This window comes from Lissotriton helveticus, chromosome 7 (genome assembly GCF_964261635.1).
Source record: "Lissotriton helveticus chromosome 7, aLisHel1.1, whole genome shotgun sequence".
Taxonomy (NCBI): Eukaryota; Metazoa; Chordata; class Amphibia; order Caudata; family Salamandridae; genus Lissotriton; species Lissotriton helveticus.
In genome coordinates this window covers 16467788-16611966 of record NC_136068.1, presented here as the reverse complement: position 1 = coordinate 16611966, position 144179 = coordinate 16467788, and the positions used below count along the sequence as shown (strand labels likewise).

The window sequence follows — 144179 nt, the reverse complement described above, 5'->3', positions numbered from 1 at the left end:
AATAATCCTTTTTATCGAAAACGCCCGTCTCTCTATTTCTCTACAACTCTGTTGAAACGAAGCATGCACGATTGACTAAGTGGAATACTTATCTACTGTTTACGTGACTATGTGAGATATATTGCTTATTCTTGGGAAACAAAGTTGTCCTGTTTATGCGGTTGTCGGAAACTAATCCCTTCTTGTGAATTCGAGAAAGTTTCTAGTGACTTCTGAGCTAGCTGGTACTCACTATTAAGTTTAGTATATTCGATAGAGACCTAGTTTACCTGAGTCCTATGTCTAATCTATAGGATATTTTATTCCAATGCGCAGAGCCTATTGGGAATATAGGAACTACACTACAGGAGGGGATCACACTAGCTAGGGCCAGTGGGTTGTGTTGGAAGGATGAGATCATGAAATGACTAGAAGCCTACAGGCTGACCCCTCATCAAACCACTGGCAAGACACCATTCGAATTGCTTTGAGCTAGAAAACCCATCACAAGGTTAGTACCAGGGTGGAAGAAGTGGTACAAAGGTTGGACAGGCTGTAGTGTAGTTCCTATATTCCCAATAGGCTCTGCGCATTGGAATAATATATTCAGCAGTGTAGACGTAGGACTGAGGTCGACTAGGTCTCTACTGACTATATTAGACTTAAGGTTTGCCAGCTAGCTCAGAGGTCACTAGAAACTTTCTCGAATAAACGAGGAGGAGTTTAACCTCCCTGGATAGACAAGAAGGGATTAGCTTCTGACAACCATAAAACATGACAACTTTGCTCCCTCAGAATAAGAGTGTATCTCTAGAGTCGTGTGAAAACAATAGACAGCTATTTCACTCAGTCAAATGTGCGTACTTAGTTTCAACAGAATGCAGAGAAAAGAAAGACGGGCGTTTTCAATAAAAGGTATAATTTATTGAGCAGTCTTCTTCCTCATACAAGAGAAATGAATTGCCCCAATTGCAATACTCATAGTAAAGTAAAGTGCGTACAGTAAAAGGAGGATTATAAAATAATACTGTAAAAACATTGATAGGGTTTCTTAGCCATATGATACTTTAAAATAGATAAAATATATACATACATATATACATTGACTAATCGTACTCAACTGGTGCTTCTAAATACGCCTACCCCGGTTTACCTGACCTAAGCCTAATACGTGGGAAGGAGTAAGTAAGTAGCAGTTTAAGTTAAGTTTGTTTTGCCAAGAATCTGACTCAAGAATTCTCTTTAAGGGTTTAGTCAGCTCCGTACCTGGGTAAATAGAAAGCAGGAGGTCTTGTATCTCTTTCTCAGGACTCGATATCCCAGTAACCCGCGAAGGTATCTGGAAACACCGGAGCTGGATTTCTCGGCAGGAGAAAAGACAGCGTCTCTCTCAGTGCGTCAAAGAGGAGGGGCAGCGTCCGTGGGCTCTCGCATCAGCTGGGCTCTCCATCAAGTAGATAGCTGCTCTGCTCCAAAACCACCACCGTGTATCGCTTAAGGCAACGTTGGTATATTTATACCTGAAAGGTGCCTGGGTTTGACGTAAGGTTGGACATAAGACGTCAATAAAGATGTCACTAAATGTACATGTATTTATATAGCGCAAATCACAGACACGGTATCTAAGCTCTTACTTAGGGAACCCATCCTGGTATTCCCCTGTGAGATACCCCGGCAGGGTATCCACTAGGTGAAAGCCAGGCATCCTGCCGCGAGGGGCCGTAGTGGAGATTAAGCAAGCTATTGCCCAGAGTCGCAGAGTGTGACCCCGTGAGTCGAGTAGGCACCGGAGCGAGAATTGTCGAGTCCGTGGAATTTTTGAGCCTGAGACCCGCCGAGGTGGGGAATCGAACCCTGGTCCACGGCCGATCTCAGCTTCCAGGTCTGCCGCCTCTAACCACTGAGCCACGCTTCTCCACAAACTGGTCGTTCTTACAGTGCTTTACAGGAGTTCTAGGACGAAATCAAAACAAAAGCAAGGGGGATTTCACAGGTTGCTGGAGGCTTGGTTTTGTTTAGAGAACTCGGTGTGCTTTCTAGGGGGCCGGAGAAGTAGCCTTGCTTAATGTGACAGCATGTGCTACGACTGAATTATGGATATGATTACTATGCCGTTGTATGGATATTATTGATTATAACCGGACAAGGGCATAAAACAGGAATATGGATTTAGGTTCCTAGATAAAAACACTACAAGGCCACTCTAAAGAGTCACAGTGGCGAGACAGAGAACATAAAGCCATTAGTGATAGGAAGACCAGGTTAGATAGGCTACATAATGTCAAACACGTGAGATTCCAGGTGGGAGATCTGGTCAAAATCTAAGCACCGAGGCGTTCTGCTCATGTTCCTTTGATTGAGTTCTGTTGATAAAATGAGATTTATTACTAAAATCAAAGCACCCACAGGCAGAGCAAATTGGTCCGAGTTCACTGAACCTACCAAGATTGTAAAGTTATTCAAGAATGCTGTCAAGATAAAGGAAGGAAAGATTTGGAATTTGGGGAGGGTGGTAAGGTATACCGCTCCCAAGGTGGACACCAACAACACACTAGGGGTGGGAGTGAGACCCAGAAAAGAGGCGATATGACTGAGCCGGGTTGTTCGGGACATGCCAACCCCTTCCCCAGGACAAGTCACTGGAAAGTTTGCCGCTCTAGGTGTTTGGAGCACTACGCTACTAAATAAGTATTCTTATGCATTCTCTTCCCTTATGTTCAATATGTACTTTGTTGTATAAAGGAGGGGGATGTGTGGTATCCTCTGCTATAGGGGGAACCCTGTCCTTGCCACTCACCCCTCCCCTATGTTTGCATTGGTTGGCACCACTGTGACATGCTGTAGAATGTCACAGTGGCAAACATTCTGAGGCAAGCTCCCTGCGTGGAGTGAGAGAATGCTTTCAAGACGAACAGCTGTGGCTGGGGTCCTTTGGTTACACTTAAAGAAATAAACGTCACTGTTGGACTTGGCCCTTTCCCCCCAAAATTTTCGGTCTTACCCCCCCTCTTGTAGGATGTCTCCCCCATGGTGAAGGTTCCCAAATAGGCCATGTGAGGTATGAGATGCCCTGTGTAATGTTAAATGCAATGCAATGGTGTGTACACTTATTTTCTCCCATTGTAAACATGTACCCTGGTGAAATGCTGCATTTGTGTTTTGCATTTGAAATGGCTGTCATGGCTGTGCGTTGTGCCACCTGACTGCAGTAGGTTAGCGGTCTAGTTGTTAGGTACCCAGCCACCCCTGCATTTGGAGGGAAAGCCTGGCACCGAGGGTGCTCTACTCCTCCCCCTGAGCCAGTTAGAACTAATTCGCCTGTCTGAGGTGGGTTAGCGGTCTAGTTGTCTGGTACCCAGCAATCCCAGCATTTGGAGGGACCTTCTAGAAGCTTCCAGCCTTTCTGGTATAGGGAGAGCAGTAGAGATGTGATGGGCAGAGACAGAGCTGGGACAGGAATGTGAGGGGACCTGCTGCAAGGGGATACCGCCACTTGGGCCTGTGTGCTGGGCCCTGCACCCATCTAGGACCCCCCTAATGTCCCCATGGCTTGTGAAGTCCCACTTCAGGAGTACAGGCTGCCGTGTGGGAGGAGGGTCTCGCTGCAGTGGGGATGGTGAAAGCCTACCACCCTGTTTTGATGATGCCCCCACTACCTGCTGACCTGGCCCAGTAGTGCCTACTGCTCTGTCCCCCGGGCTCCTGAGGAAGGAGGGCCCCCCTAGGTCCCTGGAGCTGCCGGGAACCTGCGCCAGGGGCGGCTGGTGACATTTGAAAGTGGTGAGGCGTAAAATGATTGGCATATTGCGCTCGCCCGAACCACCATTTGAAAAAAGAGAAGAAAAATTGAGCATTTTCAAGCAAATTTGAGAAAGCAGGAAGGTTAATAAAGCAATTGTGAACGTTCAGTTATTACAATAATAAAGAGATGTCATATAACATAGGTAGCTGCTTATTCAGTATAATCACAGAGCTTCATAAATCTGTAATGACAGCTACACAGGTATTACTACACAGTAATTACCACAGTATGTAGAATGGTCATAATTGAAGACTGTAGAGGTGGGTGCCTTAATTCCTCCACCTCTCCCTTCATTCTCTGCTCAACCTGCCCTTTTTTCTGTCTTTGGCCATTCCATCCTACCTTCCTCCTTTCCTCTCCGCCTCTCCTCTCCCACCCCCTCCCCCTCCTCTCCTACTCTCCTCCTCTTCTCTCCTCTCCTCTACTCCTCTCACCATTCCCAGCCCACCCCACCCCTCCTCTCCTTACCTCCACTTCCTTCATCGACCATACTCCCCTTTGATAAAGTGACTTGCCAACGGTAAGTTTAGGTCAACCTACTTTTGGTCGTATAGATAGCGTTGTTACCAGACATCTTGTGACCATCTCCGCTGGTCACTGTGTGCTGGGTGCCATGAAATATGCAAATGGCCTTTAACCAGTGCATTTAGGGATGTATGCTGTCCTCAAATTATCAGGCTTTATGTGTGCACTAGGGTTCTTGCTTGTAATGCAGCGTGCATCCCTTTAGTAATACAGACTGAGTAATGCGTGCGCCCAGCGGTACTTGAATTTAAATGGAGCAATGTGCAATAATCGCTGTACACTAACATCAACCGGCACACAGGACCCACCAAAGGCCCATGTCTAGTCTACTCTGTGCCTCAGCCACCGCAATTGTGAAAACATTCAGCACACTTACCAATGTTTCTCCTAATGTTTCGGCCACCGCCTGAAGCTCCATGGGTCATTTCATAATTATACTTATTGCAAAAGGATATTTCCTGCCTTTTCTCACTGTCTCCACTGTGCTGTCCCTATAACACTGACTCCATAGGACTGTCCTTCAGGTTAGGTCTATTCACTGGGAGACATCACCTTCACCTCAGTTTATAACTCCTCCCAAGTGGCTTCTTGTCGGTGCCAGACCTTGGCCAACCTCCTCACTGGGCTCCTCCTGCCCAGCAGCCTGAGCTGACACCATTTGCCAGTGGATTGGAGGGTGGGCAGCCTCTGACTAGTCCGCCTCCCAACTGCCACCAAAGTCTGGCTGCATTTTCACGCCGGTCCTTAACACCTTGTGCCCAAAAGGCTGTAGTTGGAAGGAAGACTCTTCATACAAAAGTCTGGAGCCATTCCGCAAGGAGGTAAGTTCTTTATTTTTTATTAGGCCCTTCGTTTACTGCAGCAGCAGATACATTCTGTACCTTCCCTCCAACTCTCCCATTCTCCTAGTCTCCACCCTGCACAACATACCATCATTCTATTACATCATCCACTCTCGACATCCCAGACACCGGATCAGACGTACAGGGAATAGGGGCACACAGGACACCACACGGTGGCTGTAAGCAAAGCATAAACATCTCTGGAAAATCCAGTAGAACATATCAAAGCATGGTGACTCATCAGCGTGGCAAATTAGTGACAAGGCCAGGATTCTTCTCTTTAAAAAGGATGCAGTTTATGCAGAAAAAAGCCTTTTAACATCCGGGTTGTAGCTACTAGGGCGGAATATTTCCAGTTCTGCCTAAAAACAATCTCTAGAATAATTGCATGAGTGGAAGCCAAACGAGCAGCAATCACAACCTACATCGATACAGCAGCCAACCACACAAAAGAACTATTCAAAATATTCAAGACAGTCCCTAACCCAGGAGTCACATGTAACATAATTAACCTCTCTCAAGAACTCTGCTTCACCCTCCCGGACTACCACATCATGCTCGCTACCATCCACAATAACTTTGACCCTTGACCCCCCTGCGCTCAACCTCAACAGCCTCGGCCAACGAGCGTACGCCAGCCGAACGATCACCACATGGTCTCCACTGACCACACAGACCACCACTGACTCCTGTCGCAACTGGCTTTTTAACCTCAGAACCAATCAAATCAGCAGGGAACTCATCAACACCTCCAGCACCACAGCAGCCTTCGCGGACAGATGGGAGTACACCGAGGGAAACCCCTCCTAAAGAAACTCTCCTCTGATTCCAGCAAACTCAAATATTATCAACCAATCTCCGTGCTCCCTTACCCTGACAGGTTACTCGAGAAGGCCACAACTAACAGCACACCAGATGCCTGGAACAAAACCACCTGCTTGACGCCTGCCAATCGGGATTAGAGCCAACCACAGTTCAGAAACGGTGCTGATCGCTACCACAAACCACATCAGAACCCTCCTCAACAATGGGGAGACTGTAGCTCTGATCCTGCTTGACCTCTCGGCTGCGTTCAGTACCATATCCCACCACACCCTCATCAACAGACAACAACATCGGCATACAGCAAAAGGCCCTCAAGCAGAATGCCTCATTCCTTATTGGCTGGCTCCCTTCTCCTCCGAACCCAAGAACATCATATGCAGCATACCCCTAGGGTCATCCATCAGCCCCACCTTGTTTAACCCCTACATGACCCCCCTTGCAGACATTGCCAGATCGCACTGTCTCAACATAATTTCCTATGCAGATGTCATTCGACTTATCCTCTTGCTCAACGAAGACCTCTCCACCACCAGAACACACTTCTGCAACGCCATGACCAATGTAGCCAACTGGATGAAAGCCAGTTGCCTTAATCTCAACTCCGACAAGACAGAAGTGCTGATCTTTGGGGAAAACACATCCATATGGAACTACAGCTGATGGTCAGTGGAACCCATACTACACCCAGGCCAAAAGACTATGCATATAATCTAGGCAGCAACCTCGACACTGAACTGACCAGGAAACAACAAGCCAACGCAATGGGCTCCTCCTGCTTTTGCACCCTCTGCACACACTGCAGAATCTTCGGATGGATTCCAGTCAGCTTCAGAAAGAGCTTTACTTAGGGCCTCGTCACTAGCTGCCTAGACTACGGCAACACACTTTATGCCGGAATCTCCACCGGCTCCTCAGTAGACTCAGGCCATCTAGAATGCTGCAGCCAGAGTCATCCTGGAAGGATTTTGTATTGATTTAAACTTAAGTTTAACTTAAGTTTGTCTTAAGTTTAATTTAAGACAAAATCCTAATGTAAGACAAAATCCTAATTTAAGACAAAATCCTAATTTAAGACAAAATCCTAATTTAGGACAAAATCCTAATTTAACACAAAATCCTAATTTAAGACAAAAAAACTAATTTAAGACAAAATCCAAATTTAGGACAAAATCCTAATTTAAGACAAAATCCTAATTTAGGAGAAAATCCTAACTTAAGACAAAATCCTAATTTAAAGGATAAAATCCTAATTTAAGACAAAATCCTAATATAAGACTACTAAATGCCTTCTGTGAATACCAAAAGTGGTAAGTTTAGGATTTTGTCGTAAGTTAGTTCTGTGAATCAGCCCCGTAGAGTCTGAAGACATTGAAATTTGTCTCTATTGTCTACACTCCCCCTTGCTTCCACTCAGCCAAAAAGGATAGAAAAGCAAAGAACTTAATAAAATGCATTTAAAGTCTTGCAGGCACATGGTGTTTAAAGTACAGTCGGGTCCTCCTATCACACTAAAGTTCATTTATTACTAAAGAACATATGCACCCTATAATGTTGTTCCAAGCTCCTGACTAACCCCAAACCTAGGCTGAGAAGTGTCTTCATGCTGCCTTTTGTTTCTACTTCACAGACCCCAGAAGTGACCGCAGCGTGGGCACGCCTAATCCTGTCTGATGAACTGAATACTTCAAACTATGCATCAACCCCTGATACACTGCATTTCTTCTATGGCTGATACTATGTGTGGCCTTCTCTGATACATTGAATCGATCCTACGGCTGATACTATGCATGACCCTCTCTGATACGTTGAATTGATCCTACGGCTGATACTATGCGTGACCCTCTCTGATACGTTGAATAGATCCTACGGCTGATATATGCGTGACCCTCTCTGATACGTTGAATTGATCCTACGACTGATACTATGCGTGACCCTCTCTTATACGTTGAATAGATCCTACGGCTGATGCTATGCGTGACCCTCTCTGATACGTTGAATAGATCCTACGGCTGATACTATGCGTGACCCTCTCTGATACGTTGAATAGATCCTACGGCTGATACTATGCGTGACCCTCTCTGATACGTTGAAAAGATCCTACGGCTGATACTATTCTTGACCCTCTCTGATACGTTGAATTGATCCTACGACCTGATACTATGCGTGACCCTCTCTGATACGTTGAATAGATCCTAAGGCTGATACTATGTGTGACCCTCTCTGATACATTGAATAGATCCTACGGCTGATTCTATTCGTGACCCTCTCTGATACACTAAATACCTCTTACGGCTGATACTATGTACAAGTCTCTCTGGTACATTGAGAACCTCATATTGCTAATACTATACATGACCCTCTTTGATACATTGAATAGATCCTACTGCTGATACACTGTCTGACCCGCTCTGATACATTAAATACCCCTGCTGTGTATTTCTTAAAGTTAGTGTGCTGCCTTTGGTTGAACAGGCTTGTTTTTGTGCTATATGTTTATTTTAGAAATAATCTGTACATGTTTAATTACTCAGTTCTTCTGCTAGGATTTAGGCAGAACATTTCCTACAAGGTCGAACAAAAACTGTGCTTTATTTGCTCTGTGGTTGGATACATCTTATCATATAAACCAAAATTTGTTGTTTTGAAAACAGAGAGGACACAGTCACAAAAAGCAAAGGTCCTAAGGCGAGAAAGACCTCTACTGCCTGAGATGTAAAATAAACGACTTATGTATGCCAGGTCTGGGGCCCCCACAAGTCCTAGCAATCTCTAATACATCACTTTGCTTCTATAGTGAGGGCAGGTTTAGGCACAACTGTCTTCGAATAGTACAGGCCTTTTCATCGACTACAGTTTGTGAATTAAGAAAATTTTGACTTGCATATGTATTTTAATTGCACCACAGTTATTGCAAAATAGAGCATGTTAGTTTCAATAAATATTGTAAGCTTTATTGGTATTCTGTGTATTGTCGATACGTATGAGTGAGCTAACTCAAGGTTATTGCCTGCTACCAGGATCCTTGAGAGGGCCTAGAGTGTGTGTTCTGAATTACTTATTTCTACATATACTGATGTTGTATAGTGGCTCACTACCGACATACTGATGTTCTGTGGCCCCAGGCATAGTTCTGCTTCTAAGCAGAATCTCTGCAACAACCCTGTCTCATACATTGAATAGATTCTGCTTGTAATATACTGGTTTTATCTCAGCATGACAAACAGTTTGAAGCTTTTTTTCGCATCACATTGGATTTTCAACATTGAACTTGTTTCACCTACAGTCAAATCTCTCCCTACGTTTGCTACTACTGGTAAAGTTCCAATCTTATGCGAATTCTCTGGTGATAATGAATCACAATTCTCTGGATAGTTCGGAAATAAAGGCACGGACAATGGAAGAAACAACTATCAAAGGACTGATAGACCTAGAAGTCCTTTCGCCTCTGTGTCAACATCATAAGTACACATTGAACGAGAAGGTCCACCATGTCTGGTTCTCTTTGCTGTGTGGAGAGAGTAAGAGTCTCAGGACAGCAATACTGTTGTATGCTCAACAACTTCTTTCCTTCCTTCCTGCATCTTAAAGCTTAGATGTGAGGAACATGCCTTGACTTGATCCATATCCTTGTCTTCATAAGTTCTAATCTGGACATGGGGCTGAAGAAAGGCTTTGCTTTTCAATCATACGTGTGTGCTTTGCTGTTCATTAACACACATGTAAGTGATTCTACTTAGATGTTCTGCTAGTGGCCCTGGATGTTAGATCCATGTTCTACATGACCCTGCTGAGACTGAAGACAGTCTTTCCAGAACCACAGTATCTACCATGGAGGTGTTATACATTGGATTGCTTGTGTCCATGTGGAAAATTATGTCATATGGTAGAGATACAAAACCTGCTATTATAAAAACTATTTATCAGATAATTGTATCTCTACTATATGACATCATTTTCACCATGACCACATGCTGACACACTACTGCTCTATGGTATTAGGTCTGTATATTTACCTTCTGGACACAAACAATCCAATGTATAACACCTCTGTAGGTCCATGCTCCTCCTTTCCCCTCTTTTTCTTTTTCTTTTCCTTTTCAGTTTATCCTTTCTAGGGCCCTGTCCTCACTTACTGCAAGAACTCTGCCTCTTTCACATAATGACAATTGATACGCAAACCACCCTAGGCGGATGATAACTCAAATTGGATACATATAATCGGGACCCATAACTCGCTTATCGAGCACTGGATCGGTATAACCATTTGGATATATCACCTTCTGTATGACATCACCAAGTGCTATAACTAGATAAATGACACAATCTTACCATAGAGACCATACTCTAAGATTACTCATTCGATATAAATGAGGACATTCGAATATGGTGGTCAAACCTGCCTCGGTCATTAGGAGGCTGCCATCCTGCTAGATTGACACTTTATTGAACTAATTTCAAACCTAGCCTATATCATGCAGCAATTCAGCAAAGGTGTTGGACTTGGCCCTTCTGGCAGGTTCACCCCCGAACATTTTGCTTTTAATTGTGACATGGTGTTAGTGATTTTTGTTTTCTGCGCACTTTACCACTGTGTCCCAGGGTAAAGTGCGTGCGTGTGGTGAGATAGGCCTGCCCTCCCATAGGAATGCATGGGGAATGTATATGTCCCTGGTAGTTCCTGATGCGTGGGGTGTGCAGGCTCGAGTCTGGTATGTGCGGACTCGTGTGATTGAATGCTGCGCAATGATGTACGCGGCGTGTATGTGTCTAGTGTGGAAGTGCCACTTCTAAACATGGGTGTGTGTGTGCAGTGAGTGTGCTGGCACGTGATTGGCTGGAGCTGGCTGGTGAGCCTGGCTCCAGGAGTCTGGATGGGTCTGCCCCGGTGGTGAATGGAGAGATTAGCATGCTGATGTGAGGGAGGGGTGCACCTGGGTCCTGAATAGGGCTGGGCTGTCCCCACACAATGCTGGCTCCGCCCCCTGTGGTGCGTCTAATGTCCCTAACCCTGCCAGTGAATAGAGTGAGGGGTTGAGCACATCAAGAGTGCTCCCAAAGCAGCTGTGCCTAGTTTTTCCCCCACCCTGCACCTTCAGACAAAGGAATTCACTGTATAAAAGGGGGCTGTGTCTCCTTACAAAATGTTCTTGTTTCTGACTGGAATCTACCAGGGGCGTGCTGCTGCTGGGGCCCAGGGGAAGGCTTACCCCCCTGGGCCCTACCCAGCCAGTGGATGCTGAAGGACTTCTTTCCCTGGAAGTGGATTATAGCGCTGTGGGAGTACTGTCCTTTTTTTTCTCCCTAGGAGCACTCTCTGTTTTCTCCCCAGGATTGCTAGGGATGTGACCTGCTGACGGGGCGCTGTGTTTGGGTTGCAGAGCACCCCCTTTGTTGCCCCAGGCGTCTCCCTTGCAGCCTTCCTAACTGGCCAAATACTTAATATTGCTAGCGGGTGGCCACCCCGCTTTATGGCTGACCACTTTGTTTATCTCTAACAGGTGCCCACCCTGCGTTATGGCCGTCTTGCGAGGTGTATTTAAATTGCGCAGGTGCCACTCCGTGACTTTGCCCGTATGCCTATTTTCGCTCATTTATCTCTAGCGTGGGTGTTCACCCCGCTCCTATATTCATTATTACTGGCAAGGGAGCCTACCCCTCGTTTGGCACGAAAGAAAATCACCGCGGCGACCCGAGTCCCGATCCGGGCGGAAGTTAGGCTGCGAGGTGCCTGACGGCGGGCGGGACTTCCGGTTTTGAAAAGGAAGTCCCCCACACACCGCCGGGAGAGAAGCCAGCAAGGTGCCACTTTGAGGGATCAATGGCGGTGGGGGCACGAGGCACATTATCGGTGCCTGCCCCCGCCGCATGTGGAACGTGGGAGCTGCACGAGCTCCGTTCCGACCGGAGGACCTGCACTGACCATGCGAGGCCAGAGATGCCACAGAGTGAGCCAGTAAGCAAGGGCTCGAGGGTGTCTCCCTTTTCGGCCTTGAGGAGCGGACCCGCCACTGCGGGCACTTCACTGAGGGGCTTCTTTGTGCTAAAAGGCCCAGAGGGGCCCATGCTGGCCGCACCTGCCCCCATTGTCATTTTGTCTTGGGCGGCCACGCCAGAGAGCGGGCCACCCCCCTGTGGAAAAGTAAATTTTGCCATGTTCTGTGTCCCTACGCGTCCTCCATCATATGTTATATGTGCATGATTAATATGCATATGTTATTCCCTATGTTCGATTAATGACGCAATTACAGTTGTGTCCACCTCTAGTATGCCAGTTTCCAGTTCTCGTGAATACTACGAATATCAGGCCTATGTAAAGCTACGTTGCCACGTTTCTCAGTGTGCACGTTAATGCATTGTAAAGTCCCCGTTTCTAGGCCTCAAAAGGGCCCGGACACCAGATTTCAGCTCCTGACTCCTGAAGCCCTCGCTGAGGAGCGATACAGCCCCCACCTGTATCCTCGACCCTTCACTTATTTCCTGCCTTGCAGTGCCCGGCTCAGCTTGGCTCTGCCTCTGAGTCTGCCAAGAGTATGTTATGATTCGAGTTATCAGTACAGCCCTCCTTCTCTGCATTCCTAAAGCTACTGAATCGCATCAATAGTTTCCGTCATTGTCTAGCCTTCACGTCTCCATGTAAGAGAAATACTGCATTTAATGGTCATTTAATATTCTTCATCACGCACTACATGTAGAATAATGCATGCTCCAGTCTTAGAGTCTGTTCGCCTTTATCCCGATAACTTTTGGATTCTATCAACATGTTCTCTAAACATCAGATACTAGATACTGCTTAGGTACATGTCGCCCTGACTCTCCAGACTTCAGTCTCTGCTCCTAGCACAGAGTTCATAGCCCCCAGCTTCTCCTAGTAACACGTCATTGCCAGTTTGCGCGCACCATCAGGTTAGAGGTCCCGGCTCCTTAGGTAGCCCCCTCCATGGTTTCCGCCCCATTCATGACATATTCTGTTACGTTTGCATCACATGTCTATGTATACGCCTCTGTTACACCTACTTTCACCCTTATCTTTCGCGACTGCTATTGATCACACCCACTGCTCCGCCTATCGTATGTATTGTAATGCAACTGTTTTAGTATATATGATCGTGTATTGTTATTAAATGGTAGCGCGCTCATCCCAGATCCAGCCCCAGCAGCTGCTGGGCCCTGCCGTCCTATTCCTATGCAGGTTGTCCCGTTCCTGTCCTTATACTGTATTAAAACCTGCAAAACTCCTACTACCTCGAATCTTGACTCTTATTTATTGAGCTATCTGTTATTCATTTATGCATTCAAAAAGAGAGGTATTATTTATTTATTTACCACATAATGGCGCCCGAATAGGGACTTGCCCTTTCCCCACGCGCCGGTGAAGCCACGCCGGCCCCCTGACCCTCTGCAGCCGTGACGGAACTATACCGTGCACGTGCAGATATTTCTGCTTCAAGTATCCCTCAGGCCCACGGAGGAGACGGAGGAGGCGGTCCAGCATCCAGACGAGGCGGTGGAGGAACGCGGCGAGTCCCGACCAGAGCCCAAGCCGAGAGTCCGAGGTCCGAGGTATCCGGAGGTCCACCCGTAACTGAAGTCCGAAGTTCGTCGTCCGTCGTCATAGCAGTCCAGTCCAGTCCGAGGCCTTCCGTTCTTGCTGCCCGGTGAGTACCATTACTGGGGTAGTATCTAGACAGGGTCAATTTAATTGACTCTGGTCCGTGGGTTGGTGGTACACAGACCCACAAACGAAGTGTCCACTTCGGTGGATGCGGGTCCTGACGTGTCTCTTTATGAGACCGGTAAGTTTCGTACTGTTTCAGCAGTGCATCTAGTTTCTGTTCTAGTCAGTTCTGTTCTCGAGAAAATTCATGTATTCTGTTTTCCGTATTCCAGGTAGTATTCTGTTCGAACTGTTATTCTGAATGTTCTTCATATATTTTGATGTCGTGGAATGAGTGTGAAGTAGTTATCGTGTTTATTGTGTATCGTATTGTGTCCAGATTATAGTTCAGTCATGCCGCTCTTTTCAAAACTGCGTCAGTTGAGAACTAGAAAAGGTCTGCTAGAAACAGCAGTTCCTGTCCCGCCTAGGGACAGTCCAGGTCATTTTATGTATCAGAAGCATGGCATAAGCGCCATATTGTATCTAGATTTATGGGTTGAGTATACCAAACAGTTAGAGGAAAAGTATAGATGGCCTGTATCAGGCACATGGGATGCCGAGTGCATCATGAGAGTAGAAGAAGCATTATGGAAAAAGAAAGCCAGACAGTCACAGAAAGATGCCATCGAGTTATGGCGCAAAGAATCTCATAAAAGAACCGAAAAAGAAATCAGAAAGTCAGAATTAAGTAGAGAATCCTTGGAACGAGCCCAAGAAAGGGAATTAATCGAGATTGGTGAACGAGTTAAAACCGAACAGTCAGACAGACAGAGGCATGCTCTTATTAAGGGTATGTATCCTCTTCTTGCCGAGGGCCTGCCAAAAGCAACCCCGGAGGCATCCAGTAACTTTCCGCCACCATTAGTTCCGACCAAGCTACGTCACAAACAGACCGCAGCTGATATTTTCATCTCGTCCTATTTGGACGACACAGTCCCAGAATATGCAAATCCTGTTCGCGCTCCGCCAGTCCCTGTAAATCAGGCACTCCCCGTTTCTCCAGACACCGGGGTACCCCTTGCAGTACCTGTTACGGTCCCCCCGGTCCAGCCCGCCATACCAGTTCAGCCCGCATTTCAATTTCCTGCCACACTAGTACGAAGAGGATCAGTCGACGATTCTAGTTTAGGGGCCGCAGGAGGAGGTCCTCCTCAAACCCCGCCGCCACACAAGCGTTTAACGTCAGCCGAATTACATGCACAAGCGTCACAGCGTACGCCCAGACATCAGTCTGTAGCAGAAATAAGAAAAGCCCTTAATGAATGCGGCTATGATCCAGTCCCAGGCGAGGATAATATGGTTTTATATTCATTACGTGTAAGAAAGGTGGCCGAGTATCTAGTCACCCTACCGAATATGAAAGAAGATCTAGACAGAATATATCGTTTTATCCGTACAGGGGATGATCCAGAAAGCATTGGCGAAGTCATGTCTCAAAGAAAAGCCGAGATCCAGCTCATGATACTAAAGTTTTTGATTAATTGTTTAATAAGAGAACAAGATTACTCGTCCAAAGATCAAGCCGAAATGAGAACCCTGACAAAGTGGAGTGATAATATAGCCGAGGGTAAGCACAAGACCATCAGTGCTATGGAAAGTATGTACAAGAAAATCCGTAAAGAAATAATAAAGTTACACGAACAGCGTAAAGCAGCACAAGTAAGCGAGAAAGAAAGTAACTCTGATACTGAAGAGGTAGACGACGAGAATCCCGCCAGAATAGCGTATGTAGGAAAATCTAGATTTCCAGATCACCATTTACGCCTAGAACACAAGTCAACTTTCCATCATCCAGCACTAGAACAAGGTTCTCTAGAACAAGTGTTTCAAGCTACCGATCACATTCTGAAATCACGAATCGGTTACAGTGAGTTAAGTACTATGCATGAACAAGAACTAGCCCGATCAGCAGTCCGATGGATTACTGATTCTACCACTTTTCCAGACGAAATAGTGGCACAAATGTTTCTGAAAATGCCCCCAGCCGAGCAGCGACTGGTGGGTATGTATATGATCCAGCACCTCATTACATTGTATGAAGGTCAGCACTCTGATCCAGGCCAGTTACATGATATCCTGAACGAGTTACTCCAGTATAGATGGAAAGGTCTAGGTACCGATTTAATTAGTGTCATTCTAGAACAGCGTCACAAATATAGAACGTTTCTGAACCCGCATTTTGTTCATGTCTCACCCCCAGAAAGTAAACCCTTTTACATGGAGAGACAGAATCCGTTACGAGAAGTCCACCCGGTTAGAGGAACGGGTGGCGAACTAGAACGAGTGTTTGTTTACACCCCGATCACAAAGATGGAACTCTTAGAGATGAAAAAATTAATCCCCTGTCATGATAAAGATCCAGCAGGGTTCCATCGAGAATTAAAAGACATGCTCCGTATGGGAGAATACACGTATCCAGATATAATTAAAATGTTAAAGGTTCTGCTGCCCGCAGGGGTGTATGAAAAGCTCAAGGAAAAAGAATGGGAGGTGGGAGAGAAAAAGATCGATTGGGCAGTTCTAGAAGCTGAAGATAAGGCACGAGTACCAGGTACCGGTCTTGGAGCGAAATGTAAAGAATTACCTGAATTATTGATTCAAGTTTTACCGAGATTGTTAACAACGAAAAAGGAAGACTGGGATGCAATCTCAGCCTGTAAACAGAAACAAGACGAAGACATTAGTGATTTTTATTCTAGATTTGAGAAATGTTTTAGCATCAACAGTGGCCTCAAGACAAGTAGTGAGTCATACCCTCACCTTTTTGTTACTAAATTAGTCGAGAATTCAAGTCAACAAATTAAGAATCGAGTTTTGAAAGTCGAAAGTACCTGGCAAGCTAATACCCCGTCCCAGATGTTACAGATGCTCCAATACCACCAGAATAGAATTAGAGAAGAGCAAGAACACGAGAGAAAACGTATGAAAGACACGAAAATGAAAGTACTAGTTGCACAATCTGTTCCTCAAGACAGTCAGAAGAGGGGTCCGAATCAAGCCAGTCATCCTGCAGCTCCCGTTAAAGGGAACTGCAATTATTGTAAACAGCCAGGTCATTTTATAAACGAGTGTGCAGTTCTGAAACACAACATAGCTACTGGTAAGACTAAAGAAAGACCACGTCCGCCTAGACAAGAACAAGTTTCACAGACTCCTCAGCCACAGAATGCACCACAGACAGTTACAGCACCGCAGCCCATCGCTGCAACACAGCATGTTACACAGCAGATGTACCAGTATGCACAGTCTGAGTATCCAGAGTATCAGCCATATTCATGAAACAGCCTAGAGAGGGAGGTAGGCTTGCCTCTCATCGAGATACCTGTAGATCAAGAAGGTCCCTATGTTCACAGTCAAGTATTAGGGAAAGACAGAAAGTTTTTGATTGATACAGGGGCAAGTAGGACCACAATTAGCCACGCCGAAGTTCCAGGGGCTCCGCTCTCAGGCTCAAGAAATGTTTCCCTTGGATTTTCAGGAAAACCCATTGTAAATGAAATATCAAAGCCAGTTACTCTAGAAGTAGGTCCATTGTCCCGTACTACTGACCTGTTACTTACTAAGTCATGTCCAGAGAATCTATTAGGTATTAAAACACTGAAAGAGTTAGGTGCAGTTATATGCTGTTCCCCAGAGGGAATACGATTGTTCCTGCGTGACTTTAAGGGTCACTATGTATTACGAGATTTTGATCCCAGATTGTCCAATGTCCCGCAGCATCTATGGGCGCAAGGTCCAACTGATGTTGGTTATATGCAAATCACACCCCATCGTGTGACTCTCAAGCCAGGTGTAGTCCTGCCACGAATCAGACAGTACAGATTGCCACCTGAGGCTGTAGCAGCCTTATCCAAAATTATTGACGAGCTCATGGCTCAAGGAGTGGTTGTAGAAACTGACTCCAATGTATGCAATTCTCCGATCATTCCTGTTATGAAACGTACTGATCCAAATGCACCCCCAGTATATCGATTAGTGATTGACCTACGAGAGCTTAATAAATGTATTATTCCCCAGTACCCAGTGGTCCCAGATATCTCTTCCCTATTGACAGCCATTGATTCCGAAGCCATGTTCTTTACTGTAATCGACCTCAAGAACGCGTTTTTTAGTGTCCCCATTCATCCAGACAGCCAGTTCCTTTTCGGATTTTGTTTAAATGGAAGGAGCTATATGTTCACACGAGCTCCTCAAGGTTTCACAGAAAGTCCTAGTATTTACAGTCAAGCACTTAAGAGACAACTAGACAACATTCACATGCCAACTGACACTGCCCTGCTCCAGTATGTCGATGATCTATTGGTCACAGCCCGTTCTGAACGTGCTTGCGAGCGAGCAACCCTCACGGTTCTGTATTTCCTAGCCGAGATGGGGCACAAGGTGTCCCCTTCGAAGCTTCAATTCTGTGTCCAGCAAGTGGTCTACTTAGGACACTTACTGTCCAAGAGGGGTAGGCAGTTGACACCTGACCGTATCCAGTTAATAGCGAGTCTTCCTCAGCCCAAGACCCAGAAGGAGGTACGTGCTTTTATTGGCCTTACTTCTTATTGCCGACAATGGATTCCTCAGTATGCATTTCTAGCCAAGCCACTGATACAGTTAACGACACAGGAGGCAGCCGTATCGACTGTTCTCCCTTGGACATCTGAACATACACTTAGCTTCAATGAGTTAAAGAAAGCTCTATGCCAAGCTCCAGTTCTAGCTACACCAAACTACAGTAAGCCTTTTACACTATTCGTCACAGAACGTGAAGGTACAGCATTATCTGTTCTCACACAAGATCAAGCAGGACAATACAAGCCTTGTGCTTATTTTTCGAGCACATTAGATCCTGTAGCCCAGGCTCTGCCTGCGTGCCTCAAGTCAGTTGCAGCCACAGCACTAGCTATCAGACAAAGTGATTCCATAGTATTAGGACACTCCCTGACAGTACAAGTTCCACACTCCGTGGAAGTTCTTTTAAACCGAACACAGACTCAGCACTTGACAATTGCACGTTTAACAGGTTATGAATTGACACTGTTCCAGCCACACATAGAAATCAGACGCTGCAACATCCTGAACCCTGCTACACTGTTACCATCAGTTACTTTAAGTCCGGCCACACACGATTGTGTGGAAGTAGTTAACATCATGACCAAGCCAAGACAAGATCTGACAGATATTCCGTTACCAGATCCCGACCTGACACTTTATGTGGATGGTTCATGTATGAGAACAAGTACAGGAGAACTAGTCGCCGCATATGCAGTGACTACCGACACCGAAGTTATTGAAACACACCGTATTGACACCCTGTCCGCTCAAGCAGCAGAGCTAGTTGCTCTGACACAAGCCTGCATACACGCTAAGAACCGGAAAGTTAATGTTTACACAGATTCACGCTACGCATTTGGAGTCGTACACGACTTTGGAGTGCTCTGGCAGGAGAGCGGTTTCATGACTTCTCATGGAACCAAGATTCAGCATGGTCTCCTTATTCAAGCTCTGTTAGATGCAATACATTTACCGACATCCATTGCTATCATGAAATGCAAAGCACATACGAAAGTTACTGACATTATTTCCCAAGGTAATGATCTAGCAGATCGCACAGCCAAGCTTACAGCTCAGACTCCAGACATTCCAGTTAACATGACACACACTCCAGATCCGACTACATGTATGACAGTTAAGGACCCTACTCAAGATGTCATAGATATACAGTTACATGCTACTCCCGAAGAAATCAAGAAATGGTCCGAACAAGGAGGGGTCCAGACAGATCAAGGATGGTTAACGAAAGGAAAAGCCACTTGGTTTCTCCCCGACTCTATGGTTCAAGTCATTATCAATACCGCACATAGTCCAGCACATTTAGGAGAAAAAGCTATGTTAGACAGTATCCAGAACATTTGGTTCAACAAGCATTTACGAGCTGCAGCCAAGCAGAAAGTCCGTACCTGTATGATATGTTGTCAGTTTAATCCAGGTAAAAGTGTCCCGGTGGAACAAGGTGGATTCCAACCTCCTGACCACCCTTTTGAAGTCCTCCAGATGGATTATATTCAGATGGAGCGATGTCGAGGTTTCAAGTATGTCCTCGTAGTTGTGTGCGCTTTGTCCAGGTGGACAGAAGCATATCCAGTCCCAGATTACACAGCCGCGACCACTGCCAAGCAGTTGGTTCGTGAGTTCTTCCCCCGTTATGGACTCCCTAGGGTCGTATATTCTGATAACGGCCAGCCATTCTCCTGAGAGTTAATGAAGCATGTTTCCCTTTTGTTAGGGTACCAGTGGAAGTTCCATTGTGTACGCCACCCTGAAGCAGCAGGTCTCGTAGAGAGACATAACCAGACCCTGAAAATTCGCATCGCCAAAGTATGTAAAGAGAAAGGTGTGGACTGGCTAGTAGCTCTGCCAGTCGCTTTGTTCTATATGCGCATGGTCGCACATTCCAGATCAGGTCTGTCCCCGTATGAGGGCGTTTTCGGCCGCCCCCCTAACATGTGGGGTACACCCAGACCCCGAAGTATTACCGATGTTTCAAGTAATATGCTGACAGATTACCTAGCTTCCTTGATGTCTGCCCTCAACTCTTGTCGTTCACAGGTTGCCGCCGCATTTCCAGACAATACCGAGGTGGCACCGCATGAAATCGTTCCAGGATCCATGGTCCTGGTGCGAAATTTTGACCGCTCAAGTCCGCTGGAGCCTCGCTGGAAGGAGCCCCGACAGGTCCTCTTGGCCACCCGTACAGCCGTGAAGTTGGAGGGACGCAAAGGCTGGGTGCACCTTTCGCACGTAAAGAAATTTTATGGACTGAAACCCGTCTCAAAGAACATTTCCCAGGATTTGAAGGATTGCCAAAGTACTATTCTCAAGGACTGTCCCGCAAAGAACAATGATACTGCACCCTCCCTGTTAGAGAAAACTCCGCAGCAGGAGTATAAGTTGAAACTCCGGTCTAGTAAAATAAGTCAGCCAGTTTGATTGTCTAAGTCCTCCCCTAGGTGAAACGGTTAGACTGTTTCTGACATGTATAAAATAGACCCCCATAGTGAGAGAGTTAGTCAAAACTCAATCCGATGTATCGTTTTTCTATGTTTCATATTATTTCTCAGTATTATGATTTCCTGCACCAGTTATGCGTTTTACCTGTATTTTCCAGTCTCTCATGTAAATAAGTCTTCTAATGTTACAGTAGAGCACACGTTTAGTGATCTGCCTCCTCATGAACTCTCTTACCGCCTCGCTATGCGAAATAATTCTTTCATCCGCATGTTACATTATTCACACCAGACCAGCAATGCCACTAATTGTTGGGTGTGTGGTCGACTCCCCCCTTTCCAGACACCGAAGGGAGTTCTGCCACTCTTTCCTTATCCATTTTCACATAATGGTTCGTGTGGAGCATGGTCCACGTTAACGTCATCCTCAACAGATATGTCTTTTCTTAACAGTACATGTTTTCCAGACAAGCAAGGTCTCCCCCACAGAACCGGGTTAGATCTAGAAAATGAAGTGTATAATTTAGGTAATTATTCTTCGAATTTCATGGTCCTGAATGTTCAGTCTGATACTACTCCAGACTTACCTGCAATTTCAGTACTACCAGTCAAAGGCGAATTATGTGTCCGAAATAATGGTTCCGTACATGTAGGACATAGTGATTGTATTACTATTGTCAAGTATAGTGACAGTGGGAAATCTATTTTCAAAGCTTCACGTCATTCTTATTTTATTTGTGGTCAGACCGCATATGTTCGTCTGCCCCTCGATTGGGAGGGAACCTGTTACATTGCCTTCCTACTGCCACCGGTTTTTCTAGCCCCACCCGACTACCATAGGAATTCCCACCTAGTACATACTAGACACAAGAGAAACCTCCCGATTGTCGATTATACTGAAACTGCTCTAGAACAATATATAGATATCAATAAAGGTGTCTTCCCTTATTTAGGTACAGTTGTGAATAGTAAACTGATACGTAGATTAACCAGAACACTCGAAGCAGTAGTAATTGAGACTACTTCTGCTCTAAGTAATTTAACCGAAGAACAATCCTTTATGAGAATTGTCGTGCTCCAGAATCGTCTCGTCCTTGACGTCATATTGGCCGATAGGGGCGGGGCCTGTAGAGTCATCGGATCTAGTTGCTGCATTTTCATTCCAAATAACGCGCCGTCTGTTTATTCAGCTATAACCAGACTTCATAAAATTGCCCATCTGTTACACCAAGATCCAGGCACCTGGACATGGTCCGGTTGGTTCTGGACTATAATTTCCGCCTGGGGATGGAAAGTCTTGTCCTTTCTAGGTATTGCAGTAGCGATCATATTTAGCTGCTGCCTCTGTATACAATGTGGCCCTGCGATTTGCGGCATTTGTGCTACCTCTTGTATTCCTAGTCCCAAGTCCCGTTCTAAATCCCGTTCCCAGAAAATTCGAGACGAGCAAATGATACTGTATGAAATGATAGATGGTATCATGAATATTGATGTTTCCTGAAGGAAACGTAGTGACAAGGAGGGAATGTGGAAAAGTACATTTTGCCATGTTCTGTGTCCCTACGCGTCCTCCATCATATGTTATATGTGCATGATTAATATGCATATGTTATTCCCTATGTTCGATTAATGACGCAATTACAGTTGTGTCCACCTCTAGTATGCCAGTTTCCAGTTCTCGTGAATACTACGAATATCAGGCCTATGTAAAGCTACGTTGCCACGTTTCTAAGTGTGCACGTTAATGCATTGTAAAGTCCCCGTTTCTAGGCCTCAAAAGGGCCCGGACACCAGATTTCAGCTCCTGACTCCTGAAGCCCTCGCTGAGGAGCGATACAGCCCCCACCTGTATCCTCGACCCTTCACTTATTTCCTGCCTTGCAGTGCCCGGCTCAGCTTGGCTCTGCCTCTGAGTCTGCCAAGAGTATGTTATGATTCGAGTTATCAGTACAGCCCTCCTTCTCTGCATTCCTAAAGCTACTGAATCGCATCAATAGTTTCCGTCATTGTCTAGCCTTCACGTCTCCATGTAAGAGAAATACTGCATTTAATGGTCATTTAATATTCTTCATCACGCACTACATGTAGAATAATGCATGCTCCAGTCTTAGAGTCTGTTCGCCTTTACCCCGATAACTTTTGGATTCTATCAACATGTTCTCTAAACATCAGATACTAGATACTGCTTAGGTACATGTCGCCCTGACTCTCCAGACTTCAGTCTCTGCTCCTAGCACAGAGTTCATAGCCCCCAGCTTCTCCTAGTAACACGTCATTGCCAGTTTGCGCGCACCATCAGGTTAGAGGTCCCGGCTCCTTAGGTAGCCCCCTCCATGGTTTCCGCCCCATTCATGACATATTCTGTTACGTTTGCATCACATGTCTATGTATACGCCTCTGTTACACCTACTTTCACCCTTATCTTTCGCGACTGCTATTGATCACACCCACTGCTCCGCCTATGGTATGTATTGTAATGCAACTGTTTTAGTATATATGATCGTGTATTGTTATTAAATGCTAGCGCGCTCATCCCAGATCCAGCCCCAGCAGCTGCTGGGCCCTGCCGTCCTATTCCTATGCAGGTTGTCCCGTTCCTGTCCTTATACTGTATTAAAACCTGCAAAACTCCTACTACCTCGAATCTTGACTCTTATTTATTGAGCTATCTGTTATTCATTTATGCATTCAAAAAGAGAGGTATTATTTATTTATTTACCACACCCCCCCCCCATATGTCGCCCTGAGTATTTTTAAAAAGCCTGTGCAGGGCTCTGACAAAGGGGCAATAGGATTCTTCGCGCCAATGCACCCACAGTACTTGGGGGCCCGGGCGTGCCCCCTATTTGGCGCCCCATGCTTTAGGGGCCAGTGTGCCCCCCTGGGGGCAAAGATATTTGTACAGCCTGCGGGCATGTTTATATTCAGAGCCAGAGGGCTCCAGTGGACAGTTGATTTCAGAGCCTAGATGGCTCACCCGCCCCGCAGCATGAGTCCTAGAGCCTAGAGGGCTCCAACCCTTGTGCAGTTTTGTCCCTGAGGGCTAGAGAGAGCCCATGTCGCAGTTTTGTCCCAGCTGCCCAGCACTTAGTGGGCAGCTGCACCGTTTAGGTTCTTTCTCCTAAGAGACAGGTACTTTGGACTTAGGAGTGAGTCGCACCCCTTCATCCCTACTTTGGCCTACCCCAGCTGCGCAGCACTTAGTGCCAGCTGCAGCGTTTAGGCCCTGTTCTGTCCCTGTCCTCAGCTGCCCAGCAAGTAGTGGGCAGCTGCTACGTTTAAACTTTGGCGCAGTGGCGCGACCTGGACCTTGATGTGAGTTATGTGCGAAATGTGATTCCTGCGCTAAATGTGACTTATATGCTATTATGATTCATGCGCTAATGCTTAGGGTGCTAGGAAATGTACTGTGTGTTGTATGTTTTGCGCACCCTGTGTTCTGGTACCTCTGAATGTGTTTTTATGCATCATGTACAAAGTTGCTTTCCTTACACCGCTGAATGTATGTTTATGCATCATGTGTTTTCCTCTCCTACACCTCTGAATGTTGTGATGCATCATGTGTAATGTTCTCATGTTTATACCCCTAAATGTATAGTGATACTAAGGTGGTTGTTCTTCCTAGTACAGGTGTTGCTAGTGAGGTCCTGGTTCCCTGTGTGACATTCTCCTAAGGTGGTTAGGATTGCGTAGGTGGTGCTTACCTCTTACCAGTGATTACTGATTGTGTGCTACATGAATATTTGGTGCTTAACTATCTCCAAGGGCTTGATACTGAGCTTGCCCCCTGACCAGAGTCCCAGGACCAGTGGACTCTAGTGTGCCTTCCCTGACAAATTGCTGGGACTTGTCTGATCTCCTTGGGCCGCTGGGGCCTTGCCTGAAGTGTGCCTCGCTCACTCCCCTGCAGCTCGTGCCTAGCCGCCCCCGGCAAGAGCCGCACCGCTCCTTGTGAAGCCATGCTCTGCTCCGCCTGGGCCGCCCGCATCCTGCATCTCGGCAGCTTGTGCCTGGGCCGCCCTCATGCCTCGAGCCGCCCCACTCTCCTCTGAGCCGCGTCCGCTTCGCTGGGCCGCCCGCACCCTGCCCCCCTCCTCCTCTGAGCCCACACATTGGTCGCCCCAACCAAACGCTTGTAGCGCGCGGGTCGCCACCGCCCTCTCAGGCCTACTGAGGAGATCACTTGCATTATCCCAAGCAACCAGAACGGAAGGTACGGTCCGTATCCGCCGCCAGTTAGTATATGTTCTATGTTCTAAAAGTGTTACTTCTAAAAGTGCTTATTCCTGACAGTGGTCCAGGTGGCCCTGTCCTGTACATAATCCTCTGTAAATTCTGCCCGTGCCTGTGGCACATTGTAAAGTGTGTGTTTCTATCTAATGTGTTTTGTAATACAAAGGCTATTTTTACATATACCTTGTGTGGAGTTCCTTTTGTGCGGGGCCTTGGATGTTGTTGCTGGTGGGTGCGTGCGCAAATGCTTTACACATCGCCTCCGATATAGGCCTATACTGCTCGCACCAAGCTACCAAGATGGTGAGCAGGGGTTGTCTTGGCGGGTGACTTCCTTACCCTGGCGTGGGAATGGTGGTTTCTGCCTGGCTTTGGCGCAAGTCCTAGCCAACCAGAAATCCCATTTCTAACATTGTTGGCTAGCGGTGGGATATGGACTTGTGTTTGCGCAGTACCACAGCGGCAACTGGCCCCACTACAAAACTCTGCATTTTTAGATAGTCACATGAAAGGGGATTATTGTTTTTAAATTGCTAAAAATTGAATTTCTGTTGAAATGTGTTTTCTGGATTCACCAGAAGGGTGGGGTCCGGTGGTGGCAGCGAAAATGTATCCAGTTTGTGTGTGCCCTGTCTCTTTCCTGGAGTAATGGTACCTGTGTCACGTGTGGTCAGGTTGAGAAATCAGGGGTGGTAGAAACTGCCTTACCAGTCTGGGGGGGCGTGTTAAGACAGACTTAAGACAGATTTAAGACAGACTTAAGGCAGACTTAAGACAAACTTAAGACCGACTTAAGACAAACTTAAGACAGACTTAAGACAGACTTAAGACAGACTTAAGACAGACTTAAGACAAACTTAAGACAGACTTAAGACTTAAGTTAGGATTTTGTCTTTAGTCTGTCTTAAGTCTATCTTAAGTCTGTCTTAAGTCTGTCTTAAGTTTATCTTAAGACAAACTTAAGACAAAATCCTAATTATGTGAATACCAAAATTAGTATGTTCATTCTGTGAATACCAAAAGTAGTAAGTGCATTCTGTGAATACCAAAATAGTAGTAAGTTTAGGGTTGAGTCTTAAGTTCATTCTGTGAATCTGGCCCATTGTCTGTGGCAAGGACCGGGCCCCACACAAGGTTGTGTAGTAGAGCACAACCTTCCGGTTAATGTTGGATTGAGTATGTAGCAACATATCGTCTGATGTCCAGAGTGTGTTTGTGACTGCTTACTAGCGGTCTGTGGAGACGAATCATGACAATATCCTCCCAAACTTGCCTTCCCCGCATGTGATCTAGCTACATGTTCTTTGTAGAAGAAAATGTCCAGATTACATATTGGTGTCCTAGTGAGATGCAGAACGAACGAGTGAGACTCTCCCCCTTCCTCGCAGATCCCAAACCCACCACCTGCGGAGTGCCCCAGGGATCCTTCCTCAGCTCCACGCTGTTCAACATCTACATGGCCCCGATAATCACCATCGGCAGAAGCTACGGAATAAACATCATCTCCTATGCCGACGACACCCAACTCATCCTCTCCCTCTCCAATGAACCCGACAAGGCCAGACACAACTTCTACGAAGGCATGAAAGCAGTCACCGACTGGATGAGGGACAGCTGCCTTCAACTCAACACAGACAAGACAGAAGTACTCATCATGGGTCCTCAACCGAACGCATAGAGCAACTCCTGCCTCCCATCCCCGCCAACCAAGCCCACAACCATGGAATCATCCTGGACCCCAACCTCAGCATGAACCATCAGATCAACTCAGTCACCTCCACCTGCTTCTGCACCCTCCGCCTCCTACGCAAGACCTTCAAATGGCTATCCCTCGAACGTAGAAAGACCGACACACATGCCCTCATCACCAGCAGACTGGACTACGGCAACGCTCTCTACACCAGAATCAACAAAAAACTCACCAGAAAATTACAAAACATCCAGAATGCCACCGTCAGACTGATCCTCAACCTACTACGAGATTGCCACGTTTTGCAACACTTACATACACTGCACTGGCTCCTCATAGAAAAAAGAATCACTTTCAAGATCCTCACCCATGCACACAATGTCCTCCACAACACCGGACCAGCCTATCTGTACCAGCGACTAAACCTCCACGTACCCCGCAGGGCCCTACAGTAAGCCCAGCTCTCTCCCACAGAAGTACCCCGCATCAGGGAAACCAGAACAGGAGGAGGCTCCTTCTCCTATCTCGCAGCCAACGCCTGGAACGCCCTACCCATCCATATCGGACAAACCACCTCCCTCCCCATCTTCACGAAGGAACTGAAGACTTGGCTTTTTTAATCCACCTCACTGGCACATGCTACACTCCCCCCCAGCACCTTGAGACCCTAACGGGTGAGTAGCTGTGCTTTATAAATGTTGATTGATTGATGCTCGCACTGAGGAGTTCAGGGAGACAGGTGGAGTCTAGCAGAGTTGCAACCTCTAGGGCTTGCATCCCAGTCTCCATGGTATTCAGCTAGATTTTGGCATACCCCAGTTAGTACAGCCATACACCGGCCCCTAATCATCACCTTAAATGCCTCCCAGAACACTGCTATCAGCACTGAGCTCTGATTATGAGGAAATAATTACTAATCACTTCCCCTAGGCAGCCATGGAATACCCCGTCAGACAGGAATTCCGGTCAGAGTTGCCATGTAGGGATCGGGGTCTGCCACCTACCCAGTGCAAACACAACATGAGCAGGTTATATATAAGTACGGCCAGATATTCTGGCTGTGTAGCCTGGTCTGTGAGTGCTGGAGTTGCTGAGATACCATCCAGTTGCACATAGAAGGCATGCACTGGCGAGTAAAACAAATGCACCAGCTTCAGGCCATGGTGGAGCCACCAAACGTTCATGGAAGGTGGTGGCTGGTTTCCAGATGGGGCAGTCTATTAGTGGAGGGATGATCTGTTTATTGGTATACATGCCACACAATTGAAATCACATCCCAGTATCCTAGAAGCTGGCAAGGATATACTTAAGTGTGATGCCAAGGATTCCAGGAATGCGTTCTGATTGATACTGGGGGGCATAGATTCTGCCCAGCTCCAAAGGTCTCTGCAAGGGTGCCAGCAAGCAGTAGGCATTGCCCTTCATCGGCAGTGAGCTGGGACTCTCAGAGGAAGTGGACCCCCGCAGCGATCCATATGAGTATCTCCCTGCGAAAGAGTTTCCTGGAGGAATGCGATGTGCACCCCACTCGGCACCAAGTAATATTGCATCAGGTGTCATGTACGGCCAAGTGCATCCCCATGACATTCCAGGTGAGGATCGTGTCACAGAGGGTTTGCGTGGACATATGGTGTGTCTCCTTGGCATTTTAGTATGACCCAGCAGAAAGCCATGGGCCACAAACACATCGAAGCGAGGCCCAACAGTATGCAGACGTCGGTGTGTGACCAGTGGTAGAACAAGTGTGAGGAACTGCTTGTGACTTATGTGTCCCAACAACTGAGGTTCTTTGAAATCTGAACCTGTGTTTAAAATATCATTATTCTGCTATGATTTTGATATCAGAGAAACGAAAATGGCAAGTTTTATATGTGTGTGTATTTTCATCACAATACAATGATGCATGCAGGAGTTATTGGCAAATTCATTCTGAGCCCACAGGCACCCATGTTGTGAACAGCGTCCATTTTAGGTGTTGCCCTTTACATAGGCATATACATGAGCCAATGATTCTGGTAGAGCAAGTATGAAAGGACACGTACCCCTTAGCTTGAGTTCTTCCTGACTCCCATTTGACCTGAACAGGCTGAATCTGCCTACGTGATGTTGGCCTCACCAAACCAGTCCATGCCCTCTAGTCAATCTATATTAAAGATCTGAGCAACTTGTTGTGTACATTGGCCTGAGCAAGATTAGAAGGCCGAATACAGTAGCCATGCCTGTTTATGACCCACAAGCATACCTTATCCTACATTTCTATCTTCCACACCTGGCTCTGTTTCTCTGCTTCTGGGTTTTTACAATGGGGAGGTGACTGTTTATATGATGGGGAGGAAACCAGTTCTATTGTGAGCTTCTCCGGCCTGCACAGGAAAATATGTGAAGTTTGACATATGTTCATGATGGAAGATGGGTTGGTCAGTTTGGGCAAGTAGAATGGAATTCATAATTATAGCCTGCTTTGTTATGGTACCATGGGAGCGACCTACAATGATGTGTTTCACAGCAAGAATGTGAGCCTAGGGCCAAACTTTTTGTATAAAAGGCCTGCCTGAGAAAGCTCAGGCAGGCTCCCTCTTTCAGCTGTAGAACTACGGTTGGACGACGAAGCCTCATAATTAATTATAATAAAGATGTCTTTTGATTTTACAGATTGGCTGTCAATTCCTTTGCTGCTTTATTATGCAAACTTCTGGATAGATCCCTGGTGGGGAGAGTGAGTCATTTTCTACTTTTCCTCAAATGGCGCATCCAACTGTGGGCCTTATCATGGAGTGGTTCTCTTCAGTAGTGTTTTGTCAAAGGATGGAAAAACTGCTGGGGAAGACAAGACAGAATTCTACCTAAAAGAGGTACTCTGGGCACAGGGTTTTCTGGGGGATTATTTGTCTCTGCGGCCCAGTATGTTTTTTTGATTTTTCTGACTTAAAACTCTCCTGAAGTTGCCACTCCTGACTAAGGAACTTATTTTTTTCTTGCTGTAAGTATTTTTTAACAGACTGTTAGTGCAGTGGGGAATTGACAGTTATAATTTGGACAAATATTCGTGTATATGCAAATTGCAATTTGTATAGGCAGTTAATGAAGAGATATTTTCTCCATCTGCTTTAATTGAAGAATAAGTGGGTCGCTCCCACTCCTTTTTGGTTCTGAGTCCTTAGTTATTTATTGGTCGCGGAAATGTGACGCAGTCCTTGGTTATTTATTGGTCGCAGAAATGTGACGCAGTCCTTCGTAAGATTATCACTGGTTATTCTGGTTACGATAATCATTCGGTTCAGTTCGGGTATCGGTACATTTGGTTCGTTCGGTAGGCCTTTGGTTGCTGTGGTTCAGATTATCGCAGGTTGCTGTAGTTGGATAATCTTCCTCAGTATTGGTTCCTTAGTATTATTTGAACACTGCAGTATTCAAAAACCGTGGGTCACGTACATTTGCGTGTATATCGTTGGAGATAGCCCCATGAAGTCTGAAACCCGACTAGTGAGCGCAGATGCCTGGTCGCGGTATTTTGTTTTGTATTAGTATTGACTAGGTTGCAACAAAGGATTCCCGGTTGGAGGATTCGCGTCTGATACCTCCGGTTGGAACTCCAATTTATGAGCTCTCTCTAAAGGTCTGTGAGGCTGTCCCTTTTGCAGCCTTCTGGAAATCTGTTGAAGAATTTAAAAAAAAAAAAAAAAAAAAATAGGAACAAAAACGTTTTTGTTGTAAATATGGTTTACAACTAATATTGGCAGGTTATTTTTGAGCACAGTCTGTAGGCTGTTCCTTGTTTCTGTCCTAAGTGTTGACCTATGGGTTAAAATGTGTGTTTAAATGTCTATGTTGTTTGTGGGTTTTGTTGTAAATTGCGACGGCGCTATTTACAAGAAATGGTTAGAGCACGCTGTTTTGTGTGGCCTGAGTGTTTGACCCCCCTTCTGTCTTGTGTCTGGAATGAGCTCAATGTATGTATGTGTATGGGTCAGGTCCAATAGATGTAAATAAGGCTCCAAAGAAAAAAAAATGAAAAAACGAAATTGCCTGTTCTTTAGATGCACGGAGTTAGATGTTCACAGCCAAGTCTTTTCAGCTGCAGTATATCTAATAAGAATGTTCATTCAGCCAGCACCTCTTTAGTTAAACACGGGTGGTGGAATTTTGCAAACAGTCCTTTTTAAATAAATATGGCGCAGTAATCTCACGCATTCCCAGTTAGGCAGCTGCGCCTAGGCTTGTGTGTTAATATGTATCTAAATAATAGGCTAGGGATGTAGTGAGCGTTTTACATGTAGAACAGTCACAAATAGCAATAATTAGGCTTCATTAGGAGGAAAAAATTATTAATTATGAAAAATAATAATTAAAAACAAGTGCTACAAAAATCGTTTTTTAATATTTGTGAAGCTTAACACTCATACTATGACCCCCTAGCATTAAAATGTTTGATTTAAGTTATGTTGTACCACGAAAATGACCAAACACTTCTGTGCGCAATTTCCCTTACCCTAGGCGCAAACAAGCTCATTTCTATAAGGTATAAATAATTATTTTCAAATGTATGACTCATAAATTAGGTAGTAGACATTCTAGTAATACCCACTATGCAATAAAATTGTAGGATATTTATTTCTTAGTATCTAGAATACCAAAGTCGATTTTCAGATAAATAGACTGTTTAAATGGTTTCAGGGCCCCTTTTTAAAGTGTCTCTTTAGTAAATACATACATTTAGATCTTAATATATATGTTTGCAGGTTGTGTCTTCTTATGATTCAGCGAGTCAATGTGTCATAGAATCACAAGAAGCTTTTATTCTAAAAAGACTAGTATGTGTGTTATTAGGTTTGGTGATTTATTCAGTAAATCTAGGTTAATAATATAAGAGTAGGGAGATGAATTTTAGCGCAAAAGAAAAAAAAAGAGAGAGAAATTATTGTTTTAAATAGAGTGAAATATTGCAGGTGTTTAAACTTACTGGCTTTCGTCAGCTTCAGTTACCATGAGCAGGGGACTGGCAGAACATGTATAACGTGTTCCAGCAGTAGCGGCCGAGATGTTATCTTGTAAGGCTGTCTTGTTGACATTTGTGACCTTTTAATTAGGGCCTCGCCTGCGGAATGCAGCATGACACGGTTAAACATGCATCTGATGCTAACTTCAGCTGCCTCTTTGTATTTAAATCCCTGCCCCTGCCACGGTCCTGACCTGAGGTCACTTGAATAGCCTGACTTGCTCCGATAAATTTAATTCCTGCTCATGTTCATAATTTAAAAGTGTCTTCTTAAAGCGTTACAAATTTGACATTAGCTGGGATGGGGTTTCTGTTTTTGAACTAAAATGAGCAGAGGATGCAGGGCACATGTACAGCAAATGATGATTGCATTTTAGCCAAAGAATAAATAATAGCTCCAGCATGTTCCCACAAAACGCTTGTTGTTCGGTAAATTATGTCATCAACACATTTATCCCAAATTAGAAATACGGCAGGGCTGACACAGCATTGCATCCCGCTAATAATAATAAAAGGAACACTATTTAATTTGAAAAACTGCAGCCTCATTTGTCAGTACCCTGAAGGATTCTAGAGCCCACACGTGGTTTGCATAGCTCCCAGTGGCTTTCAAAATGCTGCACACAAGCGCTTTATATGAGATGTAGTTGATTGTATATGATTTAAATCTGTAACCTTCATTCATTGCAGGCTGGCTTGTTCTCATTTGCCGCATTCACATTACATCTGCGTTAAAAGCGCACATCTGAGATAATAAACAAATAGGAAAGGTATTCCTCATGCAAAATTGTAGCACCTGCACTTCATGTCTTACAAATTAAGCACTGTGTAAAATGAGGGAATATGATTTAAAAAGGGCAAATGCAAAAGTGATTTCTTTAAAAAAAATATCAAACATTCTGCTAAATGATCTGTAGAACTGGTATATGTGTGTCTCCATGCTAGGAACTAATGATTTTTTTTTTAGTTAAGTTTATTTGACAAAAAGAAAAACGAAGTGTTACATTGAGTTTTAGATAGGCAATAAGTAGAAGCCCTTCCCCAAAATTCTGCAACTTAAAGGCCTTAGGCCTGAGTGAGAATGGGCGGTTTTTGCAAGGTACATGGACAAAAAGTTACAGGTAAATAATGAAATGTTTTTTGTATGTCACATTGTGTCATGTTTTTTAGTCTGATAAAAAGGGTTATAATTGATGTTGTATTATGAGAAATGTGTGTGTTGTGTATCTTTTCTGCTTCTTCCTACAGATAATTCATGGATTAATTCACAAGACACGTGAGTTGGCTGGTTGAAGAGAAATGTTGTTTTTTTTTGCGTAATTTCTTTAAGAAAAAAATGTGTGTTTATGTTTCATTTATACATTTGGTCCACTGAAACGCGTTATTTGACACAGCGACATTATATTTTTACAGCAGAGTATCAATTACCTGATGCCCTGCTGTCAAAAGTAGGGTATAGGATTTTAGACTTGACAATTGAGATTGGGCTGCAGGTTTATAGTATACAGTACATGTGCCATGGTATTATGCATGACCGTTTATTCATATATGCTGTTTGTTTGTCTGGGCTGTTTTTTTCCTTGTGCTTTATATACAGCAAGTATATCTTATGGTTGAGATGGCTTCATATGTGTTTTTTTTTATCCCCTGTGCTGTGAAGGAACACATATGACGATATGTGTTATTTCACAATAAATTGGATGAATATTGTATTAAGATAAATTTCACAGATATGGACCTCATACTGTGAGCGAGTAAGGCAGCAGTTTTTCTAGTGCATGCCTAAATTTGGCTGTAATGATATTTAAGAAAACTAAAATGATATACTGGATCAAAGTGTGCCATCCGTTGTTAGTCACTTAACTGCCCTTTTTCCTTAAGGACAGGCAGCTCTGCATTTATGTATCCTTGATTGGGCCTAAGGATGGAATTATAGATCCGTGACTAAAGGTGGCCTAATTTCGATATCGCATTTTTTGATCGCATTTTTTTGATTAGCCTATGGATTCATTTTTTTTTCTCTTTCCCTGAAGAGACAACTGAACATTAGTTGGAATTACCGTGTAGGGTATAGATTGTCAGCGGTAGAGTTAAATTTCTGTAACATTGGTCTTTCATGTATCCCCGTGCTCTTGGTGCTGCGTCACACGCCTTAGGCCACCCAAGCAAACTCTTGTCCTTCCTATAGATTTTTCTTTTTGCTTCTTACCTGACCAATGTTGCATCATGTTTATTTATTGAAGATTTTAGTTGTGTTCTACGTCCATTTTCCCTTCTCCATCTTCCTTTCACCAGTCAGCCCATTTATTATTATGGGTGTATTGTTCATGTTCACACTTCTAGACTGCAGTGATGTATTAGGAACCCCCCTTATGCTACATACTATTCCCTTTTGTGTGACCAGACTGGTTCTCAAGAATTTTCTTTAGGCCTACTTCAAATGCCCTTTCAATCTGACTGTCAGGATAGTGATAGCCTGGTTGATTGACCCAATACAAGTTTTCCATCTCAATAGGAGATATCCCCAGTTTTGTTTCTGCTGCCTCAATTTTTTTAATTAGATGTGTTCTAATCATGCAGATACCAGGAATCTCTAGTTCTTGTCCTCTTGTCTGCACAGTTGATCATTAGCCTTTGTATTACATAGCGCATTTGATGCACATTGTTTAAAGAAGGGACTTCTTTATGTCCTTGATAATGTGTATTATGTCATTTCTCTATTTGAGATGTTCTAGATAAGGAGTTTAGGAACACCTAGGCTTCATCATTAAGGAGAATATGTATTTACCCCATTAAATAATGTATCCCATTAGATAATGCCACTGTGTGAGGGCATCCATTTAGGTTCCCATGACGTATTGCCACTCCTTTGCAGATTACAGGCCACTTGCTTGCAGTCCTCTTGCCAAAAAAGCCAACCCATGAACTGTTTTTATATCTGACTTGAAGGAAACTAACAATTGTGTTACACTTCCTATATCACTAGGTTCTGCGGGAATCTTCCAGAGTCAAAAAGGAAGAATGTTACCCTGCAGACCGGTGATCAAGAAAAAGTCTGGTCCCCATCAGTAAACATGGCAGACGACTACAGACTTCTTGGCCTTGCAATTCCTGACAGCAATCAGCAGCGTGAACAGCAATCAGCAGCGTGAACAGCAATCAGCAGCGTGGGCAGCGGTCATCAGCATGGACAGCGATCATCAGCGTGCCTTCAGTGGTACCTCCTAAGCAAGCCATTTGTTTCATCAGAAGGCGTTGTAAAAAGAGAAAAAGTGCAAAGATGCGGAGGATCCCTGCTTCTGATGGCAGAACTGTCATCTACTTTGTTCAACTTGTTCAAACTGTCATGTGCTTGAACCTCTGACAGCGCGCGGTCCCCTGACCCCCCTTGGCCTGAGTTTTTGGCCTTTCCCCACACACACCTCTTTTTCTTTGCTCCAGCGGAAAGGCAGTGCACCTGAGAATATGAGTTTGGAAAAAGGCACTACATTCTGGTGCCCGTGAGAGAGCAGCTTGAGCGTCCTCTGACACTAAATAATGAGTGTTGGAGTCTGAAAGTGCTGCTGATCTTGCTGGCTTGTTTTTCAGTAGTGCTTGGATCTGCATGAAATGCTTTGTGCCCTTGATCAATGAACGGCGCATCATCTGTAGTATCTGCCACGAAGAAGAGACACTGGTGCACTGCCTTGAGACATTGAGACTTTGTAATTGAGCTATGAGTGTTTGCCAAGAGGGCACTCCAACGGACACTGAGTCATGTAGAGCCTGAATGAAGAGGCCCAACGCGAAGAAGACACTGGAAGTGGATTTGATGGACAATAGAAGCCTACCAGTAGAGGCTTTGACGGACTCTGGGTATTTTCTGTGAGCTTGTCTAGAATTGGAGTTTGGAAACTAATTTTTGCAGCTTTGCTAGCATTATTTTAAAGTACTATTCCCTTGAGTTGAAGCAGAATAACGTCCATTTTCTGTGAAAGAGTACCCCCTTTTCACCTCAGAGCATTAATGAGAGTCACCACTGTTTCACTTGAACATATGATGAATTACAGAAATGCATAAGAATACCTAAAATGTACTAGATAATTTTAGGATTTACGTTTGCTTAGGGTTGTGGAAAATTATGATTCATTTGTAATAGCGGTCACTGCTTTGTTTATATGTTCCTAATGACGTGTTTTCTAGTGTGTTTTAAACATGGCGTTGTCTTTTATGGGTAGGATTGTTTGTTTTTTTCTCTGCCCAATTCACATCTGCACCCACCTCCCACACCTATGTCTTTCTTCTACTTCTTTGCATCGTTCCAGATGTTTCCCGAACACGGATAGTTAGGAGATCAGAGTTTACTGATAATTCCTTTTGTATCGTTTTCATCAACACCAGTTAGTAGTTGGACATCACTTATTGTTGGGTATGTGGCTTGTACCACATACTACAGATAGAGGCACTCCCTATTTTTGTCCTGCCATATATGGCCTTTGTTCTACTGCGTGTGTAGGGAGACCTGTCCCGAGAGAGAGACGCTAGGTAATAGGATTATGCTTCAGTAACATCTTGAGGATTTTTATAAAATATAGATCCGGACCCAGACTAGGGTGAGTATAGGTTATTGCCTATGTAAGGGCAAAAGGGGCGTCTGAGGTTCTTTGAAATCTGAACCTGTGTTTAAAATATCATTATTCTGCTATGATTTTGATATCAGAGAAACGAAAATGGCAAGTTTTATATGTGTGTGTATTTTCATCACAATACAATGATGCATGCAGGAGTTATTGGCAAATTCATTCTGAGCCCACAGGCACCCATGTTGTGAACAGCGTCCATTTTAGGTGTTGCCCTTTACATAGGCATATACATGAGCCAATGATTCTGGTAGAGCAAGTATGAAAGGACACGTACCCCTTAGCTTGAGTTCTTCCTGACTCCCATTTGACCTGAACAGGCTGAATCTGCCTACGTGATGTTGGCCTCACCAAACCAGTCCATGCCCTCTAGTCAATCTATATTAAAGATCTGAGCAACTTGTTGTGTACATTGGCCTGAGCAAGATTAGAAGGCCGAATACAGTAGCCATGCCTGTTTATGACCCACAAGCATACCTTATCCTACATTTCTATCTTCCACACCTGGCTCTGTTTCTCTGCTTCTGGGTTTTTACAATGGGGAGGTGACTGTTTATATGATGGGGAGGAAACCAGTTCTATTGTGAGCTTCTCCGGCCTGCACAGGAAAATATGTGAAGTTTGACATATGTTCATGATGGAAGATGGGTTGGTCAGTTTGGGCAAGTAGAATGGAATTCATAATTATAGCCTGCTTTGTTATGGTACCATGGGAGCGACCTACAATGATGTGTTTCACAGCAAGAATGTGAGCCTAGGGCCAAACTTTTTGTATAAAAGGCCTGCCTGAGAAAGCTCAGGCAGGCTCCCTCTTTCAGCTGTAGAACTACGGTTGGACGACGAAGCCTCATAATTAATTATAATAAAGATGTCTTTTGATTTTACAGATTGGCTGTCAATTCCTTTGCTGCTTTATTATGCAAACTTCTGGATAGATCCCTGGTGGGGAGAGTGAGTCATTTTCTACTTTTCCTCACAACCCAACACTTCTTTCTACCCAACCGGGCACACCGACAATGGTCAGACCCCCATACCACAAGCCCTGTTGTTTTTGTGCCATCGTGTGGTACTAAGGAGGCCGCCGTCCTATGGGGGCCCCCTGCGTGGGCCACAGGCAGCCTCATTCTGCCGGTATATGCTGCAGAGCCCCCCTGGTGAGGCCTCGGTGCCCGCCATGGCAGCCCACCATCAGTGCGCACCCTCCCCGATATGTGTTGGTTCTTAAGGGTGCAGGATGAGTGATGCAAACTCGATGCAAAATCTTTCTGGTTCTGGGCTACAGTGTCTCCATGTCCTGTGTGATGTAGCATGCCTGCAAAGTTAAAAATATAACCAAAGGAATGGCAATTGTTTCCTGCTAGAGAAGAGGAACTGACTTGATGGTGAAATAAACCCAAGCAGAGGTGTTTCTTTGAAAAGTGACAAACTCTAACCACAGACTCATGGAGTCACAGCTGGTTAGAGGGGAGGAGGCATCACCGTAGCAGTAGAGGGCTGGAGGAGACTGGAGAGAGAGCAAGAGCAGGCACTCTCACTGCACACAGGACTGTGAAAGGATCAGATTGTGGAAGGCTCAGGGGTCCTGTCTCTTCATACAGGGAAGTGAGGACACAGGGCCAGTGCAGGCACACTTGCTGCACACAGGAGTCCTGTCCCCGCAGACAGGGGAGTGAGGACACAGGGCGAGTTCTCCACACTGAACTCTTCTTCCAGCTCCAGTGTGAGCTCAGCTCCTGGTGTTTGACGCACAATGGTGATTTCCCTGAAGAGCTGGAGACCGGGTGGACGTGTTCATGGCGGCTGGGGCTGGATCCACACAGGTAAGGCAACTCACAATGAGAATCTAGGACCGGTAGTTTCTGCAGACACAGGAGATTCCCAAGGTCACACATTGTGTTATTTAGAGACAGAGGACACTGACCTCACATCATTATTAATTAATTGCTATGTTGGTAGCTTCAAAATCTTAGATTGTGGAAAGCCATGTCTCCCATGAATTACGTAAGCATGACGTAGGCAGGGAGATAAAAGAGGCAGGCGTGTTTCTGAATTGTTCTTTAATATGTTCTTTCATTGTTTGTATAATGCACTTAAAATACCTTGAGAAGTCTTCCAAAAACATAGGTTGTGAATTAAAGAGGTGATGGAGTAACACAGGGTGAGTGTTCCTACAGTTAGTGCACTACAGTTACAAGATGTGCACTATTTGTGTGCACTATTTTTCCTATCTGTGCACTATTCTAGTACCATTGTTATAAGGTGATCTAATGCCTCCTAATCTCCAGCGTGAGAGTTGTTTACTGTCATGACCTCCATCTGGGGTCACGTGCCCTAGTATTTACAAGGTTTCTACTGGGATATATACAATATTGTGTTAATATCCACTGTATCATATCTGGTCATTTGCCTTCTTTCCTTGTATATATCCCAGTAGAAACCTTGTAAATATTCCTGTTGATGTCCTTTTGATTGTTTATGTTTTTGGTTCACACATATTCACTTGGGACACATGTGCACAGTGTAACTATGCTTATGTATATATTGTAAAATTGGAAAATACAATTTGACTAATTTTTGCATACAGAAATCTATGTGTAGAGTTGTGCTTTCATTACCAGACATCCCCCACCTCCCTCCTTTATTTCTCATTGCTATTATGCTTGGTTGTATCATTTATTGTGACTACATTTAATGCTCCACTGGAACCACTGTGTTTTTGGTATAAAGTACGCACCCTGGTTCCTTGTGGGTAGGGTTGTCCTTGTTGTTTTTGTGAGACTAATTTGGCAGGCAGAGCCCGCCACCACACGGCTGGCTGTGGCAGGTCTTCTGTAATCGTAATGACCCCCTATATTTTAACAAACGATATTAAACACTTCTATATTTTTTTTAATCAATATTACTTACCTAAAATAGATATTCTTGACCACCAGGATTTTTCTGTTGATATTCCTACCAACGATATTTTTGCCACGATATTTGAGCAATTCGATATTTCTTCCTCAATATTCTTTCTCTGCACCAGAACTCACACTCTTTTCCATAGTCAACAGATTCTTGAAACTCTTGGCAAGCACTTAGGCCATAACGTCACCACATATTTTATAAGATTCACCAGAGAAACCCTCTGCCTCTGGTTCCTCTGTCTATCGGTCCTTCATGCAACTTCGGTGATCTCCGCCTGGATGCCCTCATCGGGGACGGGAATTGCTTTATAAATCTACTGATTGATTAATTGAATAATTGTTCTCCCAAACGCCCCCCTTATTTCTTGCCCAACCTTCAGAATTCTTACTTTTGAAGGTATTCCTGAAGGTGAGTCGAGCCTTGTTATGATCTCTCTGATGTGTGAGGGGCCTGGAGGGAATTGGAGGACCCCCCCTTGTTCTCTTCTGTGGTAAGTATTTCTCACCTTTGTGTCTTGAAAGTGTGTATTGCCATCTCCCTCATCTTCACTTGTGCTGCTGAGAACCGTCCTTCCTTCTCCTCCTCTTGGGTGATGCTCTTTTCATTGCAAGGTCCTAAATTACATATTTCACTTCCTTTTCACATTCAAAGCTCCAGCGAGCAATGGGTGTCCTTCCTTCCTTCAGATGTTTCTGCTGCGATTCTCACAGTAAGAGATTAAAAGTATTTGGAATGAACTCTACAACCAATGAGAATCCATTGATCAAGAACATTTGGTGATAAACTCTCTACTGAAGACAGGTTAGTAGCAGTCATACTCAAGCTAGCATCAGAACCACGCTCATCAAAAGGGGATGGCCACACTGTGATAGGCCTCATTCCCGTCCAATGGGCTACCAGCCTGCGTAACAGGCAGGTCCCTCCTCCAATATGAAGAACAAGCTATGGGTGGGCCGAGATATGAGTTACTGTTCAATGCTCTTCACTTCTCCTTAAGTAATTAAGCTTTGATGGTCATGAAAGGTGACACAAGGACAAAGCAAAGTCTAAGTAAGATTTGGAAAGCCACGCAAGGGAGTTTTGTGGCACGTCACACAGCTTTGTAAAGAAATGCAACACAATGAAGTTACACATGCTGCGTTTCACTGCATTTCTACTTGGGGGGCATTATATGGGTGGAGTGTTGCCATGCGTCCAACCAAGGAGGTTGGCACATTCCCAAATTTACAACGACGAGTAAACCAGGGAATGTGTGAACACTGGAGTGTATCGAGGAGAAGCATCTTTATTTCTCCTTATTATTTATTTTTCCACAGGAGCTGCATTCTGCAGCGCACATAGAAAGAGAACATGTCTTGATGCCTTAATTTTGTGCAGGAAACTATAATTTCCTGCACAAAAACAATCATGTTTGTACTGCAGGCGCTATTGTGCACCTTGGTGCCATTGTTGGCGCAAGCAGCACACCGTGTAAGAGTGCAAGGGGAGAGCAAGAATGCTTCATATCCTTGTAAATAGTATGTATTTCTGCTCCCTCCCTTTCACAGAGTGCAGAAGCGTTGCTTGCCGCCCCGCAGTGCGTGAAAGTTTTTTAAATGTGCCCTACATGAGGTGAGAACCTACAGGCAGGTCACTCTGTTCCAGAGACCCTCAGATCTCCAAACCCACTGATTTATTGATCTAGTCCAGTGAGGTGGCTTCGAGGCGGGAATTGATGAGATGCAGACCCCTGTTATTGCCAATATCTGCCATCAGGGCTGGTGGGGGAAGTGACGCGTCTTTCATAGTAGGTGTGGCCTCCTCGGTGACCTTACAGCTGACTCCACGGCCCCCCTTGTGTCTGTCCAGAAGTAAAGGTTGATTGTGTTAAACTGCTGAAGCCTTTGTAATGGACATTAGGGGTTGTTGTGTTCTGGCTTATTCACGCCTGTGGCGCAACAGGCGTGCAGCGTGATTATCACGTGACCTGCTTAATAAAAGGGGTCTCCGCACGTACATACGCCAGTTGGCAATGACGTGCAGAGCCACCAACAGTTCTCCAGAGTCCGTGTGATTACTTCATACATATACGGCCACGTGTTAGGCCCATTACATCCCAGGTGCCCCCTAAGTGTAGATTGCCCCGACACAACAGCTGGCGATGAGGGTGGGGGTGCCCTCTCTGTGTGTGTCGCATCTGCCCTGCTGAGGCGGCAGCGAGCTCTGCCATCGGCTCGTGGCGCTCATGCCTTGCAGCTCGCACGCGGTGCAGCCACGTGACTGGGAACCGGATCGGGGACTCCGGTGGCAGCGGTAAAGTCAGGTGAGCCGCCGTGCCCCGCATGTGCGCCCGCTCATTCAGCGCCGCCTCCCACGTCACTTTGCCTTGTTTCGGAGTGGAGCCCCAGGGATAAAGACCTCCGGTACCCCTACCGGCTGCTCTCGTGCCCTGACAGCCAAAGTCCCGGGCAGCGCCGCATTCCGCAAGGCAGCCGATGCGTGAAGCGCGCTGTCGGGCGAAACTGCGAGGGAGCATTGCAAGGCCCCGGCCACGCCTCCTGTACCTCCGTGCAAGCCGCGCGGAGCCTCGCGAGTTTCGGGCTCCGTCCCCAGGCCCGCGACACGGCGAAGGGAGTGCCCAGTGTCCCCCAAGAGGAGGAAGAAGAGCCCCACGTGGGGGGTGCTGACCCTGAACACGGGGGGAAGACCCAGAAGCACCAGAGCCATGCAAGAGGACTAATTAGTGACCACAGGGACAATACGCAGAGGAGGAATAGCGCTACATTACAGAGAAAGCACGCAGAACCCCAACAAAACACATCACTGTGGCACAAGAACATAAAGGCTGCCTCCGCACGCAGAATCTGTGTGTTCCATAACTCTAAGGCCCAGCAATATGCAACTGCCAACAAGCACTGGTACCTGCAAGTAAAACTGAAGACAGGAGAACCAGGGAACAACCACAAAGGTGGTGCGTTCATCCAATACACCGCGCATTTTCACCACAGACATGGCCACGATACCCCCAATTGAGCCATTCCTGGTGGAGGGTTCGCCGTCATCGCTGGCCCCAAAATGGAAGGACTGGGTAGATTGGTTTTTAATATTCTTCGAAGCCACCAAGGTCCACAAAGACCAGAAACGGGCCATGGTTCTTCACCTAGGGGGAAAGGATGTTCACAATATCGCCAAAACTCTAGTGGAGGTACCGCCAAAAAATCACCACTCACTCATAAATGCCCTGAACGCCTACTTCGAGCCCATGGCCAATCAGGACCATGAGAGGTTCATATTCAGGCAAGCACGGCAGCTGCCGGAAGAATCACTGGACACGTACCATGCACGGTTGAAAAGCTTGTCGTCAACCTGTGGGTTTGCGGACACCACTGAGAAAATAAGGGGACAGATCATCCAGGAATGCGCGTCAGCCAAACTCCAGGAACGCATCCTAGAAGAGTCGGGGAAACCCCTGGTGGACATTCTAACTTTAGGTCGAACCAAAGAACTGTCGAAGGCCCGAGCAGCTCATATGGAAGCCGCCCTCCAAGCGCCGGTGAAGGCTGAACCAGTCAACAAAGTAACAGTCAAGTCACCAACGAAGTGGAACAAGAAAAACACGGGGGCCGCCGTGGGGACGACAGGGAAGACCTGTGGATACTGTGGGGGAACACTCCATCCGGCACCGGAGTGCCCAGCCAAGGGGAAGCGATGCTCCGGCTGTGGTCAGTTCAATCACTTCGAGAAGGTCTGCCGATCCAAAAAGTATTGCAAACCTCGACTGGTGGTGAATGCTGTGCCCGAAGGAAACCCCAGAGTGACATGGACGATGACGAGGAGGAGGAGAGGATCATGCACAAGGTGCACATGATTGGCACCGCGACCCGCCAAGCCAGACGACTGCCTCAGTGTGGCATCCGGGTGGGTGAACAAGAGCTCATGGCCGTAGTAGACACAGGCGCGACCATTAACCTCATAGCTGCCACCCTCCATCAAACACTAGACCCACCACCGATCCTGAGTCCATCACCCATCATTGTATTTGTATATGGACAGGACACCCCTCTCAGGATCCGAGGGAAGTTCAAAACATCCATCTCGCATGGGGACCAATCTATCACCACCAACATGTCAGAAGATGGGCAAGGCATGCTGTTCGGGTGTCGGGCAGCGGAGGACCTGGGAGTAGTCGAGTTTGCGTTTGGAGTGCTCCAGGAGTCGATTCAACAGCTCATAGCAGAATTCTCCGACATTTTAAAAGGCATTGGAAAGTTCACGGGGAGCAAAGTACACCTCCACATCGACCACACCGTTCAGCCAGTAGCACTAAGGCATCGCCGCATTGCCTTCCATCTCAGACCTCTCGTAGAAGAGGAGCTCAAGAAGCTGGAAGTGGCAGGAATAATAGAAAAGGTGACGGGCCCCACTCCCTGGGTTTCACCCATAGTGGTCACACGAAAACTGAAGCAACTAGGTGCCGTCCGAATTTGTGTGGATATGCGCCTCCCCAATGCCGCCATCAAGAGGGAGCACCATATAACTCCCACAATTGATGAACTAATAGGAGAAATGGCGGGGGCCAGCTGGTTCTCAAAGCTAGATTTGCGCTCCGGATATCACCAACTGGTGCTCGATGAAGAGTCACGCAGCATCACGACCTTCTCGACCCACGTAGGACTCCGGAGATACACTCGCCTCAGCTTCGGTGTGTCCAGCGCGGCCGAGGTATTCCAAAATGTCATACAAGAACTGATCGCAGACATACCAGGTGTTATAAACATCAGTGATGACATCATGATACACGCCTGCACCATACAGGAGCACGACAACTGGCTAGCGCAGGTGTTCCGGAAGCTAAGGGGAGCTGGTCTCACATTGCATCGGGAAAAGTGTGAATTTTTTAAACGGAAACTGCAATTCTTTGGATACACTTTTTCCATGGAGGGGGTCAACCCGGATCCGGACAAGGTAAAGGATATCAAGGAAGCTGCTCCCCCCACCACAGTCACCGAGGTCCGCAGTTTTCTGGGGATTGTGAACTACTGTGGGAGGTTCATCTGGGACCTCGCCAACCTCACACTCCCGCTGAGAAAACTAACAAAAGACACCACGCCCTGGAGATGGGGGCCGGAACAGATGAAAGCATTCCAAGAGATCAAAGGAGCTCTGTCAGACGACACAACGCTGGCCTTCTCCGACCCCCGGAAGTTAACGCTTGTAGCCGTGGACGCTGGTCCTGTAGGATTAGGAGCTGTCCTGATGCAACGGCAGTGAGCCGATGAAGACTAGACCCCGGTGGCCTTCGCCAGCCGCTCCCTTACTGAGACTGAACAGCGATATTCTCAAATCGAGAAAGAGGCAATAGCAATCCACTGGGGGTGCCGGCACTTCCACCTGTATGTGTACGGGAAACCGTTTGTAGTAGACACTGATCACAAGCCGTTGGTTGCTCTCTTCTCAGGGACCTCCACACAACCTCCACCTTGCATCGAGAAGTGGATGCTCCAACTTCAAGACTACAACTGCCAAGTGGAGTATCAACCCGGGTCCAGGAATCCCGCAGATTACCTCTCACGGCACCCGCGAGCAGCCACTCGAGAAGAAATGGAGGATGCGGCAGATACCGAAGCATACGTGAGGTGCATCACTGCCCGATCATGCCCGATGCCCATATCGCTGGAAAGCAACACGGAGGCAGCCCAGAAGGACGACTGCCTACAAAGGGCCCGAATGGCGCTATAGAATGGGAACTGGCACCGAGCCAAGGAGGAATGGAAAATACTGACGCCTGAAGTGCAGCGCATCATGGAGACCCTTCATCACGTGAGGGGGGAACTGAACGAAGAGGACACCGGATGCCTGTTGAGAGGTCACAGACTGGTAATACAATCATCTCTAACAGCCCAAGTGGTATAACTGGCCCATGTCGGCCATCAAGGGATGGTCAAAGCAAAATCTCGATTGCGAACCAATGGACGACCTTGTGGAAGCCACGGTGAGATCGTGTGCAGCTTGTCAGGTCACTGGGGATGCCCCGCGAGAGGTACCAGTCATAGCAGAACCCCGGCCACGACATCCCTGGGAGTGTGTCAGCCTGGACTTTGGCAGTCTCCCGGACAGGCGACACACCATGGTAGCCATTGATGATCACTCCAAATACCCGGAAGTAGCGCTATGGAAGTTATTCCCAAAATCGAGAAGATAATGGCCGCTCATGCAGTGATGAACAAACTACGCATGGACAATGGTCCTCCGTTTCAGGGACAAGAACTGGGCAGCTACCTCAGTGCCTTGGGAATCCAACATCGCAGAATCACTCCTCGATGGCCACAAGCCAATGGCGAAGTGGAGTGCTTCATGCGAACCCTCAATAAGGTGATACGAATTGCCCACGACAAAGGACAATCATTGGAGCTGGCGATCTTCATGTTTCTGAGGAGCTACTGACAGACGCCGCGCACAGCCACTGGGGTTGCGCCAGGACATGTTCTCATGGGGCGAGTGGTTGCGGACTCCATTCCGCATCACCCCCACTGGAAGCCAGACTTATCCGATGAAGACCAAATGGAGGCCAAACGGCAGAATGCTTATGCCCAAGCCAGCCAACGTAGGAGAGCCAATACCTCGAAGCTCACCCGCGGAGACCTAGTATTGCTGAAGAATCGTGTCACCAGCGGGAAGTTCAGGCTGATGTATGAAAAGAAGCCATGGAAGGTGGTTAACGTGAAAGGAACACGCGTCATAGCGACCCGAGGCCGAGCAGGGCGGAGATGACTCTGTCGCCCACGACAACGAACCACCATCCCCGGCCGGGGGAAGTGTCATGCCGGCCAGAGGAATCTCTCAATATCGGCTGCGGAGGAACCCCGAGCCATCCTGCCGTCTACGGGACTATTTCACGTAAGACTGTTCCACTGAATGTTTAAGTGAATTGTCAACCAGAGACTGTTAAGTGAATCTCAGGGTCTGAGTGTGACTATTTATGGTTCTGACTTTTCCTGGGGACTCGGTGTATTTTCATTTTTTGTTTTTTTTTGTGTTTGGGGAGGAATGTTGTGTTCCAGCTTATTCACGCCTGTGGCGCAACAGGCGTGCAGCATGACCATCAGGTGACCTGCTTAATAAAAGGGGTCTCCGCACGTTTGTACGCCAGTTGGCAACGAGGTGCAGAGCCACCAATAGTTCCCCAGTGTCCGTGTGATTACTTCATACATATACGGCTACGTGTTAGGCCCATTACATCCCAGGTGCCCCCTAAGTGTAGATTGCCCCGACACAACAGGGGTCTCGGGGTCAGTGATGCTGCCCAGGTTTGTGGAGACTGGTCCAGGTTACTGAGTTAACAAGGAGTAGAGTGAAGAGTCAAGACCCTTGTTTACAACACACTCTCTGTGAGAGCAGGATATAGGCTGAGTTTACGGGAGCTTGGTTAACAGTTGTTTAGATTTTGTATTATATGGTAACCCTGGCATAGGATTATGGTATTAACTGGGGGAATAATTATGTATATTTTCCCAAATGAATTGTGATACTTGTGTATTTATTTAAGATAAGTTACATAGGACTTCAAGTGTAGAAGTTGCAGCTCTGCGCTGATATTGTGATGCTTTTGTGTAATCCCTTCATCTAGTTACAGTCGACTTTGTCTCTCTGCACCCACAGGTGTCTGTTGTTTTTGGGGTTCAGCCGCAGCACCTCTAATGTTGTTTCTCTTCTGTGTTTTCTTTCAGCCTGGGTGACGTCAGTCTGGGTGACGTCATTGTTCCAGTGCACAGTGGCGCAGCTGTCAATCACTCCAGATGTGGTGACCGCAGCGGTGGGAGACACCGTCACCCTGTCTGTGCGGTAGGAGGGGCGTTTTGTGTACTGTGACTGGTTCAGGAGCGGATGGGCAAACGAAGATGACATCATCCTCAGTCTCGTTGGCAGCGATCGTCTTTTCTATGGTTGTCAATCGACCGGCCAAGAGACAGCGCTCCCGGGCGGGTCTCTGCAGATCACGGATGTTCAGACGGATCACAGCGGAAACTACACTGTGATAATATATGTGGAACCGATGGGGCGACAGGAGGCCACAGCACAGCTCAGAGTGCACGGTAAGGTCGGTCACACCTGTCCTGTCACTGCCACCCAGGCCTGGTTCTAGGGCGGTGCAATAGGTGCCACCGCACCGGGCGCTGACTTGGGGTCGGGGCATCATTTTCCCAAGTATATTATCATTTTAAAAGCACCTCCTGCTGCGGCGTTTCTGGCCTCTATCAATTTTAAGGCGCCAATTAAAATGTCAAGGAAACTCCGGTGATTACTCATCTTCCTGGAGAGAGACCGGAGGTTTGCCTGGTGGAAGTTGTGTCTCATCCTAAGGTAGTGCAGAGGGTTAACATGCCTGCTGCTAAGAACATGTACGATGCAAATAACAAAGTGCATGTAATGTAAATAGGTCAGTGGGTTCCTGCTTTTTCAAGAGAGTTCCTTTTGTTACTTGTCCTTTATAAGTTAAAATTCTAATATAGAACATTGAGCTATTAACTGCAATCAAAGAGCTTCTTGCAAACTGCAAGGTATATATTCGAGCTATATGCTTTTTTGCCCAGTCTTTCATCATCCTAATCTTGCCCAAAGGCTTCATTTGATCAGAAAACAATTCTTATTATTAAAGAGAACCCCTAACCATGATGTTATGTTTTACATTCTGAATTAGCGCCTTACCAGAAGAAGGACTCTTAAACTATATTGCCTACCAGCATCGATGGCATGCCACTCCTACACTACTCCTCGTAGTCCTGGCTGATGTAACATTTCCTATATACTGATTTACACACACATGATTGTCTCTGTGCAATGTGTGTGTGATGTAAAGTGCTCTGACAACTTACACTGGTATGAGAGATGCTATAAATCGAAATGAATCTGAGAGTCACTGGTTACGGAGACTTGAGCGGGCACCGTTAAAGGGTGCTAGAGAAGGAATCCGTGGCAGAGGTGCTCATTGGGAGGGGCGCCAACAGACATTGTCGCACAGGATGGCACCAGTGTTAAGGCCGGCCCTGCTGCCACCTGTATACACTTATCTTACTCCAGGAGCTCAGGGTCTTGTGTGTGACCCTCGGACACTTGCACTGCTCAGTCCGTGGTGAGTGTGTGCAGGGCGAGTTGGTGCCACCACACCAGGCGCTGACTTTTGAGGTGGGGGCGTGTTTTCAAGTACAATACGTTTCACAAGCACCTGCTGCGGCATCCCTGGCCTCCAGCAACTTTATGGCAACCATAAGAGAGACGTCTCTGGAGATCGATGGACCTACTGCAGAGATCGGTGTTTTGTTTAGTGCAAGTTGTGACTCCTCATAAAGTAGCACAGAGGGTTAATGTCCCTGCTGCAAAGCACGTGTGCCCTACAGATCACAAAGAACATATAATGGAAATAGATCAGTGCGTTCCTCAGAGATGTCTGGAAGTATGTGTCTTGTGTCACAAATCCTTCGGGATCCAGCAGGAGCCTTGGAAATGCAGACCGGCAAGATGCTTCTATGGTGCCTGTTTGAACAGGGGAGTCACTCCTTGACCCCAAGGGAGATCCTTCCGTCTTGTAGTCGAAATAGAATGTCAAAGTTCTAGGATATATGTTGCAGAGTTTCGTCCAGGCTAATCTAAAGTCCTAGGGACTGGGTTCCCATATTTATACTAAGCTTAGGGGTTGGACTAATTCTAAGGTCCTACCTATGGGAGGACCTGGGGAGGGGGTGGTTACACCCCTTCCCCTTTGTGTAGTTTTGTGCCAGAGCTGGGGCTGGGTAACCCAGCAACTGGTTTGAAATGGGGTATGCACAGGGACACCTTGTGTGCCCCAGGCACTGTCTGAAAAGCACTCACTGAATGCACCCACCCTGCCCCAATACACTGAAGTCTGTCTAGGGAGGTGGTTACACCTCCCTAGACAGGAAACCTATTCTCCAGGCCCCCCCTGCCGGACCTTCGTCCAGCAGCAGGAGATCAGACTCGTGTCTGTGGCAGCAGCATCCATTTTGTGATGATGGAGCTCTTTTAAACTATTACCGGTCAGGTAAGTGTGTACATGTCTATTTCTAGAAGGGTGGAATTCTACCCTCGCTGCAAGGACTGGCGGGGTGGGGTGGGTAGGATTCCAAAGCGTTTAACACCAAACACAACCTGTTTTGATGCAGCCATTCCAAAGTTAGAATTTACCATGAGGTTATAATGCACTTAAGAGTATATGCTATAAGGAAGTGATTCCGAAAGCTGCAGAAGGGCTCAGCTTATGCTTGGGCACCCTCTCACACAAAACCAAACACTCTGCTTTCAGGATTGTCAAGGCCTGCCAAATGAGTGAATTATAGGTTTATATGTGTCTGTATTTAAAGGTAGATATAGGTAACCTACATCTTAGTAAGGGGTACAAGCACCACCTTAGACAGGCTGCAGTAGCAGACCTGTGGTGCCATTTTGGAAGGCTTTCCAGGGGTGGAATAATACATGCTTCAGCCCCTGGTAGGCCTCTGGGGTACCTATGCCCTTGGTACCTAAGGTATCATATACTAGGGACTCATAAGGGTAACCCAGTAACCAATCTGAAGTGTACCTAATGTACATGCAATCAATTTAAAGAGGAAGCAGCTAGGCTGGGGTCCTGGTTAGCAGGGCCCCAGCCAGACTAAAGTTGATAAATCAGTGAAGCACAGCAAAAAGTGGGGATGACCATAGTAAGCAGACCCTACTCTCCTACACAACCACCCCAAACGCAGGGACATTAAACTAACCTTGAACAGTTGAGTCTTCATATTCTAAGTGGGAATATCTGGAGAGTCCATCTGATTTGGCATGGTTAGTCCCAGGTCTATGTTCCACTGTATAGTCCATCCCCTGTAGGGAAATGGCCCACCTCAAAATTTTGGTGTTTTCACCCTTCATTGGTTTTAGCCGTAAGAGTGGCTTATGGTCAGTCTGAACAGTGAAGTGAGTGCCAAACAAGTATGGCCTCAGCTTCTTCAGAGCCCAAACCATAGCAAAGGCCTCCCTTTCAATAGCTGACCAACGTTTCTCTCTAGGGGTCAGCCTTCTGTTAATAAAAGCTACTGGCTGGTCCTGACCCTCATCATTCAATTGTGACAGCGCAGCCCCTACCCTCAACTCAGATGCATCTGTTTGGACAATGAATTCTCTGGAGTAGTTAGGACTTTGCAGAACTGGTGCAGTGCACATGACCTGCTTAAGGTAATCAAATGCCTTCTGACAGCTGACTGTCCACTGAACTTTCTTAGGCATTCTTTTAGAAGTTAAGTCATTCAGGGGTGTCACAATGGATTCATACCCCTTGACAAATCTTCTGTTGTTCTCAGTCGGGCCCAATAAAGCTCTGACCTGAGCCTGGGTAGTGGGAGCAACCCAGTCATTGATGGTATGGATTTTGCTCTGCAATGGTTGAACTTGGCCTCCACCTACAAGGTGGTCCAAGTACACAACCCGACTCTGCCCGATCTGGCACTTAGTGGCCTTGATAGTTAGGCCTGCCTTTTGCAGGGCCTCCAAAACATTTCTCAGGTGGACCAGGTGATCCTCCCAGGTGGAGCTAAAGACAGCAATATCATCTAGATGTGCTGCACTATATTCTTCCAGGCCTGTTTAAGACTTTGTTCACCAACCGTTGAAATGTGGCAGGTGCATTCTTCAGACCAAAGGGCATTACCACAAATTGATAATGTCCACAAGGGGTTGAGAATGCTATTTTTGGCTTTGCATCATCAGCTGGTCTGATCTGCCAGTAGCCAGCTGTTAGATCAAATGTACTCAGAAATTTGGCTGAGGCCAACATATCTATGAGTTTATCTACTCTGGGAATTGGATGGCATCATTCCTAGTGACTGCATTGAGACCCCTGTAGTCTACACATAATTAATCTCATCTCTCGCTTACCACCCTGGGTGTGAGGTTTTGGTACCAAGACTACTGGACTAGACCAAGAGCTTCAGTCCTGATACAGTTCCTTACATGATCAGGTTGCCTGTAAATCTTATTTTTAACAGGCAGACTGTCCCCAGTGTCCACTTCATGAGTGTCACAGGTAGTCTGACTTGGAGTCAGAGAAAACATATTCCTAAACTGATTTAGAACATGTCTGCAATCAGTATGCTACTGGTCAGTGAGGCTGCCTGCCAAGGCTACTCCATCTACTGATCCATCATCAGGGTTCTGAGAGAGCAGGTCTGGGAGATGTTATGTTATGTTATGTTAATAACATTTTTATAGTGCACAGCTGCCCCAGCCAAGGGGCGTCCCGGCGCTTCTGGTAAGGTCATCACACACAACACATCAAAACAGTGGGAAAGATATACTAAAGAGGAGTTAAAAGGGATGAGGGAACAGATGAGTTTTAATAGCTTTCCTAAAGCTCAACAGCTCATCAATTTCTCGAATGCGGGAAGGTAGAGAATTCCACAGCTTAGCCACCAGAACTCGAAAGGAACGACCTCCGGCTCTACTCAATCTGAATCGAGGGATCACAACCAGATTTTGGCCCAAAGATTTCAGAGCGCGCGAGGGAACATAGAACTTCAAGAGATTGTTAAGAATCGGCGGGGAGGCCATCCTGAGAATCTTGAATGCCAAACAAAGGGTCTTAAAATAGATCCTCTGTGTAACCGGAAGCCAATGGAGCGAGCGGATGGTGCTCTCAGCAGAACAGAACCTTGGAAGCTCCACAAGGGCTCTGGCTGCTGCATTCTGGATACGTTGCATCCGCATGATTTCAGCCTGGTTGGCCCCCAAAAGTAATGAGCTGTCATAGTCAAGCCGTGATAGTACACTGATGGTCACTCTCTTCCTCCTGTCTTTCATCAGTAGCCATGAGCAAGCCCATGTCTTCCCTGTCAACAAATGGTTTCAATCTGTTGACATGAAGCACCCTTCGGGGGCTCCTGGGAGTTCCAAGATCTACCAAATAGGTATCCTCTCTGTTCTGTTCAACAATAGTGTGGGGTCCACTCCACTTGTCTTGGAGAGCTGCTGGGGCCACAGGCTCCAACACCCACACTTTCTGTCCTGCCTGGTAAACAGTCAGTACAGCCTTTTGGTCATGCCAGGCTTTCTGTAATTCCTGGCTAGCTTCAAGATTTTTAGTTACCTTTTTTCATGTACTCAGCCATCCTGGAGCGGAGACCAAGTACATTGTCCACAATATCCTGTTTAGGGGGTTTGAGCGGTAACTCCCATCCATCCTTCACCAGACATAATGGTCCTCTGAAAGGGTGTCCAAACAGAAGTTCAAATGGGCTGTAGCCAACCCCCTTCTGAGGAACCTCCCTGGTTGCAATCAAAAGGCAGGGTAGCAGGATGTCCCATCTCCACCAGAGCTTTTCTAGGAGACCCTTAATCATAACCTTTAAGGTGTTGTTCAATCTTTCAACTAAACGATTGCACTGTGGGTGATAGGGTGTGGTGAATTTATAGTTCACTCCACACTCCATCCACATTGCAATCAAGTAGCTGGACATAATGTTTGCATCTCTGTCAAATACGACCTCCTTAGGGAACCCCGCTCTTGAGAACACTCCCAAGAGGGCTCTTGCTACAAAAGGTGTTGTAGTGGTCCTAAGGGGAATAGCTTCTGGGTACCTAGTGGCATGGTCCACCACTACTAGGATAAAGCTATGCCAAGATGCTGTCTGACGATCCATTGGTCCAACAATGTCAATCCCCACTCTTTCAAAGGGAACCCCCACCACAGGTAGTGGTATCAGGGGGGCCTTTATAGTGCCACCTGCCTTACCACTGACTTGACAGGTTACACAGGAGCAACAAAACTCCTTTGTGTCTTCAGATGTGTGGGCCCAGTGAAAGTGAGGAACAATTCTGTCCCAAGTCTTGTTCTGGCCCAGGGGCCCTGCTAAAGTAATATCATGGGCTTGACCCTTCCAGGTAGGTTGCCCCCCCCTCCGCACAGCACCGCCTGAGCCTCCCTGCCCAGCTGCAGCTGCTGAGGAAGTTCGAGGCCCTCCTCCACCCGCAGGCTACCACCTGTGCCTCATCCCTGCTGGCCAGTGGTAGGCCGTAGGTTTGCTCATCCTCCATTGTATTGCCTGTATTTTCTTTCATTGCTCCTGTTGTAGTGACTGCATTTTCATTGTTGTGTCTGTGACTGCTGTTGTCTGTCTCCCTCGCTGCCTGTACATGGTCTGTGCCCGTTCTCTTCCTCTGTTCCCCTCGCTGCCCCCGTGTCTCTCTGCCTGGTTTCCCTTCTGCTCCCCTCGTTGCCCGGTTTTTCCCTCTGCTCCTCCCATGGCCCCCGTGTCTCTCTACCCGTTTTTGCCTTCTGTTGTTTAGCTGCCCCTGCATTTCTTTGAACTTTCGATCTTCTGTGCCACTCGTTTCCCCCCGTTTTTTGTGACCTTTTTGCCCTTCTTGTGAGTTTTTTGCCTTCTGTGCCACTCGTTTCCCCCTATATTCTTGTGACCTTTTTGCCCTTTTTGTAACCTTTCTGCCCTCTGTGCCACTCGTTTCCCCCTCAATTGTTGTGCCCTTTTACCTTCTGTTTCCTTCTTTGCCCCTCAACGCCCCCGCCGCTGTGTCCCCTGCGGCTCCGCCCCCTGACTGCTCATTCGCTGCCCTCGCCTCCCGCCTCCATGCTGCTCCTCACTCCCACCTCCCCATACATGCCGGCTGCTGCGTGGTCACGCCACTGGTGCACGGCAAGCCAGTCTGCGTCCGTCCGCACCTCTACCGCGCCCAGCGCCAGAACCCCTGGCCCCTGCACCCACCACGACGACCGCCGTCACTACGACGCCAGCACTCTGTACGCTCTCAACCCCGGACGGACCCACAACTGCTTCAAGGCTGCCCCAAAATGCACACACGGTCCCTTCACCTGCCTGAACTGAACAAAAGCCACAGAGCCTATGAACCACCCGCCAAGAAAGACCTCAACCACCTCCTATGCATACTACTGAACACCCGCTCCGCACGAAAACATGCCGTCGAGCTCTGGGACCTGCTCAACAGAACCTCCCCAGACGTCACCTTCCTGACAGAGACCTGGTTGAACAACTCCTCTGTCCCCGACATCGCTATAGCCATCCCAGGCGTCTATAAGATCACCCGCAGAGACCATACCAACGGAGTCGGAGGAGGAATTGGCATCGTCCACAAGAACAGCATCAGGGTCTCGACTAGCACCGATGACACACTCAGCACCGCTGAACACATGCATTTCCAGATCCACACAGATCCCAGCTCCACCCTCAGAGGCACCCTCTTCTACCGCGCCCCCGGACCCTTCCCCCAGTCCAGCGACTCCATCGCTGACTTCGTCAGCACGCATGCCCTGACCTCCACAGATTACATCCCCCTCGGAGACCTGAACTTTCACCTTGAGAACAACAACGACAACAAGTCCACAACCCTGATGGATAACCTCGCCAACCTCGGACTGAAACAACTCATCACAACGCCCACCCACTCTGCCGGCCACACGCTCGACCCCGTCTTCTCCTCAACCCCGCATGTCTCCATCAGCCACACCACCGAACTCCTCTGGACTGACCACCGCAGCATCCACTTCACCTTCCATAAACCCACCACACACCACCGCACCCAGCAGATCCCCCGCCGCCGCTGGAGAAAATCACCGAAGACCAACTACATGCAAACCTCACTCTCAGCCTACCCACCGAACTCTCCAACACTGACGTCGCTGCCCTCAACCTCAGATGCTGGATCGAGGACTGCGCCAACACACTCACCCCGCTAAAGAAACCCCCCCACAGAGACACCAGTACGAGGGCCAGCTGGTTCACCTGAGAACTCCTAGATCCAAGCAAGTCTGCCGTAAACTAGAGAAGAAATGGCGCAGTGAACAAACTCCGGACAGCCATGCAGCACACCAGGACGCCGTCTGCAACAATCACCACCTCATCAGGGCTGCCAAGAAGACCTCCTTCAAAGACCACCTCGACAACAACGCAGATGACAGCGAGGAGCTCTTCAACATCGTGAAGGAACTCTCCAACCCCAGGTCCAACACCAACGACATCCCGCCGCCGCAAGCCCTGTACTACTCCCTCGCCACCTTCCACCGCAAGATAGCAGACATCCACGACAGCTTCAACACCCAGACAGCCCCAACAGACAGCAACACAACAGACCATCTGCACACCATCGACCACGTCCCCTTGCTAGCCTGGACCAGCATGACCGTCGATGACACTATCAAGACCATGAGCACAATCCACTCAGGCTCTACGACAGACCCATTCCCGCACCCCACCTACGCAATGTCATAAATCTCTCCCTTGAGACCGTAACCTTCCCAGAGAGTTGGAAACATGCTCAGATCAACACCCTACTCAGAAAACCCAAGGCAGACCCAAGAAACCTCAAGTTCTTCCAACCAATCTCTCTGGTCCCCTTCCCAGCCAAGGTCATCATGAAAATCGTTAACAGACAGCTAACCCGATACCTAAAAGAGAACAGAATCCTGGACGCTTCCCAGTCTGAGTTCCGCAGCAACCACGGCACCGAGCCCGACCTCATTGCCGCCACCGACAACATCACAATGGGGAGACTGCAGCACTCATCCTCCTAGACCTCTCTGCCACCTTCGACACCGTCTGCCACCTCCCTCTACGTGCACACCTCCACGCCGCAGGGATCCAAGACAAGGCTCTGGAATGGACCACCTCCTTCCTCTCCGGTAGAACCTAGAGCATCCGCCTTCCCCCGTTCCGTTGCCCTTGAGATCATCTGCGGCGTACACAAGGATCCTTTCTCAGCCCGACACTGTTCAACATTCACATGGCCCCGCTCGCACACGTCGCCCGACAGAACGACCTCAACATTATCTCCTATGCCGAAGACACTCAACTGATCCTCTCCCTCACCAAGGACCCCATCACCGCCAAAGCCAACCTCCATAAAGGAATGAAGGCCATCGCCGACTGGATGAAGATCAGCCGCCTGAAGCTGAACTCGGACAAGACGGTGGTCCTCATCCTCGGCTCCAACCCGTCAGCCTAGGATGACTCCTGGTGGCCAACGGCACTGGGGGCAGCCCCAGCCCCCATCGACCACGCACGCAACCTGGGAATCATCCTCGACTCAACGCTCTCAATGACCAAGCAAGTCAACACAGTCTCCTCCTCCTGCTTCAACACCCTCCGTATGCTCCGCAAGATCTACAGATGGATCCCAACAGATACAAGAAAGACAGTCACCCAGGCCCTCGTCAGCAGAAGACTCAACTACGGAAACGCCCTCTACGTGGGAGCCCCAACCAAGCTAACCAATCGACTACAATGCATCCAAAACGCCTCGGCACAACTGATCCTCGATGTATCACGACATGGTAACATCACCCCCACCTGAGAAAACCTGCACTGGCTCCCCGTCAACAAGAGGATATCCTTCAAGCTCCTCATCAACTAACACAATGCACTCCACAAGACCGGCCCAGCCTACCTCAACAGACGGCTCTCTTTCTACACCCCCAACCACCAGCTATGCTCCGCCGACCTCTCACTCACCACCGTCCCGCGCATCCGAAGAACAACCACCGTCGGGTAATCCTTTTCCCACCTCGCCGCCAAGACATGGAACACCCTCCCACTGATCCTACGACAGACCCAAGACCTGCTGACCTTCAGGAGGAAACTAAAGACCTAGCTGTTCGATCAGTAGCAGCCCCCACCTCCCTCTCCCAGCGCCTTGAGACCCTTGCGGGTATGTAGTGCACTTAACAAATGACTGATTGATTGAGTGTCAATAGGAAGCCCCTGAACTTCAGAGGTATAACCAGTCTATCATCCCAATAAATCCTATGGGTGCCACTAGCATTCCCAGCAGCCTCAGCAGCAGCTTGCTGTCTGAGGGGTTCAAGAGAAGGGCAGCTCAGCTGCTCCTGACTCAGAGCTGTCCTGGAAGGGCCCCCTGTCCCCAAGAGCTCAATCAGATCAGGCTCAAGCTCCTCTGGGACAGTTCCTTCTTCAGGCTTACAATCATCTCCCTCAAGAGACTGATCATCAATCCATTTTTAGGAAGGCACAGGTCCATTATTCCATAATCCAGGGCCTGTCCAGTGGTAGACTTTTTGACCCCTGACCTAGTCACTGCAAGGACATGTGCTGAGATTCTTAACATTTCTGCATGTGTCCTGAACTCCACTTCAGACCAGGCTGAAGTCTCTAGGTCATTTCCAAGCAAGCATTCAACAGGGAGGTCTGTACTTACCACAACTCTCTTGAGGCTAGTTACCCCTCCCCAGGAGAAATTAACAACTGCCAGGGCATGGGTGGTCCTTTCATTGCTAGCATTGATCACTTGGTAAGTCTCACCAAGTATGACTTGTCCAGGGTCCACAAAGTTTGGAGTCACCATGTTGACACTTGCCCGGTGTCCCTGTAGGCTTCTGCCTCTTTCTCATTTATCAAAGGCCATTGTCTGTACTTGCCCAGGTTACTGGGACTCACAGAGGAGGACATATTCATGCCTCCATCAAAGACTAACACAGCCTGAGTTGGAACTCTGACTAGGCCAGAGCCCATCTCAGATCCCAGGGTCAACCCTACCACACCCTTTTGCTGAGAACCACCAATCGAAGCTTAACTAGGGGGAACAGTTGCCTTAGGGGCACTGGTTGCTAGACCTGCATCCTTCTTGGTGCAGTCACTTGTCCAATGGCTATACTGCTTACAGATTTTGCACCATGGTTTCTTTTGGCCTTTGTCTTTCTTGGAAGATTGGGAATTCCCACCATTAGAAGCTTTTTGGGGACCTTGTAAAGACTTCTGGTCTCTACCCTTCTCCCCACCTTTTTGATCTTGCATCTTTTAGTCACCACCTTGGTTCTGTACCTTCTTCTTCACCCTGGTTCTGACCCTCTTGTCTGCCTTCTTTCCCAATTGTTGGGGAGAGGTCAGATCAGAGTCTACCAGGTGCTGGTGCGACAGCTGATTTTGACAGTTATTAAGGATCTGCTCCCTCGTGAATCATGATCAGATTATACAATCCTACACAGTCACACACTTTACTGCCCAATAACCAGCCCTCCAGAGCCTTAGTAGCACAATCAACAAAGTCAACCCATTCCTGAGTCTGTGTCTTTTGAGTATCTCTGAACTGTATTCTATACTGCTCAGTGGTTAGGCCAAACCCATCCATAAGAGCACTCTTCAGGACATTGTAATCATCAGCATCCTCTTCTCTGACAGTGAGGAACTTGTCTCTACCTTTGTCTGCAAAGGAGAGCCACAAGATGGCTGCCCACTGCTCCTGGGGTTCCTTCTGTGCTTTGCAGGCCCTCTCCAGTGCAGTTATTCATTTGTGGATGTCATCCCCATTCTGATAGGAAGGGACAATCTTGTTATGGTTTCTATGGTCATAAGACCTTTCCCCACCACTGGTGAAGTTGCTACCACCATGGGGCTCTAACCCCATCTTTTTTCTAGCTTTTTAAAGCTCTAGGGACTCCCTTTCTAAGGCTACTTTCTGTCTCCTTATTCTCAGTTGAGCTTCTTCAAGCCTCAGCTGTCTCTCTCTCTGCTCTGAAGAGGTGTCTCTCCTGTGAGAAGAGACAGAAGCCCTGATTGATGTACCAGAATGATCAGATTCCACTGAAGGTGATCTGGGTCTTCTAGGCATATCCCCAACTCTTCCTGGTGGGACAAAGAGGGGGCCACCTTGGCCTTCTTCTTCTTCAGTAGGAACTGGATTGTCCAGGTCTAGGTCATTGTCATCTTCCTGGCCAGCATCAGAGTCAGAGTCCTGGTGGGGTAACTCACTGGGCTCTTCCTCTTCTGTTGTACCCACCCCACTGCCTACCCTTCCAGACTCTGTAGCCTCTCTAAAGTCATCAAGCAGCAATGCTTCTATGAGGCGTTGGGTATTGGGATTCTGTCCTGGCTTCAATTTCCTCATGGCACACAGAGCCCTTAACTCTTGGAAAGGGAATGTGTCATATTTAGATGTCTTTACTTGACCAACATTTGGCAGAGATCCACTAGGTCTTGTCTTTGAAGTCATGACTAGTGAGGTGTGGTGTATGCACTACCTACACTATTTGTTTACCTACTAAACCTCTTTTGAGCTGTAGAAAGGATGTGCTTAACACCTTCACTGCGGCGGCTATTCCGGCAGTGCTAAATGGGCGGGGCGGCCGCATGCTAGTGACGGAACCGCTCCGTCATCAGTCGCGGTTGGGCTGTGCTCAGGACGGAGCGATTCCGTCATGGCCCGCCTGCTCAATAGAACAGTGCCTCCGCAGCTGATGACGGAGCGGTACCGTCATCAGCGCCGAAAGGGTTAAGCCCTTGACACTCAACTCTAATTTCAGTAGAACTTACTGTATTTAAGCTTGTATTATATGTACCTCCTGTACCTTTAGTGGTTTTCAAATGATCAAATACTGGAGATTATCTGGTAAAACAATGGCAAACTGGAATTCCACACGCTGCACACCAATGTGAGAAGTTGGCCTCGCATATACTGTCCACTATTCTAGTGGGCACCTTGCACCAGTCCAAACGACCCTTATTGATGGTAGGTTTAAAGACAACCTTTATAGAAAGCTATCCTAGTGGTAGGTGTGGAGAGCAGCCTTCAGGGTAAGTCTTGAAGGAATGTATTGTTAAGTTTTAACATGGTAAAACCCATAAAACTACCCAGCCTGTGTCAATAGTACACAATAGTCAATAGTGTGTGTGGTGAATCGTTTGTCTCTATATGTTTAACTTTGAAGAACTACCACAACCATTTCTTGAAGGAATGTGAAGCAGCTTGTTTTACCAGTCTATAATCTTGTGAATGACCAAATGAAAGGAGAACCACACCAGGTATATATATATATATATAAAATATGTATGTATTTAATCTAAACACATCCCTCTAGTCTATTTATGAGGCCAGAGTCAAAAGTACACACAGTAAACTTCTTTAGCACACAGTAAATTAGCACAGTGTACGTTTTGCCCTAAGGGCCTATCAAATCATATACTAAGAAAGTGGTATAGGTACCGCTATGAGCATAGAGACAATGCCTAGGGCCTGTAGAACCCCTGGGGCAACAAGGAACCACCCAAGGTAGGGATGCAAGAGACCCACGGGGATGCTAGCAGTGTCTAAACACAGCCGCAAATCACCATTGATTTCTATGGAGAATGTTGCGTTGGAATTTTAAAGATTAGGGACACTTAGGAGTGGACTAGGAACAAACCGCTTCAGTACTGGACAGTTCGAGAGTCAAGACCCACGGGAGCACCAAAGTACTTTTGTTACCTCACAAAGGGAAGCCGCGTGCATAGGTGTCTTTTCGTGTCGGGTTTAGTCGTCGTTTCCTATGGAGAGCTGTAAGAAGTGCTGCAGGCGACCAGATGAAAAGTGTCCGGATGGACCCAAGGGTGGATCGGAGATCTGAAGAACCTGAAAGCAGAGGGGACAGAGTCTAGGTCACTAGCCAGTGACCAGGAAGGCGAGGAGAAGATGCCAACCGATATTGGATGATTTCAGGTGCAGAAGGTGAAGCTTGACTCTTCAGCTACGAGGACCAGGAGGTGTCGACGACAACCAGGCACTGGATTCGAGAGTCCCACGTCGATGTCCACTGCTGCAGAGGGAGATCCTTTGTCTTCTAGTCAAAATGGAATGTCGAAGTTCCAGGATATATGTTGCAGAGTTTCGTCTAGGGTAATCTAAAGTCCTAGCGACTGGGTTCCCATACTTATACTAAGTTTAGGGGTTGGACTAACTCTAAGGTCCCACCAATGGGAGGACCTGGGTAGGGGGTGGTTGCACCACTTCCCCTTTTCCCAGTTTCGTGCCAGAGCAGGAGCTGAGTGCCCCCCCAACTGGTTGGAACTAGGGTATGCACAGGGACACCTTGTGTGCCCCAGGCTCTTGCACCTGTACCCTCACTACTGGTTTAGTGACTGATCTATGCCAGGGCAGTGGGTTGTAGGCATGGCACACAGGGATGTGTGCCATGTTGACTCTTCACTTTGTTCTGCACCAAAACACACAGTCTGCAAAGGCAGTGTGTGAGTGTAAAGGTAATGGGCCTCTAAGGGTGGCACAATTAGTGCTGCAGCCCTTACGGGCCTTCCCTGGTCACAGTGCCCTGGGTACCTGTGGTAGCATTTACCAGGGACTGACCTGGGGCCAGGAAGTGCGAATTGGGTTTGGTCTTCAAAGCAGTTTTAGGGAAAGAACGTAGGCCCTGGGCAACTTATTGGCAGGAGCCCAGGGCACACTTAGTAAAGTACATCAGCAGTTCAGCAAAAAGTGGGGGGGAACCGTACAGAAAGAGGGCACTTTCTCACACAATCGCCCCAAATGAAAGAGGATGAGACTGTGAGAACTGGGGTCACCAATTCCACAGGGGTAGCTTGGCGCAGGCACCCAAAATCTAGGTGTAAAGTAGCAGTGCAGCACACACTCACACACTCACACTGAGAAAGGGAACGCACACAATAACCTCTTATCCTCTCTCTCCCTCTCCATCTTAGCAAGCTCCCATCTCAACTGCCTCTCCCCCCCTCCTGTCCTTATACTCCTCTGGCGATGCACTCCTCCTAGACACACTACCGCCTGCCCCGGAACATCTTCCTGGCAACACATTGTCACTAACATCAATGTTCAGTAGGTCTAGCTCTTCTGGTGCGCCTGCCTCTTCTTGTGTACCCAGCACCTCCTGTCCCCCATACCCTCTCCCCTCTGGTTGGGCCATTACCCAAGCCCTCAAGGCTTTCCGCAGATCCTCTCTCTTGGCGCTTCGCCCGACAGACACCCCCATCCCCTGACTGAAGTCACTCAGCTGTGCCACCGTATACACTTCAAGGTTGGCCATCTCAAACTCCATTTTGACAGGTGGGGAACCAGACAATTTAGAGGAAAGACACTAGAACGTAGGTAACAGGTTAAACAGGAATCTGCGCAATCACTTAGACAGTGGAGGTTAATTCATTAGGCTTGCATACACAACAGGTTTCCAATTGCGGTGCACACTGAATCATTGGAGGGTGCTGCACAACTACAGTTCCTTATCCCACCGCTGCCACCAATGTGAGAACTCGGGTCACCAATTCTAGTGGGGGAGCTTGGCGCGAGCGGGCAGACACCCGAAAGCTAGGTGTAAAGTAGCAGTGCAGCACACACTCACACTGAGATAGGGAACACACACAATAAATGACACCACACCTGCTAGTCTTTTAACATCAATAGGCTAGATTGAACTCATTGTTGGTAGGTAATTCATTGCAATCAAGTTAGCATAACCTCATCAGGCAACATTTTATTGTACAGGCATCAGTAAAATAACTCCTTTTTAAACTCAGGTAATACTTCTTTCAATAACCATATGCAATAATACTCTTTTAGAAATGAATCAACATTTTATTAGAGAAGCAGACATAAAACCATCGCTTCAGTGCACAGGCTATACCTCAGTACAGAAGAACAGGTACGTAATTCACTCCTTCAGAACTCAGTTAACATTTCATTATGCAGGCTTCAATATCAACGTGGGACCTCAGCAGGATCAATAAAGCAGTGTTTCAGGACCATTAGGCATAAGAACCTCTGCTGGCATGGCACATCAATATTATGAACTCAGCTCCTGCTTGAAGGCAGTCTATACAGAACAGTCCCCTAGCCAGGGGTTAACTTTTTGCACAACACCAGGTGCTCAGTTCGGGCTGTCGCCCAGTTGAGAAAGTCTCATTGGTGCAACTGGGTCAACGGGCCCAACTACAGTTTCCTAAAGGGCCTATTGGCGGCGGTGATCTCAGCCCACAGGCGCACTCCAGGGCAGCGCCTCTGTGGGGATTGGATGCCGGGTCCGAAGCAGTGATTTGGCAGAGAGCGCTCCCGGGCACGGAGCTCGGGGGCACGGGGGCCGCGATAACGCCGAAGGCAGGCGGTTCTTCACAGGGCCCACAGAGGTGCCCCGGGCTACAGCGGTGAGTCGGGGAATGCAGCACGATTCGGCCACAGCGCCTAGCGTAGCACAACATGGGGGCACAGCGGCAGTTCTGGTAATAGCGCTTCGTGAATACAGCGCTTCAGGGCAACAACAGTCTCTATAGCCACAGCGCTCGGAGGGGCACAGCGGGAGAGCGCTTTGGGGGAATAGCAGTTCAGACAGTTCAGCAAGATAGATGAGGCAGGACAGCACATGGGGAGGCACAGGTCGAGCAGGGGGCGCTTGGATGATGCAGCGCTGGTACCTGGTTGATCCCCCAGCAGTCCTCTCTGTAGGCAGGTGTTCTCTTGCAGCGCAGGGTGGTTCTTGCGCCCTTCCTAGGCAGTTTCTTGGGGGTAGGTAGTAAGGGGGGTTGAGTTGGTGAGCCACAGTCAGGATGTTTCCCTTAGCTCACTCTAGGTGGTTCCCTGGGTTCCCCCCACGCTGGGCCAGATCAGTGGGTTCGGTATAGTCCCTCACTCAACTTAGAAGGCAGTGCCTAAGCCCAGTCACTTCCAGTGGTGTAGGTTCCTCCGCTATGCCCTACTGCCTAAACTCCTGCAGAGGTTTCCCCAGGCCCAGTGATGCCCCAACCGGCAAACAGGTTTACCTCCTTTCCCTAAATACCCCTAGGTCAGGTGACCACTCTCTAAGGCGGCAACATGTAACCCCTCCCCTCTTCTGGAAGGTTCCATGAGTTTCCACAGTCTGGGCTATGGGCAGAAAAGACGGGATGGCATTGCTACTGTATCTTAATCTAAGTCTACTGCTGATGAGTGTGTAGGTGACCATTGTTTTTGCTTCGGTGGGCAACCATCTGAAGGTCCTTAGAAGCAGGCAAATAGAGTGGAACCATGATCAGGAGACAGTGCTGATCTGGTGGTTCATCGTGAGTGAGGAGTCCAATATGATGCTTAGGTTTCGTGCGCGATCCGTGGGTTTGGGGGCTATTCCTAATGCAGCGGGCCAGCAGGAGTCTTCCCACGCAGAGGTGTAGGGCCCCAGGATGAGGACTGCATTCTTGTTCGAGTTGATCTTGAGGCAGCTGTCTCTCATCCATTTAGTGACAGCCTTCATCCAATTGTGGAAGTTTTTTCTGGTGATTGTGGGCTTGTTGGTGAGGGAGTGGATCATCTGGATGCTGTCGGCATAGGAGACAATGTTGAGTCCATGGTTCCTAGCTATGACTGCGGGCGGGCCATATAAATGTTGAAGAGGCCCGGGGGGACCCTACAGCCAATGTCTGTGAGTTCTGATATTGCGACTCGCTGTGTTCCTCGGCTGAGTGAGAAGCAGATCCAGCCCAGAGCTTTGTCATGGATGCCGGCGTCATGAAGTCTCGTGCTTAGGGTGCGGTGGGAGACTGTGTCAAAGGCAGCTGAGAGATCGAGGAGGATGAGGACTGCTGTCTTTTCCCGGTCGAGGAGGGAGCGGATGTCATTGGTGGCAGCGAGTTATTGCAGCAACGAGTGCTGCAATGATCAATAGACAGAAGCAGATGAAAGTTATAAGAAGTATCAGGACTGTGAACAATACAAAAATTTCCACCATCATACTGAAACAACGTATATATGCAGGTATATGTAATATTATAACATTCTGGCATACTCCTACGATGCGAACCCTAACCTATGTGTCTAGGGTGTATGTGCCAAGATTCTATTTACTGGATAATCCAACCCCATTACCAGGTGGGCAAGAATGTAGGACCCAATCTTGGTCACAAGCTGGACGCCCCTCACAGAGATGCTAGCCAGCTGCTGTGCAAAAACATCAGCCTGTAGAGACCTCTAGATGTCAGAAGAAGTGTCTCCTCTGACTATAACCGGAAACAGAACTTTTTTTAATAAAAAAAGGCATCTGTGCCTTGGGCTGAGAGTGTGACCAGGCTGCCATTGTTCATGTGCTACAGATAGTTTTCCCGCCATATGGATGAACATAGCAAAACACATTTGCAAAACTTATGAGTAGGCCTCGTATTTAGTGCCAAGTTAACTTGTGTAAGCAAGGTTGATGTTTCCAGGAAACTAACCCAAAGTGTTGCAAATGTGTGCCAAAAGTCAATGTGACCAGGGAAGTCCTTTTAGGTGGCACACTGTCATTGTTCCTTCTGGCACCTTCTTTGCCTCTGTTCCCAGGTCTATAATGTGGCACAGGTGCCGATGCACAGGGATTCTCTCATTTGCGTGGGGGCACCCTCTGGTGATAGTGCGATATATGTGCCAGCGCTATCTGTATTACAGAAAGGGCTGTACAAGCGTATGCGCCCCTTTTTGTAATACCAAAGAGCTCCGGGGAGTGCAAAGCAGGTGAACATGACTGTTGGGCTCCCGGGGCACTTTCTAAAATATGGCTACAGTTATTCACTATCATGTTTGAGAAGTCGAGAGTGCTGGTTCCACGACTGATGAGTGACAATGTCTTTCAGTTTAAACATGTCACTATCACGTATACCCGAGACAGGGCTTGGTCCAGACTCCCTATCAAGGACTGGGCCAATGCTCTAGAATCATCAATTCCCAATCCTACCGGGAACCCGGTTATAGCTGACAGTAACTTTAGGAAGTGGATCTCCGACTCACTTGATCCTATCATCCCCATGAAAACCCGCGAAGATAAAAGCGGAAAGCTAGGTTCAGCCCCCTGGTTCAACTTAGAACTTAGAGCTCTCCGCAAAGATTGTAAAAAAGCTGAGCGATTATGGAGGAAGGACTGGCTTCATTCCAATAAAGATGCATACCGGAGGACGGTCAGAGCATACAAAGCTGCCCTGAAAACCTCTAAAGCCTCCTACTATGACGACAGAATAAAAAATGCCACCAATTCCGCGAGAGAATCTTATCTCATAGTAAAAGAACTTCTAAAGATCCCTGAACCTCCATCACTGTCCAGTATATCCCCAGACAGGAGTAAAGAACTAGCTAAATTCTTTGACTCCAAAATCACCACCATCCTGGACTCTCTTCCACAGCCTAGTCAGCTAACGTGCTGGGACACGATCGCACCTGTCACCAGCTCAGTAAACACCCCTGGCCCGTCTCTTAATGCCTTTAGAGCAGTTCCATTGGATGAAGTCGGAAAGACCCTGGCCAAAATGAAAAGTGGCTCCCCCCTAGATTCCGCACCCATGAGATTTCTCAAAGCAGTCGCCCCAGTGATCGTTCCTCCAATTACGGAGCTGATCAATGCCTCTCTGTCTCAAGGCATGGTCCCTCCCAGCTGGAAGGGAGCGGTAGTCAAAGCCCTGCTAAAAAAAAAACAACTTGACCCTTCCGACTTAGCCAATTACAGACCAATTTCGCTCCTTCCTGGCATCAGCAAAATTGCCGAAAAACTGGTCAACGCGCAGCTGTCCCAGTTTCTAGAATCAAACAATCTGCTGCGTCAGTCCCAAACGGGGTTTCGCCCTGGCCAGGGCACGGACACCGCCCTCCTCGCTGTCATCGAGGAGGCAAGGTGCATTTTGGATTCGGGGGGATCAGTGGCAGTGATCCTCCTGGACCTTAGTGCAGCCTTTGATACGGTGGACCACCGTGTCCTGCTCCATCGGCTGGCTAGGGCGGGACTCGGGGGCACAGCGCTGGCCTGGTTAGAGTCTTTTCTCTCGGGCCGCTCCTTTCAGGTCTGGGATGGCTGCTCCCGGTCTGACTCTCTTCCTTTGATAAATGGGGTTCCCCAGGGCTCTTCATTGAGCCCTACCCTTTTTAATGCCTATATGGCCCCTTTAGAAGATGTAGTTGCCCCCTTTGAAATTAAGATTGTGAGCTACGCGGACGACACGCAATTGGTCGTCTCACTGTCACAGTTAGACCAGCGCCCAGACAATCTTTTGCACTGCCTCCAGAAAATCCATCTCTGGATGTGCGAATCCTCGCTCAAGCTCAATGGTTCCAAAACAGAGGTCATGCTGATGGGCAAGAAATGGACAACTATCCCACCATCTGTTTGGCCCGACTCCTTGGGTGAGGTGCCCACCCCCAGGAAAGAACTTAAGAGTCTGGGGGTCTGGCTTGAACCAGACCTAACCATGAAAACCCAGGCTACTAAAACAGACGGTACCTGCTTTGGACTCATGCGGTCAGTCCGCAAGATTCTTCCCCTACTCCCCCCACTTTCCAGGAAATTACTGATTCAAGGACTAGTTCTTGCCCGACTGGATTACAGTAATGCTGTCTATCTAGGAGCCCCTGAATCTACCCTGGGTAAGCTGCAACGAACACAAAATGCAGCCGCTCGGATGTTGCTTGGTCTCCCTTCCAGATCTTCCGGAAGACCGGCCCTGAAAGCACTCCATTGGTTGCCAGTACGAGGGAGGATCGAGTTCAAGGCCATGTGCATTGCTCACAGGCTCCTAAATGGACAAGGCCCTTCCATCCTGGGAGAAATGGTTACCCCGTACAAGGCCTTGAGGTCCCTTCGATCGGACCGTGAACGACTGGCGAATGTTCCTAAGTTTAGGAGGGCACGTACCGGAGGCCGTCGCTTCTCTGTACAGGCAGCCTCTCGTTGGAACTTGCTTCCCCGCAGCCTGCGATTGGAACCCTGCTACCTTCGCTTTCGCAAACATCTTAAAACGCTGCTTTTCCCCAAATAAAGAGTTCCGCTCCTCCTCTCTCCCCTCTTAGCCAACTTACAGTTTTATAGCGCGGGGATGCCCTCGGGTCACCAGGCGCTCTATAAATCCTTAAATAAATAAATAAATAAAATTGCTTGGAGGCCCTTTCTCCTTCATGTCTGGTTAAATAAAACACTCCTTCACACTATTTATCCGCCCACCAGTCAAATATCACATCATCTTTCTATAAATAAACTGCAGCATGAACATAATGAATTATCTTTATTAGAAAGTTACTTGACTATTTTTTGTCCCGAATAAGGCTTGATCTTAATTGGTTAAATTAATCAGTTAACACATTGTTTAGAGTTTGACGGCCATTTAACATCACCTCTAATGCACTTAAATATATAACTTCCCACTAAGCTCATAAAGGGGTTTAAAACCATAGCTGTATTTCAGTGACCTTCCAAAACTCAAAAAAGAAAAGTGACTCTATCAGTTTGTTAAATGAAAATATAGAAACAGCATTGCTCTTGGGTAGAAATGTGTTGCATAATTACATACACCACATATTCCTTCACCATATGTTTACAAAGATAATTTAGAATTGGATTGAAAATTTGGAGTATCAATGCTAAGAGTGGGCAATTAAAAGGCAAATGTAATGTAGTAATGTGTTTTGACTGTTTGATATAAGCGACTTCTTGACAAAGTTTAATTACCCCACTGTAATAATGTCTCAAAGTTTAAGATATAATATCAACCTTTTTAAATTAAAAAGTTTGCAACAATTGATGAATTTCTTTCTGAATAATGATATCAAATACACTAGATTAAAGTGGAGAGTGACTGTCTCTCCACAACGTTGGCTACTCTCAGGTCATTGATGAGGGGTGGAAGGGACTGATTCAGGAAATTATCAGAGATAAGGTCACATGTGTCAGTTTGGTTCTCTTCAATACTTGATTGTTAGATATTCAAGTGCATTGTCTGATGCCTTGTGGTGGTCATCTGCCAGAGAGGAGGGAGTCCTGGGCTGACTGACAAGAGGAGGATTCGCTGGAGGATTTCTGGGAATCTGAAGAGAGCATTACATGGTAGAGTGAGATTTTAAAATCAGAGAAAAATATTCCTGAAACCACAATTGTGAATATGGTAAGCATTCTGTGGATCAGTCAAGTTTGTAAGTCTTTATTGACCAATTAATAAAAATCTTTACAATCATGGAGAATGAAAGCATCAGGTTTCTTAAGACAGAGTCGTCAAAAAGAGTTTTGGAACAGATGCATTACAAATTTTAAGATAATTCAGCGATGACATGCCGTACTGCAGCACTGACATCACACTAACGTCATAAAAGTAATATGTTGTTCATTTAATTTCATTTAATTATGTAATGACTCTATATAATAATAATAAAAGGTTCCATACCTTCAATCTTATCCGCCTTGCCCAGCCAAGTAATTAAAATGCCTTTGTGCAATCCCTTCGAACAAGCTGTACTTGATACGGACACATATCATATTTAATCATTATAAATAATAACTTAATCTATAAAGTGCCTCTGCGTCTCTACTCAAAATTCAACAGCGTTTTATTAGGATCTTATGCAAGGAAATCTATGTTTCAGAACAAATGTCTGAAACTATCCATAGGAGGACTCGTTGCTAAATTCAAATAAATATGATTAAAAGGTTTCAAATGTCTACGTACTTGCCTTCTTACAATTTTTTTTTTAAATGAGCAATTTAAGATTATAATTTTTGACTAATTTTGGGTAGATCGGCCAGCTTTAATATCTAGTTGTAATGAGCTTTACTAATTACAAACAGTAAGGTTTTACCTTAACTGACACCCATCTAACACCGGTGCAATAGCAATACTAATACAACAACAAAGTTATTTATAAAACCATTTAATATTCCTGTAACACAGGCAAAACATCAGCCTGGGTCAGTTTCTTCTCAGCTATAAGGATGAACTTAACAAAATGGGTTGTTAAAGGGGTGGTATGCCCTCAGAGGCACAATGTAATGCTTGGCGGTACTTTATCACTCCTATTTCCTTACAAATAAGTTTTAACAGTGTTTGTCTCTCTTGTCGCAATGTAGAGCAAATACATACAATATGCAATAGCGTTTCATTGACACAACCACATGATCTGCAATTTTGTGTTTACCAATGTTATACCCATCTCGGAGTCCCATCCTTTGTTGGATAGCGACCAAATCTTAACATAAGATATCTATCCCTTAAAACCGGTTTTAACTGGAAAGATAAATAGGGTTGAGGCTTGGTTTTATTATACCATTAAATAACCAACCAAGCATGCTTTTTTTTGCAATCGCCACCTTATCCAATAAAAACGATAAAAAAATAGTTGATTGATTTAACATCTGCCTTAAAACAAAGTTGCTTCTATCCAAGTGTTCCAAAGACGGGAACTTAAAAGTGTTTAGGCTCTCCGTTAACTAGGATCTCCAAGCACAAGCATAGTCTTTATTTATTATTTCTTGCCAAAACAAGTTGACAAAAGAGTCAGAATCTGATAGATAACATGAAAATAGACATTTAGATACATGGATTTTCTCAACAGAGGTTGGCTTATTAGGACAAACTCTAGTCTGTCATTGAGATTGTTCTAAGGAGAAGGGCAATAATTTCATACCTATGGTCACTTGGCAACAATCCAGGACAAGTTCTCTTATGATGAAAGTTTACAGTTGAGGCAATTTGAACAAGTGGATGAAGAAGTATGTTTTTTTAAAAAAAACATTAATTTCCCAGATGAGCAGATAATGACACCTTCTTGCGGAAGCTGGTGCTCGCACAGTAGATGATTGGTGATGGGACCCATTGTGACCCCCTTGTGTGACAAACCATATGCCTGAACTTTAAAGACTCCTTCTATATGATTACTTGTTGAAGAAGGTTTGCAGTATGCCATTGACACACCTGTTGCAGATGTTAATCAGAAATGTTAGGTTGGATAGAGGCTAGAACCTTTAGTTGGGCCAAAAATGACTGATGGAAAGGAGGAATGGTTTTTGTGGAGCAGGGAAATTGCTTCCAAGGATAAGAAATTAGAGGACCTGGTGATGCACTTCATGATTAAGTGGTCAAAGGATTCAAAGATTCAATTTCTGATTTATTTGTAGCGCCTGAAGCTGGTGGAAATAACATCCGGACCTCCACCCCGATGATCGTCTCTATTCCAGAGAGAGGTAGGTCAGAGTGAAGTTTGGTGTGAATTTCTTGTGTAACAAGGGTTGTGTGTTGCAGATTATAGGTGATTGTCAGGGGTGAAGCATGAATTTCATGTCTCATTTGGTGACTTACAAGCACTGAGATGGACCTGTTAGTATGGGGAGCAGCACCCCAAACCCCAAAATGTAGGCACTCTGAAACTCAGACCACCCCAAATGTTACCTTTAGCGGTTCCGCTTCAATCCTCAATCTATCAATCTGTCAAAAAGAACCTCATCCTCATTATCAGACCTAACATTAGTTTAGATGAGTATAAATAATTAACTGGCAACATTCAGTAGCTGAGTTCTAGATCCGAATTAGTTAAAGGGTTTTATTACCTAATCTCAAAATCAAGGGGTACAGAGTAATGCAACATATGCTGTGAAGTCTCAAACGCATAATACATAGTCAGACATTCAATTATTCTAAGTCCCAAATGAACAGCTGCATTATAAGTGGAAAGGACAGAGTCCTTGGTAGAAAAGGAAAGTCATCTCATTATAATTGATATAATCACAAAGGAAACCAACAGCATCTCCGGCAGAAAATTATACTCAAATTCAGAGCAATCAACCCCTTTGCTGTCTGACCTTGCCCCCCTAGCAAGCACCACTTATGGTAGATATAGGCTTCTCTAAATCTAAGGTCACTGCACTTAAAACCTATAAGTCACCCCTAAAGCAGTCCTTTTAATCCTGCAGGTAGTGTGCTCGGTTCTAAGAGTGAGGGTGTGCCTGCATGAGCGGGACACCGCTACAAATTTCGTAGTCCATTTTCCCGGGTTGTAAGTGCATCAGCCATTATGATATATAGATTGGCCAAGCGTCATTACCAATTACCATCTCTAAACTGGCTGTAATGAACCCTGTCATGTTTGGTATCAAACATGTTGGAATCATACCTCCCACACCGTGAACATGTGGGATTTATGAATTTAGGTACTATAAAGCTCCTCTGTGAGGCCCTCAATGATCCCGGTACCAGTCTTCCAGAACCAGACAACAACCAGAGACATGTTTCTGCCCTTGTGCTGCTGAGCCAAGCTTGAGCAGGGGAAGGCAAAACAATATATATCCTGTCACATGGAGGTGTGAACACCACCCAGATTGGATTTAGTGTGTTGGGGCAGGGTGGGGATACATACCAGCACCACAGAGACTGCTTGAAGAGCACACTTGATGCCCTCCTTGCATACTCAAGTTCACTCCCACTCTGGCGTGAAACTTGACAAAGGACATGGGAGTACCCTCCAAACAGTCCAGCCCCTCCTCTGGGAGGGACACCTGAATCGTCCTGACCCTTTCCTTAGGGTACTTAAGGGTTTACCCGTGGGTGAGTCCCTAGACTTGTTGTGGGACAAGATCCAGATCTGACACTACTTCTGCTTTGACTGTCTGGGCACTCTGGACATCCCCAAACTTTACTCTTGGCACCAAGACTGCAACGGGGAAGACTAATGCTGTTCCTGGTCTCTGCTGCAAAGTATGTGCCTGTGCTTCAAACAGGTTCCTCCCAAGGCCTGTGGACATCCAAGACACCTGAAGGAATCTTCCTTGAAGTGAAGGAGTCACTTTCCTGCATCTGCAGGCACCGCAACAAATCTGACCAGTCTGCTGATCCTGGGACTCAGAAAGGCTCAGCAACACAGGTGGTGGTTCTTCAACTCCGTCAAGGCCTGCACTGTCTTCTCACTGAGTTTGAGGCCAGTATCCCTCGTTGGAACCGCAGGAAAAGAACCAATGTGCACCACATTAACTTGTCATTGCAAATGCTTATTGGCTCTCTTCCTCAGAGATCTTTGGGCTCCATGTAGCCTCAAACTCAATTATCTTCTGTGACCAAGATATTCCTCCTCACCACATCTCTTGCACTGTGGACCTGAGTCTTTGTCAAACTGCTTGAGTTCTTCTTGTGACTCCAGTGCCTCCGTCCTGTGGGTCCTCTTGAGGGTCTTCTTTGACTCCAGTGGGATCCCCTGATTGCTCCGAGCCTACTCTGACTCCCCGGCTTGTTGTGAGTCTCTTGGACCTTGCTGATCCCGACACTGCACCATATTTTGCTTGCCATGTTGTTTGCAGTTGCCATGGCTTGTTGGTGTTCCAGACTGACACCGACCCCTCAACTCTCGACATCTGATGTGGGTCAGCTTGTGAACAGCTCCTGGTCTTCCACAGCATTGCCTGGTCCACACAGCTGCAGCTCCAAGGTCACTGTCAACTCTCCTGCAACACCCGATATCGGTGGGCATTCATCATCCATGCCTCCTGGTCACTTCTGAGTGGCAGGAACTCTGTCTCCTCTGCTTGCAGGTACTTCTCATCATGAATCCACCTTTGGCTTCCACCTGACACTTTCCCCTTCTTTTCCAGGGGCATCTTCCTGAAGTCCTCCACCGAGTTTGACGGCGGTTTCGACTCCACTTCGCACCTATGCACCCGTCTTCCCAGATGTAGGTGTCCTGGTTCCTAGGGTATCCATGGGTTGGGTGGCTCCTCAACGTTTTGTCTTCCATTGGGATTCTACATGGCCCGCTGTGAAAGGTCCTTCTTTAAAATTGCAACCGACATTTACTTGAATTGAGCATGCAGGCATGTCCCCACACTGCACCAACCTCTGTGGGGTTCCTGGTTACTTACCTTGGGTCCCCAGCACTTCTTCATCTTCTGGGTATAGTCATGACTTGAGTCAAGGTTCGCATCCCACTATTTTAGTACATGGATTGGTCTCCACCTGGCGACCACTGTGTATTCGTGCTACTTACCTGTTTTATTTGCAAAGTATTGTGTGCATTGTTTAATTCTCTGAGATAGAGATGTTTGTATGTGTTAGTGAGTATCTTATAAGAAATATCTATTTTTATAAATCCATTGTGTGGTTCTTTTTCATTTAATCCATAAAAGTAAGATTGCTTTCTGGTAAAACAAGCTGCTCTACACTCCTTCTGGACTAAGCCTGGAGGCTGTTCTCCACAACTACTGTTTAAAGAGCTTTTTAAGGTTGTCTAAGACCACTAAAATCACCATAAGGGTAGTAAGGATTAGTGCTTCCGGAAGTGAGCACCATATAGTAAGCCAGCTTCCTATATCAGTCTGCAGCGATTGAGATTCAAGACTGCATTGTTTTACCAGCTAATCTTGGTGTGGATTAATTGAAAAACAATCACTAATATTAAGCACATATAATACAGCTTAGAATTAGTAAGTTCTACTGAACTTAGAGTTGAGTACTTAAGAGTCTGGCACAACCCTTTCTCCAACCTCAGGGAGTTTAGATTCCACGTGGGTAAGTAGGTGCAACACCTCACTACACCCACAGCCATGTCTTTAGTTGGGAGACCAGTGTACCCAAGTCTACTAAGTACAGTGGTCAAAAGTTCCAGAAGCAAAGGACCCTGTGTAGCCTTAGGAAGATAAAAACAGGTTGCAACCCCACCATGAAGCTGCTCTTTGAACTGCTGCACCAGGATGACAAAAATCAAGGAGAGGCAGATGAACAGGCTCATGTGGGTGGAGATACTCTTGAAGAGCGAGCACCGTTGGGTCCTCTAGTGACCTCAATTCAGAGTATGGGCAAGTGGAATCTAATGAGCCCAACCTGCTAACCTCTGACCCCTCAGGGAATAGGTGCATAGTGCAGAAAGCAAATAGGACATTCCCTTTGTTCCCCCTGGGAGGGTTCAGAACAGACCAAGGAGGTCTAGCTCCTCCTCTATTGAATCCAATGCTTCAGGCACTTCCATAGGGACCTCGATATCTAGTAGGACAATTCTTTGGAAAGGGAATACCAAATGCTCAAACTTGAGAAAGCCAGGCTCAGACAGGAGCAGTTGTCCCTTGAAAAAGAGTCCCAGGAAGAACAGAAGACTAGGAAGAAATTGGGACTAGAGTCCCATGGCGGCAGCAACAGTGTCCCTAGATTCAGAGAAAGTTCTTTTGACAATAGGAACCTGAGCAGGATAGTTCCTCCTTACCAGGAAGGGGATGATATCCATACATGGATCACTGCTTTGGTGATGGACTGCAAGGTTCAGAGGCTCCCTCAAGAGCAGTGGGCAGCAATCATGTGGCTCTCCTTTGCTAACAAAGGTAGAGATATGCACCTTGCTGTTAAAGAAGAAGATGCTGACAATTACTCAGTACTGAAGAGTGCTCTCATAGATGGGGTTGGATTAACCACTGAACCGTACAGGACTCCGTTCAGAGAAACCCAGAAGCACACACCCAGGACTGGGTAGACTTTGTAGACAGTGCTATTAAGGCTCTGGAAGGCTGGCTTCATGGAAGCAAGGTAAAGGACTATGAAGGATTGTACAATTTGATAATGACTGAGCATATCCTTAATAACTGTCAGAACCAACTACTGCAGCAATACCTGGTGGACTCTGATCTGACCTCTCCCCAAGAACTGAAAAAGAAGGCAGACAAATGGGTCCACCCCAGGGTCAAGCAGAAAAGCCATGGTAATGGAGGTGACCAGAAGAAGCAAGATTCTTCTAAACCACAGAATAAAGGTGGGGACAAGTGTAAAGCTAAATCGGAATCTTCAGAAGGGCCCCAAAAACCTGCATCTCGGGTTGAGTCCCAAAATAAATAAAAAAAACATGGTGTTATTTATGTAAAGTAAAGAACCATTGGACAAGGGATGTTGATTGTCCAAATGCCAAGAACATTTCTACTACCACTGCTCCTAAGGTACCTACTCCCTCTCCCCTATTGCCATGTTTCAACGGGGGACCAGGACTACTGGTCCCAGTGCACCCTGCGGCTCTTCTGCCTGCCTCCAACGATGCTCACCTGGGTCAGGAGGCCCTTTAAATACCGAGCAGCTCTCCCGCAGCGTGGGACGCAAGCGGGCATGCCTGTGGCATCAGAGCCCGGAAGAGGCTGGGCTGGGCCATCCCCCTGATAATTATGTCACTGCCCCTCTCTCACTACACTCTCACCAGCTGCCCGCCGAGGAGTAAGTGCTGTGGATTAAGGTACTGTTTGCTTATCCTCAAGGTCCGAACTGCAGAACTGTCGTTGTTGTATCATTTGACGGGGGTTTGTTAACTTAAAGTGCCAAGCATTAATAGCCCTAAGCCCAGTAATGGGCATGGACTATCTACCGGTGGAAGAGCCCTGAGCCCACTAATGAACAATGAACTATGCACCAGTGGAAGAACGCTAAGCCCAGTAATGGTCAATGGACTATGCACCAGTGAAAGAACACTTCACCCAGTAATTAGACAATGGAGTATGCACCAGTGGAAGAGAGCTAAGCTCTGTAATGGACAATGGACTATGCACCAGTGGAAGAGCGCTGAGCCCAGTAATGGACAATGGACTATTCACCAGTGAAAGGGCTCTAAGCCCAGTAATGGTCAATGGACTATGCACCAGTGGAAGAGCAATACGCCCAGTAATAGACAATGGACTATGCACCAGTGGAAGAGTACTAAACCCAGTAATGGACAATGAACTATGCACCAGTGGTAGAGCGCTGAGCCCAGTAATGAACAATGGACTATGCACCAGTGAAAGAGCTCTAAGCCCAGTAATGGACAATGGACTATTCACCAGTGAAAGAGTGCTAAGCCCAGTAATGGACAATGGACTATGCACCAGTGAAAGAACTCTAAGCCCAGTAATGGACAATGAACTATGCACCAGTGGAAGAGCGCTGAGTCCAGTAATGGACAATGGACTATGCAACAACGGAAGAGAGCTAAGCCCACTAATGGACAATGGACTATGCACTAGCGGAAGAGCGGTAAGCCCAGTAATGGACAATGGACTATGCACCAGCAGAAGAGCGGTAAGCCCAGTAATGGGCAATGGACTATGCACCAGTAGAAGAGAGCTACGGCCAGTAATGGACAATGGACTATGCACCAGTGGAAGAGCGGTAAGCCCAGTAATGGACAGTGGATTATGCACCAGTGGAAGACCACTAAGCCCAGTAATAGACAATGGACTATGCAACAACGGAAGAGAGCTAAGCCCAGTAATGGGCAATGGACTATGCACCAGTGGAAGAGCGGTACGCCCAGTAATGGACAGTGGATTATGCACCAGTGGAAGACCAATAAGCCCAGTAAATGGACAATGGACTATGCAACAATGGAAGAGAGCTAAGCCCAGTAATGGGCAATGGACTATGCACCAGTAGAAGAAAGCTAAGCCCAGTAATGGGCAATGGACTATGCACCAGCGGAAGAGCCCAGTAATGGTATTTCAGTGGAAGGACCTTGGTCACTTGCAATGTTAGAAACACTGGGAAGTGTATTCACAATTCATGCTTTTTTAGGAAATTTCAATGGCATAATGTAGTCTTCATGTGCAAAGCTGCATTAGGAAAGATACACATATAGAACGGGTTGGGAGGGAGCAAGTAACAGGAGTGAGCAAAAAACAACATCCATATTAAACAAAATGGACATTTCATCAAAAAGTGGCAAACAAAGTACATTAATAAACACACTGCTATACATTATATTAAACTAGTTTCAAGTGTGTTCATGTGAGGTTATTATTGCAAGATTGGACCCATTATTAAATTCATTATTCAGAATAATTTTCCATAATAATGCAAATCCTAAAACTATTTCAACAATCACAATTTGACAAATTATATACTCTGTTGAGGAGTGACGATAACCAGCTCAGAACCTTTAATCCAAAGTACTGGTGTGTTTGAAGACTCTTGTAGACCTTTGTCTCTCTACTCCTTTTGTTCTTCTTTTTTTCTACGTTCTACCTGCACCTGCCAAGAGTCGGATGAGCCTGACACTCACAGGTTGACTCTCTTCTTCAGGGGCTCCTTCTGCTTCAGATGCCTCCTGTTCTAGCTGGTGGGTCACCCTGGCGGTGGCTTCAGGGATGCTCCTCGGTGCTGTTGTCGCTGTCCCTGGTGTGGTTCTCTTCTATGAGAGACGCGCAAAGAAAGCGAATGGTAAGAGTCTATTCAAAGTCCCATTTCAAAATATAAAGCAGTGAAAAATCAGGTGTGATATAATGTGTTCTCCTATTTCAGGTGCGACCCGTGGTGGCAGCCGTAGATTAATCTATGAACCTGCAGTAAACTATGGGAACGTGAAAATGAATGAGGAGGAAGGAAACCCAACACAGGCTGCAGTGAGTGCATTATAATAAATCTATGAATACATATGTACAGGATGTAACCAAGAGCCAACTCCCAAAGTACAAAGAGTAACACATATTATTACCATAAAGATGTATGTACATATAACAGACAAGTAGCCAAGCACAGGCTGCAGCAGTGGTTGAAGTGGGAGAAAAAAAGTAGGGGAAATGTGGGCGGAGAATCAGAGGGCGGGAAGAACCTGTGGATTGGGTCAGTGGGCGCAGTCAGAGGTGTAGCAGAAACAGCAAAATATCCCAGTTTTTAATATTTATTTCCCATTTCACTAACAGGTTACAACTTATTACGTTATTTAATGTAACCAATGGATACACAAGTTTATTTAAGGTTTAATATGAGTTATTGACATTAAAATACATTCACAAAGATGAAGACATTTCCAATCACAGAATCTCCCAAATATCCTTAAAAGTGGAATCGTGAGCCATTTGTCTCTCAGCCATGGCTTCTCTGTCATCAGCACTTCTCCTCCCTTTTTCCACAAGAGCAGTTCAAGCATACATAGCAAAATATTCTTATAAGTTACTAAAAAATGTGACTTGTGCTGCTTTGAAGTGGAGGGCCCTTTGCAAAGGTTGACTGGTCACATTTCACCCTGTTCAGTTGTCTGTTCCACTGATTCTAATAAGGAAAAGTCTTTGTAGAGACTGCTAGCATGTGTAAAAATGTCAAAATAATAAAGTATCAGAAAATGTACAGCACCACTAATACCAGTGTAGGTTGTCAGAGCACTTTACATCACACATATTACACAGAGACAATCAATCACACGTGTGTAAATCACTATATAGAAAATGTTACATAAGACAAAGGAATACAAGGTGTAGGAGACACATAACAAACATACTAGTAGGCAGCATAGTTTAATAGTGATTGGTATGGAGAAGCACAAACTCAGAATTTAAAATGTAATACCATGATTGGGAGATCTTTTTAATAATCAGAATTGATTTCTACCCAAATGATCCTTTTTTTGCAACATTTGGATAATCAAAGTCCGGGGGAAAAAAACATAAGGCTCTAATTTATACCTTGGAGTTTGCCTGCAGCTCTTACATGACAGTTAATAGCTCAATGTTCTATGTTAGGATTTTAACTTATTAACTTCAAGTAACAAATGGATCTCTCTGACCAAAGCAGTAACCCACTGACCTATTTACATTATGTGCACTTTGTGATCTGCGTGGTGCATCTTCTTAGCAGAAGGCACAGTCTAGTGGTTCAACGCTGGCCCCTTCAAAACTGGACGCTGCGCGAGCGTGCCGACCCCGTAACTCGAGCCTTGCCTGCCACTTTCTTCACTTTGCTGCTAATTGAACATGCTGCACTTTACTGAAATTGTTTTTATCATTTTAATGTTGTTTTAACACGTGCTGTCCTGGGAATTTTTCTTTGGGAATTTTGGCTGAGGGAGGGGGAATCGAACCCTGATATCTTTTACGCTCTTCGACCGCTTTCCGCCATTTTACTCACGACGGTGCGGTCTAGTGGTTCAACGCTGGCCCCTTCAAAACTGGACACTGTGCGAGTGCGCATCGGACGCGCCTAAGGCAAGCCCGTCTGCGCCCGTCAGCGTCCTCGAGGGGGGCGGGCAGGGGCCGGGGTTGCTGCTGGTTCTGTTCTGGAGCCGTCCAAGGTAATCACATATGGCAGGCACTGCCTACTACACTTTGACCAGCGCTCTGTTTGCAGACCTCACTTAGATATGTTGGGGAACAATCTTTCCCTGAGGTGCAAAGACTGTAACAGGACAGTCTGCCCTTCTCTCAGAGAGTGCAAAGTTAAAATGGACATGACTGCCCCTAACATCAGAACAGACGCTTCATGTAACTTCCTGAGGGCCTCTTTACTGAATGTTCGCTCCTTAAAAAAACATTAATTTGAATTTTATGATTTTTTAGCCGAATCCTCCTCCGATTTTTTTGTTTCTCACGGAAACCTGGCTAATGGATGCGTCCAATCCTAATATTGCTAATGCGATCCCCCAGGGCTATCAGATTTTGAGGAAGTACCGCCCCAAGGGGAGACGCGGCGGGTTAGCCATAGTATACAAGTATTCCTTTTCCTGTATTCCCTTAGTAAATACGGAAATAGAGGGGGCTGAGAGTCTGGGTTTTCTCCTGACATTCTCGGCCCAGCAATCTATGGCAGGAGTAGTAATCTACTGTCCTCCTGGACCGGCAAAGAACTTTTTGAAATACGTGTAGTGACCGATATTTCGGTGGATGGTGCTTGGATCCGCTTATGACCGTTGCCCACCGCCATCTCAGCACATTGTAGCTCAGTATAGTCACCTCTAGATAGCACTGACTATTGCCTTTGACATGCTTTGCAGTTCACATCATCACACAACACAGGGATGTGTAGGCCTGGAGTTCTCTTTATGTTTATGACTTTATCTTGCTTAGTGCCTATTGGCTTTGGCATGATCTTATGCCTTCTTTCTATGGTCTTTTCTCTTTTTCGGGCCTAGAGGCCTATGCTTGAGAGATGCCATGTTCTTTTCTGACACCATTTTGCTGGGCCCCTTCAGGTGAAAGGCAATGTTTTAGTTTCATGTGTTGTTCGCTAGCAGTCAACCAGACAGGACCGGTTCTTATCGGAGGAATGTCCGGCCGGCAGGCTGGGGGTGTGTCTTTGGCACAGGGAGTGGTGCAGGAATCTGAAGGAGGGCTGGGCGCTTGCTGGAAGCTTCTCTAGAAAACCTGCATTCTATATTAGCAATAGAGTTAGAGGGCAGGGTATCATTTTGCCACCAGTCATTTTAGCCATTAGTCCTCTGCCAGTTGCCAGTTACACGTTGGAGAGGCCAGTTGTTGGAGGAGTGTCATGGAGCGAGTTCATTAAGATGGAAGGGCCAGTTGCAGATGGGAGTTGCCAGTTTGTTCAGATGGAGAGGCCATGGGTAACATCAGGTGCTGGTGATAACAGAGAATCCTGATCGAACCAGAGAGATAGGCCCCTTGATAAATATGGTGAGGTGTTCTAAGAATGTTTTTATTATCTCTTTATGTCTAACCATCTTTACTTTTCAGCTCTTATATGTATGTATTTGTTGGTGATTGCTCACTGTGATGTTTAGTTATGTCTTTCCTTGTCATTCTATCATTGTGTAATAAAGAGACCGCAATGTGCATTAGTTTCATTTGTCTGTTGTCTCTGAGAGGGAATGTGGGTTCTTCTTAGCCAGGTGCTGTTGTACAGAAGGATGGTGAAATTCCCTTTTTACAGGTAACTGATGACAGGATGGTGCGTTGCTTCTAATTAGGGATAACTACAAGTGTAATTGGTATTATAATCCTTGTGGAGGAAAACCGGGACCCTTTTTTACCAAGTGCTTATGGAGGGATGGGCTATTTCCCCTCTAATGGGTAATTGTTGATATGGGACGGAAATCGGCTCTGAAACAGGAATATCCAAATTGTAAGTAGACCAGCCCAACATAGCGTAAGAGGTATGTACTGATTTTCACCGGAAGGTGTTGCTGTTTCTTGCCGTGCAGTGGCGAGTTGCTGTCTGTTTCTTACCCGTGGTAAGTTGTCCTGTCACCAGAAGGTGTTGTTGTTTCTTGCTGTGCACTGGTGAGTTGCTGTCTGTTTCTTACCCGTGGTACGTTGTCGCCAGAAGGTGTTGCTGATTCTGATTCACCGGGAGGTGTTGCTGATTCTGATTTTGCTGATTCGGTGGGAGACGTTGCAATACATACCCTCTGAGCTATGATTTATAGTATCTTTAGCTGTTAGTATTATTCCTTTCTCAGGTTGGTATTTTATATGTTTATGTGTGGTGTTTTTATGAGTCCTGAGGAGGGCTGTGGTAAGTAATGACCTTATAGTTCTGACTAAGATACCCGTATTTGAGAAAGCATCGGTCATTACAATATGTCATCCATATTATCTCTCCCATTGCAGCTAAATACAGCCGTTGTATGGTCCTTGGTGATTTCAATATTCACATGGACAAGTTATTGGACCCGATTCCAGAAGACTGTATGAATCCTGTGATATTTTCAACCTGACTCCGTATGTAGGTCTTCCCACCCATGACAAAGTGCACATACTGGATCAAGTATTTTCCTCAAACCAGATTTACATGGATATCCCACTAGCCCTAAATTGGTCAGACAACCATCTGATCGAGTTTAAAATTCCTAGAGAGTATGCAAGGCCCCAACTTACGGACACAGCCAGGGCCAGCCACAGTTTGAGGCCATTCCATCTGAAGACACCTGAGGCCATTCAGTGTGCTATGCGGTATCATCCGATTCCCTTAAGTGGTACCCTGGAACTTGATGTGCAGGCCTTAGAAGGCTGGTTACCCCCACAGGCCTTGGAACTAGCCCCCCCTTCAGTGAGGTTCGATAAAACCATCCGTGTTTCAGCCCCTTGGTTCTCTGAAGCCTTAAGAGATAGTAAAAGGGACTGTTAACATCTTGAAAGAGAGTGGAGGAGAAATTATAGCTCCTCTGATAAACTGACTTATAAACTTGCTTTGGAAAATCATTACAAGAAAGTACGTGAGGAAAATAAACTTTTTTGTCTACAAAAATTGATTTGGCAGCTAATAGAAGTAAAACCCTGTTCAATATAGTAAAAAGCTTGTCCTCCCCTACGATAATCAGCCAACCATTTGTTCCTACAAGCGAATGAACTGATCGTATGGCCTACTTTGTTTATGAGAAAATTAAAGTTATCCAGGACTCCTGTGCAGTCATTGAATCTGGAGGATGTCAGGGGACTTGATTTAGATGTTTGTCCACGCCCCAGTACGTTTCTTACGGAATTCCCTGTGATAACCTCGGAGCAATCTCTGGTGCTTATGAAATCACTGAAATCCGGAGCCCCCTCTGATTCCTGTCCAGCTAAAGTCTTATCCTCTATAGCGGAAGTGATCAACCCTATAGTGAACCCTATTTTGAACACCGCTCTGCGGGAAGGGTTGATGCCCCAAACGTGGAAACACGCCAAAATTCTCCCGCTATTAAAGAAACCTACGGCAGACCCCGAGGCCGACAGTAATTATAGGCCCATCTCACTTTTGCCTTTTTTTCCAAGGTTGTGGAAACATTTGTTAATGCAGTCCTAACGAATTATGTGGAGACTAATGGCTTTTTGCACTCTAGCCAGTCAGGTTTCAGACCTAAGTTTAGCACTGAGACTGCTTTGCTGGAAGTTGCGGAGACAATTAAGGCTACATTGGACAGAGGAGGTAATGAGGTTCTGGTTTAACTGGACCTCTCTGCAGCCTTCGATACCGTGCCCCACACTAGATTACTGCAAAGACTCAGCGAGAGCAGTATTGGTGGCACGGTATTGAGTTGGTTTGCGACTTTTCTGCAGTATAGCAATAAAAAAACTATGGTGTTCTAATGGCCTAGAGACATTTTTTCCTGTCCACCTTCTACGCAGATCCTACACTACCGAGCAATCTGAATGTGTGGCTGCAACACTGAGGGAAATGTTGCAGCTGCCATTACAAACACAAGTACATTTCCCGTTTCCCTGAATTTGTGAGAGTAAATAGTACATAACAGGGCAGGGAAGGAGCACCCCAACCTCTTGTCTTGTGGGAGTGGTAGGCAGTCTCAGAAAAACCCAACATGGGATCAATTAAAAAAAGTCTTCGGTTTCGTCTCCTGGGGAACTGCAGTGGGAGCCAGTTAGGCCTCCTGTGTAAAATAAATACCTTTGGACACCCAATTCACTACTACACACTTTCTTTGCCTTGTACAGAACCTTTAACCGAGAGCCCACTCTCCTTCGAGAGACCCTAGCACTATTACGTGACCAAGAGTCTACTACACACAGCCTTCAATCTCGACACAGTTCTTCTTTGAGAGGCCTGTCCATCTCACACCCAAACCCATGCTATGCACACCCTCCTCCTTGTACATAAGTATTCATGGACAGCCAGAGACAGACTGGCCATAGCGGGCACTAGGCATTTCCCTGGTGGGCCTCCAGGGTGGGGGCCGGTTTTGGGCCCCTGAGAGCCGTTTTTGTTCCAGGGCCTTTATTATATGCCCCTGTAACAAAATCGGCCGAAGCCGGCCCTGGAAATCAGGTCAGCTGTGACCCCCAGACCCCAGGGGGTCGGCTGAGCACTTTTCCAGAGCCAATTTTGGTCCCCAGTCCGGCCCTTTCGACAGCCCACTCCCTCCAGATACTTAAGCACCATTAGGTGGATAAGACAATACTACGCACACTCTTCAACTCCTGCCGAAGTCTGCATGAACAGTCCCCTCCCTCCAGACTTCCAAGCACCATCAGTTGTATAAGATCATACTATCTCCCACTATAGGAATTAGCGCCTTCACACACCCGGCTGGGTGTCATGCTTCATCATAGGGCATGCTCCTCGTCAGGCCGGCGCTGCAGTGCCTGGCGGGCACCTTATGAGGGACTCCTTGTTGGCGATCTTTTATTCCCAAAGCCGTGAGGTGCGGTGTGAGTGTGGGGCCTTGTGGTGTGTGTGTAGAAGGTGTGAGGGGGCTGTGAAGTGGATTCTAAAAAGAGACACAGTGGGACTCAAAATGTATTTTAAGCAGCGAGTCCACTGGTCCCAATTAAAATGTAGGGTGGCTCAACTCTGGGGTAATGTTTAGCGGTGGCTACAGTGCACAGGTCAACATGTTTCTTGCATAGGATATCAGAATGATCAAGCGGCAATTCTTCAGGATCAAACATTAAAAAATGACTATCTACACAGTGGTTGGTTTCCTTATTAGTATTCAATGTAAACCAAACACACAAACACCCATAACATTGAGATACCTTGTGATAGAACCAACCTAAAACAAAAATATAATGGTATACATCATTAGAAACAGCCTCTGGAGAGACAGCATGTAATACTCCTGCTGGAAATGCAAAGCTGGCTGACACGGAACCACCTGAAGCTAAATGCTCTAAAACCAGAATTCCTCTTAATCTCCGGTCATGGAACAATGGCTGAATCCGCTTACGGCTCTTAATTGTAGACCACACCTTGTGGACTCGACATCCTTGCTTGATATTATATTAGACAATAGTCTGAACATGCAAAAGCACATCAGCTCCCTCACCAAAGGAGCGAATTTCCAACTCAGCATTTTAAGGAAGCTCAAACCCTTTCGCCTGTCCCAAGACCTAAAGGTTGCAGTGCAAGGATTAGTGTTCGCAAAGCTGGACTATGGCAGCCCAACGCTGTGTGGCTTGCCCAGAGGGAAAATGCTCAGCTTAGGGTGTCCCTCAATCCTGCCGCTAGGCCCATAATGGGAACTAAAAAATACAACCACCTCTCTCTGGACCTGCTGGCCCTGAAGTGGCTCCCATATGAAGCTTGGATACAGTTGAAAATTGCAAGCCATCCACTTCAAGACTCCACGGTACCTCACCCAGGAATTGGAGCCCTCATGTGGTACAAGAGCCTCCAGAAGTGCCAGCACCCTTTTTACTCAAACCACAAAAATTCAAGAAATGAAAGACTTAAAACCGATCCTTCCCAGGTGTGGCGCCGAGGATCTGGAACTCTCCACCCCCCCCCCACGCTCCCGAAGTCAGGGTGATCCCTTCCACGGTCTGCTTCAAAATGAAAGTTAAAGAACTCTTGATGAAAAAATATCTACCTCAGTCCGCCTTCCCCACTTGACCCGGATTCATAGCTACTGTTTGTAGCCCAGAGGCCTTGCTGGCATGACTGCTGGGCTTTTTTTAAATGTTGTACTTTTTTGCTTTTTTGACTCTGTATGTTCACCTATACCTTCCCGGCTGCATTATCTGTAAAGCGCTCTGATACCCTCGGTGGTCATGTTCGCACTATATAAAACTTTATAAATAGATAAAATAAATAAATAAATAAATAGAATGAATAGTCAAGCTGCTATTAAAAAGCAAAAGTGACAGGCGCAGTGTAAAGGAACTGATATGTGGCAGGCAGGTGGCACATGTAAGGACGAAAGCAGGTGGGTTGGTTCATCAACCATCGTGATATGCAACAGCAATTACAACAACTCACTCGTCTTATGTGATTTACCAGCTACATCGAATCACTGCTGGAGGGTACGATAAGACTTTTAACATCCTGGTTTGACACAAAGTACAAAAGAAAAATATTTAGAGCAACTAATCAGTTGTCAGCACTGGAACTGAAATACCATCAGAGTCAGGAGCGGGCGGATGCCAGGAGGCGTCCCTGTAATGATTATGATAGCAAGATACTTACAATTGAGCAGCGGGTCTGCAGCCAGACGACAAAGCCTCTCTCCACCAGCTTGGTAGAGTGAGGAGAGTCCCCATCGGCTGGGCTAAGTACTCATATCAGCCGGCATACGCAGAGCAGCCGTAGGTGTGGAGAACGCTCGTCGTGCGGGAGAAGCATGGCCGGCAAACTCATTCAGGCATGTCAGAGTGACATGGGCTGGGATCTGACTGGGATATCTCAATATGGGCACCATATTAGAGCAATACACAGTACAACCCAAGGGGGTTGTTTAGTGAGAGCACAAGTGCGGGTGGCAACCTTTAAGGAGAATACATTTCTTGTTACTCATATAAAGAGAAGTGTGGAGTTGCCGCATGTATGGGGAGCTATATGCCCGGTAAACTCATGTGGGTGCCATGGATATCTGAAACGCTGGCGCCAAGTTGGAATAGTGTGGTGTGCGCACCAAAGGGGGATGAAAGCACAAGTGCGACGGGCACCCGGTTAGATGGATAGAATTGTCGTCACATTAATAAAGCAAGTTACCGGGCTGGCGTGGTAGGTGTGTCCTATTCCCAGTAACCCTGTAAACATGTAAAAAGCACGACGGAAGTGTCAATGTCACATACGAGGAGGTGTGTTACTGGATGTGGTGGCGTAGCACATGTAAATTACCCCCGCAAAACTCCAAGTGGGATTGGGAATTGCAAAGAATTACTAGCCACAGTGGCACATAGGTGGCACTATGTGGCACTTATTTGAAACTAGGAACCCACGGTATAAGAGTCGCAGTCAGGGAAGGAACAGAATGACAATATGTTGAATAGTGTAATGATGCATCGCACTCTAGAGAACAAGGTGGCAGAGATGGTGGTGCAAGAATGTCGGGATGCAAGCGTACAGATAAGGTAATCTCATTATGGTTGTCGTCCCGAGGAGACGTAGTATTTATTGTAGGGAAAGATCACCTGGTGTGCTGAAGGGAATCCTTCTCATGAAATTGAAACAACTATCCATTGGTCGATGTTCTGGTTACAAGGTACTGAATATGTCAATCCTCAAGGGAGCGTGCTATCTACTCAGTACCCTCCAGCGGATATCCTCCTTCAGACCCTGTCTATCAGTGGAGAGGTGGAAAATCCAGTCTTGCTCTCTCCTGAAGAAGGCTTGTTTGCTCATCTGGGGCTTGCGCCTCAATTATGGTCAATCTTAGGCTGTCTGGTCTATGTTCCTTCTGTTCAAAGTGTGTACACATCTTGTTGTTATGTTTGTGACAACATATGTTACTGCGGTGCTCCATTATGCATATTTCAACCATCCTGGTGGTCATACCTATGTATCGTAGGTTACATGGGCATGTTTCAATTTCATGAGAAGGATTCCCTTCAGCACAGCGGGTGATCTTTCCCTACAATACTACGTCTCCTCGGGACGACAACCATAATGAGATTACCTTATCTGTACACTTGTATCCCGGCATTCATGCACCACCATCTCTGCCTCCTTCTTTTCTAGAGTGCGAGGCATCATTACACCATGCAACATATTCTTACTCTGTTCCTTCCCTGATGGTGTATGTTATACTGTGGGTTCCTTGTTTCAAATAAGTGCCACATAGTGCCACCTATGTGTCACTGTGGGTTGTAATTCTATTCAATTTCCAATCCCACTTGGACTTTTGCTGGGGTAATTTATATGTGCTATTGCAAAACATCCAATAACATATCTCCTCGTATGTGGCATTGACATTTCCTTTGTGTTTTTGACATGTTTCCAGGGTTACCGGGAATAGGACACACATACCACGCCAGCCCCGTAATTTGCTTTATTAATGTGACAACAATTCCATCTAACCAGGTGTCAATCGCACTCGTGCTTTCATCCCCTGTGGGGCGCCCACCACACTATTCCCACATGGCGCCATTGTTTCAGATATCCATGACGCCCACATGAGTTTACCGGCCAGATAGCTCCCTATACATGTGGCAACCCTACAATTTATATGAATAACAACAAATGTATTCTCCTTAACAGGTACCACCCGCACTCTTGTTTTCACTAAACAAGCCCCCTGGGTTGTACTCTGTATCATTCTAACATGGTGCTCATATTGAGATATTCATGCCGGATCGCAGCCGGTGTCACTCCAACGTGCCTGAATGCAGGGGCGGCCTTAGGCATGTGCAAGCTGTGCACCTGCACAGGGCCACCAAACCCCAGGGGCCGCCACGCCAATATATATCCTTAATATAATAATCCTCTGAGGATGGATACATATTTGCGTGGCGGCCCCTGGCAGGGATTTGGTGGCCTCCGGCTCTGTTCCACTTCCAAACACCCTGATCCCCCTCTTCACTGGCCTCCACGCCTGCGTTCCTCCTGGTTCCTGATTGGCTTCTTTTTTCCCTACCCACTGCTGGCCACGTTGTGTCCCACAATACTCTCCTCCTCCTAAATTTTATCGTTCTGAAACAAATTCGGAAGGGTAGGAGCAGCTGCAGGTACTGGTCATCTAACATCTTTTCTGGATGTTTTAATAAAACAGCTTCCTGAGCTCCGGGGGGCTCTGCCTCGCCCGGACCCCCTCTTCCGGGGCCACCTACCTATGCTCCCTGCCCAGGGCCGCCATGAGCCTAGAGCCACCCCTGCTGAATCATTTTGCCGGGCCAACCTTTTCCAGAGCAACCGGCATTCTACACACCTGCGGCTGCTCTGAGTATGCCAGCTGATATAAGTACTTAACCCAGCTGACCAGGACTCTCCGCACTCTACTGACCTCATGGTGAGAGGGTGGATCGTCCGGTTACTGAGCCGCTGCTCACTTGTAAGTACCTCACTATAGTAATCATTACGAGGACGCCTCCTGGTGCCCACCCCATCCTACCTTTGATGGCATTTTAGCTTCAGTGCTAATGCCCTTATTAGTTGGTCTAAATATGCTTTCTTTGTACTTTGTGTTAAACCAGGACGTTAAAAGTTTTAACGTACCCTCCACCAGTGATTCGATGTAGCTGGAGAATCACCTAAGATGGGTGAGTTGTAATTGCTGTTACATTTCATAGGGGGCCCATCAGGCATTGCAGCACCAGTCTGACGAGAAGCAAACCCTATCATGAAGCATGACACCCAGCCGGGTGTGTAAGGGCCCTAATACCTAAAGTGGGGGACACTCCGTCTACAACCTCTGGATATTTTGCTATACTGACCAGGCTGCTGCTTCTATCTTCTCTAAGGAACTGCATACTCAGGTCTCAACATTGTTTAAGTGTTGGACAATAGTTTGCAGAACTCACTTTGGCTCTAATCAGATTCTATTTTCTTATATAGAATTCTGTCTTTCGACTTCTATATTCATTCCAAGGAAGTACACTGAAAGCAGATGTTAAAAACGCTTCTGCCGCTCAGAGGGGTAAAAGAAGCAGAGCAAGAAAGAAGGCACCAAGGAAAAAGGGGAAACAGCTGGCAAACAGTCAGTGGGTTATGGACTATCTCAGCTTCAAATGCATGCAGTCGGGCATCAAACAAAGACAATACTGTTTTAAAGAAATCATACAGCTCTGAAAAACATTAGCAATGTGAGCTGAGTGTGTAGGTTATCCCTTACTGAATAATTCCATTGTAGATACCATTTGGATGTTACAACTGATGCTCAAAAATAATGGAACTATCAGCAACTTGTGAAGCACTAAGGGGTGCTGGGTAACAGAGTACCTCAGGGTGCAGGGACCTCGGATACAGTAGCCGTTTCTTTGCCGTGTTGCCGTCCCACTCCAGAGTGGACTTGTAGTGACACCGGTAGTAGACATAAGGAGTCCACCCCGCATGAAGGTGCTTATGTCAGACCGAAGCGCTGTGGTGCTCAGTGACAGGTGGAGGCTGACAGTACCCTACTGCTCATAGCTACTGCCCATCGTCCTGGAGCAGAGCTGAGGATAAGGCATGTGCTGCTACTGGTTTGTCTCTGTCGAATCACAGTTTAAGGGACCAGACACAAGTGTTGCCAGACAGTGCCCCACCTGGCCCTACACTTGTAGGCTGGTGAGGTGGTGCTTTCATCCAGCGGGGTCCATTAGCTCAGGCTGCAGAAATGTCTACAGTCCCTGAGGAGCAGCTGATGTGGGGGGTGGGGTTTCAGTGCAGGACTTGGAAATACATTGTGCCTGCCAGTGAGGACAACCTTCTCTGAGGTCACGAAAGGACCATGGGGCATATTATCAACAACTCGTGATATTTTTTATCGCCGCGCATCGCCGGATTTAGTCGCTGAGATAACGTGCTATTAGCAACGTTTATCTCAAATGCGATAAAATATTCGACGATAGCGGCTTAATGCGCGAATATTGCTGAGAATCCTGCGATATTCAGGCATTAACGCCAATAGGGTCTTAACCTGAATATCCAACTCCCATTAGATATACAGGTTAAGAAGTGGTCTGAGCAGGAATTAGTTTTCAGCGATATTCGCGCTTAGCGCACATTTTTTTATCGCTACCCCTGCGATTATAATAGGCGATAGCGATGTTAGCGACTGCTTTCAGTCGCTAACATGTTGGGTACGCCCCCTTTGCATGTCATTAGCGATAAATATCGCTGGCTTGCAAAGCGGGCCCCAAACCGCTTGCTATTGCCTCAAAGCTGTCGCTAACTGCTGTTAGGGCCAGCTTTCTAATAGGGCGATGAAATTATTGCCACTTATCGGCCGAAAAAGGCCGCAAAAGCGGCGATAATTTCATATCGCCCGCCTTGCTAATATGCCCCCAACTGTGACACTCTGGCTGCAGCATGCTACTAAGCAATGAAAGACAAAGCTGGCACCTGAACTGTGTGGTCATAGTGGGGCAAGAAAACAGCTAAAGGCAAGGCGCTGCATCCCGGATCCAAGTGAGGACACTGCCTGTCTGTTGAATCATTAACAATCTTATAATGACTAGGTTGCGCACGCACCCGGAACTTCTCTGGATGTGTTCCGGAGGAGGACACAGCCTCAGTGCACCCGGGTTCAATGCACACTCCTCGCCTGCGCTTTTGCCCAACGCCTGCCATGCGCAGATAGAAAGACGGCACAGCAGACATAGGAAAATTGACAGACTCTTACAGATCCCAGTCAAAACCACTAGACAATGGGGCAGGTCTATAAATACAGGGAGTGAGGGAGCACAGAAAGACCACCCAGCTGGGAAAGAGCAGCATGCGAACCACTCAGAGTGGTACTGGGAAAGAGCAGCCTGCGAACCACTCAGAGTGGTGCTGGGAAGAAGCGTTTAGGGTTCAACCATGCCGTCCCTGCAGGAGGGAAGGAGAGGGTATCCATGGATTACCGGCAAACTAAAACTGTGGTGGATCAATAAGAAGTGAAGAAAAATGAAGGCGGTATGTAAACACCCTTATGAGATATACTAGCAGCCCGTCCCGACCTTGTCCGGGAGCAATCATTATTCAGGGCCCCCGCCCGGCCCCCGCCCCCCCCCCCGACATTCCCCCGGAGTAGCAGCCCATCCCGACCTTGGCTTCAGGGTCCCCGCCCACCCCGACATTGTCCGTGGGTCCCCCAGAGCCATACCTCATCCGCCGCACCTCCCGGCGCTCCTGAGTTCACCGGTCCGCTGCTCCTCGCCGCTCCTCCCCGCCTGTCAGCCGCTCCTCCCAGCCTGTCCGCCGCTCCTCACCGCTCCACCCTGCCTGTCCGCTGCTCCTCCCCGCGCTCATGTCCGCCGCTCCTCCTTGTGCTCCTGGACATCGCTGCTCCCCGCGCTCCTGATGTGAGCATGCACGTCGCAGCCGGCGCAACTTCTATGGGACTACTTTTTTTTTCTCGTACATTTTTTAAATAACGTATATTTTTTTAATTTATATAGCCTATGTCCATCTGCACACCCTGACAATTTCAACGATGTATCGGGTGTGTGGATTGGCGCTGTGGTTCCCGAGTTTACCTGCCTCAAAGGTTTAAAGTTCTTCCTTTATAATAGTAGTATAGATTTCCACGCCAGTATTCTTTGAAATCTTGCTTCCCCTTCCTCTGTTTTCTACCTCATTTAGTAGGAAATTTGTCTCTATTAGTTAAATAATCACTGCTAATGCCTGTTCCAGACTACAGGCCATAAGTTTGAATCCTACCAAGGCCAACACAACCTTCCATCCTTCCGAGGACAGTCAAATGAGAACCATCAAATCTGTGAAAAGAAGAACTCATTGATAACAGCACTTTAAAATGACAAAATGGTGGTATGGATAGCTAAATAAAAATAAGTTGGCATTATTTTCTCTCCCACAATCTCCTGTAAGGGGTTGAGCAGATTCTCCAAGGGCCCTCATCAAGTGCCATATATAATAATGCTTTAGGAATGAGCGACTGTCACTACCAGTGTGCCCCAAATTCTTCAATGGGTGGCCCCATGCTGCCCAAAGACTAATGACGATCTCGATATCGATATGGGAGACTCGGGTGTACCATATCACATTTTGTAGGGGGTCAATCATTTTGCACTACGCCACTGGCTTTCCTCTCAGTGTAATTGTGTTGTGGGCTAATCTCCCATCACTGCTCAGTGGTCTGAGAAGATTAGTCCTTCCTGCTCAGTTGCAGCAGGGGGGCGAGCAACAGCTGTGACTGCATGTTAGAGTCTGTGGTTTGCAGTATAACCCCCACACACAGAAAAGTGACAGGAAAGAGCGGTAACATCTCTGCTGCTACAGACGGGCATTATGAAGATTAAGCATGGGCGTAAAATCCGTTCCGCTCGCCAATTTTGCGGATTTTCGGTAAATTCGCAATCCGCGAACTCTCGCGAACTTGCCGAAAATTCGTAAAATCCGTGCGAAGCGGATTTTTTGCTTGGTCGCACTTGCCAACTAGAATACTATACAATTTCGCGGGAGTAAACACTTGCGAACACGTAGATGCGGCGGGCAGCGACAATCTCGCAATTGCGAGATTGCAAAATTTGCAATTTCGCACAAGAAATCCACCAGCAGGCAGCATAAACCTTGAAAATTATGATTTTTATCAGAATAACTCCTCAGGTTGACATTTGCCTACACTTTTTCTTTGCAAGGAGTCCATTTTGGGGGGTGGGGGTGGGAGGAAGGAAGTGCCCCACAGTCTCTAACTTCCTGTTCCTGTCCACCAGGCTCCTCCCAGTGCTTTATTCATGTGCTGGTCACTTTGATTTGGATCTTGACCTGGAAGGATTACTTTTTGTGGATGCTGCTGGATATTTGGATTTTTGCAATACTGAAAGCACTCAGCAGGTGCAAAAGTTCAATCTTATCATTAGTAACCATTCCCTGTAGTGCTTCCTGAGGGGCCCCTTCAGAGTTCATTTGCCTACTTGCACCTATTCTATGACCCTGCTCTGACCCTCACAGCAGGCTCAGAGAATAACTACAAGTATACAACAAAGGTCCTGTTAAAAAAATTACACTGCAACAGAAAGCAATTACAGACAAAACTGAGAGCACTCAGCAGGTGCAAAAGTTCAATCTTATCATTAGTAACCATTCCCAATCTTATCATTAGTAACCATTCCCTGTAGTGCTTCCTGAGGGGCCCCTTCAGAGTTCAGTTGCCTACTTGCAACTATAGGCCACAAAGGTCCTGGGAAAAAAAATTGCACTGCAACAGAAAGCAAATTACAGATAAGGAAGCAGGTGCCAGCCAGACTGGAGGTTTAAATTCAGTGACACATTAATCAACCCCAAATTAATTCATGTCAGTTGAAGCGGGGCAGGTGTGCTTGCTTTTTTTCACCCCCATAATCTACAGTGATAAACCAACCAGAGGGTGGCAGTGATGTACCAGAGGGTGGCATGGGTGTACCAGAGGGTGGCAGTGGTGAAACAGAGGGTGCTGTGAACCTGTGATGATGAACCAGATGTAGAAACAACATAGTCGCAACCGTTGCGAGCCGACAAGTAAGTTCGCAATTGCGAACTGGTACAGAACCCTCGCGAACTGGGAGAAATCCTTGCGAACACAAAAAAAAAAAATCCGCAAATTCGCGGGAGTTCGCGGATTTTGCGGATTGCGAATCCGTAAATAAGCAAGTTTGCGGATTGCCAATTCACAAAATCCGCCCATGCTTAATGAAGATCACACAGTGCTATAGTGTACACCTGGACAGTGAATTTCGACCATGAAAATGTTTTCTTCGCCCCGATTGCTGCTGGAAATCAAAATGTCCGGGGAGCAAGTGGGACATAAATGTTCATACATTTAAACATGCGCACAGCTGCCTGAGGGGTACTAATTCATTAGGTCCAGGGCAGAACCAGTTAATTATAATCTGGGTTAATTGAACTATGTGGCGGGACGATCATGCCTCAGAGTTGACTTCATTTGATGGCAAGAAAAGGCAAACTATGCACCATAATGCATCGCATTTTGTGATAGTATTACTTTGTTATTACAATTCTTAACACTGTCTGCGCGTTGGTTTTACTTCATTAATAAAAGTTTAACACCCTGATATAGCAATATTCAAGAGAAAGGTGACCAGTAAAACTTTGTGAGGGGCCTTCCATTGCACTGCAACTTGTAACCACACTTTTAGTCACTGTTGATCGGTGTGAGCTACAAACAAAACATTCTTTTTGTTAAAATCTTCAGATTATGCAGCAGTTGATGGATAATGTGGAAAATGTGGCAAACGACACGAAAATAGCATGAGTGCAGTGACCATGATTATAAGCACTTGCACAGGAAGACTCTCCTCAGACCCCCCAAAACGCGAAAAGAGGTGTGCAGAGGGAGGCCTAGCTACGAACCTTAACCGAGTTTTGGAAAAAGAACAGCGAAGCACGTCTTAACGTGTCCTACACATTTCTTCTTGCGCCATGAGTACTGCATACATTCAAACGGAGCTCCCAGACTCTGCAGGAACCAACAACACGTCATTAATAATTACGGCGCAGAGGCACAGCACTGATGTCAGCACGCACGTGGAGGCCGGCGCTACTTCCATGGGACTACTTTTTTTTTTCTTGTAAATTTTTTAAATAACGTAGATTTTTTAAATTTATATAGCCTATGTCCATCTGCACACCCTGATAATTTCAACGATGTATCGGGTGTGTGGATTGGCGCTGTGGTTCCCGAGTTTACCCGCCTCAAAGGTTCAAAGTTCTTCCTTTATAATAGTAGTATAGATTAAATACAGTAGATTTTAGAATTCAGAAGCACAGTGGAAGCTCTGTGCAGGTGAAACCTAAAAAAGGCTCATGGGATTCTCATTAGTTAACCCAATTAGAATAGCTTTACCCTCAAACTTAAAGAAAAAATACACTCTTTCATGCTAAAAACAACTTTTTAACTTTTTTATTGGCTTGTGGTACTCCACTGAAACCTGGAACAGGAAGTAAAACCCATATAGAACTCCTCCCGGGGCCATCCTTTGATTGTAAGGGTCCTGCAGAAGTACCACAAGGCCATTGAAAGTGAAAAGAAAAATGAATACAAATACAGCGCACAACAAACATTAAGTTATACCATTAAAACATGCTGCTCAAACTTTTGTGCAAAATCTAAAGGTGCAATTTGCTTCATGTGTAACTTTTCTAACTTTGAATATTAAAGTTTAATTTATTTAAACTCACTGAAAAAAACTAATTTCAAAGTGAAATTATAGTTAGACATGGTCATAGGATCGTACTTTATATTAAAAAACTCAAACATTCACTAAAAACTCAGGTCAAAGTGATGTTATAGTAACGCATGGAAACAAGATATTAACTTACTGTAAAAATAACTAGACATTCACTGAAAAAAATAAAGGTTATAGTGATGTTATAGTTAGATAATAATGTCAGTCATATTATAACATTTTAGACCAGAAAAAAACACTGAAATTCTTCATTTATAGTTTACGAGCTAACTATGGCTTGCGGCCTCCTCGCCATGCACCGCTTATGACCTCACATAATATATCAGTCTTCACATGTTCAAAGACATCATTAATGACATCACTGATAGCCTCAGCTAACCTACTGATGTTAAGTTTGCTGTACAATAAATCTAATCGCCCCTTCCATGAAGAAGCACACACTACACACAGCCTTTACCCTGTATACAACTGATCCTGGAGACTCCACTCCCTCCAGAGACCAAAGCCCCATTAGGTGGACAAACACCTACTACTCACTGCCCTCACCCTGTGCACAACTCTTCATGTAAAGTCCACTCCCTCCAGACATCCAAGCTCCATATGAGGTGGACCAGCTCCTACTATGCACAGTTTTGGTACCACCAAGCCCTATTAAGTGGCCAGGCCCCTAATGCACAGCCTTTGCCCTATGCACATTTCTTCACAGAGAGCCATCTCTGTCGCCAGACACCCAAGCACCATTATGTGGCCAGGACCCTACTACACACAGACTTTGCTCAATGCACCCCTCTTCATAGAGAACCATCTATCTCTAGATGACCGAGCCCCATTAAGTGGTCTGGGCCCTACTACACACAGTCTTTGCCCTATGCACACCTATTCACAGAAAGCCCTCTATCTCTAGATGACCGAGCCCCATTAAGTGGTCTGGACCCTACTACACACAGTCTTTGCCCTATTCACACCTATTCACAGAAAGCCCTCTCTCTCCAGATGGCCAAGCCCCATTGACTAGCCGGGCCCCTACTCTGCACAGCCTTTGCCCTCTGCACAGCTGTTCACAAAGACCCAACCCCTTCAGATATGCATTCACCATTAGATGGCCAAACTCCTACTACACACAGCCTTTTACCCTGTACAGAACCCTTCGATAGAAGTCGACCTCTTGTGATAAACCAACCACGCATTCACTTCATCTTCATCCTGTGTACTAACCCTCATTTAGAATCCACTTCACCCAGACACCCAAGTCCCATAAAGAGAGAAAGCCCCTATACCACAAACCTTTGCCTTGTAGTGAGCCCTTCGTGTGTATCTGACCTCTTGTAGGCAATCAACAAGACAGGAGTTGGCAGGTTCCTTCTGCGTGCAATCTTCGCCCTCCGCACAACCATTCGTGCAGAGTTCACTCCCTTCAGAACCGATGACTCTTTACAAGGCCAAGCATGTTGCAAAAGCTTACGATCATTAGCAGTATAGAGGCTATAGAAAATTTGGGCAGGATGCAGTTCACTAAATAACTTCAAGTATTGTAAATGTATATCAAATAGTCACATTCACTCGATGATGTAATCAATGATGCAAGTGTACTGAAAGTGTAAAAGTCTACTGTTCTGTCACACAATGTATTCCATTGAATGAAATTGATGTCCCTACAGCTGTCTGGTAGATTAAATTGTAATTTCCCAATAAAGAGTAGTGAACATAACATATGCAATCAAAGTGCTCAACTACTATTGCACTGAGTGCCGGCGCAGTCCTCATGATAGAAATGTAAAATAGCTAAGATACACTTGTAACGGATGGTGCCAGCCTCTACAACCTGTGTTCTTCTCACATAGATTAATATTCCATCCAATTTTTATCAATCCATAAATTGCAAGTCCATTCAATAAAAGATGTTGACATTTCGACTACCAGTTTGTAGGTGGCTTGGACCTGGTCTTAATCAGGAGAGGTTCAAAAGTAGAAAGCCAGTGAAAAATGATATACACAAAGCCCAAAGTATGTGGTGTGAATCACAAGGCAATTCAAGAAAGCCAACATCTACAGAAACTTTGACCCTGAGTCACCCACAATGATCCACTCTTCATCCCCGGCCCTCAACACAGGAGCCCCTCCATGCACGCATTGGACCCCAATGACCACATGAGAAAGTCGGAGCAATTATGAGATCCACTCACTCCGGTGCCCCCACAGATCAGTCTCAGGCAGGTGCTCCTGCTATACGTTCAACCTTAGAGGTCTCACGAAACACTCTGCACTCCAGACCAACATCAACTCATCTAATACTCAAACCACATTCCTGGATACCTTTAAACAAACAGATGCCACCACCCTCCTCAAAAAACCATTTGTGGACCCAGAAGCCACCAGCAACCCCCGACCGATCTCACTGGTTTAACTTTACAGCCAAAATAATGGAAAAAGCAATCAACTTCCTGCCCTCCCGCTACATAAAACAGCACACACTCCTGGACCACTCACATTTAGGCTTCCTCTGCAACCATAGCAGCGAGACGGCCCTCATTGCAGGAACAAATGATATTCACACCATTATGGACCAAGAACCATCTGCAGCCCCTATTCTTCTCGATCTCTTCACCACCTTCGATTCGGACTCCCACCACACACTCATCATCAGACCTCACCACTCAGAAATTCAAAGTTCAGCCCTTCAATTTTTGACCTCCTTTCGGACTAGAAGAGCGCACAGATCAGACTGACTCTCTTCACTTCTGAACCTAAAGACATCAACTGTGGAGTGCCGCAAGGCTCATCCCTCAGCCCCACCATCTTCAACATTTACCTGGCTCCCCTAGCGAAATTCATCTGCTCCCACAGACTCTGCATTCTCTCTTACTCTGATGACACTCAACTCATCCTGTCCCTCACAGATGATTCTGACAACTACAAAAACAACTTCAAAAGATGTATGATGGAAGGGCAACTTTGACACGCACTAACTGAGTTTAGTCAGTTAGTACGTGTCCAAGCTGCCCCTTCCGTCATGAACGCAGAGAAAACAAAAGTCCTGATCTTTGGATCCAATAATTCTCCTTTTGATTCCACCTGATGGCCCTCTGAACAGGATCCCACCCCACACCCACCGACTGGGCAAGAAACCTGGGCATAATTCTGGACACCGACCTCACCATGAGACTTCCAATCAACAACGTCACCTCCTCCTTTATTAACATCCTGCACATGCTCAGAAAGATCTTCAAGTGGCTGCCATTGGACACCAGAGAGACCGTCCCCCAGGCCCTGGTCGCAACGAGATTGGACTGCGGTGAATGCCCTCCATGTCGGCATCTCTACCCACCTCACAAACAAGCTCCAAGCCATACAAAGTGCAGCTGCAAGACAGGCACTTAACCTTCCCTGCAGCAACCACATCACATCACACCTCTGAGAACTCTACTGGCTCCCCTACAAGGCACTGCACAAGACAGACCCTGCCTACCTCAACTGCTGACTACATTTCCACCCACTGACCCTGAACCTCCTCAACGGGGGAGAATGGGTTTGGATCGGTTTTTAGGAAGAAGTGGCGCTCAGCATGTTCCTTTAGTGTAGGTTGTGGCTGATGAGTTAAGTTCGGTGCAATCGGGTCAGGGGAACAAACCCAACAGAAAACCAGCCCTTGCTAAGGTAAGGAGATGTGTCTCCTGTTCCACAACTATAAATAGAGTCCCGTGCACACGATAAACTAAATGGTTCTCTAGTGAAAACCTCAATGTCATAAAATATTTCAAATAAGATTCAAGAGTCCGTTGTATATAGGTATGGATGTTTAATAGCGGGGTGCTGATCAGTACATCCAAGACATAATTTTTTGGTAATAAAGTAAATTGCCGACACGTGTTTCGTCACACCGTGTAGCGGCAGTGACTCTTCAGGGCTGAAACGCTCGAGTAGTGTGATGCGGTTGAAATACATCTGAAAGGAGATCAGGTATGGAGGATAAGCAGGGATGTTGCTTAGAGTATAGGGCCAAACATGTTGCACCCGGATGAGGAGCATCACTTCCGTACAGATCCGTGCCAGCCTTCAATACTGATAGAGTTGCTCAACGGGACACATCCGTCCTGCTACAAGCCCTATACTCCTAGCAACTCAGGACTCAGTGCTGCAGACATATTGACACTGATATATATTGACTAAATGATTGATATAAAGGAAGGCTTCTGGGAACACTTTCCACATTTCACAGAGAAGAGCCTCAACACTCCTGCCCTCGTTTGGATACACCAGCAGGCTTGGACACTGGATTTCTCATCAAAGCTTGTCATCTACTGAACACATGACATTGCATCAGGGACAAAGGCATTGGGTCAGATGGTGGTCCACAGGGAGGTAATAAAAAGTCATTGGAATGTAGTCTAACATCAGTAGGCGTTATGCATCGCTAAATGGTGGGATCTTAGCTCCTAAAGTGGTAAGGCTACATACAAAGCTTCAGAATTTTGACCACTAGGACAAATGGTAACCCTCACAGTGGAGTTTATATTAACAACCAAGCAATGTCTTCTGTTAAAGCTGTCTAAAAGTTTGGAATCTATGACAGCCCTCAGATAAAAGGGGATATACCCAGATTCCAGAATGATTCAATTTCTAAATATTGTATTGCACCAGTCTTAATAGCGCATTGAAGTCTACTGTCCTACCAGACTGGGCAAGAGAGACTGAATGAGCAATTGACTGACTAAGGCAATTATTACACGTTCCTTATCAGGGGTTTTTCTTCAACTCACTTTAGCTTACCTGGGTTCATGACCACGTCAACCGAATATGTGAATCTGATGCAACATATTACACTGTGTTGGGGAGCCCGTGCATAAAATATGAAGCACATCAGGTAGGTCCCAAACGTAAAGAAACTATTTAAAGATGACTTAACCTGCTGTGGTTTAGCTTAACCAATCAAGCAGTTTATCTGTAAAAACAAATGCGTCAATGGGAGACGCCAACAGAGGCCTAAACCAAGATGTATCAAAGTATAGTTGAGGAGAGGAGATAGTCTGTCTCTCCGTCCATCTGTCTCACTGTAGCAACCAACAACATCCATCTTTCTTTCGAACAACCAACAGCATCCATCCGTCTCATTGGAGCAGCCAGCACCATCCATCTGTCTCACTGGAATAGCCACCACCATCCATCTGTCTTACCAGAGCAGCCGACACCATCCATCTGTCTTGATGGACCAACCAACGGCATCCATCTGTCTTACTGAAACAGTCAACACCATCCATCTGTCTTACTGGGACAGCTAACACCATCCATCTGTCGTACTGGAGCAGCCAACACCACCATCTGTATCACTGGTGCAGCCAACACCATCCATCTGCATACAGGAACTGCAAACATAAACCATTGGTCTCACTGGAACAGCCATCCCCATCCAGCTATCCTACTGGAGCAGCCACCACCATCAATTTGTCTCATTGGAGCAGCCAATAAAATCCATCTGTCTCACTGAACCAAACAAAACCAACCATCGGTCTCACTGGAACAGCCAGAACCATCCATCTGTCCTAATGGACCAACCATTGGTTTAACTGGAACAGCCTGCACCATTCAACTGTCTTACTGGAACAACAAACACCATCCATCTGTCTTAATGGACCAACCAACAGCATCCATCTGTGTTACTGGAACAACCAACACCATCTACCTGTTTTACTGGAGCAGCAAACACCAACCATCTGGGCTAATGGAACAGCCGGAACCCTCCATCTGCCCTAATGGACCAACCAATACCAACCATCCATCTGTGTTACTGTAGCAGCCAACAACAACCATCTGTGTTACTGGAACAACCAACACCATCCATCTGTCTCATTGGAGCAGCAAACACCATCCTTCTGTTTAACTGGAACAGCCAGCATCATCCATCTGTCTCACTGGAACAGTCACCACCATCCATCTGTCTCACTGCAACAACTAGTACCATCTATCTGTCTTATCGGAGAAGCCAGCACCTTCCGTCTGTCTCACTGAAACAGCCAGTACCATTCATCTGTCTTACTAGAGCAGTCAGCAACATCCATATGTCTCATAGGAGCAGCCAACACCATCCTTCTGTTTTACTGGAACATTCAACACCATCCATGTGTCTCCCTGTAACAGCCAGCACCATCCATCTGTCTCACTAGAACAGCCAACACCATCCATCTGTCTCACTGGAACAGCCAACACCATCCATCTGTCTCACTGGAACAGCCAACACCATCCTTCTGTTTTACTGGACCATTCAACACCATCCATCTGTCTCATTGGAGTATCAATAAACGAAGTAATGTTGTTATGTTACGTTATTATAATTTATTATGTGCACAAATCACTGAGGGAGGGGTATCTCAGCAGGAATGCTAGGAACCAAGCAGAAATGAACACAGTTAGAATTGGTTGGTCTTAAGTAATTACCTGAATTGGAGATGATCCTTGTAAATTCTCATTTGAAGAGGAAGCTTATTCCATTTAAAAGGTGCTAGGAAAAAAAATGACCTGCCCCCTGACCAGGATTTTCTGACCTTAGGAACTTTGAGCAAAGCTTTGTTGCAAGATCTTAAAAGTCTTGAGGGGGCGTAATGAGTAAGCTTTGAAGATAGATATGTAGGGCCCGATTCACAGAACTAACTTAAGACAAAATCCTAAACTTACTACTTTTGGTATTCACAGAAGTTAGGATTTTGTCTTAAGTTTGTCTTAGGACAAACTTAAGACAGACTTAAGACAGACTTAAGACAACATCCTAACTTAAGTCTGTCTTAAGTCTGTCTTAAGACAAACTTAAGACAAAATCCTAACTTCTGTGAATACCAAAAGTAGTAAGTTTAGGATGTTGTCTTAAGTTAGTTCTGTGAATCGGACCCGTAGTCCCTTTACAAAATAGAGCTTTGTGAGTTAAGCAGCAAAACTTAAAGATAATTCTGTTTTTCACTGGTAGCCAATGTAAAGCATATAGGAGGGGGTGGAACTGCTCTATAGGAGAGATTGCAGATGAGACCGGCGGCAGTGTTCTGCACCACCTGAAGTTTAGATAGCAAGACTCGTTTGCTGAGGCCAAGGGCACATTACCATAATCCAGACAGTTTATGACCAACGCCTGGACTAAAGTTTTCCATGCTTTGAGTGGTAATAAAGGAAAGGCTCTGCTCAGTATACTAATCATGCAGAAGCATGAGCCTACAGTGGACACCATCTGATCTTTCATGGTGAGAGATTGATCTATCCGGACATCCAAGTTTATAACTACAAGTTCAGATAAGTTCTGGAGGCCACCAATTAGAATTCCAGAGCTGTTGGGCCTTCCCAAAAAGCATAATCTCTGTTTTTGCAGCATTAAACTGGAGACAGTTTTTGGTCATCCAGTTGGCAATAGCCTTCATCCCGGCAGAGAAATATTATTTAGTTTTGGTCAGATTTTTATCTGGGGAAATCAGAAGCTTTGTATCGTCCACATATGATATAATCTTAAAGCCAAAGGCTCTGACAATGTTGGCAAGGAGGGCAAGATAGATGTTAAAAAGTGTAGGGCTAAACCATGAGCCCTGGGGAACCCCCCATCCAAAGTCATGAAACAAGATTTATAGGAGCCTAGAAGAACTGTTTGGATCCTGTTAGAAAGGAAATTTGAAAGCCACTGTACCGCTCCTCCATGGATACCTATCTCATGAAGCCTACCAAGTTACCTGGGATGAGATACCATTTCAAACGCTGGAGACAAGTCCAGCAGCATTTGCTGTGGTCAGTGACCCCTACCAGAGCTGTCTCTGTGCTATGTGATGCTCTGAAGCTGGACTTTGATGAGTCTGGGATAATTTTTGCCTCATTTTATTTTATAAGTAGTTTATTCATATGCTTCTCCAATATCTTCTCATTCAAAGGGAGCAGTAAGATGGGTTGGTAACTGGCCAATGACAAATTGGCTTTTTTTCTGGGTCTGACCTGAGCTCAGAGGCATATTTAAAACATGAGGGCGCTCCCATGCAAGATATGCTGAATGGGCCCTCACACTCACATAATTAGGGGGTAGGGCCCCCCTCCAGTATGACTGAGCCTGGCCCCCTGCGCACTGCGGTGGCTTCTGTTACACCTGTGCCTGAGCTACCTTCCAGTCCGATGGAATAGTCCTGTATTGATAGGGAGATTGAACAGGAAACAAATTGAAGGGGCAAGCAGAATTTTAGGGGAGAACCTGACTTAGTTGAGATAAGGATTTTCAGAAAATCTGAAAAAGGGAGTCGCGGTAATCAGTGGTGTTCGTTGGCTGCCAGGAGACCGGATTAGTCGGTAAAGAATCACTCTTCCTGGCGTGCTCGCTAAGGCTTTTCATTGTATTTGTCCTGATGATGGACCCTTTGATTTACTAGGGGTCCGAAACGCCGTCGACCTCATAAGCACGAAAACTAAACTGTGATTACTATAGGATGTGTAGTGCTTAGTTGTGATACTCTGTACAATTGTATTGTTGGTAGAGTACTTGAATTGCCTTAAAAAGCCCTTCTTTGCTGTTTATATCAACTCTATGTACCTGCTCTGTTAGTACTGGACACAGGCTTGTGGTCCACACTGGCGGATAGTTGGAAGGTACTTCGTGTGATTTAATACATGAATCTTGAGTAAAATCTCTGAAAGACCTCTGTCCGGCTGGACATGTCCTTCTAAAATATAGATTGACTCTGTCTATATTTCATTTTGTGCTGAAAGTTTCCAATGCTGGGGACCAATGTTGTTTGATAAAAATCTGATGCTCTGAAGCCGGACTTTGATGAGTCTAGGATACTGTTTGCCTCATTTTATTTTATAAGTAGTTTATTTATATGCTTCTCCAATATCTTCCTATTCAAAGGGAGCAGTAAGATGGGTTGGTAACTGGCAAGATTGGTCAATGACAAATTGGATTTTTTTCTGGGTCTGACCGGAGCTCAGAGGCATTTTTAAAACGTGAGGGGGTTCCCATGCAAGATATGCTAAATGGACCCTCACACTCACATCAGTAGGGGCTTAGGGCCACCCTCCAGTATGACTAAGCCTGGCCCCCTGCGCAATGCGGTGGCTGCGGGGGACTTTGTTACACCTCTGCCTAAGCTACCTTCCAGTCCGATGGAATAGTCCTGTATTGATAGAGAGATTGAACAGGGAACAAATTGAAGGGGCAAGCAGATTAGTAAAGTCAGCCAAAATTCGGGGGGTAGGGGCAGAATTTTAAGGGAGAACCTGACTTAGTTGTGACAAGGATTTTCTGAATTGCCTGTGATGTAGACTAGAAAAAATGGTTAGGGGTTCTGCCCACTTAACCCTCCCGTACCTGAGCAGGAGACATCCAAGGATTAGAAAGTAGCAACAAGGGGTACCGAAGGGATCAATCCTTTTTTAATTTTCAAACAAGAGACAGTTAATTATCTTGTGAATAACAAATTAAACATTGGGAAAATATATAGATTAATTCATGTACACACATATGAGCGGACATCCAGGGAGGCACAACAACCAACAATCTATATACAAAATATCACATATCCATCATATACAAATATACAAAACATTTACAATATCAACAAACGTTTATCTGTACCCTAAATTCAAGAAATATATAAGAATATATATACACCAATTAGAGTAAGTGCCTCGTCTTAATTTACAATGGAGTGCACAGCAAAGTGGTAGTCCCAAAAGCAAAGCACCACGGGGTTAGAACATCAACCCAATCTCCATTTGTATAGGTGCATATCAGACAAAAATCAAATCTTTCTTAAGTTGTAACAGGGGACTCCATTCAAAACAAAAGGTGTGTGCCTGTGGTGTAGAACATTAAATTTGCTTGCGCTGGTAGCACAATCAGGGATAGGTTCACAAAAGTCGAGCTCGTCACAAGCCTGATCAAGTGGACTAGAGAAATTCTGATAAATCATTTTGATTTTGTCTTCAAAATGGTTAAGTAAATGAGTCACAAAGTGTTTGTGAAGCATTTATTTCATGGGAGCATGCTTCAAAATGTATAACTGTATTAAGCACATTAAAAAGGGCTTTGGAAGAGTTTTTGCCTCTGCAATTTGGTTTGATATAAGCGATTTACGGGCTATCTTGAAGTTGAAATTAAATAGGTTTAAGGATACTTTATAAGCGCCCATATTGGATACATTATTAGTCAGATGCCATTGTCTTTCTAAGGTGCATGGGGTCTATGTACCCGATTGTCGTAAGGTATGAGGGGCTATTGGGAAACATCCTTTACAACACAACTTTTACCACGCAATGCTTTTACATCGCAACTTTTACAACGAAAAACCATTACAACGCATTGCGCTGGGGGGGCGCTCTAGGATAGGGAATAGATTTAATTTACTATCCAACACCTTCCCTACTATCCACGGGGACTGGAGTTGGAATAGTAAATTAAACTATTCACTATTCAGCACCCCTCAACACTATGCGTTGTAAAGTCATGCGTTGTAAAAATTGCGATGTAAAAGCATGCGTGGTAAAAGCATGCGTTGTAATGTCATACATCCGAGGCTGATCAAATTCCGACTCCAGAACTCTGTTGTAGTCAGGAAGTGTCTGGTCTACATCGAAGTCATCAGACGGGACACTAAACTTCAGCACCTTAGCCTCAGAATAAGGGGTGACTATCCACCACTGTTGAGACATGTTTTTATAATGCGTATTTGTTTTTCATGTCACATTATACTTAGGAATCTGAAAACAGATGAGTGAGTGGTCTGTCCAGAGTAAATATTTGATTAGTTTGCAAATTAATGTTGAGAAGATAGTAAAAATGAGGTTCAGAGTATGACCTGCGACATTAGTTGCTCTGTTAACTTGTCGGAACAGACCAAGTGTGGCTAGTTTGGAAAATAGTTGACAATGCTCAGAGGAATCTTACCATTTTGTTGAGTTAGTTGAGTTCATTGAGTTGGATGGTCTGAGTTCTGTTGCTTGTCTGGAAGAGCACTTTGATAGGAAGGTACATTTCTGTGATTCAATGTTGTGCATTTGACCGTGTGATGTATGTGACCTGGTCCGAGGCCGTTGCTGTTGAGTTGAAGCATCTTGCCAGCATAAGGCTTTGTTGGGGGTCTGTTAATCGTGTTCAGATTTAGAAAGGGAATTATATTCATAATAGGAAAGATGTTCCATAATGAATATTGTTCAGTGGAAGATGCTGTTCGATGTCCAAAATTAGCTGAAGTGTGTATGTCTAGTTCATACTGCATTGGTGGATGTGTGGTGTCTGGTATTTGTGTTGTAGAACATGATTAGCTGCACTACATGACAGACCTAAGGCACCTTGGCAGCTGTAGAGGAAAATAGGATCAGAAGTACATAGTGATTAGACCAAGAAAGGAGAGTGTTCACACACGCGTGAACGAGGAAGTGTGCGTCATATGAGCGAGGACATGCGTGTGATGAAGGAATATGGAGTTGTCTGGAGATTAAAATTGGAAGATATTCTAGTAGTGTGATACTGGCCCCAAACAATAGGACGCTAGACATCTTCTACACGTTTCCAGTATATTTCCTCACCTTCTAGTGTTAATTCAACTTTCGCATTTAGATTTACAAGAACGCTGTTTCTTTTATGAATTGGGAATTTGTACTTTGGTAATTCTGTCTTTAATCTGTTAAGCACATTAATTCCACCTGCTGCTAAAAATGCAACTTGGATATTTTTGAGTCAACAGTATCCCAGGTTGTGTAGGAATCATCTCACACATGCATGGTGAGTCTGGATGGAACAAAAATGAGATGTTCATGGGTCTTTAACTAAAACCAGGATGAGCTTCTACTCCGTGCTCACCTCTCGTGCCAGCCAGGTGACCAGACGTAGGGTATGGCTGCTCTCTCTTCATCTAGTTATCTGGTGACCAGAGGTGTGGTATGGCTGCTCTCCCTTTATATTTAGTCATCTGTTGGCCAGAAGTGTGGTATGGCTGCTCTCTCTTCATCTAGTCACCTGGTGACCAGAGGTGGGGTATGGCTGCTCTCTCTTCATCTAGTCACCTGGTGACCAGGGGTGGGGTATGGCTGCTATCCCTTCATCTAGTCATCTGGTGACCAGAGGTGGGGTATGGCTGCTCTCTCTTCATCTAGTCACCTGGTGACCAGGGGTGGGGTACGGCTGCTATCCCTTCATCTAGCCACCGGGTGACCAGAGGTGTGGTATGGCTGCTTTCCCTCCATATCTAGTCACCTGGTGACCAGTGGTGGGGTATGGCTGCTATCTCTTCATCTAGTCATCTGGTGACCATAGGTGGGGTATGGCTGCTCTCCCTCTTCATCTAGTGACCTGGTGATCAGGGGTGGGGTATGGCTGCTCTTGCTTTATCTAGTCATCTGGTGACCAGAGTTGTGGTATGGTGCTCTCTCTTCATCTAGTCACCTGGTGACCAGAGGTGGGGCATGGCTGCTGTTTCTTCATCTAGTAATCTTCTGGTGACCACTTCTCATCTTTTTCCCCCAGGTGCAGTCCCCTGATGCAGACCACACTTACATGGTAAGACAAATGTACAGTGTCTCTCAGCACATAATGGTGTTTCTGATTGCTTAGATAAATGTTATTTTTTGATACCTCTTGAATTAGGTCATCTCTGTAAGTAAACACAATCCAGTGGGTGGTTAGTAAGGCCTGGGTTCTGGATTACTCTGTCAGGGATATCTAAGCTTACAAAACAGAATCTCATGAACTGACCTGATGAGATACTCTCCCTTATCGATTGTATAATAGTTTTAGCAAATGTAATTTTCTTGTTCGGCAAAGTTGTGTTTGTAACAACAATGTAGTTTAATTAACTATCCAAAGTCCTTTTGGTGCTGTAGTAATAAAAAGAGGGACTGCTAATAGGAAGAGCTAAATGTTACCGGCCTGAAGGAATAAAAAGAGGGATTGTTTATAGGCAGAGATAAATATTACCAGACCGGAATTAAGATCTTTGTAAACAGGCAAATAAATGGCACCAAGTGTGCGATCAAAGGTGAGATGTTCCACAAGATGACAACCTTCCCTGAGAAGCATAGGGCCTTACAGTTGGGTCTCTGCTGTGTGTGAGTAGAGTGTGGACTGCACCAGTTGTACACTTAGAGGTGAGGTGCTCCACAAGATGGCTGTCTTCACTAAGGTATATGCTTCCTAGCATTCGGATCTCTGCTGTTGGGAAATGCAGCATGAACTGCACCATTTGCATGTCCAGAGGTGAGGTGTTCCACAAGATGGCACCTTCACTGAGAAGTATCACAGCTAACAGTTGGATCTCCATTGTAGGGTAGTAGAGCGTGGACTCCTACTCAGACAAGAAGGGTTATCTAGTCATCAGTTTGAGATGAGCTCAATGAACGGCTTTATATACCAGGCAGAGGGCCGTATTCAGACGAGGGTCGGTCCTCACTTTGTCCTGATGCTGGTCGAAGCCTATGATCAAGGACCGTAGGAGATTCCATTCCACTGTTCATCCACTCACTGAAATCTCACCCATTCAGGGACATGTGATATACAAGCCTCCTTTCATTTACTTCAAGAATACAATAACATAACAATAACATAATATAAGAAAAACGATATAGCAAATAGAACGGAGGAAACAAGCAAAATAAATGCCACAGAACAAAAGTCAGAGTAAGACAGCTCATCTCAATACAATCCAGGTTTGTATCTTCTAAAGGCGTCTTAATACTGTCTCTTTACCTTGCAGGCATTAAAACATGGAGATCAGACAACATATGGGCACCTGCAAAGGTAAGAAATATGAAACGTCACATTCTTCACCTCACTGCAATATCTGCACTACCTTCAGCCACATAGAAAAGCCATAAAAATGCCCAGTATCCCACAAATGGAAAGAATGACTGAGGCGATAGAACACTCTTGGGGGTAGATCTATTATTTTTAGCACAGCACAACAGACCAATCAAAGTATGAATTTAAAATGGCCTACTACTGCTGTCCTCCTCTGCACCGATGCTCTTAAAGTCTGCCTAGTGCACCGCACAACCTTTGCACTATGTTGCAATGATGTGTGCATGCTCCTTTGCATAAGATGTAGACTGGAAGCCTACCCTTCCAGTAAAACATTCTGACCTAGATTTACTGACAGTTGAGGCAGTGCAGCAAGGAAAGTTGCTGAGCTGTGTTAGTAAACAGGAGAGAGCTGAACTACACCAGAACAGGCCTCATAACTGCTGAGACCTGGTATACCATCATAGGAACCAAATCACTTTATCCAATGTTCCAAGAAACATTTATTTCTCAAACTTTTATTATTCCAATTTTTTGCTTAATTTTGAATACATTTATGACAATACAAACAAATCAAACATGACATAAATTACATACAGACAAAATTGGGTTGAATTTTTCCTCCCTAGCACAACTTCTCATAAAAGACACCTCAAACATCCCTTCTCTTTCATCCAATCATTCATTCCTAAAACAAACCCAGCTTCACACACTGAAAAGATCCACAGGGGGCCATTATTCATCAATTGTTCGACCCACAAAAGAGCAATACGTGTGTAGCTTTCATTAGGAGTCTGTAGTCTGGCCAGAGTTTTCACCGCTCTGTATACAGATGTCTGTGATGTATGGTACTGTTTGGGCGAGGTGTAAATTAACATTAACTTACAATCAAAACTTTAGAATTTCTTACGTTTGTGTAGTTTAAGTATATTTTGCTTAGAAATAGTAAGTTACGTTATATTGAATTATATTTTAAATATTAAATTAAGGAGCAGGTCTCCATGCCAGCTCCTCCTCCAACAGTACTCTTGTCCAGCTCTTCAGCAGTCCACTACTGCCTTGTAGACCTGCTACCCTCTGCTAGTCCTATGCGCGAACCTCCTCTGCTTGTTTCTTGCCTTCTATTTTATTTTTTCTGCTTGTGTTTCCCTGCCCTGTTTTTCTGCTCTCAGTTTTGCCTTTTTCCACTCTGTTTTTGCTTTTTCTGTTTGTTTTTCTGTGCTCTGTTTTTCTACACTCTAGTTTTCCTTCTTCTGCTCTGTTTTGCCTTTTTCTGCTCATTTCTTCCTTCTTCCCACCGTTTCACTCCTTCAGCCATTCCCCTTCCTCTGCCACTCAGAACAGGGCCCTCCCCCCAGGGTCTACTTAATGGAGGCCGCGGTGTGGCTGCACAGCCGGCATAAGGCATGTCTGTGGGTACCTGTCCTTGCCTGGATCGCGCTCAGCACCAGGAGCCTTGGCCCTCCCGTCACTCTCCACTACACTGCCGAGGAGCTCCTGAACCTAGACCTCACACACCGAAACAACAACAGCTGCACCGCCTCCCCACAAGCAACCAAAGAACCCTTCACCTGCCTCCATTGCTGTTTCTCATGCAAAACAGTATCACCAATCTACACAAAATCCTGCACCACACCTCCCCTAAAGGCCACGTACAACTTTTCCAATGCATCTAGCCTGATCCCTCAGCAAACAGGCCTCAGCAATCTCCTCAAACCCGGACGGCTACAAGATGATACACTGTGACTGCACTAACAAACACAGTGTAGGTATTGCCATTATCTTCAAGGAAAACATCTGATTCATTGCCACCAAAGTGAGACCATACACCTCTCATAGATTACCTCAACTTCTAACTAGAGACCAATGCCAAGACAACCATAAGAGGCACCCTCGTATATGGACACCCGGGACCTTGACCAGCTTTCTGCAATGCCATCTCCAACCTCATCGCCCCCCTAGCCATCGACTCCTACCACTGCGTCCTACTAAGCGACCTCAATTTCAACGCGATGAGCCCAACAACGCTGATTCTACCACATTACTGGAGAACCTGAACAACATTGGCCTCACCCAACTGGTCACTGAACCCACGCACAAAGTTGGGCACACACTCAATAACATCTCCACCTCCAAAGAAAGAGTCAAATTCAGCCATATCACAGAACTCACCTGGTCTGACAATGCCAGCGTTCACTTCACCTCCGGTGCTCAGCACACCATCAGCAAGCATCACAGCTCCCACCTCAGCTGGCATAAGGTAACAGAGACACAGTGGACTTAGGCCCTCTGCACCAGCCAACCCGATGCCTCAATCGATCTAGCACAAGCTGCCTAGAACTTCTCTGCATGGATCACCAAATGCATCAAAGGAGTCACCCTGACAAATCCAGCAAAAAGCACCAAAATCTAAAAACAAGCCAAATGTTATACCCCAGAGGTCAGAACCACCAAGTCCAACTGCTACTGACTTGAGAAACAATGGCACTCCTCCAGAAACCCCTCCGAAAGAGCCGCTCACAAAGCAGCCCTTTGCAATTACCACCTGAGCATCAAGGTAGCCAAGAGAGCAGCCATCACAGCCTGCATCGATACAGCAGCCTATCACATGAAATAACTATATACATTAGTTAAGAAATTCTCTAACCCAGCAGCCACATAGAACACAATCCACCCCTCTCAAGAACTCTCCTACACCCTCTCGGACTACCACAGCAAGATCGCCACCAACAACTTTGACGCCCAACCCACTGCGCTCAACATTAACATTCTCGGACATCCAGCGCACGCCAGCCAAACGATCACCACATGGTCTCCACTGACCACACAGACCACCATGGCCATCATGTCATCGATCCACTCACGGGCACCCACTGACACCTGTTGCAACTGGCTTTTCAACCTCACAACCAATCAAATCAGTAGGGAACTCACCAGCATCATAAACACCTCCATCACCACAGCAGCCTTCACGGACAGCTGGAAACACGCAGAGGTCAGACCCCTCCTAAAGAAATCCTGCTTTGACCCCAGCCAACTCAAATATTATCAAATGATCTCCATGACAAAGTACTCGAAAAGGCTGTCAACCAACAGCTCACCAGATACCTGGAACAAAACTACCTGCTTGACGCCTCCCAATCGGGATTCAATCCAACCACAGTTCAGAGACCCCGCTAAACGCTACCACAGATGACATCAGAACCCTTCTCATTAATGGGGACACTGTAGCTTTGATCTTCCTTAACCTCTCGGCTGCGTTCAACACCATATCCGACCACACCTCCTCAACAGACAAATTGTAAGTGCATACCCCAAGGATCATCCCTCAGCACCACCTTGTTCAACAGCTACGTGACTGCCCTCGCGGACATTGCCAGATCACACAGCCTCAACATAATTTCCTACGCAGACACCACTCAACTTATCGCCCTGCTCACCAAAGACCCTTCCACCACCAGAACAAACTTCTGCAACGCCATGACCAATGTAGCCAACTGTATGAGAGACAATGGCCTTAAACTCAGCTCTGATAAGCCAGATGTGCTGATCTTCGGGGAAAACACTTCTATATGGAACCACAGCTGATGGCCAGCAGAACCCGTCCTACACCCAGGCCAACAGACTATGCACACAATCTAGGCAGCACCCTCGACACTGAACTGACCAGGAAACATGAAGGTCAATGCAGAGGCCTCCTTCTGCTTTCACACCCTCTGCACACTCTGCAGAATCTTCAGATGGATTCCAGTCAACATCAGAAAGAACATCACTCAGGGCTTCGTCACTAGCCGCCTGATTACAGCAACGCACTTTATGCCGGAATCTCCACCTGTTTCCTCAGGAGACTACAGACCATACAGAATGCTGCAGCCCGACTCATCCTGGACCTTTCCAAATGCACCCAACTCACTCCCATCTTGGAAATCTCCACTGGCTCCCCTTCCAGAAGAGATGCCAGTTCAAGATCCTTGCGCACGCCTACAAAGGCCTACACGGTCGAGGACCGTCCTACATCAACCACCCACTCAACTTCCATCTACCTGCAAGACACTTGCCTTCCCCCTCACTAGCCTTTTTGCCCAGCCACTGCATTCTTCCCACCTGCAGTGGGGGCCGCACCTTCTCCTACAATGCTTCCAAGACCTGGAACGACCTGCCCCTCCCCCTTCAAACAGAACGCCCCCTGGCAGACTTCAGAAAGAAACCCAAGACCTGGCTTTTCGATGGATACCTCCCACCCCAGCGCCCAGATACCTCCCAGGGATGACAGTGCTGCGCTTTACAAATACTGATTGATTGATTATTAACTATAACTAATCTTTAACCTTTGTTTTTTTAAATGTATTTATTGTTTTTATAAAAAATGTGTTTTAAAACATGAAGTGGAGTTTTGTCGAGTGGAGTGTTGTAAAGTATTCTTGTATAGTGTGATAGAGTAGAGTGGGTTGAAGTGGCATAGTGTTCGTAACTATAACTTATCCTCAACATTTCTTTTATTTTTTTTTATTTCAAAGTTAAAATGAAAATAAAAAAACCTGAGAGTAGAGTTGTTAAGTATATCCATCCTTCTTCCTACAACATTTTTTAAGGTAAAATAATAAAAAGCTCATATTCCCACCAAGGTAGCCACTTTATGTTTACATGCACCACATTTTTTAGTGTTAGCTAACTTTAAAAAGTGATGTTTTGCTTACTTTAATGCACTCCAAGGATAGCAGGAGGTAAAATCTGAGAGGTACAGTTAAAGAATCAAAGATATCAGAAACCAAGAGAATAAAACTCTGTGAATAATTTATTGTTTTGGGGAGCAAATTGATTTGACCTTTGCTGAGTGCGTGTTGTGCACACTGTGGCAGTGTGGGAGTTTACATGGAAATCTGTGCTTTTTTTTAGTGTTATGCAAGTATTGCGACATTTTAACCCCTTCGCTGCTAGGCCTTTTCCCCCTCCTGTGCTAAGGCTTTTTTTGGTGTTTTGGGGTAGTGCGCGCTTAGGCCCTTGTAACTTTTTGACCACATAAGGGATCCGCGCCAAATTTGCGTCCTTTTCTTCCAACATCATGGGGATTCTAAAGGCGCCCAGGGTTTGTGGATTCCCTTGGAGGGGTCCCAGAAATTAACCAAAATATAGTGTTTTTTTTGTTTTTTTCAGAAAAATGGGAAAAACGGGCTGCAAATGAAAGCCTCTGGCTTTTTCCCTGAAAATGGTATCAAAAAAGGGTTTGTGGAGCTGAATTCTCCATTTTCTCAGCTTTTAGGGAATGACAGTGTTTTGTCAGAGAACCGACATTTTTCACTCAGTTTTGGCATTTTTCTGGGACATAGCCTATTTTTGCTATTTTTAGAGCTTTCCACCTCCTTCCAGTTAATGGTAGAAATGAGTTTGAAAGCAATAATGGATCCTGGAAAGCTTTACATTTTCGAAAAATAGACAAAATTCTGAATTCAGAAAGGGGTCATTTGTCTAAATCCATGAAGGTTTCGTTATAGAAACTAACAGTTAGATATTGGAATATTTAAAAATTTGTTGAAAACAACAGCCTTTTGTCTCAACGTTTTCACCTATAACTTTCTCTAATTTTGACAGCTCTTGGAAAGCAATATACCGTTACATCCGTTAGACCTTCCTGGTTGTGGGGATATATGGGACTTGTAGTTTCACCAAGAACCCGACGAACCCAGATCCAAAAACTGAGCAGCAACTTGCAATGGTATTTTTTCATTTACTGGGTATAGTGCACTTTGTCTTGGAAAATGTACACATGGAATAATCTGTATGAAAGACACCTATGTATGTATGAATTGGGTACAAATTATAGAGTTCAGAAACAGTATATAATTGCACATTTTCAAAGTTGGGAATACTCATACTAGCATGAGAATTATTGGTCATTTTTCATAAAGTTTTTTTTTCTACACAATATCTTTCATTCAAAGGGAGAAATGCAAGAAAGCTCAATTGGTAATAACAGTTGATTTACAAATCTGAATTACCCCAAGTGTCCCGATAAAAACGGTACCTCACTTGTGTGGGTCGGCCTTGTGCCTGCGACAGGAAACGGCGCAAAATGCAACGTGGTCACACCTAAATTTTGCAGTTACAAATTGACCCTTTTTTGGCAAAGTGCCTACCTGTAGTTTTTGCACCCTAGTTCTTCCGGCACCTAGGGAAACCTAGCAAACCTATACATTTTTGAAAAGTAGACACCCAGGGGAATTCAGGATGGGATGACTCGACTGCCTACCACCAGGTTTTGTTACCCAGAATCCCTTGCAAAGCTAAGAATTTGACAAAAAAAACACATTTTCCTCACATTTCTGTGGTGGAAAGTTCTGGAATCTGTGTGGATCAACAAATTTCCACCCACCCAGCGTGCCCCCAGGTCTCCCGAAAAAAAATGGTACCTCACTTGTGTGGGTCGGCCTTGTGCCTACGACGGGAAACGGCACAAAATGCAACGTGGTCGCTCCTCAATTTCCCAGTGAAATCTTAAGCTCTTTGGACAAAGAGACTACCTTTTGTTTTTGAGCAGTAGCTCAACCAGCACCTAGGGAAACCTAGCAAACCTATACATTTTTGAAAACTAGACACCCAGGGCAATTCAGGATGGGGTGACTCGTCTGCGTACCCCCAGGTTTTGTTACCCAGAATCCCTTTCAAACATATATATTTGACCAAAAAAACACATTTTCCTCACATTTCTGTGGTGGAAAGTTCTGGAATCTGCGTGAATCAACAAATTTCCACCCACCCAGCGTGCCCCCAGGTCTCCCGAAAAAAATGGTACCTCACTTGCGTGGGTAGGCATAGTGGCTGCGACATGAAACCGCGCAAAACACAGCATGGTCGCACCTCAATTTCCCAGTGAAATTTAGCACGATTCGGACAAAAAGACTACCTTTTGTTTTTGTGCCGTAGCTCTGCCAGCACCTAGGGAAACCTAGCAACCCTATACATTTTTGAAAACTAGACAACCAGGGCAATTCAGGATGGGGTGACTCGTCTGCCTACCCCCAGGTTTTGTTACCCAGAATCCCTTTCAAACAAAACAATTTGACCAAAAAAACACATTTTCCTCACATTTCTGTGGTGGAAAGTTCTGGAATCTGCGTGGATCAACAAATTTCCACCCACCCAGCGTGCCCCCAGGTCTCCCGAAAAAAATGGTACCTCACTTGCGTGGGTAGGCATAGTGGCTGCGACATGAAACAGCGCAAAACGCAGCATGGTCGCACCTCAATTTCCCAGTGAAATTTAGCACGATTCGGACAAAAAGACTACCTTTTGTTTTTACGCCGTAGCTCAGCCAGCACCTAGGGAAACCTAGCAAACCTATAAATTTTTGAAAACAAGACACCCAGGGCAATTCAGGATGGGGTGACTCGTCTGCCTACCCCCAGGTTTTGTTACCCAGAATCCCTTTCAAACAAAAAGATTTGACCAAAAAAACACATTTTCCTCACATTTCTGTGGTGGAAAGTTCTGGAATCTGCGTGGATCAACAAACTTCCACCCACCCAGCGTGCCCCCAGGTCTCCCAAAAAAAATGGCACCTCACTTGCGTGGGTAGGCATAGTGGCTGCGACATGAAACAGCGCAAAACGCAGCATGGTCGCACCTCAATTTCCCAGTGAAATTTTGCACGATTCGGACAAAAAGACTACCTTTTGTTTTTGCGCCGTAGCTCTGCCAGCACCTAGGGAAACCTAGCAAGCCTATACATTTTTGAAAACTAGACACCCAGGGAAATTCAGGATGGGGTGACTCGTCTGCCTACCCCTAGGTTTTGTTACCCAGAATCCCTTTCAAACATAAAAATTTGACCAAAAAAACACATTTTCCTCACATTTCTGTGGTGGAAAGTTCTGGAATCTGTGTGGATCAACAAATTTCCATCCACCCAGTGTGCCCCCAGGTCTCCCGAAAAAAATGGTACCCCACTTGCGTGGGTAGGCATAGTGGCTGCGACATGAAACAGCGCAAAACGCAGCATGGTCGCACCTCAATTTCCCAGTGAAATTTTGCACGATTCGGACAAAAAGACTACCTTTTGTTTTTGCACCGTAGCTCTGCCAGCACCTAGGGAAACCTAGCAAACCTATACATTTCTGAAAACTAGACACCCAGGGCAATTCAGGATAGGGTGACTCGTCTGCCTACCCCCAGGTTTTGTTACCCAGAATCCCTTTCAAACAAAGAAATTTGACCAAAAAAACACATTTTCCTCACATTTCTGTGGTGGAAAGTTCTGGAATCTGCGTGGATCAACAAATTTCCATCCATTCAGTGTGCCCCCAGGTCTCCCAAAAAAAATGGTACCCCACTTGCGTGGGTAGGCATAGTGGCTGCGACATGAAACAGCGCAAAACGCAGCATGGTCGCACCTCAATTTCCCAGTGAAATTTTGCACGATTCGGAAAAAAAAAAGACTACCTTTTGTTTTTGCGCCGTAGCTCTGCCAGCACCTAGGGAAACCTAGCAAACCTATAAATTTCTGGAAACTAGACACCCAGGGCAATTCAGGATGGGGTGACCCGTCTGCCTACCCCCAGGTTTTGTTACCCAAAATCCCTTTCAAACAAAAAAATTTGACCAAAAAAACACATTTTCCTCACATTTCTGTGGTGGAAAGTTCTGGAATCTGCGTGGATCAACAAATTTCCATCCATCCAGTGTGCCCCCAGGTCTCCCGAAAAAAATGGTACCTCACTTGCGTGGGTAGGCATAGTGGCTGCGACATGAAACAGCGCAAAACGCAGCATGGTCGCACCTCAATTTCCCAGTGAAATTTAGCACGATTCGGACAAAAAGACTACCTTTTGTTTTTGCGCCGTAGCTCTGCCAGCACCTAGGGAAACCTAGCAAACCTATACATTTTTGAAAACTAGACACCCAGGGCAATTCAGGATGGGGTGACTCGTCTGCCTACCCCCAGGTTTTGTTACCCAGAATCCCTTACAAACATAAAATTTGACCAAAAAAACAAATTTTCCTCACATTTCTGTGGTGGAAAGTTCTGGAATCTGCGTGGATCAACAAATTTCCACCCACCCAGCGTGCCCCCAGGTCTCCCGAAAAAAATGGTACCTCACTTGCGTGGGTAGGCATAGTGGCTGCGACATGAAACAGCGCAAAACGCAGCATGGTCGCACCTCAATTTCCCAGTGAAATTTAGCACGAATCGGACAAAAAGACTACCTTTTCTTTTTGCGCCGTAGCTCAGCCAGCACCTAGGGAAACCTAGCAAACCTATACATTTCTGAAAACTAGACACCCAGGGCAATTCAGGATGGGGTGACTCGTCTGCCTACCCCCAGGTTTTGTTACCCAGAATCCCTTTCAAACAAAACAATTTGACCAAAAAAACACATTTTCCTCACATTTCTGTGGTGGAAAGTTCTGGAATCTGCGTGGATCAACAAATTTCCACCCACCCAGCGTGCCCCCAGGTCTCCCGAAAAAAATGGTACCTCACTTGCGTGGATAGACATAGTGGCTGCAACAGGAAACGGTTCAAATCGTACGGTGGTGAATTTACAATACCTTATTGCAAAACTAACTTGATTTTGGGGGGGGGGGGGCATCTGAGTTTGTGGCCCGGGGCTCGGTGGTATTCTTTGCAAAGTAGCAAACCCAAACAGTTCTGAAAACTAGACACCCGGGAGAGTCCAGGGAGGTATGGCATGTGTGGGTCCCCCAATGTTTTCCTACCCAGAACTCTTTGCAAACCTTAAAAATAGGTAGAAATAGCACTTTTTCAAACATTTTGGCGTGGGATCGCCGTGTTGGCAAAAAAGTCCTACCACCCTGCGTTCCCCTTGTTCTCCCGAGTAAAAGGATACCTCACTTGTGTGGGTGCCCCAAAGCAGAACACGCCAAAAACGAATTTTGAAAAAAGTAGTTTTTAGTCATATTTAAGTTTTACAAATTAAGCACCCCAGCCTGAGTCACATGCCTTTGGCCCACCCGCACAAGTGAGGTATCATTTTACTCGGGAGAACAAGGGAAACGCTGGGTGGTAGGACATTTGTTCCGGCAGCGAGATCCCACCCAAAAAAGTATGGAAAAGTGGGTTTTTGGACCAAAATTTCAGGTTTGCAGGGGTTTCTGGGTAGGAAAACATTGGGGGACCCACGCATGCCATACCTCCCTGGACTCCCCTGGGTGTCTAGTTCTCAGAACTGTTTGGGTTTGGTAGTTTCCAAAGATGCCTGCCAAGCCCCGGGCCAAAAGCTCAGGTGACCCCCTCAAAAAATAAGATTATTTGGCTAAAGGTAATGTTTTGGTCTCCACAGTATGAATTGGGCCTTTTCCTAAAGCAGCCGCTATGCCTACCCACGCAAGTGAGGTACCATTTTTATCGGGAGACCTTGGGGAACGCTGGGTGGGAGGTAATTTGTGTGAGCCCAGTGATGCCACGCTTTCCCACACTAAAACGTGTGAAAAAAAATGATTTTTTCCAAGCAAAAAATGAGGTTTGCAAGGGATTCTGGGTAAAGGAACGTTGGAGGATCCACGCAAGCCATACCTCCTTGGAAGCCCCCGGGTGTCTACTTTTCAGAAATGTGTGGGTTTGGTAGGTTTCCCTAGATGGCTGTCTCGCACGGGGCCAAAAACCCGGGTAACCCCTCTTGCAAAAGCTGGTGGACATGAATTCTCCAGCTTTTGCAAGAGGGGTTACCTGGGTTTCTGGCCCCGTGCGAGACAGCATCTAGGGAAACCTACCAAACCCACACATTTCTGAAAAGTAGACACCCGGGGGAGTCCAGGGAGGTATGGCATGCGTGGGTCCCCCAATGTTTTCCTACCCAGAACTCCTTGCAAACCTTAATTAGGTAAAAATAGCACTTTTCAAAAAATGTTGCCGTGGGATCGCCGTGCCGGCAAAAATGTCCTACCACCCAGCGTTCCCCTTGTTCTCCCGAGTAAAAGGGTACCTCACCTTAACAGAGTTACTCAAAAGTCAAACATTCAAGCACGGCTATCTATTCCTCAAAGACACACACATACAGGTTGGATTTGGCACGAGGGCGAGTGATGGTTCAGTATATAAAATTTTATTAACAAGATATTTCAAAAAAATGAAATGCTCTGTCAATAAATAAATGCATAAAAACCGAACCAGTGACTCGCAACTCGTGAGCTGTAAAGCCACGACAAGGCACCAACCGTTTTACAGGCCATTCACGCACCTTTCATACCTGATACAAACAAGACCACTGACACCATCTGGAATAAAAGCAACACATTACAACAATCACAATAAGGGACAAGGTACACCCTAATGCAGAAAGAGAAAAAAAACAATTATTACTGCACACCCATCTAATCCGCAAGCACACACACATACTGGTTGGATTTGGCACGAGGGTGAGTGATGATTCAGTACATACAATTGTATACGCAAGTAATTTCACAAAAATGAAATACACTGTGTATAATTGCAAGTATAATAAACTGAACCACTGACTCACAGCTCGTGAGCTGTAAAGCCACGTCAAGGCACCAACCTCTTTACAGGCCATTCATACACCTTTCGTACGTGTGACACATTCAAAACATTCACACCGCCAGCCGCGGACCCATCACATTTCAACACTCACACCAGCAAACAGCGCCATTCAAGGGCCCATCACTTTCACACGCCCACATTTCTGACACTGGAACTACACAAATTGATGGACTGCGTGGAGTGTCACTCAACAAGCAGTGTGTGCAGTGACCAACAGAAAGTAACTACTCACACACCGCCAGCCGAGCGCCAGTCCACCCACACCACCAGCCAAGCACCAGACCATGCACACCGCCAGCCAAACACTCAGCGCACACCACCAGCCAAGCGCCTCTCCACGCACACCGCCAGCCAAGCACCACTCCGTGCACAGACAGCTAAACACCGCTCCACGCACACCCTCCAGCCAAGTACCACTCCACAAACACCACCAGCCAAGCGCCACTCCACACACACTGCCAGCCAAGCACCATTCCACACACACTGCCAGCCAAGCACCACTCCACACACACCGCCAGCCAAGCAGCACTCCACACACACCGCCAGCCAAGCACCACTCCACACACACCGCCAGCCAAGCACCACTCCACACACACCGCCAGCCAAGCACCACTCCACACACACCGCCAGCCAAGCACCACTCCACACACACCATCAGCCAAACACCACTCCATGCACAGACAGCCAAGTACCACTCCACGAACACCACCAGCCAAGCGCCACTCCACACACACCGCCAGCAAAGCACCACTCCGTGCACAGACAGCCAAGTACCACTCCACGAACACCACCAGCCAAGCGCAACTCCACACACACCGCCAGCCAAGCACCAGCCGGCACACACCACAAACACATTTAGAATTCTTTTTTTGAAAATAACACTAAACAAATGGAAATACCTACAAATCAGGTAACACAAATTCTTAAAATAAAAACTTTGCACTAATGCCAATCCTTGAAACAAACTAAAAATGTTTTACAGAATGCAGACCAGGCAATTCACTTTACAGCTCATTCAAACTCCCAATAGTTCTTTTGCGTGTGGTACGATTTAAAACAAGCTGACATACACAATGCAGGCTTAGAAGGACAGTCAGGACAGTATATACGAGACTCCTTCCGCACGCCTCTTCGCCAACAGACTCTGCATCTTCTAGTCGGAAAGTCTCTAGCAGTAGTGGAAGGAATAGATTCAGGAAAGTGGCGATCTTGCAATCTAGCCACTTCCTCCACCACTCCAAATCTAGGAACACTTGCCTGCTGCACAAGTACAAGGCTGCCTATTATAGACTCCTGAAACTTAAGAAAAGTCATCTTCGTCTCAGGACAAGACTTCTGGTACACAACGAAAGCATTAAATGATGCCAAGTGGAACAGATGGATAGCCAACTTCTTGTACCAAACGTAAGCCTTTCGAAGAGCAGCATAAGGTTCCAACCTCTGATCTACTCTGTCAACACCACCCATGAACTTATTGTAAGCTAGAATGCACACAGGTTTGCGCACTTCAGCACCCTGACCCCAAACAGGCACAGGTTCAGTACTTTCATCGTGGATAGTAGTCAGCATGTACACATCTCTCTTGTCTGAATACTTCACAGCTAAAAGCTCCCCACATCGCAATGCCGTAGACTGTCCCCGCACAAGCCTTTTGCAAACAAGTTCCTTTGGGAAACCTTTACGGTTACTCCGCATTGTGCCACAAGCAACAGTGCCCACTTTGGCCAACTCCTTGAACAACTGCACACCAGTGTAGAAGTTATCTACATATAAATGATGGCCTTTGTTAAATAATCCTCTACCCAGTTCCCACACAATTTTCTCAGTTACTCCAAAAGTAGAAGGACAACCAGGAGGGTTAATGCGGGACTCCTTACCAGTGTACACCCTGAAATTGTAGACATATCCAGTCTCACTGTCACACAGCATATACAGTTTGATTCCATAGCGTGACCTCTTACTAGGAATGTATTGCCTAAAAACCAAGCGGCCCTTGAACAACACCAAAGACTCATCCACTGCAATTTCTTTACCAGGGACAAAAATCTCAGAAAAACGATCAACAAAGTGATCAAGGACAGGCCGAATTTTAAACAAACGGTCACAATCAGGGTGATCGCGTGACAACGCTAAACTATTATCAGCAAAATGCATCATCCGAAGAAGAAGCGTATACCGATCACGACTTATGACTGCTGGAAATATAGCTGTTACCATCAAGGGACTAGTGGACCAATATGAAGTAATTGATGACTTCCTTATCAAGCCCATCAAAAAAGTTAATCCCAGAAACTTCTTCATCTCTTCAACATTTGTGGGAGTCCACCGGATTGCTCTACAATAGGGCTTAAGGCTGGCACTGTTGGCCCTCAAATATTGTTCTGCATACAAATTGGTTTGCTCAACAATCTCTTGCAAAAACACATCGTCAAAAAACAACTGAAAAAAATTAATTGGCAGAAAATTCTCTGTATTCACTCTACACCCAGGAACACCAGTGAACTCTGGCAATGCCGGCTGCACCAAGCCAGGGGGAACCCAGAGGCCATCCCTATCAACGGGGGGAGCAGCCACCCCAGCCTGCAGCACCGAAACATCTTGCTGCTGTTCTCCAACGGGAAGCCTAACAGCCACAGATACTTCTGGCTGCACAACACCAACAGAAGACATAGCATCCCCAGAGGGCTCTTCCTGCACTACACCAACGGGAAGCCCAGCAGCCTGAGATGCTTCTTGCTGCACTACACCACCGGGAAACCCAGCAGGCCCAGATGCCTCTTGCCGCTCTACACCAATGGGAAGCCTAACAGCCCCAGATGCCTCTTGCTGCACTACACCAGCAGGAAGACGAAAAGCACCAGATGCCCCTTTGCGCACCACAGCAATGTGAAGCCTTTTGGGTGCAGGCTCCAGCCCACATGCCTCTTGCCGACGTAAAAAGAAAGGAAACCTTGCGGCCCTAGGCAGCAGCACAGGTGCCTCTTGGCCCACTACCGGCAACACAATGTCCTCCTGTACCATAGGCCCTTCATCAGCACTAGAAGAAGAGTCATCATCCGATGATGATGATTCCATGCGAAGAGAAAACTCACTGCCTGAATCTTCTGCCGCTTCCTGGGAGTCCGAATCGGACTCAGACTCTGAACCATGGTCCGAGGAAGACTCAAAAAGCAAACCAAGAACCTGCTGAGCAGTAATCCTGCGACTAGCCATTATCCTTACAAAGCAAGAAGACTGCACACACAAGTGAACAACAACCTACACTGTGCAAAGTAAGAAGTAAACAAGGTAAGGCTTTCACTAAAAGATAAATACAATCCAAAACAATTTCACTCTTACAAAATATAGCTACACTCACCAGCACCTACTCTGTTGAGACACAGCGAAAAGAAATGAAATCCCACTAGAAAGAAAAAAAGAAATGACATTAGAAAACAAAGTGCACATCAAACACTAATGCTGAAAAAAAAAACACAGAGCCACACAAACTGCTAGAAGTACAACCTTTTTCAAAAAGACAAACATCAAGGGGAAGTAGTACAAAATACATTCACTTACCAAGCACAAGCAACTACACAAGCTGCAAACAGACACGCAACCTACAACAATCCAAACAGCAAAAGCCTGGAACAAGACAAAAATAGAGAAGAAAAAAAAATTACTACCACATTTCACAAACAATATAACAATTAAAAAAACAACACACAAATGTGCCCCCCAAATTAAAATTCGGCCAGATGGGCCATCAATTAGGGCTTAGACCAAATGAGATTAGATGAGGTTTAACATCAAGACACTGGATAATTTTTTGAATTTTTTTAAAGTGCCTGACCACTTTGGTGCCAGTCAGTCTTTTGCTACTACCAGTACCCATATCACACAGGGGCAGTAAGGACATTCATACACCTTTTGTACGTGTGACACATACAAAACATTCACATCGCCAGCCGCCCATCACTTTCACACGCCCACATATCTGACACAGCAACTACAGAAAATGATGGACTGCGTAGAGTGTCACTCAACTAGCAGTGTGTGTAGTGACCAACAGAAAGTAACTACTCACACACTGCCAGCAGAGTTCCAGTCCACCCACACCACCATCCAAGCACCAGACCGTGCACACCGCCAGCCAAACCCCACTCAGCGCACACCGACAGCCAAGTACCACTCCACGCACACCATCCAGCCAAGTACCACTCCCCACACACCGCCAGCCAAACACCACTCCCCACACACCGCCAGCCAAACACCACTCCACACACACCACCAGCCAAACACCACTCAGTGCACAGACAACCAAGCAGCACTCCACGCACACCACCAGCCAAGCGCCACTCCACACACACCGCCAGCCAAGCAGCACTCCGTGCACAGACAGCAAAGTAGCACTCCACGCACACCACCAGCCAAGCGCCACTCCACACACACCGCCAGCCAAGCAGCACTCCGTGCACAGACAGCAAAGTAGCACTCCACGCACACCACCAGCCAAGCGCCACTCCACACACACCGCCAGCCAAGCAGCACTCCGTGCACAGACAGCAAAATAGCACTCCACGCACACTAACAGCCAAGCGCCACTCCACACACACCGCCAGCCAAGCACCACTCCGTGCACAGACAGCAAAGTAGCACTCCACGCACACCACCTGCCAAGCGCCACTCCACAAGCACCACCAGCCAAGCACCACTCACCGCCAGCCAAGCACCATCCAGCCAAGCGCCACTCCACACACACCGCCAGCCAAGCGCCACTCCACACACACCGCCAGCCAAGCAGCACTCCGTGCACAGACAGCAAAGTAGCACTCCACACACACCACCAGCCAAGCGCCACTCAACACACACCGCCAGCCAAGCAGCACTCCGTGCACAGACAGCAAAGTAGCACTCCACGCACACCACCAGCCAAGCGCCACTCCACACACACCGCCAGCCAAGCAGCACTCCGTGCACAGACAGCAAAGTAGCACTCCACGCACACCACCAGCCAAGCGCCACTCCACACACACCGCCAGCCAAGCAGCACTCCGTGCACAGACAGCAAAGTAGCACTCCACGCACACCACCAGCCAAGCGCCACTCCACACACACCGCCAGCCAAGCAGCACTCCGTGCACAGACAGCAAAGTAGCACTCCACGCACACCACCAGCCAAGCGCCACTCCACACACACCGCCAGCCAAGCAGCACTCCGTGCACAGACAGCAAAGTAGCACTCCACGCACACCACCAGCCAAGCGCCACTCCACACACACCGCCAGCCAAGCAGCACTCCGTGCACAGACAGCAAAGTAGCACTCCACGCACACCACCAGCCAAGCGCCACTCCACACACACCACCAGCCAAGCAGCACTCCGTGCACAGACAGCAAAGTAGCACTCCACGCACACCACCAGCCAAGCGCCACTCCACACACACCGCCAGCCAAGCACCACTCCGTGCACAGACAGCCAAGTACCACTCTACACACACCACCGGCCAAGCGCCACTCCACACACACCGCCAGCCAAGCACCACTCCGTGCATAGATAGCCAAGTACCCCTCCACGCACACCGCCAGCCAAACACCACTCAGCGCACACCGACAGCCAAGTACAACTCCACACACACCGCCAGCCAAGCACCGCTCCACGCACACCATCCAGCCAAGTACCACTCCCCACACACACCACCAGCAAACATGCCCAAGGGGTCGCTTCCTAAAAACTTTGTGTTAGTGGGCATTTTCCGCCCCCCCTGGGGGCAAAACGGCAAAAAAAACAGGCCGATTTGCCCCCAGGGTGGACAGAAAAACAAAAACACAATCATGTCCACCTGGAAGCGACCCTTACCCAAGGGGTCGCTTCCCAAAACAAACACATTGCCCCAACAAAAATCCCTGGTTCTAGTGGGTAATTTCTGCCCCCCCTGGGGGCAAAACGGCCGAAAAACGGGCCGATTTCCCCCCAGGGGGGGCAGAAAAACGAAAACATACTCAGACCCCGCCTGGAAGCGACCCTTGCCCAAGGGGTCGCTTCCTAAAAACTAAAATTACATCCCTGGTGTCTAGTGGGCATTTTCTGTCCCCCCTGGGGGCAAAACGGCAAAAAAAAACGGGCCGATTTGCCCCCAGGGGGGACAGAAAAACGTAAACAAAATCAATGGCCGCCATCTTGGCTATAATCAATATCCCTGGTGCTAGTGGAGAATTTCTGCCCCCCCTGGGGGCAAAACGGCCGAAAAAACGGGCCGATTTCCCCCCAGGGGGGGGCAGAAAAACAAAAACATATTGCCAGCCCGCCTGGAAGCGACCCTTGCCCAAGGGGTCACTTCCTAAAAACTAAAATTATATCCCTGGTGTCTAGTGGGGGCATTTCCGCCGCACAATCGCGACGCTGTGCGCGATCGTGAGGCAGAAATGCCCTGCAAAGAGACATCAGGGGAAAGGAAAATCTCTTTCCTCTCCCCTGATGCCTCTTCGCTGCCCCAAACCCCGCCGAAGTCCAGAAAACCTACCTTCTTCTCCGGCGCTCAGGAAGCAAATGGCTTCCCGAGCGCTGGGAATCCCTGATGATGTCAGCGCGCGCTGTGCGCGCTGACGTCATCAGGGATTACCATGGGGGGGGGCTGCCGCCCCCATTGAAAAAACGAAGATCAGAGAGCCTCGGGGGGAGCGCCAGCGCTTCCCCCGAGGGTGGGGCTGATGACGAGCTGGCCTTGTCATCCGCGCAGGACAGGTAAGCGCGATGACGAGCCCAGCTCGTCATTAGCCCCGAAGGGGTTAAACAACTCTGAGGTATAAATCTGTGGTTTAACCTGTAAAAAAGTTGCACACAAGTGGACTGATAACAATCCATGAACAATGCATACTGCAGGCTTGTTTTAGGAACACCACTGGCAGGTTGGAAATCCCTTCCTTTATTAGGCCAAACCCCAGACAGACGGTTTGCACATAGGGTGTGATGTTAATATCAGCACCTCAAGATATCTGAGCGGCACCCCGGACAATGTGAGAAATATGCACATACATTGGAAATATTTCCACACTCATTGTGTACCTTTACCGATAATTGGGTCTGATGGTATCTTATTTCCTAAATGCATTTTGATGTGGTCACAACTCCCAAAAGAGCAGTAATGAACACACTGCATCAGGAACAGCTTCTCGTGTGACAACTATTTAACATCAGATACAGGGTAATGAGCGCAATGATTATTTGTCATTTAGGCATCCAGGCCCGGATTATCCAGGTTTTGCATCGCCCTTGCACTATGCAAGGGGATGCAGGGTGCTTTAAATCCCAGAATGAGATGTACCACATCACTCCAGGCCACCATGCATGGTCCTGCATGGCATGGTAACCTAGAGAAATGCAAGACATCGCAAGTCACTGCCTTGTATCGTGGTAAGGCGTTGTCGTGTACTTCCCATTAATCCATAGGATCTGTGCATATTCTGGACAACATAAACTAGGGGCTTGGTGTCAAGCCTGATTCCGAACAACCCAACCGGATATGTTGGCACATCAACCAGCTAGCTCACAGTGCCACTGTAACCCCCCTAACCAACCAGGGAACAAATGGTTTCTAGCAACCACTGAACATGACAACCCTGACCCCTCAAGGATCGTGGTAACAGATCAGAACCTTTCGCTCCGTCACTCATGCTCACTTGTTCTCAGAGAAGTATACAGATAATTCACAGTGCGCTGTTTTCACTTCTATGTCCACATATTGAAAGTATTAATCTGGTGTCTCTTCTTCAATGTAAGTGTGAAACTATTTGGTGGGTGCGTCTACAGCTGAGAATGAAACCCAAGAATAACATACCTCTGTCCTGAATGCTTTGTGTGCCGCAACCACGAAGGTAACATATCCACCCGTTGCTGGGAGGCCATGTTATAATAGTTTCATAGTAACTTCTGTCTGCAAATGTTCTGAAATATTTAGAGTAGCGGATTGTAATTCAACTTCCTCTCCCTGATCGGCTATTGTAAAAATAAAAAATATAACAGTTTTTTATTTAAATTAATTTATTGAGATCTTGTTTGTACAATATGGGAATATTTTTAATCCTTTAAGCTTGATAAAACCTACAGCCAATACATAGGACCTACCAACTCAGCTGATGCGGATTCCCTCTTTCCACTATGGACGCCTCCGGCTTAATGTGAGTAGGGGTCTCAACGGATTGCCCATTAAATAAGTGCCTAACCAACGTTGGCGGTGCCATGTTGTGTAGTTCCTACTAATCGATAGGACCTGCGCATTATTGGGACAATATAAACTAAGGTCTGATTTCAGACATCCTCGCAGGATATGTTGGCCTATAGACCACCTAGCTCACAGTGTCACTGTAAGCCCCCCTAACCTACCAGGGAGCGAACAGTTTCCAGCAACCACTGAACATGACAACTCTGAGCCCTCAGGGATTGTGGAAACAGTACAGAGCCCTTCGCTCAGTCACTCATGCTCACCCGTTCTCAGAGAAGTATACAAAGAATATAAAGTGGGTCGTTTTCATAAATGTATTGAACCAATGTTATTCTTCAATAGAATACTTGGTTCTGCAATGATTAATAGACAGAAGCAGATACATGTGATTACAGGCACCAAAAGCGTGAATAGTAGATATAGTTCTACCGTGGTGGCAAAGCAATGTATAAAGACAGGCCTATAAACCAGGCAGTAATTGAGCATACTCCTACGGTGCAAACTATAACTAGAGTTTGTGTAGGTGTAGAGCCAAGAATACCCCAAGGGATGATCCAACCCCATTACCAGATGGGATAGAATTAAGGACCCCATCTTGGTCACAAACTGGACACCCCTCACATGATGTCAGACCACTGTGTAGTGATTTCTCAGCATGCAAGCACCCTCAGTGACAGCGATAGTGTCTCCTCTGCTAATCTATCTTGATAATCTTCTTTTATAATTGAAAGCAGCCTTGGAATGGATCTATAGATAGCCCTGTCATCCCGAGGATGAAGATAGAGAGACCTTTGTACATAGTGCAAAAAGAGACCTTGTATATGATGTTCAAGGCATCGTGATAATGTTGTGCAAAGCTAGATGTATAAACAAGGTTAGTTTCAGGGAAAGTAATCCAACATTGTCACACACGCAAATATGTGCAAAAGGTTACTGAGGAAAATGTTGTTTGTGAGGAGAATGTAAGAAATAAGCTGCTTCGCCACATGAGCCTAGCTCAGGAATATAAAAGCGTTACATGGATGGTTCTCGCTCATCCACCTATGGATTTTGTCGCATTCCCAGATTTAGGAAGACTGGTAAACTCAGGAATGCATCAAAACACTACCCCTTCACAGGGGAGGTGCAACGAGGAGAAATATCTTAATTTCTACTCATTGTTTCCTCTTTCTACGCATGCTGCATTCTGCAATACACTTAGAAAGGGGTGAAACGCCTTTGTGCTTTCTACACAGAAAAACAATCCTACCTGCAACAAAGGCATCCCTACACCACGGTGCTAGCGTGCCTGCTTCGGTGCTAGGGTGCACCGAGTGCGCCAGTCCAAGCAGAGGACAGGATTGTGCCATCATTTGATATCTATGGGGCATTCCTCCCCTCTCAACTTTCACGCAGCACAGCAAGTTGTATTTCTCCGTTGTGTGAAAAAATGATAAATCCAAGTGCTTCAAGTGCACATAAATGATTTGCTGATGCTGAAAAGTAATGCTTTAGGGTATCGTGGCACATACTCAAGTAACTAAATGTTCAATGTCTTCCCTCTCAGAATAATCTCGAAAACCTATGCATTACTAGCTAATTGTATTGAAAAACTCTTGGTCTGACTTATATGCTGGTGGACGGGTTACTCTGTCACAACGGTGGCGGATACCCAGTCCACCGATATATAAATCCCATAGGATATAGCAGAATTTTTATTTCGGTGGACGGGATATCCAAACTAAGCCCCATATTGTAAAATTCATGATCTGGTCCCGTTTTCTCCAAATAATTGGTAAAGGAGGGTCGACCTCTGCCCCTTTTCCTGAAAGGAGCCTTGCTCATTTTCACTTCAAAAGATGTGATTGGTATTTTTGCCCTAAGTGCCTCAACATGAATCACCTTTCGGCATCACCAGTTTTCAGAGAGAAGGAAACCAATGTACGTCGAGGTCCCTTAATTTTCCCAGGATCACAAATATTGGTGAACTGGTAGCTGGGATTTGAACCCAGTCCACTTAGCTCTGAGGTCATGCCATGGAACAGTGTTTCTGCTCCAGTTCAGTGTCTCACCAAGTACACTTTTGTTCTGTATATTAACAATACAGCGCAAAGAAAAGAAGGAAATCCAGATTTATTTAAGCGATGAAAGTAGTGAAGATGACAACACCAAGAGATGCCTCAAGTTGTCCGATGCTGTATATCAATATTAGTCAGTGAGTTTACTCTTCACGTCTTGTTGAATGGATTGCGCCTCCATCGGCACCTCCCTAAAGACTCTTCTCAAGGGATGAACGCAGTGGCGGCTTGCTGAGGGAATTCTGCAGGGAGGTGAGGCAAGATGGGGGGTAGTGGACTCGGACCTACGACAGACAAGACTCTGAGTAAGGCTACTCTGAGTTCTGTTTGTCGTAATTCCGAGTCCACTACCCCCACCCTGCCCCTCCCCCGCTCTGCGCTCCGCAGCACTTCCACGGCAAGCCGCCACAGGCTGCACTGATTCAAGTTATGTGATGCCAGGGACACTGACAGTTTCCCCCACAACACCCATTGTTTATATTAATAACTAGTTTGCCCTCTGCCTCTCTACATGTTGGTCTCTTTGAAAGTCTTTGTCGCACTTATGACTATTGACTCAGCAGGCTTTGGTTGCAGTGGTTAGGTGCATGAACATGAACATGGGGCGGTGGGGTCTGGGTGGCAGTGTGAGGGCATGGGGTCCCTCAGGGTTTCTTGCAGGGCCTCCACCCCCTCTGTTAAACCAATTACTACCGTGGGGAAAATATTCTTTAATCACTATTTAGGATACGATTGTATGCATGTGTTGAGTATAAAGCGTATAGAGTATATGCAGTTTCCCTACCATACCCAAGTCCACAGACATAAGAAACAACTGAGCATTCCTAATTGTGTGAAAACATTAATGAAACCTAAGTTGGAAAGTAGTTTGGATTCAAGTTTTTCTAAACCACTCAAAGTTATCCTCAGTCTGCAGAGAAGGGGTTAACTTACATCACAAACTGATAGTAAAGGCTAAAAAGGATCTGCCCCTAGCATCTGTAGCAGGAATGTGGAATTTGAGGATGGAAGCTAAACTCGCATAGGGTGGTCTTAATAAACTGACATCACTTTCCCAAAAGTGAGCACTGCCGGGGGACCAGCTGTGTGGTCTTCCTAGACAAGAACAGGATAACTGCATACAAGATCAGTAGCTGATGGAAGCAGGAAAATGCAACTGCTTCAGGCTGCTTCCCAAAAGGAAAACAGAGATTTTAGGGCATCATTAGGATGGCGGGTGGACTTTGTCGGCCCGCCATCCTCGCGGTAAAAGGGACCGCCAGCCATAAGGGCGGGGGTCCCATGGGGGCAATTAGGATGCGCCAGCCAAAGTGGCGGGCGCATCCTGCATTCCTGGCATTGTGTTCGGCGGTGCACTCAGCACTGCCCTCCACAATGCCAGGAAGGCATGTTGTGCACTTCAATGCACAGCATGGCAGGCACCGCACGGTTCCTGCCATGTTGTGCACGGAACTGCTGGGGGGTACCATAGGTACCCCCCCATGTGCACCCCCCACCCTTCAGAGTCCCTGGGGGCCAGCAACGGGCCCCCGCAAGCATTTACCGCATGCCTTTCTGTGGTGGCATTGCCAGCTGTGTTGAAAATTGTAGCGGAGAAGCATGCAAAGCCATCACCAAGTAAGGATCCTGGTGGGCACAGGTTTTGTTATCATTATTATACCCTCTAAGGTCCTTACCCTAAAATGAAGGGAAATATAGACACCTTCAGGAGTTTTATTCAGCATGAGATCCCATTAAAATCTGACAAAATAAAAATATGCACATAGCAGATGTAGCACTAAAGAATTAAAATCATTGAGCACACTCAGCTTAGAGAGTCCCCTCAAACTCCAGGGAAAGAGGAATTTTGCCTGGAGAACAAGCAGTCTAATTACAGGAGTGCTCAAAACCACACTCTGGTCATGTCGAGTCTGAAGACATGGAACGGTGTCTCTAATGTCTACACTTCCCCTCGCTTCCACTCAGCCTACAGGACACAAAGTTAAGAATTTAATAACATACATTTAAAACCTTGCTGTCACATGGTGTTTAAAAGGAAGCTGGGCCTTCCTATAACAATATGGTTAATTAATTGCTAAAGAACATATTCAACCTATAATTGTTGTTCTAAGCTCCTGACTAACCCCAAACCTAGGCTGAGAAGTGTCTTCATGCTCTCTTTTGTTTCTTCCTCACAGGCCCCAGAACTGAATTCAGCGTTTTCGCAGCTGACCCTATCTGATGAACCGAATACCTCCTATGGCTGATACCATGAATGACCCTCTCTAATACATTGCATAGATCCTACTCCTGATATTATATATGACTCTCTCTGTGACATTGCATAACTCCTACAGCTGATACTATGTACGACCCTCTCTTATAAACTGAATACCTCCTACCGCTGATATTATTTACAACCTTCTCCGATACACTGAATACCCCTGCTCTGTATTTCTAAAAGGAAATATGCTACCTTTGCTTGAACAGTCTTGTTTTTTACGATATACATTTAATTTAGAAATAGTCTGTACATGTTTTAATATTCAGTTCTTCTGCTGGGATTTGAAAGAACATTTCCTACTGTCACAGGGATTCTGCTCATATACAGAACTGTGCAAAGAGACCCAGGACCTCAGTGAATTGTGGTGGACCAAAAAACTCACCTCAGTACCAGAACCCCTAAACAACTAGCATCAGTGTCTCATTAGCTCTTCATCCTACAGCAAAGGCACCAATGATTAGACAACCCAGAACATGCGACTTAGGTTACTCTCAGGAATGGTGGGAATCAAGAACACTCTTTCATTTGTTATTCTCATAACAGTCCACAACGTGAGTAAAAAGATACACTGTAAAGTTTAAAATGTTTTAATCTTAGAGCACGACGTGCTCTAAGATGCAGTATTTTTGCTAACATAAGCAGGCATATGATTAAAAATAATACAATCATCATTGTTACAATTCCATAAAACACAAAGGGTGAAACAAATTTATAATGATAGTGGAAAGAGGTCCTATAGTGCCTTGTGTACCACCCTCCCCAGCTAGGAACTAGGTTTTATAATAATAGAAGGTCTCTTAGGCTTGAATGGGGAACCCCATGCCTCCAAAATCAGCAGAAGTGAATCACATCGGGATCTGCACAAGCTCTCTCTCTCTCTCTGGAAGAGGATTTTCTCCAAGTGCCCTAATCATGCATGCAGTGAAATATTAAAGGCACTAGAATTTCAGTTAGCGGATATGTAACTCGGGGAACGATTCAATTAAGGAGTACAGAGGCCAGAATAAATATACTAAAATTTCAACAAACAAAATACCTCTGACACAATAGATCACAATAAATCTTATGCCACACTAGTCCTTTTTATTGACTTTGGGCTTCCATTCTTATTTTTTTTCTTTTTTTCATTGAAGAATCCCTTCTCCGGATACATTACAACATCTCTTCAATATTTTCCAAAAAACATAAACATTTATATACAACACGTGTAGACAATATATGACTAACTAACTTCAATGAAAATAAGTTTTGAAAAAAAGAAAAAATAAGAATGGAAGCCCGGAGTCAATAAAAAGGACTAGTGTGGCATTTATTGTGATCTATGGTGTCAGAGGTATTTTGTTTGTTGAAATGTTAGAATTTCAGTTAGCTGCAGCTGTGTGCATGTTGTGTCTAGAGCGTGGGCCGAGCAGTCAGAATAACAGCTAAAATTGTTATAGAAACCTTGGAGGCTTCTGCACTCACTGTGCAGACTAAGGTCGCAATGTAAATCTAGGGATGTTTAAAACAAGCTGTTCTCATGCAAAGAAACCAAGCAGCCTAACTTACAACAACAGTTACATGCAGTGTCGTGTGCAAAAGCAGCAAAAAGGTAAAATGGCGTTTAAACTTCTAATAAGCCTATGATAACATAGCAAAGGTTGTAAGCAGGGCCCTGCTTTCACTACACTACATGGTCATAAAAAAACTGTGCAGTCTTAGCTCTGTGATCGGATAAATCTTATCATAATAAACAAAATTTGTTATTCTGAAAACAGAGAGGACACATTCACACAAAGCAAAGGTTCTGAGACGAGAAAGAGCTCTGCTCCCTGGGATGTAAAACAACTCCCTATGTATGCCAGGGATGGGGTCCCCCACAAATCCCACCGATTTCTAATATATCACTACGCTTCTATAGTGAGGGTAGGTTTAGGCACAACTGTCTTCCAATATGACAGGCCTTTTCATTGTGTACAGTTTGTTAATTATGCTAAAGACATTGTTTTACTTGCGTATGTCTTTTAATTGCAGAGCAGCTATTTCAAAACCGAGCACAAAAGTTATAATAAATATTGTAAATTTGCCTCATGTCTCTTTTCTTTGCATTGTGGATATGTATGAGTGAGCTAACGAAAGGTGATTGCCTTCTACGAGGATGCCTGGAAGGGTCTAGAGTCTGTGTTCTGGGGCGCCAACGTACCTGTTACTCTGTAAAGGTTGGGAGGGCTGGTGTGGCACTATGAGCTAGTCTTGATTTGGGCTCAGAGGTACTGATGTGGTTCGGTGACTCACTTCCGACATACTGATGTTCTGTGGCCCCAGGCATAGTTCTGTTTCTAAGCAGATTCCCTGCAACAACCCTGTCTGATACATTGAACAGATTCAGCTTGTAATATACTGGTTTTATCTCAGCATGACTGATAGTTTGAAGCTTTTTTTCGTATCACATTGGATCTTCAATAATGAACTTGTTTCACCGACAGTCAAATCTCTCCCTACTTCTGCCAATCCTACCTACTGGTAAAGTTCCATTCTGATGCTAATTCTTTAGTGATAACTAATCACAGTTCTCTTATAGTTTAGAAATAATGGTATGGGCAATGGAAGAAACAACTATCAGAGGACTGATAGACCTAGAAGTCCTTTCGCCTCCGTGTCAACATCATAAGTAACTAAAAACTATCAGGGATGACTGCCAAGAGCTATAGCATAATGAAGTTGTTTTTAAAAAAATGTTTTATTGAGAGTTCAAGCAATTGCAGCAATACAGAACAGTCAAGTAGAGTGCATGATACGAAATAATCCAAATGCTTGAGCTGTTTTACAAGTAGACATCATACAGAGAAAACTTACAGCATTGCAGATCACAAGTGAAGTTGTTGCTTTTTGGGTAAATGCAAATCATTTCTGGCAATACCCCCTCTTAGAAGTCCTTGGGAACTGACGATGAAAAATGTATACTAAGATGGCCATATACAAAGGGGACAGGCTCTCAACACCATTCTAGCCCATAACTCCTCCAAGCAACAAGATATTGTAACTGTCCTTTAACCCTTGAAGAATCCACGGCAGCCTCGGTCAAGAGACCCACCACCCAAAGCGGGCAGACGGGGATTGAACAGGCTTGACCAGTAATATGTGAAACACCAGGAGCACTGGCATTTGTCGAGGAAAGACAAGTGGCACTACCCATGACCTTTTATCTGACTCTCTGGAAAGGGAACCATATGAGAAGATGCATAACTGGAAAGGAATCCTGAAATATAATATAAGAAGGAATTGACTGACACTGACCATCATCAAAACAACCATAGTTAGCTTTGGGTTGATGTAAATGGAGAAGGGCATCAGCTTGAATCCTGGCACTAAGAGGCAAATGTGCTCTTACAAAGTCTATTTCAGATCAACCAACGATCAACATGCATTTCAATCCATTCACTTTGACTGTCAAATCTAAAAAATCATTGTCAAAGCCACAGGTTTTAGTGCCGAGACCTACTGCATTTGCCAAAGTTTGTTTAATTATCTATTGCCTAAGAAAATTCAAATGACACAATATTGAAACTAAGAATGAATGAATGAATGAAAATAAATTTGTAGAGCGCAACTAAACCCGAAGGCATCAAGGCGCTTGAGATGGTAAACTGTTTGTTCAGAAGAGGAGTGGGAGCGGGTTATTGGTAAGCTTCCTGGAAGAGCCAAGTCTTAAGTGCTTTGCGAAAAAGGGCATGGGAAGCAAGCCCCTTCAGGTCATCAGGGAGGGTGTTCCAGAGTCTGGGGGCGAGATCTCGGAAGGCCCTTCTGCCCCATCTGGCCTTGGAGACTCGAGGAACAACGAGCAGATTTTTGTTGGAGGAGCGAAGTGCTCTGCCCGGGATATAAGGGGACACAAGTGACCGAATGTCTTCGGGCCCAGTGCCATTCAAGGCAGAGTGCGTAAGGCAGAGGGCCTTAAAGTTTATCCTAGCCTGCATGGGGAGCCAGTGCAGGTTCTTCCTGATGGCCGGACCCGAAGAGTGTTTCGGGGCATCCATGACAAACCGGGCCGCTGCATTTTGCACAATCTGAAGGCGTTGGACCAAGCCGATGTTAATGCCTAGATAAAGTGCATTGCAGTAGTCCAGCCTGGAGGCTATAAGAGCCACTGCGACCTGTTTGCGGGCTTCTAAGGAGAGGTAGTGGGTGATTTTTCTTAAAATCCTCAGAGCACCACAGCAGGTGGAGACTGTCCTGCTAACCTCTTTCTCGCGGGAAAGAGTGGTGTCCAGGATAACACCCAAATTACGGGTGGAGGAGGAGGGCGTGGGGCAGATGCCAAGGGCGGGGGGCCACCAGTCCATTGACCAGGTCTCATGTTTGGCTCCAAAGATGAGGACCTCGGTTTTTTCCCCATTCAATTTAAGGAAGTTCTAATCTTGACCATCCAGTCAACGACCGCCTCCATACAGTTTTTAAAGTTAAGAGCTGTAATATCCACAGATTGTGTTATGGAGACCATGATCTGTGTGTCGTCGGCATAGGAAAGAACTTCTAGGCCAAAGGACCTTACAAGCCTGGCGAGTGGGGCCACATAAATGTTAAAGAGCGTAGGGCTCAAAGAGGAGCCCTGGGGGACCCCACACTTCACAGGCTTGATAGGTGAGATGAAGTCGCCAAGCTTTACCCTTTGCTGCCGTTGGTCAAGGAAGGATGTGAGGAGGCTGAGTGCGGGGCCATCTACACCCATCCTGCTAAGGCGACTGGAGAAAAGGGTATCAAAAGCCGCTGTTAAGTCAAGCAGCACCAGTAGAGTCGTTTGGCCACTATCAACCTTGGCCCGAATGCTGTCGACAACAACAGTGAGTGCCGACTCGGTGCTGTGTGCCCTTTGGAAGCCATGCTGAGAGGGGTCTAAAGAACTGGAACTGTCGAGGAAGGCACTCAAGTGGTGGTTAAGGTGTGCCTCCAGGAGCTTAGCGGGGGCAGGGAGAAGGGAGATGGAACGAAAGTTTTTTAAAGTCCCCGGGTCCAGTGTGGGCTTTTTCAGAAGGGGTTTGACAATGGCCGTTTTCCACGTCGAGGGATAAACCCCTTCAGAAATAGCTAGATTCATGACCTCCACGAGAGGGGGCATAAGTACCTGCCTGCATTCTTTCAAGATTTATACAGGACAGGGATCAAGCGGGGATCTGGACTTAAGCCTCTCCAAGAGCATACCAAGGTGGTCGGGGGTAAGAGGGGGAAAATGGGTGAGCCGAATGGAGAGCTCGGTAGTTTGATATTCCAGAGTTACGGCAGATGAGGGAGGGATCACGGGGTTGAGATTGAGGTTGAGGGTTTCCAAATTAGTGTAAATATCCAAGATTTTAGAGTGGAAATAGGTAGAAATCTGATCGCAAAGATCTTGGGAGGCTATTATGGGGTCGGGAGCCTGAAGGAGGGATAAAGTGTTGACTATATTGAGCAGGTCTCTGGGGGAAGTAAGTGAGCTAATTAGTTTAGTAAAGTGCACCTTCTTTTCAGCCAGCACTGCCGCTTTATAGCCCTTGAGGAGGGTTTTATATTTATCCTTCTCTATGGGGTCCAAGTGTGATCTCCATAGTCTTTCTTGCCTCCTACAGCCCTGTCTAAGGGTCCTAAGGGAGTCCGAGAACGAGGGGGCCGAAGGTCGCTTCCTGGCTGAATGAACTGATTCAAGTCTAGAAATATGTAAAACTAGATTCATGTTAGTAATTTCTTTCTGAAATAACAAGTATGTGTTCTGCTCGAAATCTGAGGGTAAAACGAAAAAGAATTTTGGTCAGCAGTTCAGCTTAAAATACAATTAATTACCACTGATGACAATTGTTGGATATTTTGCAGACAAAAAACTAATTTATCTCAGATGATGTTTTCATGTATTTTTGTAAACTGATTCTGGAAGAAAATACCATGGTTTGTAGAAGCTCCCTCGTCATATCGTCCAATTTCTCTGATGACCTGGGACGCAAAACATGCTCTAAAATAATGGCCACCCAATTACAAAGAACTTAGTTGCAATTATTTCACCATTGCAGCATGGCTTTGTTCCCGGCCGGGGGACCACAGACCACACCCGACGAGTAATATCAATATTGAACATTGCGGAGGTAGAGAACAGAGCGGTGGCTGTGGTCCTCCTGGACGCAGAGAAAGCCTTTGATCGGGTGGCCTGGGGCTTTTTGTGGGATAAATTGACTGAGAGAGGTTTCGGCCTAGGATTTATTCAGGTAATGCAAACTATGTATTATAAACCCCATGCAAAGATTCAAATAATGGGGCATACATCCAGGAGGTTGAAGATAGAAAGAGGTACCCGTCAAAGCTGCCCGTGTTCCCCAATCCTGTTTGCATTTTATTTGGACCCATTCATATCCCTAATTTTGAACAACCCCTTAATCAAACCGGTAATTGCTCATGGATATGAGAGGAAAATGTTGGCGTATGCTGATGACATTGCCTTACTAACACCAGCTCCGCAAGAGGCAATTGCGGAAGTAGAAAAATTGGCTGAGAAATTTGGGAGGAGGTCATGATATCTTTTAAACAGATCAAAGACACAAATTATCTGCTCCTCACACTGTCAATTACAAGATCCTCGAGTGATGGAGTCAGCAACATATTTAGGGGTCATATTAGCAGCTAAAATTGCCAATCTATGGGCAATAAATATAGACCCAGTGATGGGCTCAATTAATAGGGAGTTGAAGCGGTTAGACCATCTACATCTTACAATAATTTGAAGAATTAATGTAATCAAAATGGAAATTTTTGCTAAGATCTTATATTTAATCCGGGCCATCCCATTAGAGCTAGCGGCAAATAAAATTCGGAAATTGGACGGGATGTTTTCTAACTTTATTTGGAGCTATCATAAAATTCCCCGCGCTTATAAATATTTAACTCTCCCAGTCAATTGGGGGGTCTATAATGCTCCCAGTATTCAGCGGTATTACTGGGCTACGGCCCTGCGACAACTAGGTACTCTTTATTACTATGAGAAAATGCAAAACGATAGGCCCAAAATACCAAGTATTTATCATTTGGCGATAGGGGAAGCCACAGGAGGAATATTTCAGCGGCAAAATGATCTGAAAAAGTACCAAAGGAAAGGCTACAAATGTGTAGAATGTGCTGTGAAAATTTGGAAAAGGATAGAGAAAATTTGTAAAAAAAACAGGTTTACTAAATACTCTTTGGCACTTTGGCACTCTGATCTTTTATGTCCAATTATGTATGACGACATGGCCAGAAAATGGGAACAAATGGGGATTACTACTCTGGCAGATGTCTACCTGAATCAGGAACTAGTGGGGTTTATTGAAATAGCACAAAAATTCAGCCTACAGCAGGACTCTTGTTTCCAATATCTACAAATCTGTAACTGTATAAGAGGAATCTCTAAAGAAAGTATAAAGAAAGTATAAATGGAGGGCCAATAGTAATCTTGCATCTTATGGGCAATCCTAGGAACAGAATTAAAGATTTCTATCAAGAGTTATTAAAATCCATACCCGATGATGTTGAAAAAGTAGAACTAAACTGTGCGAGTAAATTAAGCGATGGGGAGGTTGATATAGATAAAGTGCCGGAGGTCGGAAAAAATGTGTTTATGTCAGCAAATCTAAAAGCACAACAATATAAAACGATGTACAGCCTGTACTATACACCATCGAAACTGTTTAAATGGGGTAAAAGGGAAACCGATGATTGCCCTAGATGTCAAACAGGACCAGTGGATATGACACATATACTTTTTTCAGGTGTAAAGCTAGATAGCTTAAATGAAGGGATTGAATCCTTTATGCAACAGACATTGGGTCGAACTATTAAGATCTCCTCCACATTGATGCTGTTGGGCTATGATGCTAGGGTCCGGCTTGATGGGAAACAGAATGATTTTGTGTTCTTAATGATATCAATAGCTCAGCTTTTGATTGCCACAGTGTGGAAGGATAAGGAACTGCCTACATATCATCAATGGTTGCATAGACGTATATTCATTGGGCAGCAGGAAATTGCCCTATATAAGTGCAAAGGGTTAAAAACTATGAAGAAGGGTATGAAGGTGTGGAAACCGCTTACTGTTTGGATGTAGGAACAGAATAGGCAAGGTGTTGGTTAAAGGGAAGGGATTATAAGGTGCTGCTGATCAATGACAATGAAATAAATTGTGGAAACCAGATGAAAATCCTTGCGAAAAAAAAGATTACCATGGTTTGTGACACTGACCTCATGTTGATGTTAAACTTTATTTAATGCTGTTTATCATGTCAAAGGTGGACTAGACAAGTGTGATGTGGGTTGAGAGGAGAGTGCACTCCCAGCTTCAATGTGACTAGAAGCATAAGACAGGGGTGCGTTCTAGTGCCTTTTTTTCTTCTCATTATATATTAATGGGGTAGATAAGGCGCTATAACAACTAGAAGTGGATGTCCCTAGAGTAGGCCTACGCAAGACCCTGTGCTCCTGTACGCAGATGATGCAGTCCTAATATCATGAACTGCAAATCGGTTGCAGCTCTTTATCGAGGGGTTCACATCATACATGGAGGAAAGGGATTTAAGACTTAATTTAAACATATACTATGATTGATCTGTGGTAGGGCTAATCCTAATAAAGGCTGCACTATGTAAGGGATGTTACAATGGTTGAAGTACAGAGTTTCTTACCTTGGCATTCAGTTTTCACACATTAGAAATGCAAAAGCTGAAGCAGCCAGAAATATGGAGGCTCTGAACAGATTCTCTTGAAAAATAGGAAATAAGCAAATAAGAGATCCGACTAAACTATATAGGATCAACTGTATCCCTGCTGCTAAAGAGGGGGCTGCAGAATGGGACATGCCGAGATTTCTACCCTCCAAACTCAGAAAAATCATTTTTTTATGTAAGCTATTGGCTGTAACCTGCACTGTTTCATCCTTTATAGTTCATAAAGAGTTGGATATGCCATTCATAAAAGATTTGATTAATCGGAGTTCTATTACCTGCTGGTACAATCTATGAAGCAAGCCAGGCTCGAAATGTACAAAAGATTTCACACCTGATTGTTTAAACCTCAGCGAGTACTATACGATCCCTTGGTTAAGCTACGTGCTTACCGAGCCTTTTGAGGGAGTAACTATCACCAATCTAGCAAGCATCCTGCAGTTTAGCAAGAGGGAGTTAAAATTGTTTTTCAATAACCATAGGAGGGGCATGAGGGGGAATATTGTGAATGGTGAATCTTCTATGACAAGCTATATATCTATTCAGCCTCAGCCGGGTCTACCTAAGTATATATCTTTAGTGAAATATAACCAGCAGAGATTATTTTTGACACATCTGCGATCGGGGGGAAACATCCTTTACGACGTAACTTTTACCACGCAGTGCCTTTCCAACGCAGGTTTTTCAACGCAAGTCATTACAACGAATTGCGCTGGGCGGCGCTCTAGGATAGGTAATAGTTTAATTTACTATCCAACACCTTCCCTATTATCCACGGGGACTGGAGTTGGAATAGTAAATTAAACTATTCACTATCCAGCACCCCCCAACGCAAGTCGGTGTAACGACTTGCGTTGAAAAACCTGCGTTGTAAAAGCATGGGTGGTAAAAGCATGCGTTGTAACAACGTACATCCGCGATCGGGCGTATCACATCCGTTAGTGCCCTGTCCTAATAGGGCCACCTGGCTGGCCAAAATGCCCTTGTTATGGCCGCACAAAATTATCCACTGTCCATTCCATGTTATTTTGTGGCCTATTCAGAGATATAAGTAGTCTGAAACGCCCACTTTTTCTACCCCAGAAGCTCCCCTTGTACCAGGATGCACTTAAATGCCTATGTAAACTCCAGAATGTACTAGTCCATTCTGCTGTTTCAATGTATATTGTACATGATATTGCTAGAAGAAAACAACTAACAAAATTGGATGGTATGAAATATGCACCTTGAATTGTAGGGGATATATCGGGTTAAACTGTTTTTAAGAAATAGATAATTATGAAAAGGATGCTAATGGTTTTTTAGGACTTTAGATCATATATTTATGTGCAGCCTAATAAAGGATGTACATTGGATTAAGATTTTGATTGTATAACTGTATAAACTATTTTGGTTATTAGATAACTTTATTATAATGTATCTATGTGAAGTCTTTTATGGCATGTTTTTTAAAACTGATTTAAAGGATACATAGTTATCTGAATAAAGATTTGATGATAATGAATTCAATGGCGTGCAGTTAGATTGAAACTATGGACGGTGTATAGTCTTAACAAAAAGTCAAAACAAAAGGTCAATTCTAAGAAATTTTAGGAGTAAATTTAATTTGTGAGCAGGGATGGATGTAAAATGTTTGAACTTGATTCCCTAGAAAACATATCCATTAAAACCAAACAATGTGCAGGTAAATTCAAGTGTATTTGGAGTCAGTTCCTTGTCTCTTCTCGGACATTACCTGATTTAAAATGATCAGTATTCACATGGCTGTTTGAGGTTGAATCCATTTTCCCATGTTTCTCTCTTCTTCCAAACACCTCTCCCTGTCCCACCCTCATTTATCAATTTTTGTTATTACAATTTCCACTTTGCAAAATAAAGGCTTTGAATCTTGATGTTGGTAGCCATCTTCTTATAGTTCAGTCTTGCTGTTGATAGATAGGAGAGTGAGTCTGCATGCTTTAGACACATGTCCCCTGTGTGTGTG

General features: G+C 46.0%; 1 pseudogene; it reads left to right on the top strand.

The window, feature by feature from the left end:
* Positions 1-37910: 37910 nt before the first annotated feature.
* Positions 37911-94795, top strand: LOC144767917 (uncharacterized; annotated as a pseudogene).
* The last annotated feature ends 49384 nt before the right edge of the window (positions 94796-144179 follow it).